At 40.7% G+C, this 144,179-nt stretch overlaps 5 protein-coding genes across 8 annotated transcripts in view; 1 reads left to right on the top strand and 4 right to left on the bottom strand.

The window, feature by feature from the left end:
• Nucleotides 1–814, bottom strand: part of PTGR2 (prostaglandin reductase 2) — a 24,366-nt gene extending 23,552 nt beyond the window's left edge. The window contains exon 1 of the mRNA XM_032228865.1: nt 463–814. The gene's annotated coding sequence lies outside the window, so the exon portion shown is untranslated. The remainder of the gene's footprint in view (nt 1–462) is intronic.
• Nucleotides 815–26,473: 25,659 nt separating this feature from the next.
• On the top strand, nt 26,474–87,040 carry MIDEAS (mitotic deacetylase associated SANT domain protein). 3 transcript variants are annotated; one of them, XM_032228803.1, is made up of 13 exons: nt 26,474–26,542; nt 53,694–55,400; nt 60,839–61,150; nt 62,346–62,688; nt 63,111–63,177; nt 67,403–67,545; nt 69,300–69,403; nt 72,769–72,844; nt 75,366–75,454; nt 76,985–77,134; nt 78,393–78,590; nt 80,129–80,346; nt 84,703–87,040. In XM_032228803.1, the coding sequence occupies exons 2-13, from the start codon at nt 53,883–53,885 to the stop codon at nt 84,935–84,937; spliced, it is 3,453 nt and encodes a 1,150-aa protein (XP_032084694.1). In that variant the 5' UTR covers nt 26,474–26,542; nt 53,694–53,882; the 3' UTR covers nt 84,938–87,040. The 3 variants fall into 3 exon arrangements, with proteins under 3 accessions (XP_032084694.1, XP_032084687.1, XP_032084702.1); XM_032228796.1 differs by lacking the exon at nt 26,474–26,542 and adding an exon at nt 26,597–27,265; XM_032228811.1 differs by lacking the exon at nt 26,474–26,542 and adding an exon at nt 28,537–28,558.
• Nucleotides 87,041–102,179: 15,139 nt separating this feature from the next.
• Nucleotides 102,180–119,039, bottom strand: DNAL1 (dynein axonemal light chain 1). Its single transcript, XM_032228786.1, has 9 exons — nt 118,941–119,039; nt 117,385–117,480; nt 115,206–115,244; nt 113,220–113,329; nt 112,134–112,189; nt 110,583–110,638; nt 108,878–109,004; nt 105,389–105,535; nt 102,180–104,674 (listed from the first exon to the last, which is right to left on the bottom strand). The coding sequence occupies exons 2-9, from the start codon at nt 117,385–117,387 to the stop codon at nt 104,628–104,630; spliced, it is 585 nt and encodes a 194-aa protein (XP_032084677.1). The 5' UTR covers nt 117,388–117,480; nt 118,941–119,039; the 3' UTR covers nt 102,180–104,627.
• Nucleotides 119,040–121,015: 1,976 nt separating this feature from the next.
• Nucleotides 121,016–128,932, bottom strand: LOC116519901 (acyl-coenzyme A thioesterase 1-like). The gene is made up of 3 exons (XM_032234006.1): nt 126,720–128,932; nt 126,119–126,321; nt 121,016–122,385 (listed from the first exon to the last, which is right to left on the bottom strand). The coding sequence occupies exons 1-3, from the start codon at nt 127,294–127,296 to the stop codon at nt 121,810–121,812; spliced, it is 1,356 nt and encodes a 451-aa protein (XP_032089897.1). The 5' UTR covers nt 127,297–128,932; the 3' UTR covers nt 121,016–121,809.
• Nucleotides 128,933–129,318: 386 nt separating this feature from the next.
• Nucleotides 129,319–135,032, bottom strand: LOC116519037 (acyl-coenzyme A thioesterase 1-like). Of its 2 annotated transcripts, XR_004256609.1 has the most exons (4): nt 132,916–135,032; nt 131,811–132,013; nt 131,020–131,113; nt 130,340–130,425 (listed from the first exon to the last, which is right to left on the bottom strand). XR_004256609.1 is itself a non-coding variant. In XM_032232675.1 (3 exons), the coding sequence occupies exons 1-3, from the start codon at nt 133,478–133,480 to the stop codon at nt 129,832–129,834; spliced, it is 1,362 nt and encodes a 453-aa protein (XP_032088566.1). In that variant the 5' UTR covers nt 133,481–135,032; the 3' UTR covers nt 129,319–129,831. The 2 variants fall into 2 exon arrangements, 1 of the variants encoding a protein (XP_032088566.1); XM_032232675.1 differs by lacking the exon at nt 131,020–131,113 and having other exon boundaries at nt 129,319–130,425.
• Between the last annotated feature and the right edge of the window lie 9,147 nt (nt 135,033–144,179).

The raw sequence follows: 144,179 nt of genomic DNA, 5'->3' as shown, positions 1-144,179 counted from the left end.
CTGGAAAGCTGTCAGGTTGAGGAAGAACGCATTAGGCAGCAGGCAGTGAATGACTCAGCCGGATTTGAATTGCAAAAAGGCAGCAATCTTTTTAAATTAATTATCTTGATCAAAACTGTAAGGAAGGAGGGCAGCGCTTGTAGGACTGTCTGTCTCAGGAGCCAAGGAACTCGGCTCGTCTGGGGCGTTTGCCAGCATCAAGTTATAACAGGACTGGCGCAAAGCTGGACTCGTTGTTCAAGACTAAAAAGCGCTTCAGGTATGCCGAACTCGGCTCAAGAGCTATCAATACGAAGACGTCCTTCCTTTTCCCCGATAATCACCGCCCACCATCTTAATAAGTCCTGCACCTTCTCACGCGACCGGTCGAGACGGAGGAACCGGGCACCGCGAGGAGGTGGCACCGAAAGCTGCTTTCGGAATCTACCACTTCTAGGAAGTGACGCCTTCCCAGAATCCTACCGCAAGAGGCGAAGTTGGCGCTGGCTCCGTTTGCCTGGTTGACGACAACGGCGGCGTCTTTGCCACCCGTCTGGGCTGCTGCGGTGAGCTCGTCCTTCCGCGCTTGGATTTGGGGTGTGCGGGGCCGCTCTTCGGTGCCTTGGACTCCTGCAGCAGGTAGCTTACTCCGGACTTCTCCTTTTGCTCCTTTCTGCTTGCTCCTGCTCCCTTCCAAGCAGAGCAAGTTGCAGGAGAAAGTTTACGAGGAGAGAGAGGGTTGGTTTGCGTTGACTATGCAAATATAGAGCAGGCGCCGAGTGAGTGACAGCAGAGCGGCTCGGAGTTGTTTTGCAAAAGCGGACCGGCCGCTGCGGCCGAATGAACCTTCGGCTTAGGGAGGGGTGTGTATGTGTGTGTGCAAAGTTAAGAAAGCTCTTGTCACGAGTTGGCGGTGTTGGTTGTCCTTTTTAAAAAGTAGCTCAGGTTTCGGGCCGCTCCTCTTTGGAGCTCCACAAGCGCTGCTTCGCCCTAGAAAAGAGGCCGCGCGATTAATATTGCCCCGGATTCCACGCGCCGCGAATCAAAGAAACACTGGAGCCACACGGGTGGCGATGAGTTGTTGTCATCTTGGGCATGGAAGGGGATCTTCGGGCCTTTATTCGCTGAACAAAGCTTTCCTGCGAGTGACCTCCGTGTTGCTGCCGTTAATAGAGGTGGGGGTGGGAGATCGGGAAGCTTAGGTAGCGAAGCGGCCCTTCCAGATATGGGGCGCAGCTGCAAGCGCCAACCAGAAACAACCCTTCCTGCTTTGCAGCGTAGTACGAAAATGTCCTCCCCCCCCCCCCCCCGAGGGGGGCGAGGATCAGGCGTCATCCTTGGAATACGGGCAGGTTTTCCCCTGGTCTCGCCGCGGACGGAGAGCGAGAATCCCTCTGGGGGCTCAGGCTTGCAACATACCAGTCGCCTTGGATAAATGTTTGAGACTGTCCTGTTCTGTGTTTATTCGTACTAGAGAGGAGGGGATTCTTTGGCAGGGAGCTCTCCCAACACCCACTGACATGTGGCAGTGCCTTACATAATACCGGCAAGTCTTCTGGTAAGCCTGATGAAGGCTTATTTTGGAGAGATTGCTACCTTTGCAGGGTGTACGGAGCAGAGCGCTTGTGCTGAAATGCTGCAGTGAGTCCTTGCCCTTCTTCCTTCTTTGTAAAATCTGTAACTGGCTTAAAGAAAACCTGCCGTTTGGAATGCAAAATAAAACAAAATGTAGTAAAGATGGGCATTTCCCCACATGCACCTTATGTAGCATGAATAATGTTCTGGAAGCCTCTTTTCTTTGGGCAACTCGGCATGCCGTTCTCTTAATCGCAACCCCAAACTTTACTTAAAGGAGTTTAAAGTCACGCTTAGCTTTTAAAGTGGTGCTTTCACTTTTAAAGAGGCAACAAGTAGCGTGGGTTGCATAATGAGTATAATCACATATGCTTCACTAGCCATTTTGTCAGGGTCATAGGTGACATCTAAGGTGGTCATTTATATAAGTATGGATATTTGACATTTGCTAAGAGGGGAAGGCAACAAAGCCGGGCAGCCTTCCCATCTGTGTCCTTAATGTATCTGTGCACCGTCAGTATGGACAGCGCCATTTGCTGGCATATCTGTGACAGGACAAGGACAGATTTATTATGCGAAACAGTATTACAAGCAAAACCCACACTGTACATACTTGAAGCTTTAATTAGTTCCATGTGGCAGCGGCCTCACTGTGCCAAGCTTTTAATATAAGGAACTGCTCAGTATGCAGAGAAGCCTGCTTTTATCATGCTACTACTAAACCACAAGACAGAGTATTTGTAATTGTAGATAATATCCTTGGCTTCCGTTTAGTCCAGCATATTTCACTAGGCAAGGAAAGGGTTGTATTTGCACAAACTCTAGTCCATATTTAACTGGAAAATCGTTTTTCTTCCTAACATTATTCCAGTGCCATGGTAGGGTCAGCTTGTCAGCAAAACCGTCTCCACTTGGCTCAACCCAGGGTGTCTAATTAACTGAACAATATGTTAACCGTATTGACTGGGTTTATATGACATACTGAGCTACCGATTAGCCAGCTGCATTTTTAACATAGTACTTCTGTTAGCCAATTAACATTGGCCTGTGCAATGGATCTATTAAATTATTGAAATCTTCCAACCCAACAACTTTGCAACCCCCTGAAATCATAAATGAATTTTCTGCAACCCAAATGAATAAAAAAAAAATTCCATTGGGCTTAAGTTCAGACAAGAAAGAAGTATAACCCTTCTAAGAATTAAATATTAATCTATATCACAAGATTTCTCAGGCTTTGCAGTGTCATTAGTGGCCACTGGGGCTTATGCAGGCAAAGTAAGGAGCAAAGAGGAACCAGTTTGAAATAATGTCCCATTCTGCCTGGGGAAAGCTGACTTTTTTTTTTAAAGGAAGAGACACACACTCACAATGCAGTTGCTAATAACCACACTGGGAAGTCTCAACCCACAGTTTGAGGGCTTCTGTCCTAGCCCAATTTTCTGCTTCTTTAATAAAATGAAATAAGCAAAGGTTTTAAGGAGGGGGGGGTTAAAAGCAGTCTCCCATCATTCTCATCCTGGCATATGCATAATTCATTTTACTGGTTCTTTCTAGCCACCTCATACAAGATTGTGAGGTTGCCTAAACATAAGCCTTTTTAAAAATAAAATACAGGCAGTACTCTACTTACAACAGTTCCTTTAGTGACATATGGAAGTCACAATTGCATTGAAAAAAGTGACATGACAGTATTTCACACAACCGTTGCAGCATCCCCATCCGGGGTCATGTGATTTCCCTTTATGCGACTTCCTCCCAAGCAGAGTCAATGGGAAATACAGATTCACTTAACAACCGTGCTACGTACCTAACAACTGCACTGATTCACTTAACTTCTGTGACAAAAAAGGTCATAAAATGGGGCACTTAACAAATGTTTCTCTTAGCAACAGAAATTTTAGGCTCAATTGTGGTCGTAAGTTGAGGACTATTTGTAAATTTGTTACAGACACACTTCTGTGCTCAGCCTTTGCATTGAACTCTAAAATATGAGATTTGTCTTTGCTGGTTAAAGTATCAATTACTGTATAACAGAGAGTTCCTATATGTCTTAAGAAGCAAATAACAGCTACAGTTCTAGTATGGTTTGTATATTTGTGAATTTATATGCATTCTGCATATTTCCAGTATTTTATCTGATTTGCATGAAGACTTTTTAAAAAAGAATAGGAGTTTTTGACTCATTAGTAAACTGAACCAACAAATGTTTGGCTATTTATGTGTTTACTTTAGATTTCCAGTTGAAAACATAAATAAAACTTAACTGTCGTCGAATTAAAGGAAAATTGGAAGTAGTAAGCTTTATATACACATATGTGATATCAACCTTATGAACAACTTCATGTGCCTTTTAGTGCAACAATTATATACACAAGGTCAGATTTTAATAGATACGAACCTAAGGAATCTAGGGTAAAATGTCGTTTTGACTTTAACTCTAGCAATAATTTACTTAATACAATATTGCATTCTTACAAAGTATAAGAGTGCAAAAATCAGATTTTTGGTAGTAACTTTTGGTAGTATTTTGCCCTTAGATCCTGTCTTATAAAAGAACAAATGCATCACAGCCAAAAGAAACAATATATTCTGAAATGCATTTTAGAGTTTAGTAATCTGTAACAGAAAACTTCAGCCACACCTTTTTGCAGAATGTGTGTTTTGAGTCATTGGCAGGACTTTCTTTTTTGCAAGGCATTGATCAAGAAATATTCTGGCATGTTGCTCTGAGGCAGAGCACAGGCAATGGGTGTGGTTTTTCCTCACCATTTGCTCCTATCAGCTTGTTCTAAGCTACAGACAGATGGGCTGCCTTGCCTTTGGGAAAGAAAATATTTTAATGCATCATAGAAAATCAGATGGCTTGCATGAAAAAAGGGGTACTTGAGTTCAAAGGATGCTTTGACCCTCAGGATAAGGTTTAGTGGCCATGTTTCCCTTGTAAGGTTATCCAAAGTTTTTAAATATATATATTGAATTTTATATCAATATAACTGATAACAAAGATGACACAACTCATAAGAGTTGCAAACAAAAGAGCTAAACTGCACTTTATTTAAACTATAGCAAAATGTAAATAAACTGAAAGCATAAAAAGGAGAGAAAATTACATTTCTATGATTTCCCAAAAAGTAATACAATACAGTGTTCCATTTTTGAATAATACTGTAAATTAAACCTAAACCCAAATTTTGATTTCTTTCCCAGTAAGATCTATTATGTTGGACAGTCTCAAGTGCTGGAAAGGTTTGGTGTAGTAGTTAAGGCAGCATGCTAGACTGTGCTAGTAGGAGACTGTGAGTTCGAGTCCTGCTTTAACTATAAAAGCCAGCAGCAGGGTGGCTGGACCAGCCATTCTTCAGCCCAACCCGCCTTACAGGGTTTTTGTTATAGGGAAAATATGAAGGTGTGGTGGATATGTTCGTTGCCATGAGTCGTTTGTAAAAACAATAAAAGTGGGATGATAGATAGATAGATAGATTCTTATTATAGTTAGAATCAAGTCCTTATCGGAATTTTAAAGGTATTACGTAATAACTCTCAAATTGAACTCACAAAGAAATATATTCAGTATTATCTTCAGGTTACTTTCTTCCATTCCGTGCACAGCCAGTGATATCCCAATTAGTCATCCAATGGCATGTTTACAGACTTCCCAGCTATTTCAAAACGGGCTGGGAGGCCTGCACTTCTCTTCCTACTCTAGAGAGGATTTACCTACCTATCTACCTACCTTTGAGAAAAAGGAAAAAAAATAGCGCACAAACTGGCTGGCACTTCCAGAATTGGAAGGCATTGCCATTCCTTAGCCACTTTTGCCCCTTTTCACTCCTTTTGTGGCTCCAAAGTGGGCACAGAGATAGAATGACTAGAAGCTTTCCATTTTTCTTTCTAGATTTTTGTCAATATAGCAGAGGAGTCAAATAAGCTCCTACCCGATTCAGCTGTTTGGAGAATGATTGACTTCTGCTAAAGGAGGATCAAAGTAACCTTACGGTTTCTTGACAGATTTTGCCTATTCACAAAATGGCTGCCATAAGAGCATTGGAGAGTTGCCATTTTTTTAGATGGCACACTGGCATGGCTGCTATCCCCAACCTCTCAGAAAATTGTTCCATACAGCTTTGGCTTCCTTTCCTAGTTACGTGGGCATCCTTGTAAATGAGCCATTCAGTTACAATTTCTCAACATATTTATTTTCTAAGGATACCTAAAGTATTCTAAGCGGCTAAAAGCATTATGGTAAATAAAGATAATACTCAAAGTTAACACAAGTTATGAATTCTTTTAAGTATTTAGAAAACAGCATTTGGCAAAAGGAACTCGGTAGGGTGCATAGTTGAAAATGGCCTATTTTGCTTAGAGATGTCAGTAGGATATCAAAATATTTTATTTTTCTACTTGTTTATTTTTGCCCATAGACCAAAGAAAAATACCTTTCCTTGGACATAATATTTGTAGGCTAGCTAGGTGATTGTATCATGCGAGACAGGTTTGGTCCCATGAGCTGCTGAACTGAAAGTGCTTTATGGGTATAAAAATATTACTTTACATGTATGTCCCAAGATAAGAAAGAACCTCATCAGAAATGGTTTCTGTTGGAAAAGAATAGTTAATCAAGGAAAGTTTTGGGTCAGAGCATTATTTCTATTCAGTCTGTAAATTATGAAATGATACGTTTTGTTGTTCAGAGGAAGTTTTGGGATTGCTGTGCTGTACATTGATGCCTCTGTGTGAACAACTTCACCAAGCAGGTGTGGTTGTAACTGAGGGCAAAGATCCAACTGTCTACTAACATGGGTACATAGTGACCTAATTACACTTGCCGATAAAGGGCAACTGTGTTGTGATGTCATTTAAAATATCAATTCTAAGGTAAGAAGAGGCTGTACTTCCTGAGAATGCTAAGGAAGATCTCAGCATCTACTTCTGTCCTACTATCGCAGCACCATTGAGAATGTCATAACATACGGCATTCTTGCATGGTATGGGAGCAGCTCTGCAGCAGACAAAAAAAGCTCTACAGAGAATTATTAAAACTGGCCAGAATATCGTTGGGCTCCAGTTACAAGCCCTGGACGACATCTTCACATCTCGCTGTTTGAGGAAGTTGCGTAACATCCCCAGAGACTTTTCCCATCCTGGTCACAATCTTTTTAGACTGTTGCTTTCTGGCAGAAGATACAGAACGATTCAAACTAGGACCACACGTCTTCTGAATAGTTTTTATCCCACAGCTATAATTGCACTTAACAATGAACTAAAAGATCACCATCAGTGCGCTATTCGACAGCACTACTTGGTCTGTTAAATGGATGTTTGGGTGGTTCAGGGGTGGACGTTTTTTTTGGGTGGGTGGGGGTGTGTTTTGGGAATTGTTATGGGTGTTACGACTGGTCTCTGGGTGTTACATGAATTTCGTTGTATGTGTAAATGTACAATGACAAAGTGTGTGTGTGTGTGTGTGTGTATGTGTGTGTATGTATGTATGTATGTATGTATGTATGTATGTATGTATGTGTATATATATATATATATTTAATTTAGCCTTATGCTGAAATGCAGAGTTGGAGTTCTAAAAAATGACAAATTTGCATAAATTGAGATGAATGGAAAAAAGGGGGTTACTGGGTATGGAATCAAATTTTATAACCCAAATTCATATGACAAATGTTCTTATACATTTTCAGAGTTTTATTTTTAAGCAATCCATTATTCAAACAGATTTTCTCTCTTGTCTAATGTTCAGTGTATTGTGAAAGTCTTTCTTGTATTTTGTCTGCAGCTGGATTTCTAATGTATGTCATTACCATGGCAGATAAAGAGGTAGAAGGCATCACATGTATTTTGTGTTACATTTAGCATAGTAAATTCACCCAGTTTTAAAGCTTGTTCTAGGGCTGAGGAACCTTCACCAGCTTCAGCAGACCATATTATGTCCAACTTTGTTTGTAGTGTTAGAGAATCCTTTTCATTTGAGGTAAGGAGATTGCATAAGTTAAGGATGGCCATTTTGATGCCATAGTAACAGTAACAGCTATTGTAGGTACGGAAGTATGTGGGAGACAGGATGCATAACTAGAACAACTGTACAGTATGATGCTAACTGTGTGAGTGAAGCAGAAAGGGATTTTGTTGGAAAATATTTAATCAGTTTTGGCGGGAAGAAGTCTTGGTATGTCTTGGTATGTTTCCAGACCTTTGGTGTAAATTGAATATGCTGTCTTGGCACAACAGTGATTTCTTTGTCCTGTATGAAGCAAATGCTTGGATCTGAATATGGAATCTAAAATATAGGGATCGGCACTAAAATAATCCTTCTGTCTGCTGTACTAAGGAAATCAGAAGGCTACTATAGCTTCAGAATTTTGGAGATTATCATCATCAATCCAAATGTCAGAAGAAATAGACTATGAATTCTGTTAGTTTGCATCTTAATTTCTTGGATTTTTTTTTTCATAATAGAGATAATAGAACTGTTAGAATGAATGGAGGCGTTTTGTAATCAGCTTTGTCCACAATCACACATATAGAAAAACATTTTTTGCATTTAAGGATGTAACATTACCAGGTGCAACTATTTAAATTTAGATCTTAGATTTCATTACAGTTTCTTACACTTCACCCACTGCTGTTATATGGCCATATGTCTTGTTTGGGGATCAGTACTACTCTGTTGCATTACAGAATAATACTTTTTTAAAATTAAAGTAACAAAATAAGCATCAGTAATTATGCGTATGGCAAGCTTATTGTTGATTACAGAATTTGGCTTTAAATAAATTGAAGACAAACAACATGGATACCTATAGACCACAATTGGCCCTGTCAACATACTTTGCCTTTCTTGAAACGTTCGTTTAAAGATCCCATGGCTTAGTTTATAAGAATATGTTTGGAAAATATGAGGCACGATTATTTTCTTTCCAATTAACATGCTGCTAGAAAGAAGAAAGGTGCCCTAGAATTTAGATATGATAAAACCGGCATATTGTTTAACTTATTTTGGTGGCAGGACAAGGTGCCAGACACAGAAGTCCTCTCCAGAGCAGGCCTGCCATCAGTTCACACCCTGTTGATGGAAGCCCAGACTGGAATGCCATGTTGCAGGATGCCAAACCATTGCATCCCCAAACAGCTCCTCTATGGTGAGTTATCTCAAGGAAAGCGATCACACAATGGACAAAGGAAGCAATACAAAGACACGTTCTCCTTCAAGTCCTTGGAAATTGACACCACCTCCTGGGGAACCCTGGCACAAGGTCGATCAACATGGTGCACGCTGATCCACCAAGGCTGCCAGACATCTGAGGACAGAAGAACAACCATAGCACAAGAGAAGCAAGCAAGCCAGAGCTGCAAATGCTGCAACAATGGTGCCCACACATGTCTCCCCGACATGTGGCAGGACATTTAATGCCCGTATAGGCCTTACCAGCCAGCTGCGTACACATTGTGGACAGCCCACAACCTGTTTAGATGTCAAGGTCCTCTTCAAACACAATGGACGAACATCATCATCATCATACATATTTATCTACTTGCAATTTGTATGTTTTTGAACTGGTTGGTTGGCAGGAGCTGGGGCAAGGATGGGAGCTCACCCCATAATGTGGAGCTTAGGTCTCAAACCTGGGCTGCCAGCTTTCCAGCTGACAAGCCCAGAATCTTAATCGCTCAGCCACCAGTGGTCATGTATGCATATGTAATTTAAACATCTTTCACCTTTCCATGTCATGGAATCAATAATCTGGCATTATACCCAGTAATGAACTCAGACTTTATAGCACCACAACATGGACTGATGGATAAGATGCTAAAAATGTGAAAAGAGCCATGGTGGTGCAGTGGTTAGAATGGTGTATTGGAGGCTAATTCTGCTGACTGCTGATTGACAACAGTTCGGTAGTTTGCTTCTCACAGGCTCAAGATTGTCTCAGCCTTCCAGCCTTCCAAGATTGGTAAAATGAGGATCCAAATTTGGAGGGGGGGGGGGAATATGCTGACTCTGTAAACTATTTAGATGGCTGTAAAGCACTGTGAAGCAGTATATAAGTCTTAAGTGCTATTGGTATTGTTAAAATGTGCATATATTGAGAAGAAAGCAGATAATACAGTTATGTAAACCATCACTGAAGGATGCAGTATATATATTTAAAGGTTGCTTTTTTCAAATGTGATGTTCCTCATCAGTATTTTTCTGGATCATTTCTGCATTGTTTGTCCTGGATTCCCATGTAATTTTTAAAACCAACAATTTACCCACTGACTAAAGCTATGTAACAGATTCTTTAGCATTTACAGTGCAACAATGTGTAAGTGAAGTTCAGGGATTAAGCAGTAGAAGAACAGCTAGCTTGATCAATTGTTTTGGTTCCTGAATTTTAAATTAAAAAATTAAATGCCTTTTGCTACATCAATTTCTCAAGCACAATATCTCTATCCATCGGTTTACTTACAAAGCTTTGGGGAAAAAAGAGGAAATGCTTTATTTGCAGTGGCTAGGGTCATAGCAAACCAGTTTACTCTAGGAAAGGGAGAACAAGAAATACCTGTTAGACTATATTCCAGTGTAAAGACTCACCTCACCCCAATGGGGGGGGAAAAAGGCCAGAAAGGAGAGAGGACAATGATATAAGAATATACATGGGCCGGCAGATGATATCTGTTTTCATTCTACTGGCATTTGTAACTTCATTTTTAAAAATAGGGTTAATTAGATTGTATGAACATCAATTTACTATTTACTTGGTCAATGAACAAATGATCACCTTGGCTAGGAGAGGTGCTTTAAAATTTTGTTGTATATGAAGCAAAAGGAGAGGTGCTCAATTTATCAACTAAAATGCCTTACTTGTGAGCTGTTCTCACTAAAATGTCACAGAAAAAGAATATTATGTACCATATTTTTCAGAGTATAAGACGCACCTTTTTTCCTCAAAAAAGAGGCTGAAAATCTGGGAAAATCTTATACATCGAATACAACATTTTTTATCCCCCGAAGCCCTGCCCCTTCACCAAAATGACCGTGCATACCCTTATGAAGGCTTTCAGAGAACTCCTGGGGGCTGGGGAGGGCAGAAATAAGCAAAAAAATGGGCCTTTTTTTTGCCCCCAACAGCACTCTATAAACCTCCATAAGGCTATACATGCGATTTTTTTTGACAAAAAACAGGCCCGTTTTTGCAAAAAACGGGCTGTTTTTTGTTTTGGCTCCCTCCCCACTCCCTCAGGAGCACTCTGCAAGCCTCCCCCCCAAGGCTCTTCATGCCTTTTATTTGAAAAAAACAGGCCATTTTTGGGAGGTTTGCAGAGTGTAAAAATTCTTTTTTCTCCTTTTGGAAAGCTCTTTAACTGATGAGAATTACATTGATCAAGTGCTGTGCCAGCAGAAAGAGTCTCAAGGTTTGTCAGCGATTTCCTTCTCCAGCACATGGATAAATACACCTGGAAATATCTACCTGCCTACCTACCTACTCTCTCTCTCCCTACCTACCGTATTTCTCTCTCTCTTTCTATTTCTCTCTCTCTATCCCTCTACCTACCTACCTACTCTCTCCCTACCTATCTACTGTATTTCTCTTTCTATTTCTCGCTATCCCTCTATCTATCTACCTACCTACCTATTCTCCCTACCTACCTACCTACTGTATTTCTCTCTATCACTTTATCTACCTACCTACTGTATTTCTCTTTCTTTCTCTCTCTCCCTCTCTCTCCCTCTACCTACCTACTTTTTTTATTTGCCTCTTCGAAACCTTGGTGTGTCTTTTATTCCAGTGCATCTTATACTCCGAAAAATACGGTAAGTAAAAATAGAGCATTAGAGGTTTAGAGGTTTATTGGGATTTATATGCCGCCCTTTTCCCTGAGGGGACTCAGGGCGGCTTACAACCACAGGGAAGGGGAAGTGCAAGGTCAAAACAAACAATTAGTGAACAAAAGAAAAATGATAAAACACAACTTTCATTCAGCAATCAAACACTCGGGCGGGTGATTGGAAACCTATTCCCAGGCCTGCTGGGAGAGCCAGATCTTGAGGGCTGCGCGGAAGGTCTGGATCGTGGTGAGGGTGCGGATCTCCATGGGGAGCTCGTTCCATAGGGTCGGGGCAGCAGCAGAGAAGGCTCTCCTCCGTGTGGTCGCCAGTCGGCATTGACCGGCTGATGGAATTCGGAGGAGGCCTAGTCTGTGCGATCTAATTGGTCGGTTTAGGGAGGTAATCGGCAGAAGGCGGTCTCTCAAGTACCCAGATCCACTACCATGGAGTGCTTTAAAGGTGGTCATTAGTATCCTGAAGCGCACCCGGAGACCAACAGGTAGCCAGTGCAGCTCGCGGAGGACAGGTGTAACGTGGGCGAACCGAGGTGCGCCCACTATCACTCGCGCGGCTGCATTTTGGACTAGCTGTAGTCGCCGGATGCACTTCAGGGGCAGCCCCATGTAGAGCCCATTGCAGTATTCCAGTCTAGAGATCACAAGGGCTCGAGTGACTGTTGTGAGGGCCCCCCGATCTAGGTAGGGCCGCAACTGGCGGACCAGGCGAACCTGGGCAAATGCCCCCCTGGTCACAGCTGACAGCTGGTGGTCAAAAGTCAGCTGTGGATCCAGGAGGACTCCTAAGTTGCGGACCCTATCTGAGGGGTATAAAATTTGACCCCCCAGCCTAAGCGTTGGTGTATTAGCCAAATTGTTGGGGGGGAAACACAACAGCCACTCGGTTTTATCCGGGTTGAGCACCAGTTTGTTAGCACTCATCCAGTCCTTAACGGCCTCCAGACCCTGGTTCATCACGTCCACCGCTTCATTGAGTTGGCACGGGGCGGACAGATACAATTGCGTATCGTCCGCATATTGATGGTATTTTATCCCGTGCCTCCGAATGATCTCGCCCAGCGGTTTCATGTATATGTTAAATAGTAGGGGGGATAAGACCGAACCCTGGGGTACCCCACATGTTAGGGGCCTCAGGGACGATCTCTGCCCCCCGACTAACACCGACTGCGACCTGTCCGAGAGGTAGGAGGAGAACCACCGCAGAACAGTGCCTCCCACTCCCACCTCCCGCAGTCGTCGCAGAAGGATACCATGGTCGATGGTATCGAAAGCCGCTGAGAGGTCAAGGAGAACCAGGATGGACGCATAGCCTCCATCTCTGGCCCTCCAGAGATCATCGGTCAATGCGACCAAAGCGGTTTCTGTGCTGTAACCAGGTCTGAAGCCGGACTGGAAGGGGTCAAGATAGCTAGCTTCCTCCAAGGCCCGTCGAAGCTGAAAGGCCACCACCTTCTCAACCACCTTCCCGATAAAGGGAAGGTTGGAGACAGGACGAAAGTTGTTTAAGATGGCTGGATCTAACGATGGTTTCTTTAGGAGGGGTCTCACCACCGCCGTTTTGAGTACGGCGGGGAAGTGCCCCTCCCGAAGGGAGGCGGTGACAACCGCCTGGATCCAGCCATGTGTCACCTCCCTGCTGTTAGCCACCAGCCAGGAGGGACACGGGTCCAGAATACAAGTGGAGGCACTTACAGCTCGGATGGCCTTGTCCACATCCCCAGAGGCAACTTCCTGGAACTCAACCCAGAGTTGATGTGGCAGATGATCCTCCTGTGTCTCAGCTGGGTCTACTGCGGTGGAGTCCAAGTCCGATCGAAACCGAGCTACTTTGTCCGCCAAGAATTGAGCATAATCCTCAGCCCTACCCTGCAAGGGGTCTCCCGCATCCCTCCTATTAAGCCCTACCCTGCAAGGGATCTCCCGCATCCCTCCTATTCATTGCTTATGAAAAGTTCTCTCTGGAAAAATAAGACTTTTTGAATTAACCTAGGCAGAAGGTAAAGCAAGAACTTCAAAGAATTAACCAAATGACACTGAAGAATAGACATAGAGAGCCAGATATAGTTTGTTATTTAAGGGACTTAACCAAAGGACTAAAGTGCCAGGCCTGTGAGAATCAGTGCAGGTTTGCATGTTGTATAAGGGGCAAAGGCATTAGGCCAATAAATGTGAAGACGAGATAAGAACTAGATTATAGCAACATATGTGTGCCAGAATTCATTATAATCTCATATTCAGAGCTTATTACACAAGGAGAACATTTTTCTACCTGCTCAAAGGAAAGAGCCATATTGGAAAATGTTAAAGACTATGTGGCTCCAATAATAAGTTTGGGAGAAAAGCTCAAGTATATATAGATAAAAGGGTGAATATGTAACAAGAAACATGCAAATGTATGTAAAAGAGCAAGGAATTGTGCATGAAACGATAGAGGCTATTCTCCAGAACAGGATGGTATAGAAGATAGGGAAAAAATTAACATTGACTGAGATAATCGGGTATATCCTGCAAGATCTAGAACTTTCAGATAATTCTAGGATTAAATAATTTTAACCCAGCCATTTTTAGGTAGTCCTTTCTTAGCGACCCCCAGTTGGGGCTGGCAACTCAGCTGCTAAGCAATGCTGACACTAAAGGGAAAATCATGTGACTTTAACTAGGCTTACAACCTTACTTCCCCTTTGGTCAGTAATCACTAAGCAAAAAATCAAATGGACAAGATATATAATTTTACTTCCACCTCCTGTCATTGTTGCAAGCGAAAATGTGTGCTGGTTGCAAAGAACAGAAATTGCGAGCATGTGACTGAGGGATGTTGTAATGGTCATAACTGCATGCTGGTTGCAAAGTCTGCATATGGTGATCACGTGACTGGGACATTGTGGCAGTTGTAAAAGTGAGGGTTGGTCACAAAGTTACTTTTATAACACTATAGTAACTTAAAAGCAGTTGGTAGGCAAGGGCTATCTGTACTTAACCAAAGAAGCTCCCAATGAAAGCCATAAATGGAATGTATACAAGCCATGGCCCAGAAGAAAGCCGAGCCCAGCCGAGCACATGAAATTGTTTTATTGTAATGTATATATGTATATGAGCCAAAAGAACAGAGAACCTAGTTGAACTGCAGATGTGATGGTTGGATAATTAAAGTATGCATTATTGCCTGTCTTGATGAATAGGAAAAAGAAAGTAATCATGAGAAGTCAAGATTTGTTCACCACATCCAGGCTAAACAGAGACCACAAACTTTGAAGGGCAACCTCATCACGTGTCCAGAAGTTAACGGTATGGCAAAGCCAAAAGGGGATATTGAAAGACCACATCTAGAAGCTCTGAGAGGCCCAACATAAGAGTTCTACTACAAAGGCTATCCTGCAGTGCCAAGAGGAAGCAAGCGGAGGGGGGGGGGGACCCACATAAAAGGGGATAAAAAGGATGTTAGTCAGTCAAGAGAAAAAATGGAGAAAGACTGTAGAAGAGAAGGTTAAAGCACTGCATAAGAATGACAAAGTGAGATGCAGATGAGTTTTCAGGACCATGTAGGATGTAGACCTAATAAAATAAGCCTGATAGACCAAGAAATGTGATGAAGATTGCACTAGTTTTAGCATGAGAAATATTGTGAGAGTACAGTGCAACATAACAGCAAGACATATGTACAAGTAGATTACTTTGATACGAAGACTGATTTTGCATGAATAAATAAAAAGGACACCTATAGGCCACTTGGATTTTTAGGAAACAGGAAAGAAATCTAGTGTGCAAGTTTCAAGAGAACATATGACCGAAACAAGTAGCTAGAGAATGATAGCCAAGAAAATAGAAGAGAAAGAATAAGGAAGCAAGCAAAGCTTATAGACACCAAATACCTCTGTGGGCAGAGCACAATGTTCAAGAAGAGACTTACTAAACTGAAATATTGCCCATCACAAGAGATGCTGACAGACGCAATCACTAAGTCTAAGCGCTTCCCAGAGGTCAACACACAAACTTCAAGAGTTGTGGATTGCTGCAAGACCCATAAGAAAGGATGTTGTCGGTGTGGATCAAATGGCACTGATTCTCAAGAACCTTACAATCTACTGAATATAATGGAGCAATAGATACTATAGAGAGTTAAGCATTTACTCTATGCCCCCTGTTTGTTTATGACTCTGCCTGCTTTCTGTTTAAGAGATTGCTAATCTAAGGTCACCTCCTTTTGCCTTTCTTCCCAGACACACATAAATAAAGCACATGCTCTTTGACTCTTTCATTCATTCATTCATTCATTCATTCATTCATTCATTCATTCATTCATTCATTCATTTCAGAAAATGTATATGACCACCCAGCTCATTCATGGTGACTCTGAGAAGCATACACAAGTAAAACCCCTAATACAAAACCAATACTCCTGAAGACCACAGTCAAACAAATCATTTGATAAGCTCTGTATCATTCTGGGATCTGTAAAACTGCTCACAAAGCCATGTATCTGGGGCCTTTCAAAAGAGTATCAAGATAGGGGGTCAATCTCCTTGGAGATGATGTTGTACAGCATAGGTGTCAAAGTTGTTGTGTCATGTTGCTGTCACATGATGTTTCACAATGTTTTCCCCCTTTGCGGAGCTGGTGTGGGTGATGCATCCCGCCCACGGGCTGCCAGTTTGGCACCCCTGCTCTACAGGGAAGGAGCCACTATAAACAAGGCCCTTCTACTACCTTAATAGAGGGGACATCTACCCCTCTTGGTAGATTGTATTAAGTATGTGTTAGGCTTTGCCTCTCTTTGTATGGTATTACATGTAAAAAATATCATTTCTGTTATTATTTAACCCTCTTCACTAATCTTAATCTGATTCTTGGTTTTAGGAATACTTTCATATGCATGTGAAACATGTAATCGTTTAACCTCCAACCATTTCTGCTTGGCTTCTTACATTTGCAGAATGAAATCATGTAGATAGCCTAAAGCTTTTTTTGTCAAAGAATTCTACTTGTGCAACAAGTTGGACTTCTGATACTGTGGCCTCAGATTGTATGAATGTTAGTAACCTAAATCAGGGAGGAAATGAGCTGAACAATTGCTTATAAAGAGGGTAAAGATCTTATACATAATGAATTGTTACCTTTGTTTTGATTATCTTTGCTTTGATAAAATAACACATTTAAATATTAAAGTTCAAAGATAACTACAGAATGATGATAGAATTGATTTTTCTTTCCTAATATTTGTCAGCCTCTTTTTTATCCTGTATTTTATTTTGTTTACATGCAGTACATTCTGCTTCCCTGGCTCTCAAAATAGTTTATATAAATTACTTTAAATATAACTATATAGAGGCTGTTGTTCATCTAGGAAGAAAACTTGCAGACTGGTTTGGAATTCTGGGAGATGAAGAGTTAATGGCAAAGTTGCAATGTGGTGAGGGTTTTATTCATAACCAGGTAATTACTGGGAGCTTTAAAACTCAGTATTTTCCTTAAAAGATGCCCCTATGTTACCTAAGGGAAAAAGTGGAAAAAATGGTATAATTGCATTTATGATTAATACCAGCAAAAACTGAATTTTCATATTTAGGAACAAGTGGTTTCAGAAAGATTGCATATAGCAGAGTCTCCATATTGTAATTAAATAAATCATGGTATATAAAATTAAAACTTTGCATGATAATTGTGTATTTCCTAAATGTTTTGCAAGCATATTACCTGTATAATATATTAAGATTCAAACTACACACATATCCTCTGTTATTTTATACAAGTGTCTTGGTGGCAGCAGTCCCAAATTGGATTCTAAACTCACAAGCAAGCAATTACAAATTACTCCCAAGATATGCAAAAATTACCCCTTGGAGGTAATTACCCCCAGTTTAAGAACTATTGCCTTTTATTATCTCTTTCTCTGCTGCCTAATCTTAATTAACAATATTGTTGGAAAAAATATCTGATAGGAAGGTTGAAAAGGTTTTTTTATACAGATTTTTATTAGCAGCAGCCTTTTCAGATATTCCCCCTGCAAAAAAAATGGCAAAGGGACCTAAGTTATATTATAGAGAAATATATGTAAGAAAATCCGAGTGTTATTAGATGAAAAAGAAAAAAACTAAGGCCGTGATGGTGAACCTATGACATGCATGCCACAAGTGGCATATGAGCCGTCACCCCAGTTCAGCTCTACTGCGCATGAGTGCGCGCCTCCTGCCAGTCAACTGATTTTCAGGTCTCTGCTGCGTATGCGTGGGGGGCGGGGCACATGCAAGAGACACACATGTATACACGGGGTGGAGTGCAGAGGGGGTACGGTGCGCCCATCCACATTCCATTTTTGGTCCCAGGAAGCTTCAGGGAGGCCTGCTAGGCCCAAAATGGTGTGTGTGGGGGTTACACGTGCATGTGCGGGGGTGGGGGTCGCATATGCATGCACAGGGGGACAGGGCACACATGCATTGCATTATGAGTGTGGGCATGCAACGACAAAAATGTTAGCTGTTACTGAGCTAAGGGATTTCAGACTGAAGAAACAGTTTGAGTTTGAGTTTGAGTTTTATTAGAATTTGTAGGCCGCCCTTTTCCCTGAGGGGACTCAGGGCGGCTCACATAAAACTGGGAAGGGGGGAACACAAACATCAAGATAGAAGACATGTAATAAAATGGTAGGCAACATACATTCATCATTCGGGAGGGGTAACTATCCTTATCCCCAGGCCTGACGGGCGAGCCAGTTCTTCAAGGCTATGCGGAAGGCTTGGACGGTGGAGAGGGTACGAATCTCCACGGGGAGCTCGTTCCAAAGGGCCGGGGCTACTGCTGAGAAGGCCCTCCTCCTTGTGGTTGCCAGCCGACACTGGCTGGCCGATGGAATACGGAGGAGGCCTAGTCTATGGGATCTTATTGGTCGCAGGGAGGTAATTGGCAGAAGGCGGTCTCTCAAGTATCCAGATCCACTGCCATGTAGGGCTTTATGGGTGATTAATAGCACCTTGAAGCGCATCCGGAGATCGACAGGCAGCCAGCGCAGCTCGCGGAGGATGGGTGTTATGCGGGTGAATCGAGGTGCACCCGCAATCACTCGCGCGGCTGCGTTCTGAACTAGCTGAAGCCGCCGGATGCTCTTCAAGGGCAGCCCCATGTAGAGCACATTGCAGTATTCCAGCCTAGAGATCACAAGGGCCCGAGTGACTGTTGTGAGAGCCTCCCGATTCAGGTAGGGTCGCAACTGGCGCACCAGGCGAACCTGGGCGAATGCCCCCCTGGTCACAGCCGTTAGGTGGTGGTCAAATGACAGCTGTGGATCCAGGAGGACTCCCAAGTTGCGAACCCTCTCTGAGGGGTGCAAAATTTGACCCCCCAGCCTGAGTGTTGGAATATTAGTCAAATCTTTGGGAGGAAAACACAACAGCCACTCGGTCTTTTCTGGGTTGAGCACAAGCTTGTTAACCCTCATCCAGTCCATAACGGCCTCAAGACCCCGGCTCATCACATCTGCCGCTTCATTGAGTTGGCACGGGGCGGACAGATACAATTGAGTATCGTCCGCATATTGATGGTATCTAATCCCGTGCCTGCGGATGATCTCTCCCAGCGGTTTCATGTAGATGTTGAATAGCAGGGGGGATAAGACCGAACCCTGAGGCACCCCATAATTTAGGGGCCTAGGGGACGATCTCTGCCCCCCCACTAACACCGACTGCGACCTGTCCGAGAGGTAGGAGGAGAACCACCGTAGCACGGTGCCTCCCACTCCCACCCCCCGCAGTCGTCGCAGAAGGATACCATGGTCGATGGTATCGAAAGCCGCTGAGAGGTCAAGGAGGACCAGGATGGAGGAATGTCCTTCATCTCTGGCTCTCCAGAGATCATCAATCAATGCGACCAAAGCGGTTTCTGTGCTGTAACCGGGTCTGAAGCCTGACTGGAAGGGGTCTAGGTAGTTTGCTTCCTCCAAGGACCGTTGGAGCTGAAAGTTGCACGAGAAAACGTTGCTTTCACAGCAAGACAGAGCTAGAATCCATAACATGGAATTGAAAACTTTGCATGTTAAAATAGTGTATCCACAGCCTCAGAGATTTTAGTGGAAGCCTTTGGATGTAGGATAATGTAAGTTTCTTAGTAATGCAACATCTCTTGGGAGTAGAACACTTTGCAGGTAGTCCTCAACTTACAACTGAGCATTTAGAGACCATTTAAAATTACAATTGCACTGAAAAAAGTAATTTATGACCATTTTTCAGACTTTTTTCTAGTGGTCAGGTGGTCGAAATTCAGATACTTGGTAACTGTCTTATTTATGATGGTTGAGAAGACTTGGGGGTTATGTGATCATTTTTTGTAACTTTCTGACAAGCAAAGTCAATGAGGAAGCCAGCTTCACTTAACAAGCATATTGCTTAACAACTGCAATGATTCACTTAACAACTATGGCAAGAAAGGTTGTAAAATGGGGCAGAACTCACTCAACAAATGTCCCATTTAGCACAATCTTTTTTGTGGCTGTTATTAAGGAAATGTGATGTTTGTAAGGTGAACACTGAGGTCATTAAGTGAACCCTTTTTTTTTTTTTTTTTTTTTTTTGCTATGGGGTCTTTTTTGCCAGAAAACATATCTTAGGTAAATGGTGGTTTCTGGAGGAAAAAACATCGTAAATTGTAGTCATATGACTGCACGAAGCTTCAAATGGTGTAAATGCAGATCAGTTGCAGAGTGTCCAAAAAGCAGTCACGTGACTATGGTGGGGTCCTAGACGTCAGAACTTCAAATCCAGGTCATAACTCCCTTTTTTGGTGTGTGTTGTAACTTTGAACAACAATCGCTAAATGACTAGTCATGAGGACTACTTGTACCAATGTAGTAGTTGCAACACATTCCAAAAAGTATGCTAAACAATATAAAATTCTTGCTTCAGAAGGCTGGATAAAATGTATGTCATTAAACTTTGAAAACATCTTTAGAAAGTGTATTTTTTGAAAACCTTGTTATCACATTATACCGTGTTTCCCCGAAAATACAACATGTCCTGAAACTAAAGCCTTGCCACATTTTTTGGGGCAAAAATACAAGCCCCCGCCCTGAAAATAAGCCCCCTGGACAACCCCCCCTCTGGCGAGGCAGAGCACCGCTCACCAACCTAGCGGTATCCCGAAGGCGCCAAGCTGTGGGAGCTGGGGTAGTGGTGGAAGAATGGCACTCACGTTGCTTGGCACGTTCGGGATACAACTAGGTTGGGGAGGGGCGTTCTGTTTGGCTGGAGGGGGAAGTTGCCGGGCGGCTGCTCCCTTGTGAGCGGGCTCCCGAAGAGCTGGGCACAGCCTCAGGGGCGAAGCAGCCATGAGCCATATTCACGAGCAGCCACCCGGCAAACCCCCTCTCCAGCTGGGCAGAGCACCATTCACTGACCTAGGGAGTATCCCTAAGGCGCCAAGCCATGTGGTGCTCTGCCTGCCCCCAAACTCCCACGGCTTGGCACATTCGGGATACTCTCTAGGTCAGTGCATGGAGCTCTGCCCGGCTGGAGAGGGGGGTTGCGCAAGCACCTGCTCCATCCCCAGTTCTCATGCCTCCCAGCCTCACCATGCCCTGGGCCAGCTGTCATTGCAGCCGCTGCTGAGCTCCAAGCAAAACTTCTTGTCTGGCTTCCAAACTCTGGAACTTGGCTTCTGATTCTTCCAGCAGCGGCCACTCTAGGAGTGTTTTCTATGGTTATGGGCAGGCTGCCGGACAAAGTCTTCTGGCAGCCTGCCCATAACCATACAGCACATTCCTAGAGCGGCCACTGCTGGAAGAATGGCGTCTTAGGGATACTCCCTAGGTCAATTAATAGTGCTCTGCCCGGCAGGAGAGGGGGTTTGCCGGGTGGCTGCTCGTGAGTAGGGTCACCTCATGGCTGCTTCGCCCCTGAGGCTGTGGCCAGCTCTTTGGGAGCCCGCTCGCAAGAGAGCAGCTGCCCGGCAACCCCAAAACAATAATCCCCCCCTCTAATAAGGCCAAGGCCATATTTCGTGGGTCAAAAAAATATAAGACCGTGTTGTATTTTCGGGGAAACACGGTGTGTATGTATATATATATATGTGTGTGTGTGTGTGTGTGTGTGTGTGTGTGTGTATGTATGTATGTTTCGACGAGGTCACACTCATCATCTTCAGCCTGGTGCCTTTGACTTTGTGCTTATGCGAGCGAAGCGTGATCGGAGCTGATGAGTATGACCGCGTCGAAACGTCGACAAGATACTGTCAATCTTACACGGGAAAAGACCCGAATACGCCAAGACCTGCATGCATATATATATATGTATGTATGTATGTATGTATGTATGTATGTATGTATGTATATGTATATGTATATGTATATGATGTATATGTATATGATGTATATGTATATGATGTATAAATAAATTTTAAAAAATATTTACATTTTCTTTTAAGAGCTACAATCAAGTAGTGAATAAGGCTTGAGCCAAAGAGAATAGGCCTGGATTTCTCTGTCTTGTTTACTGTTTCATCTCCTTCTTCATTTCTTTACACCTCAAGGAATCCAGCCTTTTAGTTTTCACAGGAATCTTAACTGATCCATTTGCAGATAACACTTAAATTTAGGCTGAAGGACACACAAAATGAAGCCAATGACAAAAGGTTGCCTGCTTCTGTTTTAGCAGAGGACTTGTACTCTTCTGCAGATTTGAAAATAACAGTTGCAAAACCTTGCAAAAATGCTTCCTGTCTTTGCTCTTCCCCTTCTAATGACCTCTACAGTAGTAGGATTGCTTTTTGTTATTTTAATGGAAAGTGTTGAAAAAAAGGGGGTGGAACAGAATAAAAATGAGTTACATTTCTAATCTGTCATTTCTTTAAAAGATTAAGTTAACTATCTTTTGTCTAAAATGAGTTACTCTTACTGCGAGTAGTCCTTGACTTAAAATCACAATTGAGTCCAAAATTTCCATTGTTAAGTGAATTTTGCCCCATTTTACAATGTTTCTTGTCACAGTTGTTAAGTGAATCACCACAGATGTTTAGTTAGTAACGTGGCTGTTAAGTGAATCTGGCTTTATCGTTGATTTTGCTTGTCAGGTTGCAAAAGGTGATCACATAACTTTGGGACTCAGAGCATTCCAGGGAATGCTTACCTGGATTTTCTAACTAATCTTTTAAAAATTCCAAAGAGGATTCATGAGGGAGAGTGGTAAGGCATTACTGTAGTAAATTAATTTTTATTTGTTTAAAACCTCCTTATGGCTTCAGTTAATCCTTCTAACTTTCTTGAGGATTTTGAGTGCATGGGCTACCTTCTCACCACTCACTGGAGCAATGAAGAATGAATTTCTTTAGGGAAAACAGTAAATGCCAAGGATTGGTGATATCATTCAAAAGGTAGGTCATACATCTTACCATATAACCACTCATTACACTACAAGTAGTAAAGGAGGAAGATGAGCCCAAAGCTTTGAGGATAACAACAATATTTGAGTTAAGTTCATCAAATAAGCCGAGTTTGCCCTTTACTGTATAGAATGTGGAATATTAAGGTGCATTTATATGAAACAAATAATATAACAAAATATCCCATACATTTAGAGAAAAAAGTGTCAACTCATGCTTTATAAAAAGCTGTTGTTCCTTTTTTATTTTTGCATTGAAAAAACTAGCCAAGAGTCCTACTTCTTTAAAAAAAAAATCTGCAGTTCTTGTTTCCGTAAAGTTCCAAGTGATTGCTTTGTAAGAATGAAAGGAAGGAAATTTTTTTTTCTGATGCCGACAGCTGAGATTGTAAATTATAGATCTAGAAATATACAGATGCTTGTGGTTGCCTGTAAATAAATAATTCTTAAATAATTGCTATTTTCACTAAAAGTAAACCAGTTTTCAAACTACTTTTCACATTGTTCTAACGTCAGTGGACGAAGTATTATTTCAGTGGGCTTGGGTTGCCTCATTCATTTCACTTACTAGGATGGTGTTAGCAGTGGCTTTGATCCAACAAAAGCTTGCTTTCAAATACTAATTCTAGTGTCTAAAAGATTTTCCATGTTTATTTCACTCACACTGTGAACATGTAAGTTTTTGTATACTTTAATAGTATGGAAATCTTTTATACAGTTGTTCATATTTCTTGAATTGCAGATTTTTTGTGTGCCTAAAAACAGCAATACTTGGTTAGGCAGGCTTCAGGAGGATTTCTTACTATCAGTTGCTTTTTTTAGTGTACAGTCTTCTGAAGTTGGAATAACTCAGAACGTCTACATAACACTCGTATGTCATAATTAATTTGGGTTATCCGATCCTGATTCTACTCTATCGCTTAATAATTTCTGAAAGGATCGTCATACAAGAACATTTATAAAGATGAACTTTTTTGCTTATTAAGCTTTTAGGTATTTTCTGTACTCTCAATTGATTTCCAAGTGGGCCATTCCATATCAGCTACTTCTAATTCCCTCAAACTGACCTCAGCTGTTTGCATGGCAAGGTACCCCCTCTTTTGGCATAGAGGTAGTCCTCGATTTATGATTATTTTGGTCATTAAGTCTTGCAATCATAACTCAAGGCACAGGATCGGACTATGTCTGTTTTTATGACTATTGTAAAGTGAGTCACTGAGGTCATTAAGTGAACCATGTAGCTGTTTAACAAATACATTCTTCCAAATGAGCATTTTTTAAAACAAATTTGCAATCATGACCACAGAACACTGCAACTGGTTGTAAATGCAAGCCAGTTGCCAAACACCCAAAATGCAATCAAGTGACTGCAGTGAAAGACAGTTGTAACTTTTGAGGATGGATTGTAAGTAGTTTTGAAGTCTGTTGTAATTTTGAATGGTTGTTAAATGAACAGTCATAAATTGAGGACTACCTGTGATCCCACAGATCCCTAACCTTAGCTTTGCAGAATGCTTTGAGAACCTGGCTTTTCTAACAAGTGTTGGGAGAGTAAGGTTGGAACCCATTAATGTTTGTGGATATGTGAGATATGTATTGGTTTGGGAGATGTCAGGAATTTTTGTGAAGGTTTTAATTTTTGGTAGTTTTTAATGTTGTTTGCAAGCCACTCAAAATTATGTTCCGTTATTTGCAATAAGAGCAAAACTATACAAGTATTTTGTTATTGAGAGAATCTGTAGTCACTAGGAATCAAAAACAGTTGATGGCACATATTGAATTAGTCCAGGTATTAGCCAATGTACCGGAAACTGATCAATGATTCACCGGTAATAAAAATTATCTAGTGCCCTTCACATTTGTGGAACTACACTCCTTGTTTTCCAGCAGATATGTCATATTAGATAGTGGCTGCCAGGTTATTTAGTGTTCCCCAATCTGGTGCCTTTCAGATGGGTTGGAATTGCAATTTGGCTTAATGCTTAAGGCACCAGGCTAGAAACTGGGAGTTCTAGTTCTGCCTTGGGCATGAAAACTAGCTAGGTAATTTTGAGCCAGTTATTCTCTCAGCCCAACTAACCTCACAAGGTTGCTGTGGGGGAAAATAAAAGGACCAAGAAGCAGTATGCATGTTCACTGCTTCAAGTTACTTCTAAAATAATAAAGGTGGGATAAAAATCAAGTTCAACCCACCTCAGAGTTGTTGTTGTGGGGAAAAGAGGTGGAAGGTATTTGGATATGTTAACTATCTTGAGTTATTTGTAAAAAAATAATAAAGGTGGGATGTAAATAAATGAAAATATCCAGATTTTTCCATTCAAAATACTATAAATTGTGGTCTCAAGGTATGGGAGGGTATCTGGTTCAGAGATGATTGTCTCAAAATGGTAAATTAAAATTCAGAGTGGCTCTGATTTCTTCTAACTCGCCATTTATTGGAGTTGCATAATTTGAAATCTCCAATGCTTAATTTATTTGAGAGAGATTTCTTCGGTGCAGGAAGCCATGTGCTTGGCACACATATTTGGTTGTTTTTCCAAGCAGAGGAATGTGGGAAACGCAAATGCAAGATGGTACACAATAGTTCTTTTCCCCCAGCTTTTCTGGGCTGGGTTTTCTAGCCAAAACCAGCACTATTTTGTTGTGAAAGTTCCATTTGCTGCAGCGCCGATCTTCTGCTTTTTCCCTTGCACAGTTTGTTCTTTCCTTGCACTGGGCTGCTGCAGCAGCAATCTCGCCGCGACCTGTGTACGATGCAAACAGAAGTTTCAGGATGGGGGAAGAGAGAAAATGCAAGCTTGGAGGTACAGGGCCAACCGTATTAACCACTTAGACATGGCAGATATGAATAGCTTTCTTTTATACCTCTCCTAAAAGCACTGAAGCTGTTGCACAAGAACAGTCCATGACTCACAGCCTTATGCTCGAATTTAACACTCCAATTTTTCACGCCAAAATTACGGCCCGTTCCACTCCTTGCATATTTTTGTCTCCACTCCTCCCTCCGTTTGCATTTTCCTAGGTCGGTACGTCTTTAAAAAAATGTTTTCCCAGAGAAGCCAGTTGATAGAAAAGGTAGCATTTCCGAGAAGGAGCTGGTTCCCTATAAGCTGGGTGCGAAATCTCTATCGTTTCCTTTGAGATCGATCAACCGAGCTCTCCCGTTGCATCTGCCTTTGCAACGAAGACACGCTGCGCGACAAGACGGCCCTGCGCCTCCGCCTCCCCCGCTTTTGGGCGGGTGGGGGGAAACTGGAGCTCCGTCGCACGTGTTTCCTGGCCGGGGGGGGGGGAGAGGGAATGAAACTGCGCCTTGTCAGAATGCAATCCACACGTTTTCACGCGGCTAACCCGACAGGAGTTTGCTGGCTTCCTGTTCTGTCTTTCTGCACTCTCGCTCTCTGAAACCCCCCTTCCACCACTCCCGCCCGAGTTTTCAACTTTTGATAGTTGCTCTGATTTGTTTCCTTGCCTACGGCATCCTTCCAAGTGCGCACGAGTTCCCGGCAAAGCGTTTATGGGTGGTCCGAGAAGAAATCGGGAGTAAAAGTATCTTCCAGCAGAGAAAGTCAGCGCTCTTCCTGGCAAGGCAGCGTTTCCAGTAACGTGATCAAGCTCTTCCCGCTGACCTTGTTACTCGGTTGGAGATGCGAATGCGCGCCACAGCCACTGGATCCTCCTGCCAGCCAAAGGAACGGGGCAAGCGCGCTCTCGCAGCTGCACGCGAACTCTAGAGTTACTGGATGCCTATTAAAACGGGGGGGAAAAAACAACTTTCTTCGCCTTATATGGTAAGAGGAAATGGGCGTGACTTTGGCCTGCTGTAGGGTGGGGAAGCCTGAACAGCAGGCAGTTGTGCTGATGAAGTAGAAGAGCTGGTTTTACTTCTGTTGCAGACACGAAGTGCGTTTCTCTCTCTCTCTCTCTCCCCCCTCCTTCGGCAGGCGGCTGCTCCAGTTTCCTGACTTAAGAATTGTGCAATCTCTTGCTATCAGAAGGGAAGGGGAGGGAGGGGAGAGGGAAAAGAAAGAAAAAAAAGACCCAGCTTCCTCTGCTGTTGCTGCAGTTGTTTGCCGCCTTCGTCGCTACAGTTCTCCACCTCGCTCAATTCCCCCCCCCTTCTGCTCCCCAAGCTGTGATCTCAAATCTGTGACTCAGAGACTTGCAATCCTGACACCGCAAAGTGCGGTTGGCGGAGAAGGCGACTAGCACCGGGGTTCTTTCCACCGCTTGGAGCAGGTACACTGCAGGACTCTGCGCAGGAAGCAAATTGAGCGCGCGGGAGAGAGAGGCGAGCCACTGCAAGCGATACTCGCCGACGCCAGTCCCCCCCCCTTCCCCAAAACTTTCTGGTTTCTTTTCAAGTAGCCTCGAGAGCTCTCTTGGCGTTTGGTTGATTGCCTGGAATTTTTTTCTTCTTCTTTTTGGCCGGGGGGATTAGGACGTACGAGAGGATTAAAGGAAAGAAGACATGGGGGAACTAACCTTTTAATCTGCTTCAGGAAAACACAGAGGTAAGTGGAGCTTTTTGCCTCTCTCTTCCTTACTCCCCCCCCCCCCAAGAAATCGCATCTCGCGTGGGGTCGGTGCCTTTGCAGCCCTGACCGATTTTGCAAAGGAGCAGTTGTGGTGGTGGCAGTGGGAATGCGTCGAGAGCTTGGGCGAACTTTTTGTTGGCTTTCCGGCGTCTCTTCAATCGCCTGCACGAATGCGTGGCGTGGCTGTTGTTTGTGCAGCGAAGCGTTTCGGACGGGCGATCAGGCAATCGCGGAACGGAGGGTTCTTCCCTTCCGAACCGGGAAATGAGATACGTGCCTGCGGGGTTCTACTTAAAAGGGCGCCTGGCAAGGAGTTGCGGGGGAGAAAAGACCCTTCGCATAGCCTCGGCTTCCGATCGCCGCATACTTCCTGTTGAAGGGCGTTCGCAATTCCAGTCGCTGCTACTTTGCGTGCGCCCCTCACGTTTCATTTTAATTCTGTGGGTTTTTAAAAATCTGATTAAGGCGGATAACAGGAGAAGAAATAGTTAAGATACGTTTCGTGTCTGTAGTAAACCGGGTATAACATTTCCACCTTCAATTCCTCCCCCCTCTTGGGTTTTGTCGGGTATTCCCCCCCCCTTACCGATTGACACTTTTGCAGAGAATGAGATCCAGTACGCTTCTCCTCAGCCCATCCCCGTGGGACTCTTACTTGTCGATCTGATTTGTGATGCGATAAATTAGAAGACTCCTTATGCTTCCTTGTGGGTCTGCCTCGGGATGATAGTTGCTTTCCACACGCGAGAAAGGGCTTGTGGAAGGAGGCGCCCCCCCCCCTTTAAGTCTTGAGTGCATAAACTACAGTACATGAATGCTTAGGCCAGAGATAGATGTGAGTGCAGATCACATTGTTATCTATCCACCCCCACCCCTTTCTTTTTGCATAAATTTGTGCCCAGAAATGTGAAGGGATGAAAAAGGAATGTGTGTGCAAAGCCCAGGAGGGATGTGTGTAAGAAGCTCAAGTGATTTCTGGAACCCTGATCTCATCTTGCTTTAGAGGCTGAGGGGTTGCAGCAGTGGCAGTAATGTGGAAAGGTATGTGTAATCAAAGTCACAGTGACTTCCCAGGGCGTGTGGTGGAGTTGTAACTGATGACATCATCCAAGCTGTTCTAGTTCCTGTGGAAATCAATGAGAGCTTTGCTATTAAATAGAGGAGAGTAATTGGCCCCTGCACTTGGAGCATGACATCCTAGAAGTACACCTGCCTTTTAGCTTGGAGCTGGGCATCATCAATCTCTTTCCTGGTGACCTGAGAGTCAAGGTGAATTCATAGGCTATTATTGTACAGACATTAACTTCGCCTAAAGAGGGATGTGTTGTGTCACAGGATGTTCCAAGTTTGTTCATGTGGGGCTGTCACTCTCACAGCACCTGAACCGACTGCAGTTCTCTGTATGCATAGCTTATGAGGGTTTATGTTTCTGCTTGTTACTAGTTTCACTTTAATCACTTTGATAATAAGCCATGAGAGGCAGAGAGATACAAAAGTTTCTTGTAAGGTTTCCCCCCCCCCTTCCATTACTTTGTGGAATTGATAAATGTGGATGTAATTACTTTAATTCAGTTCAGTTTGGTTGTTGGAATTTTTAAACATGATGTCACACTTACATGGCTTTTTAAGGTTTCGTGAAGCTATGCATTCCTGAATGTGATGGCAGAGAGGCTAGCTAGCTGGCTCACTACCTCCTGTCTTAGAAGTTAGGTTTTTAAGAAATGTTTATTTTGCTAAGTTGAATCAGTTGTCAACTGTCTGAGGGCCTGCTTATATTACCTTAGCACTTACCAAAGTGTGTGGCTCTATTTGATTTTATTTGTTTGTTTATCACATGTACAGAGAGTGCTTCTGTATCAGAAACAAATTCCTCCTGTGTTTAAACATTATTTGGCCAAATAAAGATTTATATTCAATTTATAATTTATAAAAAGTAAATGTTAGTTGGAGCTGGAAATAATCAAGAACAAAATGAGGGCCTCTTGCTAGTGCATTTAAACTACAGAATAGTGTTTCCTGTAGTCTAATAATATGTCATATCTCAGCACCATACAGTATTGTAGTATATCTGCAAGTTGCAGTAGAAATAGAGCTCCATTTCATCCCTTTAACATTTGAGTGCCATATATATTGCTTTAGTGCCATGAAATAAAACATTCTCCATTTGTCTGTTTCCAATTCATTCTTTTCAGATCTGTTAGACTTCAACTCTGAGCAAGATCTATTTAAAGGATTCTAAACATTGAGAGACTGCTGTAACAATTTTTATGAAGTTTTCAAATTGGTTACAAAATGAATCCTAATGACATTTTGCACAGTTCTTCTAAACAGGTATAAATATGAAGAAAAACTAGTATTATTTTAAGAAATTTTGATGAGTCTAGCACTTTACAGAAATGAGGGTAGAATTGAGTCTTGAAGCCACTAACTGTAACACCATAGTTATTTTAAGCACAACAGTGCTGAAGTACCATGGCTAATTCATTTGGCATATGGCATTGTGAAAAAAAGATAGTAGGAAAGTTTCATTTTAATTTTGCAAAGTATATTGGTTTTAATAGGGGAAAACATTTTAAAACACTGAAAATTTAAAAACAGAAAGGCAGCTACTGTTTTCCTCTGAAATAATCAGAAATGCAAGGTTCAATAACCTATGCATGCAAATCTCTTCCTGGATAAAGTATTATTTTAGCATGCCAAATAGCAGTATAACAGTTGAAGTGTGTGCAGGCACAGACTTGGGAGTAGCTTGCATCATTAATGAGACTTACCTGGAGAACTATGTCTGATTTGTACTAAATAGCTTTGTGAGTCTTGACTTACAAAGTTATAAGAATACTGTTGGGCTAAGACATGGAGAGAGCAATTAATGCTATTAGGTAAAAATAACAGATTTGAATTTTAATGAATCAGCTTCCAACAAAAGAATTCATATCATGGTGTACTCATATCTTAAATACAGAAATCTAATATTTTGATGTTTATGGTGTTGGAAGACTGGATTTCAGGGAAAAATTGTTTCTTGATTGATGGCTTGTTGAATCAATCTGATAGAATGTGCAGTTCTTGCCAGATTATGGTACTTTGTTGTTGGCACCACACTAATTGGAATGCAGAAGGACAGATTTATACTACTGTGTAGGATAAAATGTTAATTTTGGTTTAATTTCACAGCTTGTTAGCAGTTTACAAAATCTTAATGTGAAAAGGATGAAAGATATAACTAACTAGACAGAATTCGATGCATAACTTGTTTTTAGCCTTATTGTTCATGTGACTAATGTACATCCAGAACTATGTAACCTATTTCTAATGTTGCTACTACATTGGGTAATTTTGGGTTCATCCCCCCCACTTTTATTTAATAAAAAAGTAATTTGCATTGTTTGAAACATATAGAGCCTGAGATAGTTCTTGACTTGCAACCAGAATTGAGCCCAAATTTTCTGTTGTTAAGTGAGACATTTGTTAAGTGAGTTTTGCCCCATTTTAAAACATTTGCCAAAGTTAAGTGAATCACTGCAGTTGATAAGTTAGTAACCTGGTTGTTAAGTGAATCAGGTTTCCTCATCGACTTGACTTGTCAAAAGGTTGCAAAAGGGGATCATATGACCCTGGGACACTGCAACGGTCATAAATATGAACCAGTTGGTTAACATATGAATTTTGATCACATGATCATGGGGATGCTGAAAAGGAGGTAGCTGTGAAAAATGGTCATGTCACTTTTTTCAGAGCCATTGTAACTTTGGTCACTAAATGAATTGTTGTAAGTCAAGGACTACCTGTAATGATCTTTTGCTTGTATGATGCAAACTTTGGCTATTCATGTACATGTAATTCTCACTTTAATTCCATTAACTCTATCGCTAAAGAACACATTTGTTAAGTGAAAAATCAAGTGACTACACTCTAGTTATAAAGGGAGTTTGTAAATTTTGACTGCAGTGTAGTCATTAAGTGAATCACCTGTAATTGTTACACACAATGTCACATGACTGTGACTTGCAACTTCCTACCAATTTCCCCATTACCTTTACTTGTAAGAAACCAGCTATGACTGTAACCATCGCAAGTGCACATTGGTTGCCAAGTGCTCAAATTGCAATCACATGACTGCAGGGATGTTGTGATGGCAGCAACTTCGAGAATCATCTTAATCCAGCGCCATTGTAATGGCAAATGGTTGCTGAATGAATGTCTGGTAAGGGAGACTGCCTGTAATAATTGTCCTAATAATAGCTCTGTTACTCTTTGCAGTAAATTTATATGTTGGCTTTAAAAGCAACAACTTTAAAAGGCATAATTTTAAAGAACAGTGGCTTAATTTGATTTGATTTACAACAATTTGTCCTATGCTATCAATAATGTCTTCTAATGGATGTAAGGAAACATTAATAGGATGTTAATGTGTGTTAACACGTGTGTGAAATGGAAACAAAACTTCAAAAATGCGGAATGAGGAAATTCTGGAAACTTGTATGTTGAAAAAGTGTATCACAGAGTGTAAGCAAAATTGGTCCATAAATTAAGATGCCTATTTTGTTTAGCATATCAGAACAAAATAAAAGAAGAGTGTTGTGGTATCTTAAAGAGTATTTACTTACTACAGTCCAATTGGTAATGGAAGAATTTCTTTATTAAGATATCAAAATACCTTTCTGATTCTGCAGTAGCAAAGTAAAACAACATATTGACTCTTGATGGTATATATGCCAATAATAATTGGGGTGGAAACCTATTGTACTATATTGTCTTTGCCTCAGCTGACTAATTTTTTAAAACGCCATAAATGTAGAGTTTTATATTCCCCTAAATCAATTGCTAATAACTGCTTGCATACAAATGAACTAATTAGCCTTAACTAAAAGACAGGAGCATTTCACTATCCTGGCTGGCAATTCTGGGTGTTGTAACTTAGTATATCTGAAAGACACCAGATTAGGAAAGAGTAGACTATAGAAGTATATAAAAAGTTTTCTACGAAGACTGAACATGTGTCTGGAGGTTTGATGATTAATAATGAAGTGTGTCATATCTACTCTTTAAATCTAATGATATTACATTTAATTTTCAGTCTTTCAGAATTCAAAATAGGTCAGAAAGTTTCAACTCAATTTCTGAAACTCCAATATCATTGCGCCGTACCAAAATTTAAAAGCAAAATGCCAATTTTCATCAGTTCAATGTTTGCTTAACTCCCATCATGTTGAAACCACTGCAGGCCTCTCCACTTCATGGTGTGACAGTTGGGCTCAAAATTTCAGCTCTGTGCATTCCAGTGACATTTGTAGTCCAATCAGGCTGGTCAAAAGTGCAAAAACAAATTTATGGATATGTTTTCAAAAAACCCTTTTCACATTTTGATGCTAGGAGACGGATATGCTGGTGCTGAATCAGCTTTGCCTTCAAATTCAGATCTAATTTACAGTGCACAAGCTTGAACTTGCCTTGTTTGTTTCTCACCTTTGGCCGAGATAAAGATTTGCATGGCAGTGGAAAGTCCAAGAGGAGCAGAGTACCTTTTAAGTGCAAATATTTCACTGCATTTTGTACAGACTGATTTCATCATGCAAAACCCCAACACACTTTCAGGCCTCTCCGGCTTTCAGAGTTTGGCTTGTTATGCCAGTTATTTCATTTTTGCAAACAGCAGCAGCAGCAAAAGGGCTGTGGGAATATGAATCTGAGGAGAACTTTTGGCGAGCTTCATGTTATTCCAACTGCAGTTCCTGCATGGCTGGCGTATAAACACAGCTTTCTGTTGCTAGCAACTCCCTTCTTGTCAGCTGCAAAAGAGGAGCTGAAAATCACCTAGATAACAACTCTTAATTGTTAGCAACTAACTTGCTTTCAAAAGAAAATAATGTGTACATTTGTGTCAGAATGTGTGTAGGTTACTTCTGGGCCTACTTGCCATATACTGGCAGCTCAAATTACAGACTTTCTCTTAATGCTCAATCAAACATTAGTATATCTCATTTGTTAGAGTGAGTTCTAAAGCAGTAGGCAGCTAGAACAAATACATGCTATAAACCTATTTTTGCCAAAATTCGCTGCAGTGCTTCCCTTTATTTACAATGCTCCTGACTAAGTGTCTGCAATATATTACTCATATGTAACAGAAAGCCAGATTTATTACCACCAAGCAAGTGTCCTGTTAGGCGCTACTCTGTTACTCCAATTTAGCTCTGCTCTTCACAACAACTGCAAAAATCTAGAACTCTGCAATGGTTTGTTTCCTTTTTGCATGTTAACCAGGACCCTGCTTACTTTCCTGAGAAGACAACATTAAAAGTCAGGATTTGTTCTTAGCCTCTGACTGGCTGTTTATCTCCTAGTTGTTAGACTTCCTGATTTTAGTTTGATGTTCCTGAAGATAAGTTAAGCAACTGAGCTGCATGTCTTCGAATGTCTGCTTCATAGCCTTAAGCTATGTTAGTATTTTAAACCAAATACTTTATATAGAAATCTGTTTGCAGCACAGTTCTCATTTTCCTTATTTACATGCCTCATTAAAATTTTAAGTTATTGGGGAATATTGGTACAGTATAGTGCAGGGCTGTCAAACTCAATTTCATTGAGGGCCGCATCAGAGTTGTGTTTAATCAGGAGGGGGGGTGGCCAGCTTGATGTCATTAGTGTCGGGGGGGCGCTTGTCGTGGCCCGAGTGTTCTGCCAGTGAAAACCAGCTCCAAGTTCTGTTTTCGGTTGTGATAGCCTCCTGCAACCCTCTGCCAGTGAAAATGGAGCTCGGTGGCCCTCCCGAACTTCATTTTCACTAGCAGAGGCACCACGGGTGGGCCAGTCCCTCGCTGTTTCCAGGGCGGCCCCACAGGCTGGATATAAACACCCCAAGGGCCGGATCCGGCCTGCCGGCCTTGAGTTTGACACCCCTGGTATAATGTATTCAGTCTTTTTTATTCATGATTATGTGTCTTAACTTCCCCCAAATGTCATTTATTAGTTGTTTGTGTTAAGCACTTTGAGAGTTCTGCTCACTTTTAAGACTGCTGTGGATTATTCTTCTCAGCTATTGCTCTTAAGATTATCTTCAGCTTCCCTCACTCTTTTTGAATACTTAAAGCAGAACAGTGTCCACCTCGTGGATGAATACTTCTTTCAACAGACAGTAGCAGGGAGCTAAAAGCCATTTAAAAATCCTAAGTGACAATTACTCTATGTTATGAATAAACAGTGATTATAAGAAGAGACTAGAGGAAAAGGAACAATAGGTTTCACTGACCTATCATTTTACAAATACAGAGTCCTTTTGGGTGTGTAGCTTTCCCCAACTTCCTGTCTTCCAACTCCCATAAATCTCCACCAGTATGGGAATTTGAGTCCCACATTTTGAAAGAAATGAGGCTGAGAAAGGCTGGGATTTCTTACAATGCTGAATTACATTTACTGTTATTTTGACCTCTAGCTCTGCCCTTATAGTGGCACAATGGTTAGGGTGCAGTACTGCAGGCTGCCTGCCTGCAATTTGGCATTTCAAATCTCACCATGCTCAAGTTTGACTCAGTCTTCCATCCTTCCGAGGTGGGTAAAATGAGGACCCAAATTGTTGGGGGCAATAGGCTGATGCTGTAAACTGCTTAGAGAGGGCTGTGAAGCACTGTAGAGTGGTATATAAATCTAAATGCTATTGCTATTATATCTTCCCGGTATTGTATGCCAGTTGCTAGAACATTTTGAAGGGTGGAAAAGGAAGACAGCATTGGTCAGAGTAACTGCAGGGGCTCGCTCTCTTCTTTCAAAAATAGCTGTGGGTTTGAAACAGGTGGGTTCCTGCCAGTTCTAACCTCTTCTGTAGAAGAGGTTCCACAAATCTACAGTGCGGTTTAGAACTGGTTTCAACTCCCTCCCCCCGCCCGTCCGCACATCATCAAGATGAAGAGCGAGAGGAGGAATTCTGGAAGTTGAAGTCCACAAGTCTTAAAGCTGTCAAGTTTGAACACCCCATGGTTTTTTTTTCTCTAAAGGGTTAGGGATGCAAGGGTCTTGTAACTTGACAGCTTTAAGACTTGTGTGCTTCAATGCCAGAGTTCCTGAGCCAACATTTTAGTTTCTAAGCAAGAGCGTTGTTAAGTGGGTTTCACCACATTTTACAAGTTGGCCACGCCCACCCAGTCACATGGCTGGCAAACCACACCAGCCCGGTCACATGGCCGGCAAGACACTCCCACAAAGCAGGCCACACCTACAGAAGAGGTTCTAAAAAATTTTGAAACCCACCACTGGTTTGAACTGTCTTTTATAATAGTAAAATACTATTCTCCCATTTGTCCAGAAATGGATATTGTAATGATAGGTCACCTTCCTCCAAGATGTTTATTTATTTCTTTTGTAGACTAAATTACACTCTTGTCATTTTGTGGTGTTCTTCTAACCAAGTACTAATGAGAATCCAACTCTGCTTTGTTTTCTATGATTGGCCAAGATCTATTGGGTGTGTCCTATGCTGTGTTAAGTCTGCATTGATTCTTCATCAAGATGCTTAATAAATCTTTAAAGTAAGGAGTAACTTGCATTGTGTTAGTCACTAAGTATTTAACTTGAGTTTCAAGTTATCTGTGTTTATATTACCGTTAAGGTTTGGCATCCCTTAAAAGAGCAGTAAATCAGCTGGTTTATCCATAATGAAGTCTGTTTCTTTCTCCTGTCATGGAGAGCGGAAAAACCAAACTCAACAAAGGCTGCCAGGCATTGTAGATATGCATTGACCATGCCAGTCTTCCCAACAAGTGCCTTATAGATAGATGTTTTGGATTTAAATTCTCCTAATTGCCACTATTATAAGGAATTAATGAAACTTATACAACACATCTGAAGGAGGTAACTCCAAGAAGGGTTGTCTTCATTATATTAGTGCAAACTTTTTAAAAAATCTAAATTTAAACTAATGGCATTTCTGTTGTTTGCAATATTTCTCAGTTGTCCTTGAAACAAATGGATTCTAGTTCAGTGCACAACAGATATTTTAAAAAACCTATTCACACTATACATCCATTCTTTTTCAAAACTATAAGCCGAGAGCTCTCAAAGAGTAATACACATTATGGAAACTACTCTCTAAAATACCAATGCCAGTAAAAGAAAACGTGTTAACCTCTTCTATTAAAATGCTTAATGCTGGTTTTGTTCGCTCCACTTTTGAGAGAACATTTCTAAACCGGGGTACCCCTCAAAAAAAGACCCAGTCTTTCACGCAATATGCTCAAGGCTCAACTTTACTCTGCCGTTAATAGCAAAATTCAGTTTCTATTAAGCCACCTTGAGCAATAAAGATGGATCAAGGAATAATCACAATAATCATCTGTTCTTTTAAAAGAGGCTGCATAAATTAGATAATACCCTTCTGAGCCCCCAAATCACAAGGTCTTTTTCCAATCAGGATTTAGTTTTTTGGCCATCATTTATTCTTCTACTGAATCTGAAACCTGGCATTGCTTTAGCAAACCCTATCATGAGAGGACACTGCTCAAGATCAACTTAATTGTGATTGAATTGACAAGACTCACACATTTTTTTTCCTCTTCTTTTTCATGGGCTGGGCATTATGTCGTCTCCCCCCCCCATTTGTTTCTTTTGTAATAAAATGAAGCAACAAAGGCTGAAAGGTGGAGATAGCTCTATGTGCAGAGAGGTTTCATTTCCTTAGTCAAACCTCCAGGGTATAGGAATGCTGCTGTCACTCCACTTCAGGCAGGAGTAGGTGGTGAGTGGGAGGAGAAAGGCTGGTTGCCATCTGCAAGAATTTTAATCGTGCTTAGTATTCACATAGCTTGAATTGGTTGAATTTCATTAATTGGATTGATAGGAATTTGCACGTGGAAGCATACTTTCAAACCACAGGAGATGTTGGGACTTCTGGAAAATTTTGACCCATTCAAGCACACACTTGCCTGTCACTTATTCCCTTCATTTGGAACAGTATCTGTGTCAGTTTTCATAGCTCCATATGACAAGAAAAACACATTTTGCTAAGGCTACTTTGTCAATGTCATGGATCAAATCTTGACGTCCTATAGAATATTCTCTGCTAGAAATGTAATAATGTTTGGGGCACTAATGAAATTGATTTTTATGTTATTTAATTGATTTGTATCCCAGCTTATTTCCTTGAAAGAGAATATAAAGCAGAAAACAAATAAGTATGAAAAAAGAGCAATAAAAGCTCTTTTTAGCTCTTTAAGCACCCAATATTTAACCATAAAAGCTACATTGCAGTCAAAGTGTGCTTTTAACCTAATCTCTGGTTTATAACCCTTGAATATAGTAGCTTGAATATATTAATAAATTCATATAACAATGCTGCAGCATGCTTCCTTTCTTCAACATGCATAAACATTAATTGCTGAAGTTTACAGGATATGGCTAAAACAAAGCAAAAATGCAGCCTTTGTCTTACTTGTTTTTAAAGTTGGTATATTTTTACTGATAACGAAAATGAAAATGGATTTAGGGACTAGTTTCCCTGTTGTATAATGGAGAACAGTTCATTTAAAAAAAACCATAGTAATATGAAAAATTGCTTACTCTCAGTTACAGTGGAACATAATGAGGGAATGCTATTGTATTTATGTCTTGTTTATGGATATTCTTTCTAAAAGAACCTGGGTTATGGTGGCAGCAAAATCCTAATTAAATGGGTCCTAATTAAAGTGGTATAATCCAACAGAGTCTTCAATTACAGATTCTCTGTGGCAGCAATTCTCAAATTTTCTGCACTTCTGATCATTAAATATTTGGAAAATGCAATGGAAAATGCCCAATAAAGAAATATCTCCTTTATTTTCAGCCATGAAAACACATGTTTTTAAATTAATAATATAATTGTTGTGGGAAAAGTAATGAAGAATAGGTAGGTAGATAGGCTAGGTAGGTAGGTAGAATTCTTTATTGGCCAAATGTGATTGGAAATAACAAGGAATTTGTCTTTGGTGCATTGCATATTTGATGCAAATAGCTATGTGCATATGCATATTTGGTGCAAATAGCTGTATTTTCCCAGTCTGTCCAGTTTTAAAAGCTTTTTATTTCTGTGTTGTATCTCCAAATTTAATGCAGAATTAAATATTACACTAGGATTAATTTATGGACCCCATATCATAATTGTCATCTAGTAGTAACATCTGTTAGCATAAACTTGCTGGACAGGAATGTTCTTTAGTAGAACTTTCCTAAGTAATAAGTCTTTTCTATCAGGGAAAGAGATCTTCACGGAGAAAGAACACTTGATTATATGATGACATCATGGAAGAGCTGTGTAACATCAGAGGAGTGACAGGTAGTGAAATTGGGGAGGTAGGAACTTCAGTGGTGAGCTAGTTGATTGGAGGAGACCATCTGGAAGATCTCTTGGATCATTAATATCCAAGGCCCAGTTATTTAAGAATTTCTGCTGATTTGGGACAAATTTATATAGTAGAGTTTATCAATATATGATAGGAAAGGAGAAAGCATATAAGCCTGTGTTATGTTTTTTTTACTGTATTAAAAGGGATAATGCTTCAAGCAAAAGTTTTAATTCATGGAATTATTTGATCTAGCAAATAGCAGAGTTTGAATCTTTGATCTTTTACATGTGGACCATGTGTTTTAGTTCTGACCTCTTCCATATTAGTCTATTATGTGATCTTTTTATACCACTTGACCATAATAGTCCATACATATGTTTATATTCTAACCCATGCTAACCTTGAAGTTAAAAAGGAATATACACTAGACTAAGCAACTTCAACTCGAATAAGTTGTAGTTCCATCAAATTATTTGGAATTTAATATTGTAGTAGAACCAAGTGAAATATTATAGTGTTGCCAGTAAGTCGTAAAAGTGCTTAGCTTAGGGACATTGTTTTATCAATCTGCTTTAACCGCACAATCTTTATATAAGCTTTTTGGAGCTTATTGTTTACTTGTGAATGTTTCAGTGCCTGGGGTGTGACTCTTACTTGGACACAAGTGATCACTTAAGTAGTAATTAACATGGTTCATCTAACATATTAGTTTCTTTGCTAAGGTGGAGGAGGAAGTCAAATGGTACAAAAAAACTATGTGTTTATTTGTCCCAATCCTTGAAGACTAGATTGATATATTCTGCCTTGCCCTAAATTGGTTTGATTTTTCTTATTTAGCCAAAGCTAAATTATTATGACATAGAAAACCATAGATTAGTACGATGTGTGAACTAGGACAATATTTTATTTATGTTAGACATGTTAAAACATCATAAGGTAGTTTTATTACTTACATTTTTGTACAGTTAGTCCTTGACTTCTGACCACAACTGAGCCCAAAATTTCTGTTCCTAAGCAAGACAATTGTTAAAGTGAGTTTTGCCCCATCTTACAAACTTTCTTGCCACAATTGTTAAGTTAATCACTGCAGTTGTTAAGTTAGTAACACAGTTGTTAAGTGAATCTGGCTTCCCCATTGACTTTGCTTGTCAGAAGGTCACAAAAGATGATCACATGACCCTGGAACACTGCAACCGTCATAAATAGGAACCCAGTTGCCAAGCATCCGAATTTTATTCACGTGATCATGGGTATTCTTCGAGAGTCGTAAGTGTGAAAAATGATCATAACTCACTTTTCCCAGTGGTGCGGTAACTTCATACGCTCACTAAATAAATTGTTATAAGTCAAGGGTTACCTGTATATATACAATACAGCTTTTGAAAGAAGAAATCCTGGTTTTTAAAGGGCTTGTACAAAAAGGGACGTGGTGGCTTAGTGGCTAAGACGCTGAGCTTGTTGATCAGAAAGGTCGGAAATTTGGCGGTTCAAATCCCTAGTGCCTCGTAACGGAGTGAGCTCCCATTACTTGTCCCAACTTCTGTCAACCTAGCAGTTCGAAAGTATGTTAAAATTCAGGTAGAAATATAGGAACCACCTTTGGTGGGAAGATAACAGTGTTCCGTGCATCTTCAGTGTTTAGTCATGTGAGCCACAGGACCACGGAGAGATCTTCGGACAGCGCTGGCTTTTCGTCTTTGAAACTGAGATGAGCACCGTCCCCTAGAGTTGGAAACAACTAACACATATGTGTGAGGGGGAACCTTTACCACTACAGAAATCAACTTGAGATTCAGCCCTCTGCATATTTATTTGGGATTTCACTTCAAGGCATGGGGCGACTGTTTTTTCTTGATTCCTTTTCTTTTTCTGCTTCCCCCCATCAGCTCTGGCAGAGAAGATACGCTGCGGGTCCCATCTGCCAGGGCATTGCATCTAACAGGTCCCAGGAGGGAAGGTGGTCTCTGCCACAATGAAGGCCGTGTAGAATCTCTCCCCCCTCCCCCAGTACAATTAACTCTGTCCCTCTCCATATTCCGTAGTCCCTCAAGACATGGCTCTGGTATCAGGCCTGAGGAGTCCCAGGAATGAGGAGATTTTACAGTGACTCTTACTGTGGTTAATACCATCATTTCCTGTTTTATGTGCCTTTTTAATAGTTCTTTTTAAAGTGCAGTTATTTTTATGCATTTATTATTTTTTTAATTAAGTGGTGTGTGCATAGCTGAAGTTACTCCTGAGTAAACATATATAGGATTGCATTGTAAGGGTATATATAAGGCTGCTTAAGACTTATCAACATAACTTGCAATAACTGGGATAGCAGTTGAAACTGAGAAGGAAGATTGTGGGAGGCACTTTGACAGATGGGCAGCAAATGAAGCATAATGTTGTTAGAGGTCGGGTCATGGACCTCACAATTGAAATAGAAGATCTGTAGAGATTAAACAGAATATAATATTTAAGAGCAGGATTCATTTTTCAGAATTGTTTTTCAAAGCTGAGGGAATAACTTGTAGAACTCTAAGAGACTTAATGTGAAAGGATGCTGTTTAAATTGTGCAATTTTGGCAAATATTTAAACTCCCAACATGACCTACTTCTTGTTTATATGCCAGGTTTTTATACCATGGTAGTTTACACATCAAGCTAAAGCATCTGCAATCAAAACAATGCTGAATAAAATCAATATATTGCAACACAGCAGGAAAAATAAAAAGGATATCTGGAGGTCTTTGCTAAATAAGAACAAACAAAAAAATGAAAGTTTTTGAGGCCCTATTTGGGGATACATCACTGCAACAGTTCATTTTATATGATAGGAACATTCTGGAACAATTCTCTCTTCAGAGATCATGATAATCCTGACCCTTTTATAATAAGGTCATGAAGACCTGGTTGGTTATGGGCCTGGTGCCCTGACTATGTTAATGCCCACATTTGTTGACTATATTAACATCTATGGCAATGGTTTGCTTGGTGACCATATATATTTGTTCTGTACTGTTTTATATTTTTATGATGTACGCAACCTAGAGTCATTTGTTGAGGTCTGCAGAGATCAGATAAATAAAAACAAATTTAAATATTCACAATGAATTCTGCAGATCCATGGAAAAGAAAAGTCTATATTTAGGCAACACTTTTTATTAGAACTAATCAAACTATAACACAAATACATTTTGAAGCATTCATGCTTAAAGATTTTTCATAGCCAAGTGGTAGAAAATGCAGGGAACAGTGGAGAAACAATTTAAAAAAGACCAGATGTTGTTGCAATGTTATCTGCAACTTAGACTTGATTTCAAGATGAAAAATGATGAATAAACATATTAGGTACTTGTATTTGTTGAGCATATCAAGTTGCACCTTATGTTCTGAAAGAACAAAATAACGACCAAGTTCAATTTTAAAGCATAAATATCCATTGTACATTGAAACTTTTCTTGAGCAAAATAGTTGATTTGCAAATTAAGCAGAGAATAAAAGCAAGGATGGTAAGTTTAATTGGTGCACTAAGCAAAAATGAAGACACAGAGAATCTGAATTTTGATATGTTGCCCAATGGAACCCTTAAAATGTAAGTTTCTCTTCAGATAGTAAAAAATTTTATTGTAATAGACTGTAATTTCCTAAATGTGAAATTTAAAAGTTGATCCTTCGGATATGCTGGAAGACTATAGGTACCCAAAGCAATTGTGCTAAAATAAAAGTGCCACATTTTCTCAGTTTTAGCCATAAACATAGTTAACTCAATATGATATACAAACTTTCTCATGATTCCCATTGAACTGAATGGAAATGGCTTTGGAATATGAAACATCTGTGCTATCTTAGAAAAATCTAGTAAGACATATCAATATTTTCCTCATAAGGGAGATTCAGACTCCCTTGGCTTGGCAAATTACATGGCTGACAAAAGACCAAGTGAGAATGTAAAACTTATTCTTCTGTATAAGGTTTAATTATGCCTTTTCCTCCCAAAGAATTGATAATGGCAGACTGGTTTTCCCTTGTGGTATACAAAACATTTCAATCCCTCCTGAAACTTTCATCAAGACAAGAGTTTATGACATTTGGCTGAGAAAATGCTGGTCCAGATGACCTAATAGGTGATAGTTCATTCCTATCAAATCTGCTATTTCCATGTGTTAGATTTCCATTGAGTTCACTGTTCACCAAGACAACTGTGCTTTGTTAAAATCATGGTTTACAGGTAGTCCTTGACTTACAACCAGTCAATGACTGTTGGAAGTTACGGTGGACCTCCCCTGGGCCATTTGTGACCTGTTTTGGATAGTATGATAGCTACACACACCAACCACAATCATATGTTCACATTTTGGGAGCTTAGCAACTAACTTCCCTATGGAGTTGCTTTCAGAGTTCCATGGTCATGCAATTTGGCCAATTTCCAGTTTCTCACAAAAACAACAACAACCCAATAACACCCATTGGGGAAAATTGTTTTCTTTTAACAACTGTAGTGTCTGCTTAACAATAGTCATGACCCCTGAACAGCCATTGTAAAAACTGAGTTTTTTTTATTCAAAAATATAATTTTGAATCTGGTTACAGGATGCCTTATCTTATGACCATAATGACTTACAATGGTAATTCCGCAGTCAGTTATGGTCATAAGTTGAAGCTACTTGTGCTACCTTGCCCTTGCATCTCCATGGATTGGTTAGGTTCTCAACTTTTTCTTCACCATGTTTTAAGTACCTTTTGGTGGTGGCTATGAACCACCAAGACTTAAGATTTAAATCATATCATTTCTTCAACTTTCGTGGACCCCTTATAAATGATGAGCATTAATGAGGGTGTCCCTCTTCAAGGAACCAGAGCGCCTGGTCATAACAACAGATGCTAGATTATACAGCTGGGGTGCCCACCTACAGACTCGTGGCGCAGGGCAGATGGTCGCAGGTAGAGCTCGCCCACAACATAAACTGGCTGGAGCTCAGAGCCGCCAGACTAGCCCTACACCACTTCTGTCAATTCATCGAAGGCTGTCATGTCCTCATTTTGATGGACAACATCGCCACCAAGGCTTATGTCAATCATCAGGGCGGAACTCGATCAATGGCCCTGATGTCGGAGGCGGAGGCCATGGGACGATGGGTGGAGTGCCACATTAAGTCCTTGAGGGCAGACCACATCTTCTACTGTGCGGATCTATGATGCGACATGGACCAGATTCTCCTGGTGTCACTCCCATCACATCATTGCCACAGCTGCGACAATTCCATGAATCCTGGACTTCCTCCAGGAGGGCTTGGATAAGGGCCTTGCCCCCAACACACTTCGGAGGCAGACAGCGGCCCTGGTCACCATCTTGTCCAGAGACGATTCGCAACTGCTCAGCAGACATCCAAGGGTTTGCAGTTTCCTGAAGGGGGCTACCAACTTACGCCCTCCGACGGTACACCGTTACCCAACTTGGGACTTGTCGATTGTCTTGCAGACTCTAACATCGCCACCATTTGAACCAATTCGCTTGGTTAGTCTACGGCATTTGGCATTCAAAACTGCCTTCCTCGTAGCCATTACCTCAGCATGCAGAATTTCGGAGCTGGCTGCGCTTTTGTTCAGACAGAGTCATTCTGCGATTGGATCCAGCATTTTTACCAAAAATTAACAGCTTATTCCACAGAACGCAGGAGGTGATCCTCCCTGACTTCTGTCCACACCCCAGTCATCCCAGGGAGCATGTCTGGCACAAACTGGATGTGTGGCGCGTTGTGCGGGTTTACAAAAACAGGCTCTTTTTGCAAGTCGGAATTGTTCTTCATTTCATTCCAGCCCACTTCAATGGACAGGAAAGTGTCATCTTCCACCATAGGTTGTTGGTTATGCACATGCATCAAACTGGCTTACGGGCAACAATCCAGGCCTGTTCCTCCTCGTATAACAGCACACTCCAGGAGGAGCGCTGTAACGACGGCCACCTGGGCCACTCAAGCACCCATTGAGGAGATCTGTCAGGCGGCTACTTGGTCCTCGCTGTCACCATTCATTCAAAATTACAGACTGGACTCCTTTGCCTCTGCTGAGGCTTCATTTGGAAGGAGGGTCTTACAGTGGGTCCTGGCGGCTCCTGCTAACCTGGACATTCCTTCTTCCCACCCTGGGACTACACAGCTTGGGTATGTCCCATGCTTGGACACTCCAAGCAGCGCCTAGGAGAATGACCGTTGGCTTACCTGAATGGTCATTCTCTAGGCACTGCAGGAGTGTCCAAACCCACCCTGGGGTTTTGTAAGGGTGTGTGACTTAGCATCTCTATGGCACAGACTTTTTCCATATAGTAACCTTTTGAGTCAGATACTTTCATTTTTAAAACTGAGCCTCTGAGGGGAGCAGGAGACGTGGCTACACAAAATTTGAACTCAGTCCTTGGGCAGCAAGCTAAAGTTAACCCATGCTTGGACACTCCTGCAACGCCTAGAGAATGACCATTCAGATAAGCCAGCGGTCATTCCCATTCAAATTGAGCCTTGTAGCTCTAAAGCAAGGCAGGGTTTATGCATTGATCCTGTTTATTCAGTTGGGCTCGTCTGAAATAAAGCATGTTATAGCTCAGTGATGTTTCTTCATCTTTATAATAAGTAACCGTTTCTTTTTTATTGTATTCTCTAAAAGTTTTTTGCAGCAAGATTTTGTTGTTATGACTTGCCTGCTAGGTTCTTTTCTTTCTTGGCACAGCATTGCAGATACAACCTAATCCCAGCCCCCAAGGAAAAAGAAATATTTTTCCTTCCAAAATACTACATTTCTCTTTCATATGCAATGATTTTATTAGCCTAAAGTAGAGCCAAATCTAGGTTGTTTTTTGTGTGTCATAGTTACTTACCGTAGTTTGTGTTGAAATAAAATATTCATCTATGTATTTTTATTTTAAACATTAGGTTTTCATTCAGTATAATATAATCATGCCTGAACTGCTGAATTGTGTAAGGTTTAGAAAAGAGCATCAATATATTAGCTTATAAATTAAAGAAAGCCATACGCAATATTTTGAGAAGAAATCATTTATTTCTGAGCCTAAATTACTATAAAAATCACTTTGTTTTTTTTCCCCTTCCTTGGAATTGAATTTATAAATTGGAAAGCACTAGCTTTAGAACAAAAATTGGAGGGGAGCAGAATCCAGTAATGAAGGGATATTTATAACTATCTGTAATTTATTTAAACATTCATATTTCTCCATAAATACATAAATAAGTTAGTATAAAAGTATGTTAGTACAGGGACGCAATGGCTCTGTGGCTAAGACACTGAGCTTGTTGATCAGAAAGGTGGCAGTTCAGGAGTTCGAATCCGTAGCGCCACGTAATGGAGTGAGCTCCTGTTACTTGTTCCAGCTTCTGCCAATCTAGCAATTTGAAAGCATGTAAAAATGCAAGTAGAAAAATGACCATTGGCTTAACTGAAGGTCCTTTTCTGTGTGCTGCGGGAGAGTCCAAGCATGGGTTAAATTCTGTCCTTCTGCACAATGGACTGGATTTCTGGCCACGTCTCCTGGTCTCCTCTAATATTCAGTTTTCAATGAAGGCCTGGTCCTGTGTAAGACACACCTATCAAGGTCAAAGTAGGAGAAATCCAACCCGATGGAAAAGGTATCCCAGGGTGGGGTTGGACTCTCCCGCAGCACACAGAAAATGACCCTTCAGGTAAGCCAATGGTCATTTTCCTGTGTGCTGCTTGGAGAGTCCAAGCATGGGACATACCCAAGCAAAATATGTCCAAGGGCGGGAAATATAAACAACCCAACCCTACTGAGGTGTAGAAACAATGGTTGGCAACACTCTTCTGCTGAAGGCAGCGGGTGTAAATGCTACTCTGAATGCTCCAGGGTAGTCTGCTCAGCCAACCCACATGGACATTGTTCACCCTGGAGATGTACTCCACTCGTATGGACAACAGGTGTCGTTCCGCCCATCATCCGATTGCCTCCGCCTCCGTCGTGAGGAATCATGATCTGGTGCCTCATCAGTTTATGTGTGCCTTTGTCGCTGTGTTGTTGGTAAGTATGAGCACATGACGACCCTGGAAGTGCTGTTGGAACTTCCGAAGCGCAAGCCTGACTGCCCTCAGCTCCAACCAATTGGTGTTGTGCGAGAGATTGCGAGATGATCTCTGTCTCTGAGCCACCTGGTTGTGAAGGTGGGCACCCCAGCCAAAGAGACTGGCGTCCGTTGTGATGGTCATCCTGGAGGGTTCCTTGAAGCAGGTCCTCTGTGTCAGAGATGGGGACTGCCACCACTGGATGGATCGAAGGACCTTGGGAGGAAGTCATACCTTGACTGATGAATTGCTGGTTTTGGCAAGGTCTCTCATGTGAAGTCATGCCCAAGGAACTATGGAGAGACATGAGATCATCTTACCCAGCAACTGTGACAAGGTGACGATGCGAGTGTTGTGGGAGAGATGAACCCGCTGGACCAACTCTCGGAGGCTTGTGATGCGGTCTGGCAACAGAAAGACTTTGCAAGATGAAGTGTCTGTCACGGTCCCCAAGTATCAGGTGGCTCTTCTCGAGGTTGATGATAAATCCGTAACTTTGCAGTCTCTGCATGGTAATGCAAAGGTCGCTCAACGACTGAGCTGCTGACGACGACTGGATCAATGTGTCATTGAGGTAGCATTGTAGGCGGATTGGGCATGATTTTAGATGCAACTGCTGATAGAAGCTTTGTAAATGTCCTTGGGGCCAATGACAGGCCGAACGGGAGGGCCCTGTACTGAAAATGGGACCTGGCGAAGGGGAACCTCAGGTAGCATCTATGTGCACGTCTGATGGGGACATGAAGATACGCCTCCTTCAGGTCAATCTATGTTAGGAAGTCCCCTTCTCAAATGCAGCCCAGGATGGATTGGAGGGACTGCATTTTGAACTTCTTGTAGGCCAGATGTTTGTTTAACCTCTTTAACTCTAGTATCACTCTCCACCACCACCCCCGAGCTTTTGGGAACCAGAAATAGAATGGAATAGAACCCCCTGGGCTCTTGCCTGGGGGGAACTGGTTTGATGGCCCTGATCTCCCTGAGATGCTGAATCTCGGCTTCCATGATGCCCCTCTTGATGGGACACTTGGGGTTGAGCAACGAATAAAGTGGTGCGGAGAGTGGGAGAGAAATTCTAAGGTGAGGCCCAAACGAACCGTTTGGATCACCCACGCTCTACTGGCCGCTGGGGGCCCACAACAGTGCCTAAGGGAGGATTTGAACCTGGATCTCCCTTTCCTAGGCTAAAATCTTCACCAGTTCACCAACTAAAACCAGTAATGAAGGACAGCGTGGGTGGGGTGATGATTTCAAAAGAAGTTCCAACTTTGGGGAAAATGTCCCACAAAACTCAGGAGCAGAAACTAGGAAACATTGATTCCCAGGAGTATTTGATTAACTGTTAATAGAGATGTTCTGACAATGAAGGCCTTCCTTGGCTCCCAAGTGCTGCATTAATCCTTCAGGAACTGCGGGACAGTTGTTTGTTTTAATTGCAAACGTGCTGGTTTGGGCAAAGCTGTCAGCCCTTAGAAACCACATTTTGTCGTTGTAAAACGAAAAGAAAATGAAAGTGTTCCATGTGGGTTAGAAAGGGTTAGCAGCATTGAAGACATTTGTGCTGCTTGGTAGAGAAATCAAACCAAAGCAGAGGGAGGAGGTATTTCGGTATTCATCTCCCAAGTGACAGGGTGACCCAAGGGCAGAATTGGCATGCTTTACTGGGGTGGGGGATGGGGAGGAGAAATGGTTTAAGGGAAAGACTTGGTTTATGCCTTTTACGGTTACTGTTTGGATGCATTGTTTTTCCATCATCTGACACAACTTTCTGAGAAAAAAAGTTGTAGCCTCACATCCAGTCAAGACTTATGTGGGGCTTGGTAAAAATTGTGAATAGGCAATACACAAAGATAACTTTTTTACTTTTGCCTAATTGAGGTCCTTTTATAGTATAGAGTGCCTGCTGTGACATTTTCTTGAGCTAGTAGACCAGTGTTTCTCAACCTTGTCAACTTGGAAGATGTCTGGACTTCAACTCCCAGAATTCCCCAGCCAGCGAATGCTGGCTGGGGAATTCTGGGAGTTGAAGTCCAGACATCTTCAAGTTGACAAGGTTGAGAAACACTGTAGTAGACCAAATGCAAGTACACTTATCAGTTTCATTTGAAGCAGATTTTTTCCACCTCAAGAGGGTGTGTGTGTGTGTGTGCACATACATGTGTGTCAGAGATATTTTTGAACTCCCAAGCAGAGAGCTTTTCAGCCTTGCTGAAGGAACGCCCTGGCTTGCTAATGCTGGGTTGCAGGGCTGCACTGCTTGCAACTACTGTGGAGGAGGGAAGGTTCACCAAGGGTAAGCGGAGGAGGAAGTGAGTTAATGACACGGTGTGCCTATGGTCCACGTGCAAGGAAGTAGAGATGGCCTGGTAGACCTTGCAGATGGTTTCTTGCACTGGTTTCATTCTCCTTTGGCTGCCAAACTTTTGAGAAGAACTGCTAAGAGCAGTTGAAGGAGATAATTTTTTATTCTTAGGAGTTGATGTGAAAGTGAAATGACATGTATGTATGTATGTATATCAGGGGTTCCCAACCCCCGGTCTGCAGCCCACTTCTGGTCTGTGGCCAGTTCGAAACCCGGCTGTGGGACAAATGGACAAGCCATGCGCATGTGAAGCTCCACTCATGTGAGTGGAGGGTGCTTGCACTGACATACGAAACTCCATTGCACTAGCGGAGTGTGCTTGTGCTCATGTGCGAAGCTCCACTTGTCTGAGTAAAGCTTTACACCTGAGAGGCTTTGCACACAAGTGCAAGCATTTACCACTCGTACAAATTGAGGTGTGAGTGCTTGCATGCGTCTGCCACTCACATGCCTCACCCGTGTGCTGCGCCTCGTCACCAAGCTGGAAAGGTTGGGGACTCTGATATAGGTAAATCCATCAGATGCCTATTTGAATGCGGAATCTATTATGCAAGCCCAATATTCTGTATAGACAACAGCATACACTTTAATATGCATTGTACAAGTATTCCTCAAATTCCTCCACAATTGAGCCCAAAATTTACATTGCAAAATGAGACGTTGGTAAGTAAATTTTGCTCCATTTTACGATATCTCTTGCTACAGTTGTTAAGTGAATCACTGCAGTTGTTAAGCTAGTAACACAAGTGTTAAGTGAATCTGGCTTCTTCATAATATATTTTGCTTGTCAGTAGGTCACAAAAGGGGAATCACATGAACAGCAACTTTCATAACTTATGAGTCAATTGCTAAACATTTGAATTTTGATCACATGACTATGGGGATGCTGCAACAGTTGTAAGTGTGAAAAATGGTCATGTCATTTGGTCATTTTCAGTGCCGCTGTAAATTTGAACGGTCACTAAATGAATTATTGTATGTCGAGGACTATCTGTAGTTGCATTTTTTCAGTTGTGTTGTCTAATTTTTCTTCATCTCTAATTCTTCCAGATGTATTAGACTATTTATTTTAGTAGCATTGATTTACGTGTTTATCAATGCTGGAGGTAAGCCGAGTCAGCATTGCTGTCCAAGATGACCCCAAAGATTATGTTAAAGTAGGCTTTTCAAATTCCTTCTGTTTCTCTTCACACAATTCATCCATTCTTTCTTTTGTTGTGGTTATTTGCCTTTGTAAAGGGAAAGCTTGTAGACAGCCTTAGTTTGTATAGAAGCTAAGAGACAGTTGCATTACAATCAGTTTCCTTGTGTGGTCTTGTGCACCTTGAAAAGAGGCCAGATCCAAGTTGTCTTATCAAGTCATTCTTATTACGATTGGTATTACGTTTAATTAACCTTAATATATGTGTGCAGCATTTAGTTAAGTGTTGGTGATTATCTGGGAGTGGCAACAATTTAGAAGGAGGAAAGAACCCATTGGCACTCTTTACATTATGAAGTTGGGAAAAATTAAGTGGACTTCCCCTTATGCCTTTAGCTCAATAGTTGAGTTGAAGATCAACTTATTCAGTGTTGATCTTTCCTGCTTTTTACACATGGGGCCCCTCTATGAAGGTGTCTAGACCGGGGCTTCATTGATAGTTGTATTATTCTTGCTTGGTATTGATAAACTCTAAACTTGAAAAGTATTATACTTCTGAGAAAATGTAAACTGCTTACACTGGAAAGACACTAGAGCAGTGGTTCTCAACTTTCCCAATGCCGCGACCCTTCAATACAATTCCTCATGTTGTGGTGACCCCCAACCATAAAATTGGCGTCTTGGTTCCTAAGACCATCAAAAATATGTGTTTTCCGATGGTCTTAGGTGACCCCTGTGAAAGGGTCGTTCGACCCCCAAAGAAGTCCCGACCCACAGGTTGAGAACCACTACACTAGAGAATATATAGAGCTGGAAACATCTATTGAAGGGGTGTCGAACCCGGTCACATCGCTGGCCCTATGGATATATTTTTTGTCCTTGCAGAGACGGGGTGGAGCACGTGCATTATGGGTGTGGGCACGTGGGTGTGTGCTGTCAGGTGTGCACATTTTTGGCCTACAAAGACAAAAAGGTTAGCCACCACTGATCTAAGTTGTCTTTTAGCATTGTGGATCATGCAACAGATTAAAAAGTTTTGAAGAATCTTAATATTTGGGTTTGTAGAACTAATACTGTAATCAGCTAGGCCAGGGCTTTGTAAGAGGAAACTTGGAATAGTCTATTAGTATACTACATTACTGTATATGTCTATTCCCCATTGAATCTACCCAACTGATTTAGTTTAATGGTTGGTACATTCCAGGTTCCTTTGATTAAACAATTTTATCTATTTGGACCCTAGAAGCATGCTTTTTTCTGTTCCTCCCAGTACCTGCTCTCTAGAATGAGGTTCTCTCTGACAGCTGGATAGCTACCACATGGTGGGATTTCAAAGGGCCTTGAAGGCTTGACTAGTGTGGTGAAACCTATTCTGTGTAGTATGCATAGATTTTAATTGTTGCCCAGTTTTTTCACCTTTTCGCCCCTTTTTAAATTATATTTTTTATTATGCATTGTTAATTTTCTGTATTTTCCCTTGTGAACTGCTTCAAGGGCACTGGGAATCAGATGATATAGAAAAACAGTCTGTTCATAAACAGACAAACCAACAAAGTGATTAAGTGATTAAATTTGACTATAGGTTGTTTGCTTCCGTATGCTAAGTCTGTCTGTGGATTTAAGATGCCTAATTTTGTTGCTTTTCTGATAAAAAGAGATCTGGTGAAAAATACTATCTGTTATCTGTGATTTGTCACTGAACTGTGCAATCTTAAGGATTCTAAAGTTGTAGAAATGAATCTGGGAATTGCATGAAGCTTGTGATTTGCCTGCCTTGGGTTAGTGCTTTAGGTTCAGATACATACATACATACACACACGAACATGTTTGGCAATATAGTGTATGTGTTGTGGCCCAGCAGGAGCCGTTGAAGCTGCCACCAGACTCTGACAGCGAGGGGCCTTATGAGTCAGCTCTGGAGGATGTGGAGGACCCTGGACAGGGTTCCGACTCCGAGCAGGGCGCAGAGAGGCGGGTTGGCCACCAGGAGGCGCCTGAGCCTTGGACCAGTGGGGAGGAGACAAGGGAGAGTGAGCTGCCAGCAGTGAGTTGTTCCTGGATGCCCGGCATCGAAGAGCTAATGGGTGTAAGGAACAGTTGCGCAGTTACAGGAGGTAATTGCACTCAGCTGGTGTTCATTAGGCTCCTCTCCAGACTATAAAAAGACTGCTTGTGCACACGCCCCTCTTGCAGAAGTCAACACAGGAATGAATGTTAGAGAACATTTTTGTGAGCTTGGCAGGCTGGATTGCTGCCAAGCCTTATCTGTGCTGGATTGCTGCCCAAGCTTGTCTGTGCCGGTTTGCTGCCAGGGACCTGTCTGTCTGTTAATTAAATGCTGTAACTTATCTTTGGCTCGGAGTGTGTGTTGGTGTGAGACGAGGGGGATCAGAACATGTATGTATATGTATATGTATTCATAGATTCTCATGGGTACAGGTATGCAGTCTTGGCGTGTTTGGGTCTTTTCCCATGTAAGATTGAGAGTATCTTGGTGATGTTTCGACGACGTCCCACTCGCCATCTTCAGGCTGGTGCCTTTGGCTTCGTGCTTGTGCGAGCAAAGCGGGAGCTCCGATCACGCTTTGCTCGCACAAGCATGAAGCCGAAGTCACCAGCCTGAAGTTGGCAAATGGGACATAAGGCCACAGTTGAATTCTGTTCAAGTGCTCTAAACTTTAAGAAGCCATGATTTAAAACATCTCATGCCTTAGTGTAGTAAACAAATCCAGTTTTACCCTCTTTGAAGGCAGTACAGGTGGTCCTCATTTAGCAACTGCCTTGTTACAGTAACTGTTTGCAGTTGCAGTGATGAAAAAGTAATGCTTCAACTAGTCCTGGCATATATGGCATCTGCAGGTTTGTAAAACAAAAGAAATCTGAACTAAAACCTTAAAGATAGTCACAATTTTACTTAGGGACATCTACAGTTAATAACCACGTTGAGTTGCTAAACCAGGACTACCTGTATTTTGGTCTGCTTTAAATAGAAGGATCCAGAAAAAAATGTAAGGATTTTGGATATATAGGTAGTCCTTGACTTATGACCACAATTGCACCTAAAATTTATGTTGATAAATGAGACATTTGGTATATGAGTTTTGTCCCATTTTATGATTTTTCGTGCCACAGTTGTTAAGTGAATCATTGCAGTTGTTAAGTTAGTAACATGGTTGCTAAGTGAATCTGGCTCCCCCACTGATTTTGCTTTGTCATAAAATTGCGAAAGGGGATCACATGATCCCGGGGCGTTGCAACCGTCATAAACATGAGTCAGTTGCCACCCAGCATCTGAATTTTGATTGCGTGGGGATCATGGGGATGCTGCAATAGTCATGAGTGTGAGAAAGCTCATAAGTCCCTTTTTCCAGTGCCATTGTCATTTTGAACAGTCACTAAACGAACTGTTGTAAGTCAAGGACTGTGTGTATCTTACTCTTAAAGCAGTTGCCTAAGTTAAGAAAGCTGAATACATCGGATCTCTCTTGCTATTTTGGCTATTAACAGTGCTTATTTCTGTTTCAGGGAGTGAAACTGTTGGACCTTGACATCCTTTTAAACTTATAAATTGGGACCCACCATCCCTTCCAACTCCGCATGGATTAGCTGATGCAAGAGGAGAGCCTTCTGCTGGCTTCCTACGTTCTACCTCCCGTTCTGCTCTTGTGTTTGCGATGGGTTGGTTGCTGATCTGACTTTAAGAGGCACCGAATCATGAGTCTTCAGGCTCAGCCAAAGTCTTCAAACAAGAGAGCTGGAAAGCGGGTTGCATTTTTTAATGAGCAAGATGCCCTCCTGAAGGAAGCTCACCAGCAGCAACAGCAGCAGCAGCAGCAGCTAAAAGAAGGACAGTATTATGGCCACGGAGGGAATGTGCCTCCCACCCAGGCCATGGAGCTGACCAAGGCTGGGGTTTTCAGCAGCATTCCCAGCAATGCTGCATTGCTGAATTCAATGTATCAGGACAGAGGGGAGGGGAGGTTGACACCCCACCAAGTGGCTGCTGCCAAGTGGCAGAATTCCCTAATGGGAAACCGGCTGCCTGAGCGAAGTGAGGCAAATTGGCAGCCTCAGCCCGGTGGGTGGAACCATGGCATAGTTTATGGTGGCAACCAGAAAGGAGGACATCCTAATGCCAGCATTACAGATTACTATGGCCACCCAGATGCCCTGAAAAGAAACAGGGAGAAAGGGGGAGTGGTATCACAGCTGAACTTGTATGGAGATGCTGTCCAGCAGATGCTATCTCAAAAGGCCCAGTTGGAACAGCAAGCGTTGGCCAGGCAGCAAGCCCAGATTACCTCTTTCCAGCAAATGCAGCAGCAGCAACAGCAGCAGCAGCAGCAGCAACAAAATCAAAGCCTCTCTCTGCAACCTTTTCAGCTGGCTTTTGGACAGCAGGGCCAGAAGCAGGGTCTTCCTGAGTTATTGCATGTTCTTCAACAGGCTCCCACATCTTCCAGCCAGGCTTTCACTGCCCAGCAGAAACAGCAAGCTCTTCCACAATTGCAGCTGTTTGAAAACTATTATTCCCAACAGCAGCAGCACCATCACCACCACCAACAGCAGGCAGGAGTGCAAACTTTTGGCCTTCAGCCATCGGCTTCTGTGCCACAGACACATCTGGGAGCACCTCCTCAGCCTGTTCAACATCATATGGTTTCCCATCAGTTCCACCCAGTTTCTGAGAGGAATCAGGAGTTGCTGAAGGCTCTGACAGAACAGAACCCCCAGGCGGTTCTACCGCAGGCACAAATCAATCTCCCAAGGAGATCACGCAGGCTTTCCAAGGAAGGTGTCCCACCAGTACCTTCTGGAGAAGAAACGCTGGTCTCCAAGGCAGTTGAGGACTACCCTGGGAACATTGTGCCAACCCACCCCTGGCCATCACAGCAACACCCGGAAGTCCAGTTCCAACCTCAGTCTGAAATGTTCAGTCACAAAGAAAGTTATTCGCAACTAACTAGGGCAGAACTAGAGCGTGGAGATATGCCATCGGGGAGTCAACCGAGCCAGCCTGACATGGAGATGATGGGCATGTATGAGAATGCCCAAGAAGCAGGAAAGCAGGTGGCTGCCACTGATGGCATTGGTCCGAGAACAAACGACTTTGGTGCAGTTAGAGGAGGAGTCATCCAGAGTACCCGGAGGAGACGGCGTATTTCTCAAGAGGCCAACCTCTTAACCTTGGCTCAGAAAGCCGTCGAGTTGGCTTCTCTTCAGAATATCAGGGTAAGTGATATTTCTTGACTTGTTCTGTGACTGTTACTCTTCTTCATTTCCTGAAGGGCTGGAAGTAGCTGGCAGCCACTTTATTTGTTTTCTTCAGAGATGTGTCTTCACAAACTTTTATCTCATTTTCAGAGGTTTGTTTTTTGTTTTCCTCACATACCATATTTCTAGCAATCGAAGGAGAAGAGAAACACATGCATGTAATACTCAAATTGACAAGGATAGTTGGTGTATTTCAGTGGTTTTCATGCACTTGGCATCGTTAAGATGTGTAGACTTTTCAACTCTCGGAATTCTGAGAGATTGAAGGCCACGCATCTTCAAAGTACCAAGTTTGAAAAACACTGGTCTATCCCTTCCTGCGAATTTGTATTCTGCGGAATACAAATGGACAGTCAACTTAAGAATTGCTGCCTGAGAGGAGCATCTTTCTGTTCTCTTTCTCAAATCAGTTACACCATTTATATGTATAAATAGAAAGAAAACACATTTGGAGAGTAGAAATGAAAATCTACAATCCATCTAATGGATTTAGACTGAGCACTTATCAGTCTAATTGACTTCAGTGGTCCATAATTTCTGCCATGCTAAGAATCTTTGCATATTAGTCCACAGACGAATAAGGGACTTGGAGGCCCAGAATCATTAAGTAAGAAAGGGCCACTTAAGCCAAGAAGTCCAGTTGCCTGCTTGTTCCCAACAATAAGTTGGCCAACAATAGAAAGAGAACGTTGGTCCTTACTTGAACGTTCGTTTTAAGTAGAATTGAGGGAGGGGGTCACTGCTGATCACCAAAGCCTGATTGGTCCAGAGATTGAGGGAAATTTCTTTTATGTTTCGTCATTCCCTGTTGGTTCCTGATTTCCTCGAAGTCACAGTACGAATCTGCAAATAAACAAACAGACCACAGACCACCCTCCACCTGACTAGTTGACTAAGTCTTATTCGGAAGGTATGTGACTCCTTCCGAGATAAGGACCAATATTCTTTTACCAGTAGAATTGAGGGAGTGGTCACTGCTGGGACATACCCAAGCTCAGTCCCAGGGAGGGACTAAGACCCAGGGGGAGGGGCAGTTGCTACCTGCTGAAGAACTCTGCACCCAAAAGACGCGTCAGCAGATGCGAAGGAATCTATTCGGTAATGTCGTATAAAGGGAGTTGGTGACGATCAGGTGGCTGCCCGACAAATGTCCTTGAACGGGGCCCTAATAGCCCACGCTGCAGTAGTAGTGGCACTCTGGGTGGAGTGGGCCGTGATTCCCACAGGAGGAGACTGGTCTGAGCACTCATAGGCAGTGGAGATTGATTGGCGTAACCACCTGTCAATAGTGGCAGATGAAACCCTAGCTACCAGAGAACCTGGCTGAAAAGAAATGAAGAGGACCTCAGTCTTGCGAAAGGTTGCCGTACTCCGGAGATAAATGTGCAGAGCACGGCGGACATCTAAACGATGCCAAAGGCGTTCCCTCTCGTGGGAAGGAGCAGGATAGAAGTTGGGAAGGATGACTTCTTGGGCCCGATGGAAAAGGGAATTGACCTTTGGGACGAAAGTAGGGTCCAGGCGCAGGACCACTCTATCATAGTGAAACTGACATAGATTGTCCTTGGACGAGAGGGCCCCCAACTCAGAAATGCGACGAGCAAAAGTCACCGCAGCTAGGAAAGCTACCTTGAGAGATAAGAAATGGAGGTGGATCATCCGTAACAGTTCAAAGGGATCCCCAGTTAGAGCCCGCAAAACCAGGGGCAGGTCCCACGTGGGGAACCTATGGATTGGAGGGGGCCTAAGGTTGGCTGCATCCTTTAAGAACCTCTTTATCAAAGGAAAATGGGAAAGGGGGGGAAGTTCATCTCCAGCGAGGACCGATGACAGAGCAGCCACCTGACGTCTCAGGGTATTATGGGAGAGACCTCCATCTAGACCTTTCTGCAAGAAGTCTAGGGCCTGTGCAACCGATACCTCGGTCAGGCAGGTACCCAGAAGGGAACACCATTTGGTGAATGTTGACCACGTCGAATTGTAGATTCGTGTGATAGACGGTCGCCTGGAGGCCTCGATGGTTGCTATTACTCGGGAGGAAAGGTTAGCGTTTCTCAAGAGGTGCCACTCAAGTGCCAGGTGGTCAAGTGGAGCCACTGTAAATTGCCATTATACAATCGACAATCTCCCAAACTTGTGGGTCTTAACGTTTTATGATAATAAAAACACATGACACCTATTTATATTCTCCCCTATGAGAGCCAGTTTGGCACAGTGGTTATGTACCAGGCTAGAAATGCGACAGTAAATTCTATTCTACCTTAGGCACAAAGCCAAATGAATGAGCTTGGGCCACTTACTGTTTCTCCATCCCAGGAACTGGGCCGTGGCAAACTATTTCTGAAAAATCTTGCCGAGAAAACTGCAGGGACCAGTCCAGCTTCCTCAAAGCCCCCACCCCCAAACAATCTCATACTTTGAAATTTTGGGCTCTATGTTTAGTTGCAGCCAGAGAACTAATTACATTCTCTATTCCATTTCTTTTTGTGTATTTTAAACAAATTGTTTGATGAAACATTGAAACGTTACACAATCTTTCGCCATATTGAGGTAGCCACAAAACTTCTTTTTTTAAAAAATTATTTTCTTTCTGACTTTTTTGGTTTTTTTTAGTGTCTACCTTGCTCCCATTTTTTAAAATTAAAATTGGGGAACAAGTCCCAAACAGTTTGGAGAAAATTTTTAGTTGGATTTCTCAGGAATACGAGCTAACATATTTTTCATTTTAATTGAAATTAGAAAGGCTTCTAAATCTCCCTTTTTTGTGCACTCATTTTTTAAAGTTTAAATAGTTTTGCTAAGGATAACGAACTGCCAAAACAGAGTACCACATGCCAATATTCCATTGATTTCAGAAGTACGCTGTTTCCCTGAAAATAAGACCTCCCCTAATAATAAACCCAAGCAGGCTTTTGAGCACATGCACTAAAATAAGCCCTCCCCTGAAAATAAGCCCTTTGCAGCACAGCAGCAACTATGAGGTGACCACGCTCATCACCACCTGCACCTCAAAAATAATAAGATCTCCCCGAAAATAAGGCCAAGTGCTTGTGTCAGGGGTCAAAAGAAAATAAGATCCTGTCTTATTTTCAGGGAAACATGGGTAAGACCCCTTTTCTTTAACAATACACTAGTAACTCAAATGGTTTCAATACTTTGATTTAAAGAGCAGGTCTTTGGAACCATGATAATTGAATTTCTCTTCCCTACTGCTCGAAGATTTGTTATGCATTTTCTTTAATAGAACGCAAACTTTCAGATAGCTGCCATATTTATGGTTATGTTTCATCTTGTCTCTAGCATGATCTCCAAGCACATAGGATAATATATTCCTAATAAAAAAAGAAAAATGCACACAACTCAGGCTGTGTATAATATATAACTTATCTGTGATGCTGTTTTGGGGGCTGATTGCTTATACTGTATTAGTCAGTCTCCAAAAATCTTGGCTGTGCTAGTAGGAAATTATGAGAGTCTTATTTCAGAATTGCTGCAATACAACAAATTGGGAAAGATGGCATAGACATAGATTTCATGGGGTGTTTGGATGCGATAAGAGGAAGGCCTGGATATTCCATTGTGTGTAACACTGTGCATTGCATAATAGTATATCTTACTCTTTGGTCTGTATTGCATTGCTTATAAATAATTCCAATATAGCGTTCCAAACATTTCTACATGTTCACCCACTTATGTATAAAACGATATAATTTTTGTTTCCATGGTGAAATTATTTCTTTTCTAGAAGAGTAATTTCAGAGTAACAGCTCTCCTGCACACCAGCATTGGCTAGATTCACTTAACAAATGTTGTTGGAAGTTTCTGGCCATCACCTTTTGTTGGGCAAATAAAAGGATAAAGTGCTGCATACGTTTGAGGCTTGCAGTTGCTTGGGTGCATACTTGTAAAATGGATTACTTTGCTTGACAAATTAAGCCCAGCTTTAAGATAATTTCAAACTAGATGCTGAAGGAGAAAGCATTTTTATTTTAGGCATGTTGTGTGGAAGGGTGCAAAATTTTGGAAGCTGCATTGAAAGTTATTTATAATGTAGTTCGAGCCAGATCAAAGCTTGGGTCATCCTGATGTTGGATGTTTTTCATTATACACAAAGGGGCGCTTATGCATTAATTTTCATTTGAAAAGCACCAGATATGTACTATTGACATTTGCCTGTGCCACTCTCCACTAAAATGATACAATCTAAAAGAATATTCCCAGAATACTCAATGAATCTGATAAAGACATCTGGAGAACATCTAGGGAAGGAGAGTCTAAATGCACACCCAAGCTTTTTTATACCTTCCAGAGTGCCATCTACTGCCAGCAGCCCTAGGAGAAATATTTCACAAGGGGAAAATAGGAATGTAGATCATTTTGGGAAGTCCATCCAGGTTTCCCCTCTTCATGGAAAAGCTGTCTCTCACCAATGAATTTTATTTTTTTATTTACAGGATTCAAATAGCCTCCTTACTCTTAAGGTAAAGGTAAAGGTTCCCCTTGCACATATGTGCTAGTCGTTCCCGACTCTAGGGGTCGGTGCTCATCTCTGTTTCAAAGCCAAAGAGCCAGCGCTGTCTGAAGACGTCTCTGTGGTCATGTGGCCGGCATGACTAAACTACTTGCATTTTTACATGCTTTCGAACTGCTAGATTGGCAGAAGCTGGGACAAGTTACGGGGCGCTAGGGATTCGAACTGCCGAACTGCTGACCTTTCTGATCAACAAGCATAGCGTCTTAGTCCCTGAACCACCGCATCCCTATACTTCTTTCTACTATAGAAAGAAGCAAAACAAAACAAAATATGAATTAATTGGAAATTGATTTGGTTCTTCTGCAGTTAGATATGCTAGTATTGATTGTTTACGATTTTGGTTGGTAATTTTTGTAAGCTGTTTAAGAAAAGTTATCAAGCCATGGTATATAAACAAGAAATAGTATAAGTGGTAAGACCTCTTGGGCTGAAAGAAAAGGATTGAGGATTGAGTGTGTGATTTTTATATTATGAATGGTTGTATTCAACTTTTTATCTTTGCAATGTTTAACTCTGTATGTTTCTGAACAGTCATTTCTTTTTCACTTAGTTCTGTTGTTTGAAGGCCAATGTCCCCATTGCTTACTCCTGTCTGCATTGACACAATGTAATTCGTTTTTTGGTTTAGCTTGATATGTTTATAGGACACAGTTTATTACTTAACTGTAAGTGAAGAACAATTGTTCTTTCAGCAAATCATGCTTAAAATAAACGATGGCTTGGTACAGTGTGAGATGTTATCTGTTGAAAGGAAGGCCGATTTACTTCCCTCACTCACTGGAAGGAGACAATATCAGTTTTCAGTGTGTCACTTTCAAAGACCAAATACCTTAATGTGCACATGTTTTTTTTTTAATTTCAGGAACCTGAAATGTCAGAAGAAAAAAACAAAAGTGAGGCAACGGCTGCTGCCCCAAGGAGTGTTGTAGAATTTGCCAGCTCTTCCCCAGCCCCAAAGAGAGTCCGGGAGGATAACAGCCATGCGCCTCTCATTATTCCTGTGTCTGTGCCAGTGAAGAAGCTGGATGCTCAAGATATCACCAGGGAAAGGAGCGAGGATGGGAAGCAGCAGCGGTTCCTGGTTAATGATCATGGGATTGCAGACAGCAAGCCTTCTGTGATTGTCACTCGGAGGAGGTCCAATCGTAATTTGAATATGGACTCATCAGCTCAGGTAGATTTGGGACCTAGAGATGTTAATCTTCCTGTATACATTTCCCTTTATGTCAACAGTCAGCCTTCCCAAGGCAATTATCTCTTAGTCTTAGAAAACAGGATGAGTGCTTTAACAGTGGAGCCATTGACTAAAGAGGTTGGTGGGCTGCTCCTCACTGAATGTGTACAGGTGGCAACTGAACATCTGGCTGCCATAGACAGTTTGCTTTGGTTTCATATGGGACTTGAAGAGGTTGGGCTCACTAGCCTAAATTCTTCTTTTTAGCTCTATAGTTCCATGAACATGAAACCTACTAGCAGCTTACTCAGAGAGTCTCAGGCTGTAGACAATTATTTTGACCTGGTTCAGAAATTGCAATAGATTTTTATTGCTGTGCAATATTTAATATTCAAAGATGGGTTGACTCAGTGACCGATTTGTTCCTCCAGTTCTTTCCTTGAGGGGGAAAAAGGGAAACAAGGAAGGACTAAAGGGTGTTCTCTTTGAGGACCAAAGCTGTATGTATTGGACAGCTGGACAGCATTGAAATAATATGTGGATTAGGTAAAAGGTTTCTCCTGTCCAGTCATGCCTGACTCTAGAGGGCAGTGTTCCTCTCTGATTCTTAGCCGAGACAGCCAGTGTTGTCCAAATACACTTACGTGGTAAGCACACAGAATGCTGTTACTTTCCTACCAAAGTGGTACCTATTTATCTACTTGCATTTGCATGTTTTTGGACTGCTTAAATGGGCAGGAGCTGGGGCAAGAATGGAAGGTTACTATTTCACAGAGCTCGGGTTTCAAACCCAGGCTGTCAGCTTTCCCGTCAACAAGCCCAGCATCTTTAACCGCTGAGCCATCATCCCCCCAGTTCTGATAGGAACAACAAACAAAATGCCAGCATATTTTGGCTGCTTGGTTTTACATCTCCCTGTGCCTGAAATACAGTCTTTCATACACAGTCCTCATAGTCCATGTCCATAATGGCTTATTTTTATTATTTTATTTTCATTTATTTTATTTTTATCCCACCTTAACTAAGCAGGGCAGAGGAAAGAGAAAATCCTCTCCCTTTGCGGTCCCTAATCAATTGCACAGAGGAACATGAGGACAGTTCATTGTTTCAGAGATGCAGGGAAGGTTTTGAGACATAAAATATTTTCCTTTATGAGAGACGAAGTGTATTTCTTTTTTTATATACCTTTACATAGCACGAAGGCACCGCTCCAAAAGAAGTGGATGGTTTTGCACGGAAGCCAAAGCAACGACCAAGACCAGAGCCTCTTTTCATACCCCCCAAAGCCGGCACCTTCATTGCTCCACCAGTCTATTCCAATATCACACCGTACCAGAGCCACTTGCGTTCACCTGTCCGTCTAGCTGATCATCCTTCTGATAGGAACTTTGAGCTACCTCCTTATACGCCCCCTCCCATTCTCAGCCCAGTGCGAGAGGGCTCAGGACTATATTTCCATGCTTTCCTTTCTGCTACTGGCAGTGCAGTTCCACCTCCAATAACTCCAAAAGCTGCACACAGGACCCTACTGAGATCTAGTAAGTTTCTGGACAATGTTCTTGGTGGGTTGGGATGGGAGGATTTCCAGGAATTGATAACAGCTGACAGTTATAGATAATACTCATAAATTGGGAAGTTTGTTCAGGCTGAAGTATCTTGGATTCTGCTGAGCTAGGGTCTCATAATAACATTCTCCAGTTACATAACAATTCTCAGAACAATTGCCTGGGAATTGTGGGCATTGCCAATGAATCTGGAGGGTGCCAGGTTGGAGAAAATTTGTTTATACCATGATAATTATGTACAGTCTATAATCAAAGTTTGACCTCAATAAATAATGTCTTTAAGTTGCTATCTTGTCTTATGTATTGAGATGACAGTTTTATATATAACAGTGCATCATCATCAGTCTTTTAGATAGATTGGAATATATATTTAATTAAATAATTTTTTTTTGTAGACAGTACAGAAGCCACCCCTCCTGTCCTCTCAGTAATGGGAGAGTGCACTCCTGTCAGCATTGAACCGTAAGTATTCGATTGGAAAAATATAGAGCACCATTATTCAGTGACAGAGTTGTCTTCTTGGTCATATGATAAGTCTTTTCCCTAACTTAATCCCTGAACACTTTAGCTTCTGTTAGCCCAGGAAGGAAGGAAGATGTTCTATTCGGGTAGTCTTACCAGCTCAGGTGAAGAGGGAAGGAAGGATGAACGCTGCTTAATTGCAACTTTCAATAGTTTCAGGCAATGTGGCCCATGTTGAGGATGCTGAAAGTTCCAGTATATCAGCTGGAAAATCATTTACTCCTACTCATAATGTAAATTTATGTATACGTGTGCGCATGAAGGGGCCAGGATTGTATGGCAAGAATGACTCTTCCTGGTGTACTGCTTCCCAGACTGTACCTTCCTACCCAAGGCAATCTGATCCTTAGGCCAAAAATGGTTTTTCCTTCACTATTGTATCGAACCGAGCAATGGTAACCACCTGCACCAGGGAATACACCAGGGCACTCAGGGCAGCAAAAAGATCCCACATAGCCACCCTGGTTGCATCCGCTGAGTCCCGTCCAGCCGCCCTGTTTAGGATAACCCGCTCCCTACTGAACAAAAGGGAGGCGGGGGAACCCTTGCAGGGCAGAGCTGAAGAGTATGCCCAATTCTTAGCGGACAAAATTGCTCGGTTTCGGTCGGACTTGGACTCCACCCCCGCAGTTCCAGCCGAGGCACAGGGGGACCAAGTAGAACAGCTCTGGGTTGAGTTTCAGGACGTTACCCCCGGGGATGTGGACAAGGCCATGAGAGCTGTAAGTTCCTCCACCTGTGTTCTGGATCCGTGTCCCTCATGGCTGGTCACGAACTGCAGTGAGGTGACACGAGGCTGGATCCAGGCGGTTGTAACCGCCTCCCTTCGGGAGGGGAACTTCCCCGCCGCACTGAAAGCGGCGGTGGTGAGACCCCTCCTGAAGAAATCATCCTTGGATCCAGCTGTTCTTAATAGCTATCGCCCAGTCTCCAACCTTCCCTTCTTGGGGAAGGTTGTTGAGAAGGTGGTGGCCTTCCAGCTCCAACGGTCCTTGGAGGAAGCAAACTACCTAGACCCCTTCCAGTCAGGCTTCAGACCCGGTTACAGCACAGAAACCGCTTTGGTCGCATTGATTGATGATCTCTGGAGAGCCAGAGATGAAGGACATCCCTCCATCCTGGTCCTCCTTGACCTCTCAGCGGCTTTCGATACCATCGACCATGGTATCCTTCTGCGACGACTGCGGGAGGTGGGAGTGGGAGGCACCGTGTTACGGTGGTTCTCCTCCTACCTCTCGGACAGGTCGCAGTCGGTGTTAGTGGGGGGGCAGAGATCGTCCCCTAGGCCCCTAAATTATGGGGTGCCTCAGGGTTCGGTCTTATCCCCCCTACTATTCAACATCTACATGAAACAGCTGGGAGAGATCATCCGCAGGCACGGGATTAGATACCATCAATATGCGGACGATACTCAATTGTATCTGTCCGCCCCGTGCCAACTCAATGAAGCGGTAGATGTGATGGGCCGGGGCCTTGAGGCCGTTATGGACTGGATGAGGGTTAACAAGCTTGTGCTCAACCCAGAAAAGACCGAGTGGCTGTTGTGTTTTCCTCCCAAAGATTTGACTAATATTCCACCACTCAGGCTGGGGGGTCAAATTTTACACCCCTCAGAGAGGGTTCGCAACTTGGGAGTCCTCCTGGATCCACAGCTGTCATTTGACCACCACCTAACGGCTGTGACCAGGGGGGCATTCGCCCAGGTTCGCCTGGTGCGCCAGTTGCGACCCTACCTGAATCGGGAGGCTCTCACAACAGTCACTCGGGCCCTTGTGATCTCTAGGCTGGAATACTGCAATGTGCTCTACATGGGGCTGCCCTTGAAGAGCATCCGGCGACTTCAGCTAGTGCAGAACGCAGCCGCGCGAGTGATTGCAGGTGCACCTCGATTCACCCGCATAACACCTATCCTCCGCGAGCTGCGCTGGCTGCCTGTCGATCTCCGGATGCGCTTCAAGGTGCTATTAATCACCCATAAAGCCCTACATGGCAGTGGATCTGGATACTTGAGAGACCGCCTTCTGCCAATTACATCCCTGCGACCAATAAGATCCCATAGACTAGGCCTCCTCCGTATCCCATCGGCCAGCCAGTGTCGGCTGGCAACCACAAGGAGGAGGGCCTTCTCAGCAGTAGCCCCGACCCTTTGGAACGAGCTCCCCGTAGAGATTCGTACCCTCTCCACCGTCCAGGCCTTCCGCATAGCCTTGAAGAACTGGCTCGCCCGTCAGGCCTGGGGATAAGGATAGTTGCCCCTCCCGAATGATGAATGTATGTTGCCTACCATTTTATTATATGTTTCTATCTTGATGTCTGTATTCCCCTTTCCCGGTTTTATGTGAGCCGCCCTGAGTCCCCTCAGGGAAAAGGGCGGCCTACAAATTCTAATAAAACTCTAAAAAAAAAACCTCTAAAAATGGTTTTTCCTTCACTATTGTATCTTGAGACAGGTTTTACTAAAGACCTTCATTTGTGGAACTATTAATATTCATCAGAAAGGAGAAGCAGGCAAAATAAAAATCACTGTTTCCTGCTAGTTCATAACATCAGTTCAGTGTAGAGACACTTCCAAATATATGTGCATAAGTCCCAAAGGTGCTTTTTCGAAAAGCAACTGGACTTCATTTTGCTTCTCATCCAAGAATCTTCTTCAGTTCTGAAGCCAAAACTGAAGAAGCTTCTTAAATGAGAAGCAAAACATCTTCAAGGGAAAAACAAACTCCACTTGCTTTTTGAAAAGTACCTTTGGGACAACCATGACTTGGGTGGCTGAGAATCTCCATAGACATATGTGGATAAGAATTCCTACCTTGAAGATTTTCTTTTAAAAAAGACATTATATTTGGTGTTCTTAATTAAGCATATAATTATATACCTGTTAAAATGTCTTACCTTTGACCTGATGCAAAGGGCTTTGAGTAGAGGGAATGACTGACCCCAGTATTTTTTCTCTTTTGATTTCCTACAGAAATGGGTAAGTGATTGAGCAACAATGTAGAATGAATGAAGGCTTTATTAGGAACATAGGCATCTATGACAGGGTGAGAATAGGGAGTGACACAAGATGTCATGTTACAAACCCCACAATGTGCATTATTTCTATCTGAAGTTGCGATGTGTGTTCATGTTGTCATCTTGACATAATTGCGGTTTGTTGCAGGAGCCTATGATTAGGAGCCTTACTTCTGGTCCAACAACAGTATCTGTAGATAGAAACTGTACTTATAAACACCACAGCTGATCTTCCTTAGAGTCTTGGAAAAGAAATCCAAACCCTTTCAAGACTTAAAAGAATCACTTTCATAAGCGAAACACACCCTGAATAATTCCAGGGTAATGTTAATATTTGTAACTAAGCCAGTTTCCAGACTAATAAGATTTATCCACTACTTCTTCAAAATAACCTAGGGATTCAACATGCATTATGCCCAGTTGTGATATCATTTAGCCACAGTGGTTTGTAGATGGCAGATTGCAATCCTGCTACAAATGTATTTTGAATATACATCTATATAGCATAAGCAAACACACTCATACATTCATTTTTTTATATCTGTTGATGAAATTGTTTAAATGTGCATGTGTTGCTTATTCCTCTTGTTCTAGCAAGGGGGTTGCTCTCTGACTTTTACTCTGAATTAGGTTATGGTGATATCAGGTCCATGAAATAAATGGAACAGTTTAGCAATGATTTAAACTTCAGGCACTAGAGTTGAAGTTAAGTCTGATATGAAGATTTAACAAGCAGCCCAATCTTGGACTGTTCCCTTCATTTTTCCATAATTATCACGTAGCATTTTAATAACATATTTAGCAATTATCACATAGCAGTTGTATAGAATGATAAAAGCATATGTGAAGAAATTAGCCATATTTGGGTGTTCTTATATGTAAGTAAACAGATTACAGCTGTTTTCTTTATTGAAAGCTTCTGAATTTTTTTCCCTATTTTTAAACTCTTTCTCCTAATTAGCATATGTTGGCTTGCTAAGAGCATAAAAGAAGAATCTTTTATTTTGAGGCAGTAGAAACGGTTGAAGTAGATCTGGGAACAGATTATTATTATCTATTTCACATCATGGTCACCCGTGAAAGTGTCCTTTGTTTCAGATAAGCAGGCTGTGTTTTGGTGTATCACTTTGTTGATGTTCTTTTATTGTTCAAGGCGGATCAATGTGGGGTCTCGGTTTCAAGCAGAAATCCCACTGCTTCGAGATCGGTCTCTGGCAGCCGCCGATGTGGCCAAGGAGCAGTTGGTGTGGCAGCCATGGGAGGAGCTGGAAAATAATCCAGGAATCCAGGAGAATGGTAAAAAAAAAAAAAAGTATATCTGAATGGCCATGAAAACAAGGGAGGGAGGTGATAGAATTTCTAAAAGTCACTGGACAGTCAACCAGGTTGATGGCCTTTGATTCACTGCAGAGGTAGTCCTCAGCTTAAGACCACAATTGAGCCCAAAATTTGTGTTGTTAAGACATTTGTTAAGTGAGTTTTGCCCCATTTTATGACTTTTCTTGCCACGTTTGTTAAGTGAATCACGGCAGTTGTTAAGTTAACAACATGGTTGTTAAGTGAATCTGTTTTCCCCATTGATTTCGCTTGTCAGAAGGTCACAAAAGGCAATTTAATGACTCCTGGACACTGCAACCGTCATAAATATGAGTCAGTTGTCAAGCATCTGAATGACCATGGGGATCCTATAATAGTTGTAAGTGTGAAAAATGGTCATAAATCACTTTTTTTCAGTGATGATGTAATTTTGAATAGTCACTAAATAAACTGTTGCAAGTTGAGGACTACCTGTATTCAGTAAAGCTTGCACGGAGCAAGGAACTCTAAATGGAAAATCGTTAAAAGTCAGAGATTTGAGAGTAATTGTAATTGTAATAATTGAAAATTATTCTTTGTCATTTTGAAAAACATTTAAATTTATCAGAAGCACACAAAGTCATCAATTTGACCAGATTATTTTTTAAAAAATTGAGGTCTTCCACTGATAGCTTCTCTTCCTATAGTTCACCTCCCTCCTCAAAATCTGCTCCAATGTTGAAAGATTCTAATCTAGATGTCTCTTGTATAAAAATTGTGAACTTGTGATTATGGTTTTGATGATTAGATGGTATGGATTTTAGAAATAAAGAATATTATAATGTAACTTTAAACAGAGGTTAAAATATACCTGCTGTGAAGAATATTAGAAGCCACTTTTCTATTTTTCTTTAGCTTTTTTCTTTTCTTGCACTTTTGAACTTGCACTTGCTTTCTTTTTCTCTTTTTTTCCTTACGTTACATTTGTGTTTGTTTTTATCCTCTCTTTAAAAATCTTTGGTTAAAAATTAGACAGACACGGGCAGAATGTTAAATGAGAAAAAAATCATGCGGTGTCAGATGCTGTCCCAAAATACTAGTAGACAAGTAAAATATTAGCTAAGTTAAACCACAGAAAAGCCATAGGGTCATAAAGATAACATTAGTACTAAATTCAACATAATGTGATTGGTTTGCTTAATGAGGGACTGCCTCAAAAAAGGCCATGCTTTTTATTTTCGCACCCTCTTCTCTTTGGTTGTTCCATTTTATTTAATATTTAAGATATTTTCTTCTTTATTTCCACTGCTTATCCAGTAAGGGATGAAAATGAGCTGCGGGCATCTTTCTCTCATAAAGTGGAAGTATTCTTCCCCCGAATGGGATGGGATGGGATGGATATGACAATATCATAGTAAAAACCAGGACATCAAGATTAATCCCTGTTACTGGGAAACATGAAGGTGGATATTAACTATTTTGGTCCTCTATGGAACATTGGTATCCATCAACATAAGCCAGCATGGCTAGTGGTCAGAAGTGATGTAGAAACTAGGATGTAGAAACTAGGATGTGAAGACAGTAGGTTCCCAGTTAATGGTTGGTGAGAACCATTAATCACAAAATGATGGGAAGCTTGTTTATGTACATGAGCCAAATTGTACATATATTTGCTGGTTTTCTTTTTAAATGGATGTTGTTAATTTCATCTATCTATTTCATAACACTGTGGAACTTTCTTTTAAATATGACAGTGGACAACCTGGTAACAGCTGCATGTTCAAGCATATTTCCTGGAGGTGGTACCAATCAAGAGCTGGCATTTCACTGCTTACATGAAGCAAAAGGAGACGTTGTGGTAAGAATCCAGCAACTTCTGATTGGACTGCAAAGTTTGCTGATAAATATAAAATTCTGATGTCTAGCTAGGACTTAACATTATTATATAGCCCAGCTATATAATACACTTTCATAAGCAGTTTTACTACTCTGTAGTTAATATATTCATGATAACGCTTTCTATCTTTTATCTGTATCTGGGTCAAATCAAGAGCTATTGGTGGCTCTTCTTGGTAGTCTCTTTCATTTTCCTTCTGTTGTTCATGATGCACTTGCCTAGAGCCAATCATAGACTTGCTATTGGTAATCTCAAAGGTGCTTTTTCAAAAGGCAACTGGACTTTGTTTTTCCTTGAAGATATTTCGCTTCTCATCCAAGAAGCTTCTTCAGTTTGAAGACTTTCAGCTCTATAAACATTTGCTCTTCGTAGGTCAGCCTTCCCAACTTGGCACTCTCTAGTATTCCTAGCCAGCACATGTAACAGGTTGGGGAAAGTTGTTTTAAGCTAACATTGCAGGGGATATTACCAAAGCTACACTTTGCTTGACACTTTTTTAAAAAAAGAAATGATAATTGGTTTATTTAACATGCAAAGCCAAAAAGAGCTGTGGTGATGCAGTAGTTAGAGTGCAGTACTGCAGGCTACTTCTGCTGATTGCTGGCTGCCTGCAATTTGGCAGTTCGAATCTCACTAGGCTCAAGGTTGACCCATCCTTCCGAGGTCGGTAAAATAAGGACCTAGATTGTTGGGGGCAATATGCTGACTTGTAAACTGCTTAGAGAGGGCTGTAAAACACGATGAAGTGGTATATAAGTCTAAGTGTTATTGCTATTTGCTATGTTTATTAACTGCAGTGACTGGATTCATAGTATAAGCAGAACTGCATAAATGACATTATGGCTTAGTTGTCTTACCCATCCCCTGCTAGAGCAGATACTTACGTTTAGAATGTCTCCCGTCCACTACTACTACTACCTCCATTATAGGATTGGAAAGCCTTCCATCTGAAACCCTGAGGAGCTGCCGTCAGTCAGCATAGACAAAATTCAGGTTATATTTTAGCTTCTAAGGTCTGACTGTCTAATGCTGGCATGGAATCAGTGTCACCTTGGAGAAACTGAACTATAAAATCCATCTGTGTAATACAACTGTTTAACTTGAAATAATTAAGGTAGCATAGACAGCTTTTGATAATATTCTCAGAGAGAAAAACAGATGTTGGAAATCTGTGGCTACATTGTGCTTGACTCTGTTGATTTCCTGGAATGCCTAGAATAATTTTGGCATTTATTTATGTTCTTGCTGTGAAATACTATTTACTTGGGCATGATTAAACATGGGCGTTAACTGAGTCTGCAAAGAATGATGATTTAAGGACTCTTCAGAGTTCTTGGTTTGTTTTTTTATTGTTATTGTTAGGCACAAGTTAGCAGGCATCATTATCAAATGAGGTACGTAGTTTAGGAATAGACATTTAATTCTTTTTTACATAGAAGTTTAAACTAAACCTCAAGAGGAATAAAAGGGAGTAAATGAAATCCTGTACATAAGACTTATTATAGGAATGCATTTGGATGACACTAAGGCATAGTTTTCTTAGAACATCATTATATTTAGCAATCATTACTTCACCCCAAAAGTTACCAAGGAGATTACAGGTGGTAATGACCAATTATTCAGCAGCCGTTCAGTCTTGTAATGGTGCTGAATGAGGGGCACAAATCCTCGTAATTGTGGTTATCGCAACACCCCTGTGATCGTTTCATTGCAACCGAGCTGTTTGATGTCTGGTTCACAATTATAACGTGATTATGACATCACGCGATCCCAATTTCTGACAGCTTCTCACATGCAGAATCAAGGAAATTGGAAGTGGCAATCACATGGAATCCTCACATAATGAATGTATGATCCTCATGGAACATGAGCAACCAGGACCACCAGAACTGCTGTCACTAAGTGATGAATTGTTGTGATGTTGCACTTTTTGACTCCGTCACTTAGCAATGGCAATTATGATTTCATTTGCCATTATAACCAAAAACTATCAGTAAAATCATTCAATTCTTGAGTTTAACCACAACTGAGCCAATTATTCCAACCGGCTAGAGCAGGGGTCGGCAACCTTAAATACTCAAAGAGCCACCAAAGTCATAACCGGAAGCCCCCTGTTCAATTCTGGAGCCGACCAGAAGTCCGGTCCCCCCCCCCCCCCATAGAATCTCCTAGTGCAGCGTCCTTTTTCCTCTACCTGTTCTAACCAAAAGCCCTATCAATTGAGCTGACCAATGACAGGGAGCCGCAGCAGAGGGATGAAAGAGCCACATGCGGCTCCAAAACTGCAGATTGCAGACCCCTGGGCTAGAGCATTTTATTGTGGGCATTTTTTTGTGTGTTTTTGGTAGATTAATAGATTAGGTTTTTTTAAAAAAAATGATTTAAATCTGTTTCAAAAAAGGCATAATGTTAAATTTAATATGGGTGGTCCTTGACTTTTGACCACAACTGAGGCCAGAATTTCTATTGCTAACAAGATGATTGTTAACTGAGTCGTACCCAATTTTGCTACCTTTTTTGCCACAATCATTAAGCAAATACCTTCAGTTACAAGTGACTCACGTATGTAGCTGTTGATTGAATCTGGATTCCTCCGCTGATTTTGCTTGTTGGAATATGACTGGGAAGGTCGCAAATTATAATCACATGACTGTAGGATGCTACAACCATTATAAATATAAGCTGCTTGCCAAGCACCCACATTTTGATTGCGTGATCATCGGGTTGCTGCGATGGTCCTAAGTGTCAGAAGACATTTTTTTCAGTGCTGTCGTAACTTTGAATGGTGGCTGAATAAGTGATTTGTAACTTGAGGGCTATCTGTAAATCAACAGTGGATTGCAATAGCAGTAGAAGAGAGGAAGGGAAACAGATAAGCCCTGGAGGCTTAATCTGTTCCTCTCCCAATAAACCATGATATATTGACCAAATGTCTTGATGGTTTATATCTGGGAGGATTATGAATAAAAATTTGAATGGGAACCATTCATGGCCCAAAGGCTTTTCAGTGGCTTATGCAAGTTTGTAAAGCAGCAGCTTCGTGAACTTTGGCCCAATAAAGCCATGATGGGTTTGTTAGCTTTAATGTGCTGTGATTCCTTGTTCTTGTTAGACAGGCTGTGGCTATGTGTCACTTAACTTATTTCGAAGGCTAGTTGCAAGGATAAATTAGCCAACGGTATTCACTCTGAATCTTACTAATCAGGTGGGCCCTAAACCCTAAATACACACAGCAATTAAGCAGCAATTATCAAAGATGTTTAGGAAATAGTGACCTTGTTCAGGTTTTATTATTTGAGCTGAAACTGGTTTTGTTTTCCCTTCAGGCTGCTTTGACCAAAATGCTGCTGAAGAAATCGGTGCATTCTCCGAGCCACCCGCTGGTAGATTACCACTACACTGGTATGTTGCAATAAGTAATAGCGGTAGTTCCTTTTATCCTTCCCAATTTTAAGCACAAGGAACTTTTAGAATCACCACCCTGATAAATTGGAGGAACATTTTTACATGCAGGAGATAATTTCTTCATCTTAGAATACTGTTATTCTCCAATTTAAGCTCTGGCTGGCTTTAACACACTTTACTTTTAGAAATAAAAGTAAAGTTGGAAAAACATTGTGTGGTCTAGTATGCATGTGTGCAGGCATAGGGAATGTGGAAAAGATGAATCAGGCTATTAATAAATGACAATTTTATGTTTAAAGAATCTTAAGTATAATGGAAATAAATTTGTGCATAAAAGTGCCCAGTCTGTTGCCTCGTAAGTAGCTTGGACTGCAACTTCCAGAATTAGTAGTCACATGATTAGGAATTACGGAACTTTTAGGCCAACATTTCTAGAGGATAGCAAGATTTAGAACATTAAACATTAGTGGCATTGGCTATTTCCCCTAATCTCAGCCTGTTTTACCATATAGGGGGGGGGGGACCCATTCCTACTGATGGTTTTATTCCTGCTAAAGAAAAAATGGACACAAATTTTGTGGTTTTGAACAGTTCTCTGTTCAAATAAGCAAATAAATTTTGAGATCACCCTGTGATATGTATACTTCTCACTTTATCTGACATAACATAAAGGATTACCAGGTTTATCTGTAGCCAGGATCTTTCTGGAAAGAGACTAGCAGTACCGGAAATTAGTTCAACAATCTAAAAAATTGGCAACCTGTGGGTATCTTTGAGAACTTTTGAGGATAAGCAAATCCTTTGTCAGCAATCCTTCTGATCTCTGTAAACTCTTAATTCATTTAAACAAGAGCAAAGGCTGTGTTTACTTTTTCGGTGACAGGTGAAGAGCAAGGGAAGAAAATGTATTCTGGACAGTTGCTGCAGATTGCTCCTAGAACAACTAACCTGAATGTACATCATGTACCTTATGTGTCTATCAGTTCACAGGATGTAATATTTGACAGAAACAAATTTAAACTTCTCTTTACTTTATAGAAATAATATTTCAAACACTTCTGGTTTTGCTTACTGCGCAATATTTTATTATTTATTTATATGAATTACATACTGGACAGAACCCATGAGATGTGACTTTCTATCTACAGTTAATTTAAATGCCAAGGAATTAGAGATGATGATTGGCACGGACTTGGATTGTGACAAATATAGTAGCATGCCATTATACAGTGTTGGAATTTACTCCAAATACTAACCTCCTTGTCTCATACCTCATGATAGCACTGGCTAATCTGCTCCGATGTTACATAAGAAGATAGTTGGGAGATGTGCACAATCTTTGTGAACTCTTTAGTTAGCACTGATCTGAGGTCACTAAATTTTTGGCAGGGCAGGAAAATGCTCAATGGCATGTGTGACCCTATAGAACAGTGATGGCTAACCTTTTTCTAAAGGTGTGCCAAAATTGTGTTTGTGTGTTTGCGTTATCGCGTGCCCATCCACCTGTGCATGCACACACGACACCCACCCTGTGCATGCACGCATCCCTGCACCATGTGTGGAGGGGGGGGAGTTTTCACCCTTCCCCAGGCTCTGGAGGCTTTCGTGGGGTGGGCGAAAAACAGGCCCAACAGGCCAACCGGAAGTTTGTTCCCAAACTTCTGGTTGGGCCATTAGGCTGTTTTTCACCCATCCCAGGCTCCAGAGGCTTTCCTGAAGCCTGGGGAGGGCGAAAACGGCCTCCACCTCACCTCTGAAAGGTAAAAAAACCCAGCTGATCGACGTTCTGGATATGAGGGCTGCCGTGCCGGCAAATATGGCTGTGCGTGCCACAGGGTCGCCATCATGGCTATAGAATGTAGAACGATGCTGCCCAACCACATGACTTCAGAGCCTTTTGTTTGTGTAAGGGTAAAACTAGCTCACCTTAGAACCCATTGCCCTAAACAGATACTTGTCTTGATTCAAAGTAGGTTATGATTGTAAAAAGAAGTACTTATATCCCTCCATTTCATTCCAAACATGTTTTTCATGGCTTCTTTCTTCACATTGAAAAGCAAAACTAAACTTTCCCTTGAATTGAGCTCGTCATTTGGACAAATCTATGAAACATGGCAGTGTTGCTAGCAGAATGCCAAAGTAGTTTGCTATGACTTCTTTCTGGGTTATTTTTTCTTTCTTTCTTATTTATAAAACACTACCCATCAAAGTGTTTTGGACTAGGTGTATAAGATAACCTTGTTTCTATATGTTGTCAGTTTGTAAGACTTCAGTATTTTGGGTATTCAGGGATATTTAAATTTCATTTAAAATCAATTATCAGATTCCAGTGAAAAGGCTTAATTTAAAAAACCATCTGGCAAGGCTTCTGATTTAATCCAAGAATAATATATTTAAGTTAATTGAAGCAGGATAGATGAAATGTTCATATAAGATCTGTCTTGACAAGAAAAAACTTGTGTTGGAAAATAAGTAATGGAATGGAATTTATATGTCACTTTTTCTTTTCTTTTTCCAGGGTCAGACAGCTGGAGCGTGGCTGAGAAGAAACACTTCAATAAGGGAATTGCTATCTATAAGAAAGACTTCTTCCTTGTCCAGAAACTTGTGAGTCTTTTCTCAGATTCCTAACTCATGACAAAAAAAAAAAAGGCAGGCACCTCTAGGATACATAGATATGTCTCTTGCTGATTAATTTTGCAATGTTTTGACCAAGCACTAGGAAAAAAAGACACCGCTTAAAGCTTGCTTGCAAGACCTTCCAGTGCAATTTTGGGAAGTGAATGGGACCAAACTCTGGAGCCTCCTGCTGTGTGTATGGAAATCCAATGGTGTGGCAATAAGATAGGATAGGATAGGATAGAATAGAATAATCTTTAATATTACCTTTATTCTGGAGCCCAGTGTTGAATTGCTGGACTCCAGAATAAAGGTAATATTAAAGATTAGGTATTAAAATACTTCTTGGGGCAGTGATGCTGAAGTGCTGATAATTTCAATGATTGGAGCCCCGACATAATCTCTTTGTCTTTTCACAAGAGGAGTGAACAAACCAGCAGACTTATTCTAGAACAGTTAAGCATTGTTTCTTCCTCAGAATGAAGCTGCAAGATAGAGTCAGTTGAAGAATATGCTACTTCATGTGTAAGAAAGAGTGAAGGAACTCTTTCAGCATAGCCAAAAAAATCAGTTCCTTTTTTGCTTTTTGATCCAAACTATGAAAAGCCATATGTAAAACCTATGTGCAACCACGAGCATTTCACGGATGCCCTCAGATTATCTGCCTAATATATTGCAAAACAGAGATGAACAACTACCATTGCTTCAGTGGTTGCATCAGATTTCTTTATTTAGCATTTAGTTTTTCATAATCCAAGCCCTTTTGATCCAGCAAAGCATTCAGCTGCCATCACAGTCTGAAACCCCCACTGCAGTTTGTGCAAAATTAAATCTCTTATTTCATATGTAGCAACGGCATGATTCCTAAGTTTTCATCCGACAAGTGGCCTTTGAAACCCAGAGATCAATTTCCACAGTATTTAGTCTCAGAAATTTGTTGCACATATGCCAACATTCAGGACAATGGGTCTGGATAGCAGCCAGGGGTTTTGAAGCTCATGGATTTGCCCAGTGAATTTGTAGGCAATATAATTGCTTTTTGTGTTGAAATTTGACCCATTTGATTTGTAAACAACTCAGTAATACCCTAATAGAGTAGATTATTATTCCAATTCCTGTAATTATGTTGGCTGGTTTTCTCCTATAGGATTCCAGCCTACTCAAGGACTTGTGAGTCATAAGATTAGCATCTAATTTATACACGAGATACCCAATTACAACAGAGAAATTCAGAAAGGAATATATATGAAGTAATATTGAATAATAGGTTTATTATTAAGAAAATGGATTATTTGAAATTTAAGGTATAAAAGAAAGATTTCTAGTTTTCTAGTCTCGTTTCAAGCTGTTGTTTTTTTATAGTCAAGTTTAGATTCTATTTCTGCCAGTGCCCCTTTTTTTTCTGAGATACTTTCAGTAAAAAAGAATAATTATTAGCATCAAGCCTTGTGATCATTTGGAATTCTCTGATTCCTGTCCTTGTATCTTCCTTTGTTTCTCCATCCCACAATACTGCAGATAAAAACCAAGACTGTGGCTCAGTGTGTGGAATTCTACTATACTTACAAAAAACAGGTTAAAATAGGCCGGAATGGGACTCTCATCTTTGGGGATGTTGACGCTACCATTGAAAGAGCCGTTAAAGATGAAGCTGAAGTAGATATAAAGGTAACAGATCCCAAGCAGGAGCTTCGATGCTAAAAATTATCCTAGATCTCATAGATTGTGGGCAAAGGCATGGAACTTGAAACGGGCGTTTTCCGTCGCTGTGAATTACTTGCAGATGTATAGAAAAAAATTCCCAGAGAAAATGAGAAAATTGCAGAGTTCTACTTTAATTTCATTGGCAGGAGTTATTACAGTGGTTCCCAACATGGAGCCCAGGGCCCACAAGGGGGGCGGGGCAATTTGATTTTTAATGGGGGCAATTTGAACCTTGTTTAAACCAAGTTAATGGCCTTTTAGGCTTCCTCCACGTGAGTAGAGTTCACTTTTTGAGTAAAGTAAGAATATGTCACGGAGGCATCAGGGTTTTAGAGATGCTTACATGGGGCATGGCCAAAAAATGGTTGGGAAACACTGAGCTATTAGAATGGTAGTGAATGTGTGTCAGTCTTACTGGGTAGACCACACAGGAAACGTGATCAAGTAAGCTTATTTTATTGTCAAACTACATTAACAGAATTTTAAAGTCTGAAACTACACTTCTTCAACTTTTACAGCTGAAGAACATGAAGAGGGACCCTTCTGGTTCTCTTGCTTCACTTGTTATGCAGTTGCAGGCTTTGCTCTCAGCTCTCTTTTTAATTGACCAGGCCAGGGGTCCCCAACTCTCGGTCCGTGGACTAGAACCAGGCCGTGGCATCATTGGTGGGATTCAAAAAATTTTACTACCGGTTCTGTAGGCATGGCTTGGTGGTCGTGGCAGTGAAAGGATACTGTAAAATCCATTCCCTCCCCACTCCAGGGGAAGGTTACTGCAAAATCCCCATTTCCTGCCAATCAGCTGGGACTCGGGAGGCAGAGAATAGATGGGGACCAGTCAGAGGTGGTATTTACTGGTTCTCCAAACTACTCAAAATTTCCGCTACCAGTTCTCCATAACTGGTCAGAACCTGCTGAATACCACCTCTGTGTGGCATGCCAGAAACTGGTCTGTGCAAACAAGCAAAGGCTCATTCGTGAGATACAGGCAGCACACAATATCACGTCCCCTCTGGTCCATGGAAAAACCTCTCTCCATGGAGCCGGTCGCTGGTGCCCAAAAGATTGGGGGCTACTGCCTTAGGCATGATCTCTTTGCCCTGCCTTCCAAGCTCATTCCTACATACCATTGCAGAATGAGCCCTATTGGATTCATGTATATTCCTAATCTGTGCTGAAGTGATTGTTTTTAACCTGTATTTCTTTTTGTACTCTTCTGAAGAGTTCCCACAGGCTTACCCGTACTCTTCCTCCCAGAACATACAATGAAGACTATGAAAACACAGAAGATGAAGATCTTGAAGAAGTTGAGGAAGTCATGCCAATTAAAGAGGAAGCTATGGAAGGGGATGAGTTGTATGGCAAAAGCAACAACTTTGCACCTTCCAGATCGACTCCTCTTCGAGATGTTGAGGAACAAGTAAGTGTTGAATGAACCACAGTCAACAATTTCTGCCTGGGGCATTTCTTATAAAACATCTGACCGGTTGTAGTGGAATCAATGTAATTTCTGTCCTTAGTTAACATCACTAGTGACATAAATTATTCATGGCATGAATAATTGTCTGGCAGCTGCCTGAAGCTTTCAGTCAAGAAAGATGACATTAGAAGTGTAGATACAGGTAGTAGTCCTCTGATTACAACCCTTTGTTCAAAGTCAGTTCAAAGTTACAATGGTGCTGAACAAGGGAAATTTAGGACAGGTCCCCTTAGTCATGGGACCATGGGATTTGGATGCTCTGCTTCTGGCTTGTGATTACAATGTTGTAGCAAGCTGTGGTCACTTAATCACAGTTTTCAATGTTCCTTAGCTGGCTTCCCACAAGCAAAGTCAATAGGGAAGCTGGCAGGAAGTTGGAAATTGTGATCACATGCACAATTGCATGGTCCTTGCTAACAATGGCTACCTGAAAACTACTGAAAGTGCTGCTGCTACATAATACATTCACATGACATTGTAAGTTTATGATGGTGTCACTTAATGATAAAAGAGTTTCCAGCCTCACTTGCCATTGGAAGGAGAAGACTACCTGTGCAATATTTTTAATCAGCAAAGTAGTTGCAACACCCCACCCCCACCCCAACGCAATAATCTTAAAGCACAGTTTGGATCTTTTTATGGATTTTTCAAAGTATCCTGAACTTGAATTTGCAGTCGTGTACTTGAAAACTTTCAAAACATTTATTTTGCCTTCTGGTGGTCTTAATAATACTTAGTGTAATATACATTTTACTTTTGCATACCTTTCCTCAAGGGAGCTTGTAAGCAGAAAACTTTTGGCTGTGAAATGTTTCTTTTAATATAATGTGATGTGTATACAAGAGCCGGTAGGCTCCTTGTTTACTTCATAGGTCAACAGTGCTTTCATAATTTGTACTTAAAATAGACTGGGGAATCAGTATGCTGCTATAGTATGTTTCCTCACACGATTGGCAAAAACAAAACAACCCAAAACTATTGTTTAATGTTTTAACAGCCCTCAAGAAAAACTCTTAAGAGGAACTCAAAATATTCATAGCTTATTTAAGACATGATTAAAAAGCACCGGCTTTGTAATGTGTTGAATGCATGAAGTCTGAGTTTAAGCCTCATAAAAATAAATATCATTATATCAATACTTTAATCACACCAAACTCTTTTCTGACCATTGTTAAGTTTGTTAAACTTTGTTAAACCAGTTGGGTGAATTTGGGCTAGTTACTCTCTCAACCCAATTCACCTCACAGAGTTGTTGTGGGGAAAATAGGAGGAAAGACAAGCTCATGAGAATAGAATAGAGCTGGAAGGGACCTTGGAGGTCTTTTAGTCCAGCCCCTGCTCAAGAGTTATTAGGTATGTTTGGCACCTTGATTTATTTTCAAAAAAATAATAAAGGTGGGATATAAATGAAATGAATAAATCAATTCCATAGGAATACTTATAGGTACATCTTGTAATAATGGTGTCTTATTCTGAAGGCTGGTAATCTCCATATGGAAAAACATCTGGAATCTGGTACCCCAGGAAGAACAGAGGTTAGAGGCAGAACTTCAAGAAGGACGAAGGAGACACCCATTAAATATCGGAAGACTTCGCCACCAGTGCAAAAGAGAAAGAGAAAACCGAAACCCAAACAAGAAACGGTCAACAAACCCCAGAATCAAGAGGAGGAATTTCCATGTAAAAAATGTGGCAGGTAAACTTGGGAAAGATTTGGAGATGAAGAGCATTTCTGACATACTTTCTTCTGTCCAACAGGAAAAGTGAATATGGAATTGAAGAACTTTTGCTAATCTAAATCTAAGATAGTATTCCTCAATATTTGCAACTTTAAGATCTGTGGACTTCAGCTCCAACATGGTGGCTGGGGATTTCTGTAATTGAAATCCACACATTTTTTTAAAAAAATATATTTACAAACATGTAAAATACACATAAACAAAACTTAGACATACAGCACATTTACACAATACAATACGAACAGGAGCTTCCTGTTCTTTCTAATAGCAATTGCCAGTCAATATCGCTCACCTTACATTGTTTCCGCTTCTATTATATTTCATTTGTATTTCACGATTCTTAACCCTCTTATCTTACTCCTCTGTCTGCTATATTGGCTGATTACTCTAGTAAGTTTGAACCACTTGGATACATATATATGTGTTAATTCTCCTTAACTACTATTTTTGGGCTTTGTTGTCTTCCTTCATTGATCCTTGTTTCTTTCCTCCATCCCCCTATACCATTTATCCCATATCTGGTAGTATTCTGTTTCTCCTTTTCCCTGGATTTCTTTTGTTCATTTGTCCATTTCAGCACAGTCCATAACCTTTCTTATGATTTCAACTTCGTTTGGAATTAATTTGTTTTTCCATTTCTGGGCAAAGGCAATCCCTGCCACCGTAATTATATGTAATATTAAATACTGAATTTCTTTTTTATATTTCACAGTCATTATTCCTAATAAAAAAAAACTTCAGGTTTCCATTCTATTTTAACACCTGTTATTACCTCTAGCCACTTTTTGATCCTTTTCCAAATTTTTTTAGCCTCCTCACAGGTCCACGATAAGTGGTAGTATGTTCCATGTATTGATTCACATTTCCAGCATTTTGGGGAGGTATTTGTTGAGATTTTAGCTAACCATGTTGGTGCCAGGTGCCATCTGTAAAACATTTTGTGCTGCTTTTCCTTGCATGCAACTCATAGTGTCATTTTTAAGTTTGTTCCCCAAAATTTTTCCCATTTATCCAATTCAATATTATAGCCAAAGTTCTGTGCCCATTTTATCATTTGTTCTTTCATGATTTCCTCTTCCATTTTATGCTTCAGGAGAAATTTATATATTCTCCCTATCTTCTTTCTATCCGAGCTATGAATTACTTTATCCAATTCGTGTGGTTCTGTTTCGATGTCATATATTTTAGTATCATTATTGTGTTTAGTTTTGATTTGCAAGTAGGTTAGCCCGTCAACTTTCATGTTTTGTTCTGTCAATTCTTCAATTGTTTTTAAATTTCCCTGTCCGTTAATTATGTCTCTGTATCTTAGCATTTTATTCATATCTATAAAATTTGGATGGATCGTCCTCTCTGTCGGTGATAGCCAATTCGGGATTTTCACATAGTGAAATCCACACATTTTAAAGTTGCTAAAGTTGAGAACCATTGGTCTTAAGGTAACTGCTGTGCTGCAGGCATTTTGGAATAAAAATTCTACGTTTTCTTGCTGACTGGGACTGATGAGAATTAAAGTCCACAGTATTTAGAAGCCATCAAGTTGTCTAACCTGGATGTGTGTGAGGTAAAAGGGTTTTGTTGTTTTTGAATTGCTTACACAATTATATTTTTCTGTTATAAATTGTTAGGATATTTAATTTCTGTGCAATCCTCCTGCAAAAATGCTGTCTTCTACTTCAGATGGCTTTCATATATGAACAGAATGATGTAGAGATGAGAAAATGCTCTAGGGATGTCTTGAGGGAATATTTCAACAGCCTCCTAGATAATTATTATCCTTTTTTACTGTACAATGGCAGGCACCAGTTCAAGACTGAGCAAGATTAAACATCAGCTGGCCTTGAGCTTGCACAAATCTGTTTCAATTTGTATGTCTCTCTGTTAACTGGAGCTAAACTAAAGAAGAACATGTTTGATGACTGGAAGCATCATTAGACTGGAAAGTTAACTTCTTGTCTAGACTGCATAGACCCAGTGACTTATGAACTGTATCAAGCATTTAATGATGAAATGAATGAAACATATCCAATTTCTAATTTGTGCTAGGGAAAAATATTTGATCCTCATGGACTATAAATTGCAAGCAAAAAATATGGGCTTTGTAGGATTTTTCCTCTCAGTTGAAATGTAGGTAGAAAGATCAACCACTTGTTCCAATTTGCATGTAGGTAGATCTGGTAATCTAATACGTGGATATTCAAAAGTCTTGAACAAAATACCTCACAAAAAGTTTCTATGGAAATCATAATAATCATGTGAAATGTAAAACACCCAAAGCGAATGAAAGGGAGCACATGTGAAATGCTTGGGTACCAAATACCCAGATGCAGATGATGTCAATTTATGTTGAATTGGATCTATAAAGAACTTCAAAGATCTCCAAAGTTGTGATTGCAAAATTTTTCACAAAGAAAAATGATCGTTGCAATTTGTCTCTTCACGTGTATTGGACTTGCGTGCACTTCACGTGTGTCAATTTGTTAGTAGACATTTTTTTATCAGTTGCTGCTCTCGGCATGAAAAATACTATGTGATGCCTCAGAATTAATACAAAACCTGAATTTAAGGCTTTTGCCTGTCCAAATCAGATGTTGGGTTCATGTTCTATACCATGTTGCAGAAAAAATGACAATAGAGGATTTTGGTTAGTCTCCTCCATAGAATCTAATGGCCAGCCAATGCTGCTTAATAGAAAACTTAAATCATATTTTATTATTTCAGAGTGCATTCTAGTCAGTGTTAGCCATTTTTCACATTTTCCTTTATTTGGATCTCTTTGTGTTTTTTATTATTTTTATTTCCATTTTTAAATACAGGAAATGATCTTTCAAAGTTCTTCATATCATATAGAGTCATTTTGAATTGATGTGGGAAATAAATAAATAAAAAGTAGGTATAGGTAGCATCCCAACATGAATTGCACTTGGGTGGATTCCACTCTGCACTGCTTAAAAGAATCAACCTTAGAAATTCCAGGTCTTGACTTTGGTCCAGAAATAATCCCTGCAAACTTTCTTAATTTGGCACTTTCCAGATCTATGGCAACTAAATGACCCAAATTCCCAGGTGTTCTGGTCAAATTAGCTGGGAATTTTGAGAGTTGTAATGCCAATATATCTTAAAGAGTGCTAGGATGAAAAAACAACAACAGCCAGTCCCTATGCATCCATTTTAGGTAGAATTTGCTTCCAAATGTAAAACATTCTTTCTTCTAATATAATCATTCCTCCATACTTTAAAAGTTAAACGTTGGCTAGTCATGGATGATATCAGACACCGGAACCAGGTGTCCAAAATTATCAATCACAGTTGAGAAAACAGGAAGGTAAATACATGTTGGTTGAGATCAGGAATGACTTAAGGTGTGTTCATGTATCTTGGCCAAGCCTAGTATGATAATTTATACCCAGACAATCTGTGACCTGTTGGGAAATTTCAGAGATATTTCCTTACAAGATTCCTTAATGCCTTCAACAGTGGCAGAGCTGCTAATGTACTGCCTTCACTGGGAAAGTTGAAATATGTTCAGAGATGTCTCTGCTTTGAAAGTAGCCCATGTAGAGAACTGTATAGTACAGTCAAACAACAGCCCACAAAATGTTTTAGGACATTTTGTATCATGTCATAGACTGCTTTGTGATAGTCCTTGTGTCATAACTTCTTTTTTTTTAAATTTCAAATCCATTGGAAGTGATGGGCCCTGGATTTTAGGTGTACTCTATAAGTTAGCCCATTTGAGGTATCTTCCTTGAAAAATGATTGCCCTATGATAAACTGTTTCACTCAATGAAAGTTTGGAAACTTTAAAACTTGGAATGAAAGTTTTCGTAGTAGGTACAGTAGATAATGGCTGTCCAGGACTATGATATAAAGTTGGGTCGACCATCATATTAAAACTAGAGTGCTGCTTCTTTGCTTTTGTGCTAGTGTGTGTGTGTGTGCCAGCGCAATGTGATTTCCTGGTTGATTTTTGTGCACTAACCAAGTTTTGAATCTTGATCAAAGCAACCTGTAGCATTACAAGCATTTCTCAGCTGTAGCTTCCAGCCTCCACTAACATGACCAAGCTTCCTAAAGATGCTGGGAATTGCAGTTCAGCAACATCGAGAAGGCTTACTAGTCGCCTCCTCTTGTTCTAGCTGCTTTAAAAGCATGCAAGGCAAAAGCAGATAACAGGAATTTCCCGTTTAGCTTAATAATCTTCAAGATTGACTTTGCGTGCTTAGTAAGTCGGTGTTTAAACAAAGGAGGGTGGAAGGTGATATAAAAACCTGGATTTTAACTACTGTCCTGTGGATTTGTGTGCCCTGCAGAATCTTCTACAAGGTGAAAAGTCGGAGTGCTCACATGAAAAGCCATGCCGAGCAGGAGAAAAAGGCTGCTGCTCTGAAATTGCGGGAGGCGGAGGCAGAGGCGGCGGCAGCAGCAGCGGCGGCGGCAGCGGCAGCAGCACAAGCACACAGTAGGACTCAGCACGAAGAAAGTAGCAACAGTGGGAGCAGTCCTGGGAGCAACAGCAGCAGTTCAGATGAAGACGGCGATGTTTAGCCCAGGACCTCCAGAGGTTGAGAGCCCAGTTCTGACTGCTCCAGCCTTGCTTCTCCTTCCTTTCCTTCTTGCTTGAACAGTACCAGTAGATTTTTTAAAAGGAAAAAAATATATATAGTGACCACAAAAATCTATTTTTTAAAAAAAACATTTTATGGATTATTTTATTTATAAATAACTTTCTGTATCAACTTAATGAATGGAAGTCTGTTTTCCTTCAGCTCCTGAACTTGCCAGGAATCGTGGGATAAGCCTTAAATATACCCTGTCAAATGCTCTGGATAATAACTGAATTACTTTGGGTGTAAATTCAAGGAGCCACATAGTGTTCTTCATATACCTCTTTCTTTCATCTCCCAAGTTTGCTTTCTGGCTTGGAGCTATTCACATTTTCTTTTGTCTCCTTCATACAAGAGTCTTTTGCTTCTCCAGCTGGTAGATAAACCAGAATCTGTGAGTAACCTCTCTAGGGTGAGTGAAGACACTATTGGTTTTAAGATATAGCTCTTTAAGAGTGGAAATACTATACTTCGTATTTGTTTGGAACTACCCCTATTACGTTGAGTCATAAAAAGTTGATCACATACGTTTCCAGAGTTAGCCAAAAGAATTAGTGATGAGTTCTGGGATATTGCGCCTCTGTAGTTCTGTGGTGGAACAAACAACTTTGCGTGCACAAGAACCCATGTATGATTTTGGGTTAATGAGATTGAAGTAGATTTCTGCCCAAATTATTAAAGAGCCACATTTATGAGAAGATGACCTTTTATCCATGGCATTATTCTCCTGGGAGATAGCATTCATTCATCAGAGTCCATTTGCAATAACCATTCTTATTCCAAATCTGAGCATGTAGATCGGGGTGTCAAACTCGCATCATAACATGACATATCATGACTTTCTCCCCCTTCCCTAAACCGGGTGTGGGCGTGGCTAGTGGGTGATGCCTCTGGCCTGTGGCCGTGAATTTGACAGCCCTAATGTAGATTAAAGAATCCTTTGGCGCAGATTTGAGGGGAGGGCAGAAAACCTACTGGAAATCCAGTATGAGCGAAAACGGCTGTCATGATACTGTAGCTTGATGGATTAGATAACTAATGATCCACCATGAAAGTGCATTGTTTCTACCTGAATAGACTTGAGTGTAGTTTTGCTTAATTGTCCATTTGAATACTTCAACTAGCTTAACAAAAAATAGCTGCTATTTTTTTTAAACAGTTACAATATTTATTCCCCCACCCCCTTTTTTTTAAGCATGGTTTGCAAAGGCAAACTGAGTATACTCAAGATAATAGAAATAAGGATCATGTTGCATTGATTCATATATATTTGTACCCTCAGGACAACCCTTCTGTTGAGATATTTGCCATCTAAATGACAGTGTCATTTTGATCAGTGATGGCGAAACTTTTCGGCACCAAGTGCTGAAAAGGGAGCCCGTGCGCGCTCGTCTGGGCCATGGCCTGGAAGAGGACATGTGTGAGCGACAAATAGCTGGCTAGCATGCATGCTCGTGCCAGAAAACACAAGGCCAGCTCTTCATTTCCGGCACTGTCATATGCACGAAAGCCAGAAATCCAGAAGAGGAACAGGCGGCGCTGTGCTTGCCAGGTGACATGTGCCACTTCGGGCACGCGTGCCATAGATTCACCGTCACAGATTTAGATGTTTTGCACTGTACCTAGATCCAAATATCTGGGGTCAAGAATACCAAATGTGTGGAAAAAAAGAAAAGTATTTAGAAATGGTGCATTGAGCCAAATTTATCTAAGAGCTTTATCCTTCTGCACCAAGCAGCAAGTATTTGGAATTATCTTAACACATATGGACAGTTATCTTCACATTGCTACAGTAAAGAGCAACTTTCTGTCTGTCTGGCAGTACAGAGAAAAAGAAAGTGCAGCAGAGGACAGAAAAAGAATGCTTAGCAGATAAAGATGGGGTACCTAAACTGCTTGCTTGTAACTTTCACATTCTCATGTCCGCAGAAAATACAGTGTTTATTCAGCTGTAAATGGAAAAGTCCTGAAAAATAAGTCTTCTACAGCCACAGGGGCCTTGAAAGCAAAGAATTGCATTAATAATTTGCAGAAGACCCTTTGATGAATAAACCATGCTGGGATTGCTCTCCAGCAGGGTTTTTCCCCCCCCTAGAACCAGTTCAAGAGTCACATTTCTAGACATTTACTTAGAAATGTATTGAAAATCTAGAACTTTTAAATTTGATTCCCAGCCACAGAAGAAAATTGAAAGTCTCTTGGACAAAGGGCAACTCAGAGTGATTGCAGTAAGCCATAGTTGGATTGCTCCAACAACTAGATAGCAATTAATCCTACCAGCTACTTGATATATTCTGACTGCTGAGTTACACAATCAGCAGAATATTTTATGGAGCAACTTTTATTATATAAGATTACTAGTACAGCTACAAGATATATATTTCAAATTCTTTTATTTCACAGCACAAAACAAAACCACTATCAGAACATGCAAAGAATTTGAATGTTGAAAATAAGTTTCAGCTTTCTTTCTTAACATGTAAAAGCTAGTTGTGTTTCATGTGGAGGAATGCTGAAATTGACTATCCTTTACTTGCAGTCTGAGGCAGAAACAATCCCAGGAACTGATCAGGTGAACCTGTTCTTTGAAGAACAGAGCAGGTACTTTGCATGCAGGAAGTCTCTGTTTGAGTTCAAGATTAGCTAGTAATAGAGCTAGGAAGGCATTCTGCTGAGAGTTAGAGGGGATGCTCCCAAGCCATTGTTAAACTGAGCTAAGTAGACAGTGTAATGCAGGGATGTCAAACTCGATCTCATTGAGGGCCACATCAGGGTTGTATTTGATCTCGGGTGGGCGTGGCCAGGGTAGGTGTGGCCAGCTTGATGTCACTTGTGTCAGGGGCGACTGTGGTGGCCCGATTGCTCTGCCAGCGAAAACAGGCTCCTGAGCTCTGCTTTCAGTTGTGATGGCCCTCTGCCAGTAAAAACGGAGCTCGGGGGCCGAGCTCCATTTTGCTGGCAGAGATATATGGGGCCGGTCCTTTGCTGTTTTTAGGATGGCATGGCAGGCCCCTGGGCCTTGAGTTTGGCACCCCTGGTGTAATGGATTGTACGGGAATTTTTTTTGAAAGGTTCAAAGTCTCATAATGCAGAATATTTGCCTTTAAATCTTTTTCTCCCTGCAACATAGGGACAGTGCCAATCTATCTCTCAAGTGAGTTCTTCCAGTGTGTTTTAAAAACAGCCTTCAATTAAAGGGAATTGCTTTCTTTTTAACCTACTTCAGAGCTACAATTAGAGCTTCAAGAATGTCTCTATTTACACTAGTTTTGCATTGGTCGATGTTCTCCTTCCAGACCACAATTTTGCACAAATTTTAGCTTTTTATACACAATATAATGAAGTGAAAGCAATGCAACCAGGATTTTGACCGCATTTTCAAAAATGGCTGGTCTCAATCATGTTTTCCTTTGCACTTAGACTGTGTGAATTCCAGCCCAAACAGGAAAACTATCTTGTTCAAATAATTCACTCGAGGTGGTGAAAAAGGCAACATTTGCTTTCTCAACTGTTGAGGAAAGAGAAGAGCATTGCTGCCTTGAAAGTCAGCATTCAATTTAATCAGTGGCATATGTTAGGAGAGAATATGTATTTTTGGGGGGTAATGAACAAAGTATCCAAATGGTATTCTTTGGAAAGAAAAAAGGGATGTATATGGAACAAATTACAAAAGTATTTTGTTCCTGGGTGGAACATGTTCTTCCCAAAAAAGAATTGCTACAATCCAGCACAGATGCACTTTGCAATTCATTGCGTGGCATTTTGCAGCTATTAAAGACTTATAAATAGGATTCCTTAAAATTGTATTTATATCTTATCAGTAGTAATGCATCAGTAAACCTATCCATCAACTATTTTTTTTCAATGGATTTATTCATGGCAAATACATAAGGGAATAACTTTGGATGCACTTTGAAAGGCACAATCCAGTAGTTTGTCACAACTATCCAGTTCACATAAATTGGAATGAATTCATTCTTACTAGCTCATAAGATGAAAAAACTGATTAATTTGTTTCTTTAGGCCACAGTGAACCTAACCTGCCTATACTGCTGTTTCCCCCCTTCCCCCCCCCCCCATATAGAGCATGTACTTGGACAGGGAAAGAATGCAGTCTTTGCATCTATGCAAATATAAGCACACAGTCTGGTGGAGAGTTAATCGATAAAAGCCAGGAAATGCTGCAGCCTTCCTCTTTTCTGAAGCTGGGCAGCAGCAGCAATGATAGTCTAGATATAATAGGTTCTAGAGTCAGTCTATAGCTGATGGGCAGGAAGGTCATGTCTGACCTGAGATTTATTTCAGTGGTCATGTCCCTATGCTGAAGATTTGTATATATGTATGTTAAACACATCTGTGATTTTGTGGTGCGTGCTTACACTAAAGGTGTGTCTGAATTGAAGTCTCGTTATAGAATCAGCTTGTTTCAACAGTGGGCAGAGAGTCACCAGTGGCACGTTAATTGCTGGGTGCAATAGACTAGCTCTAAAATTCTAATTGATCTCCTAATAATCAGTCCAGATATTGGAGCTTCTTCCTGATTACTTTTGTAGCCAAAATGTATTTTCCAATTTCTTTCTACTAAAGTACATTCTTACTAATCTGGAATATCCCAATTTCTGATTATTAGCCAGTACATAGTTTTCTTATACCAAGGTAACTTTAGGTGGGAGAGCCTTTATAAATCCACAGATTTTTATTTTGCACAACGTTACCTGTCCATTCTTCCTCAGTTATTTTCATAATAATAAACTTCCCTCTTATGCAGAGATCTTTTTATCACTAAAGATGGTAGGTAGATTCACACACTGCATTAAATTCACAGTTGCTTTGGTTAGGGAGTTGAGTGGCATATATAATTAATCAATAAAATGAATGTTTATTTTGTTTAAAAACAAGTTAAAATTAATCTTGTAAATGAGCAAAGTTATAGCTTAATCATCTAATTCTTGATTTATTTCTTCTTCATTTTATTGTTTTCTTGCCCTATAACTTCATAAAATGCTTAAAAGAATACACAAATATACCAAGGGCGTGTCAGGAAATCACACATAAGCCATGCATGATTATTTATGCATCACAGTTCCTAGGTTGCTACTTGTAAGTAAACAATTATATCATAACTTTAGTGCGACATGTGAGGTCAGCAGCTATATGCAAACCTATGTTAGATTCTTACGAAAAATGTACATGAATAAACATGGCTTGAATTTTTTCCCCTTCCTGTTCTTAATGTAAAATGTATGGCACTTAAGATACTGAATACTCTACTACTCAGCTGCAGCTGATAGACCCATTATAAAATAACTTTATATTGCAGGTGTAATCAACATTAATGGAAGAATATTTCATTTTGAAACACTTTGATACAGTAGATTGACCGTTGTCTTACCTGAACGGTCCTTCTATGGGTGCTGCGAAGGGAATCCAATCATGGGTTAACTTAGCCTTCTAGCCTTGAGACTGAGTATGCAAATATCAAAGTTACGCCTCCTCTGACTGGACTTCCGTTTCCTTTTCAGTTCTTTACGAAGTCCACCGAAGGAGCATTATGTCAATCCTCAAACAAGCCGCAAGTCATCCGGCACTACAGAGTCAAGTCCAGTCAGTAACAAGTCAGAGAGTCAATATCGAAACGGAGCCCTGACCAGCTGAAGCTGCGGGCGGGTTTGGATTCCCTTCGCAGCACCCATAGAAGGACCGTTCAGGTAAGACAACGGTCATTCTCCTGTGTGCTGCTCCGGGAATCCAATCATGGGATATATCAAAGCAATGAACTCCCAGGGCGGGAGCTAGGCTGGTCAGGCTCCTCCGCAGGCGGAAGGACCCTTTGCAACACTCTCCGCCCAAAGGACGCCTCAGCCGAGGCGAAGACATCAATCTTGTAGTGGCGAATAAAAGGCGAGGGGGATGCCCAAGTGGCCGCCCTGCAAATCTCTTCCACAGATGCTTGCGTCGCCCAGGCCGCTGTGGTGGCCGCACTCCTGGTGGAGTGAGGAGTGATTCGCCTTGGAACCGGTCTGGAGTGGGTGTCATACGCCAACGCAATGCAAGCTTTCAACCATCGGCCGATGGTGTGGGAGGACACCTTCTGTCCCATTGAAGATGGCTGGAAGGAGACGAACAGAGCCTCCGATCTTCGGAACGACGCCGTGCACTTCACATAGCGGCGAAGAGCTCTGCGAACGTCCAGATGGTGCCACTGACGTTCCCGCGGATGAGACGGGTGAGGACAAAAGTCCGGCAGGACAAGTTCTTGAGTTCTGTGAAACAATGAGTTTATCTTTGGAAGAAAGGTCGGATCCAAACGAAGCACTACCTTGTTCGGGTGGAAGATGCAAAGATCCGCACGAACAGAAAGGGCTGCTAGCTCCGACACCCTCCTGGCCGATGTTATGGCCACCAGGAAGGTCGTCTTGAGTGTCAACAAGCGGAGGCTGATGGAATGCAGAGGCTCAAAGGGGGCAGCTGTTAGGGCCCTGAGAACCAAGGTCAAATCCCACGTGGGATAACGATGTACCGTCGGCGGTCGTAAGTTGGAAGCACCCTTAAGGAAGGTTCGAACTCGCGAGTGCTGGGATAAGGAGCGGCCTTGGCCACCCCCGACCACCGTCGACAAGGCTGTGACCTGACGGCGAAGCGTGTTTGGTGCCAACCCCTTGTTGAGGCCGGACTGCAAGAAATCCAGAACTTGGGGCACCGAGGCCTTGATGGGATCGACCCCGGTGCGCCGGCACCAGCGGCAGAAGGCCTGCCAGGTAGCCTCGTAAATACGGGTAGTCGACGGGCGACGGGCCGCTTGAATTGTAGAAATGACTTCGTCGGAATAGTGGAGGGCCGCTAGCATCTCCCGCTCACGTGCCACACGGCTAACTGCAACAGCTGAGGGCCCGGGTGCCGGAGAGCCCCTTGGTGGAGCTGAATCTTGTCGTCCGGAATCCTCCAAGGACGCGAAACGGACAGATGGACGAGGTCTGCGTACCAGGGACGTCTGGGCCACATTGGAGCGACCAGCAGCACTTCCGCCTGTTCTGTCAAGATCTTCTGAATGACCGACGGAAGGATCGGGAGAGGAGGAAAGGCATAAAGAAGGCCGGCCGGCCAACGGCTGCGTAGAGCGTCTACTCCCTCCGCCCCCGGAGTCTGGTATCGGGAGTAAAACCGGGGAAGTTGTGCGTTGTGCGGGTGAGCGAACAGATCCACCTCGGGCAGGCCGAAGCGGCGAGAGAGTTCCTGGAAGAGAATGGGGTGGAGCTGCCACTCCCCCTGATCCACAGTCGCTCTGCTCAGCCAGTCCGCCTGAGTGTTGGCTTCGCCCGAGATGTGCTCCGCCCGAATCAATGAGAGTCTGGGCTCCGCCCAATGGAACAACCTTTCCGCCTCCAGCATCAGAGCTCTGGACTGCGTTCCCCCTTGGCGGTTGATGTGAGCCTTGGAGGCCACATTGTCGGTCAAGATTAGCACATGGTGATGAGATACAATGTCCTGAAACTCCAGGAGAGCCAGACGGATGGCCCGCAACTCCAGCCAGTTTATGCTGTTCGCCAGCTCCTGATCCGACCATCGACCTTGGGCCACCTTGTCCAGGGCATGGGCCCCCCATCCGAATAAGCTGGCGTCCGTTGTAACTTGAACGCGGTCCGGCTCCTTGAATGGACATCCCCGGAGGAGCCTGGACGACATCCACCAATGCAGGGACCGCCTGGCCTTGCCCGGGAGCTGCACCTTGATGTGGGAGTGACTGGTATGCGCTCTTTGGAAGGGCAGCAGGAACCACTGGAGAGGACGCGCATGGAACCTGGCCCAGGGCACCACGCTGATGCAGGAGATCATCTTCCCTAGCAGTTTGGACAGCGACAGCAGCGGTACTCGCCGATGGGATAGCGCATGATGCGCCAGGTGGTATATGCTCTGCCTCCTTTCCGGGGACAGGAAAACCTCGCACGACATCGAGTTGATGGTGGTTCCCAGATGAAGGAGGGACGTGGTTGGGCGCAGGTGGCTCTTGGGCAGATTGAGGACAAATCCATGGTTTCGCAATGCGTCCATCGTGACCTGTAGGTCTCGGAGGGCCTGATCTCGAGAGGACGACAGCACCAACACGTCGTCCAAATAGCAATTGATGCGTATTGGAATTGAACGAAGGGAGGCTGCCAATACTGCCACAAGTTTGGTGAACGTGCGCGGGGCCGAGGAGAGGCCGAATGGCAAAGCCCGGTATTGATAATGACGGCCGTTGAAGTGAAACCGCAGGAACTTCCGATGTGCCGGATGAATGGGCACATGGAGGTACGCTTCTTTGATGTCTATGGAAGTCATCATGTCGCCTTGGCGGATGGAAGCCAATATGCTCTTTAGAGAGTGCATTTTGAATTTTTGGTATTTGATATACTGATTGAGCTGTTTCAAATCTAGGATTGCCCTCCATCCCCCGGAGTTCTTTGGTACTAGGAACAAGATGGAATAAAACCCTAGGCCTCCCTGCCCTTTGGGAACTTGCTCTATGGCCCTGATGGTGAGAAGATGAGATATCTCGGTGTCCATAAGGCGCCGCTTTGATGGGCACCTGGGCACAGGGCACCTGATGAACCTTCTCGGGGGGATGGATAGAAATTCTAGCGTGAGACCCAAACTCACTACTTGAAGGGCCCAGGCGTCTGACGTGAGCTCCGCCCATCGGTGGGCGAAGGCCAAGAGACGTCCTCCTATGGGCCCTACCTCCTGCGAGTCAGCGGTATCTGCGAAAGGAACAGTTGCCCGCTCCTCGGAATGACCGTCTACTCTGCGCCTGACTCTGCTGGCGCCCCCTGTCTCTGGCCCCAGCTCGGTCCTGGCCACGGTCCTGTGCCTGGGAGAACCCCCTGGTATAGTTGGGGACATAGGGAGCGGAGGTAAACCCCGAGTCCCCAGACCGAAAGGGCTGCCGTCTACCATAAGGCTGTGGTCTTCTGGTCACACGGGCACTTGTGGAGGGAAGCACCTTACGTTTGTCCCGAGTCTCAATGAGAATGGGATCCAGCACTGAACCAAATAAGGCCCCGCCCTTAAAGGGCGTGGATGCTAGACGCCACTTAGATTTGATATCAGCTTGCCAGTGGCGAAGCCAGAGCAAACGGCGAGAAGCCACATTGGAAACTACGGCTCGGGATGCAAATTTTGCCGCACTAAGGGTGGCATCAGCAGAAAACTCTAGGGCTGCTATCAGCTTGGTGACATCCTGATGGAGGCGCAGTTCCTCCGGATCCAGCCTTTCCTGTAGTTGTCTCAGCCAAACTAAAGAAGTCCTATTAAAGAAGGAAGCTGCAGTAGCTGAGCGCAAGGCCCACGCCGCTGCCTGATGAGTTTTGCGAATGACCGATTCGGCCTTGCGGTCCTCGGCCTTCAATCCTTCCGAAATTTCAGAAGGAATTAACGCCGGTGAAGCAAGAGCAGCGATGGGAGCATCCACTGTGGGAAACTGCAGGAGGGCCTCCAACTCTGGAGAAGATGTGAAAAGCTTCCTATCACCAGACCCAGGGGGCTTAACCGCGGTCGGCTCATCCCACTGCTTTTGGATTAAATCAAGAAAAAGCTTGGGAGATGGAATAAAATCTTGCAGAGCCACCTGCTCAGCAAAGAGCCGCTCGGTGGCATCCAGGCCCACAGCAGCACTTTCTGCAGAAATTGCCTCCCCCATGTGGGCGGTAGTCTTGGCCTTATACAGCAGGGATTTGAAAAGAGTGTGCCTGAAAAGCCCAGGGGCCGGAGGCTGGTCCACAGGAAAGCCCTCGTCACCAGAGAGTTCCCTATCCTGGATTTCACCTTCCTCCACTAAGGGAGATTGTGCGCTAAACACAGAGTGTAAAGGGGAAGGAGGATCAGTTTGCAGAATGGAAGAATCCCCTTGTACTGCTTGGGGAGCCAGGCCTGAGTAGGCCAGAGTAGGCCTGGAGACCTGGGATCTACGCGCTAATTCCGCATCCACCCCTCTGGAAATAGCCTCTGAGATCATGCTGTAAAAATCAGCAGAAAGGCCCAAATCCTGGCCCTCCAGAGGCCTGAGGCCTGCAGCTGTGGGGGTGAACGTGGCAGAGGGCCCAGCGCGTGGAGGTGAACGAAGAGAAGCCCCACTAGCCTCCGAAATAATTGGGGGGGAACTAGGTCCGAAAGCCCCCACCTCAGGAATAGGGCCCTGGGGAAGCTGAATATCAGGGGACCAACCCTGCTCAACGACCCTCACCGGAGATACAGGTTGCTGAATCAGAACCGGAGGGGAAGAAATGGGAGCCCCAGATGTCTTGGGGGGAACCTTGGCCTTGTCTTTGCGCTTGTGCGACTTATCCCGAACAGTAGATGAGGCTCGAGGCCTGCTAGTAGAGGCCCTGGTCGCGGCCCTACTAGGCCCAGGGCTGGCCCCTCCCTCGCCAGGGGAGCGGGGCTCAGAAACTGGCCGGACAGTACCTTGCAATACCGATTGATCAGCCATGATTTGAATCTGAAAGAGCTCAATCAGCGAAACAAAGGAATGCAATTGAAAGCACACGCCAAGAACGCCACGTGGAAGCAGAGACCAAGAGAAGCGACCTCCTCCCTGAGTCAGCAAAACTCGAGTGAGGGAAAAGGGAGGGGCGGAGGCAGTGCGCAAACTCAAGCGCGCGGGCAAAATCTGCCTTCTCATCCCAGGCATTACTGCGCATGTGTGAAAAGCGCTTCCAAATAAGGCCACCGGCATCAAAGGCGCGAAATTCAAAGAAACCGCAGGGGAAAATTCCCAATAGCCGATTCATGTAATCCTCCGGCAGCCGCTCCAGCGAGGGCACAAGGGAGGGAGGCGGGGAGGAGGGGGAGACCCGCTCCGACAAGCCACAGCCTCGGATCTGACCGCGCTCGCGGGCGGGTGCTATCCGGCGTGGCGGCAGCGCTGGGAGACTCAGCTTCCTTGCGCGCTGAAGTTAAGGGAGGTCAGGCGGAGAACGCCCCACTCCAGCTGTAGCGATCCGATATCCCTTAAAGGGAAATAGCGAGGGAGGAATCGGCTGGCAGCAATCTGCCGCTTTACCTCCAATCCAGCAAGAAATCCACAGTGAAAACCAAGTAAATTCATCCTTAACCTTGAAAAATTAGCAAATAATCAAGAGAGCGTTGAAAATAAGTCTCGTAGGCTTGACTGAGTAATAGAACTGGAAAGGAAACGGAAGTCCAGTCAGAGGAGGCGTAACTTTGATATTTGCATACTCAGTCTCAAGGCTAGAAGGCTAAGTTAACCCATGATTGGATTCCCGGAGCAGCACACAGGAGAAGCTGTAGTTTCTCAATACATTGCAATTATTTTACATCAGGTACAACTATATTAAAGGTTCTGATAGTTTGATTGGTAATGCTGCAAAAATTGTGTTGGAAACTCTTAATATGTACATTTATTTTCTATGATTGCTACATTTGCAAATGAGCATTTGTTAGTAATACACAGCTGGATAATCTCATTTAGAAGCTGTGGACTTAAATTCAGTGGACTTCTAGTGATCTAATCCATGCCTTTTTCTTGGCAGAAATACCAAAGTGATTTTCCATTCCCATCTTCTGGAATGCTAGTTCAACATTCCAATCTAGTCTACAACTCCAGTATTAACTACGATCGACCTTACTTAGATTTGGAGATAACAAAGGTTAGCTGGGGTGAGGTTCTTCTATTGTAATTGAGACTTCTGAGTGGACATGCATTGCCCATCCATTGAGCATAAGATAATTGAAGATGCCAATTAAAATTCCTTTCATCATCAGTCATCTTTAAAACTAGTTTTAATTAGGCTGTACCTTCCCGTTGCATAATCACTATATCTCTGATATAGTTGGAGAACTGCAATTCAACATTTTGCTTGCTTTACTCATATTCTGACCCGCTTTCCCACTTTTTAGTTGCTTTATGCTCACAAGAGAGTGGAATACTGTACCACTCTAGTATGTCTGCAAAATGTTGCTGTTTCCTCCCTCTGCCCAATTTATAAATGTTTTCATCCCAATACTTCCCAGTGTGCCTCTACTCTCTTCTCAGATATATGGCCTCCTGCTGTGACTCACTAGCTCAATTTGTTTCAGAAGAAATGGAAGCTGCACAGATGCTTCTCACCCCTTCCCTTCTCCCCAATCAATTATTATTTTAATGCCACATGTGTTACTGTGCTGAATTCTTCCAGAGCCAAGTCTGGTGTTCATTTCAGGGAACTATTCAGAATTTCCTGCCCAAATTGTATAGAAATGAGTGAAGTTTGAGACAGGTTGTGGCCCTAATCTCCAGCTGCTTACACTTCTTTTTTGTCTCTCTCCTTTTTGGAGCGTGAGATTTTATATCAACAGCTGAAGCTATAAAAATCCCCCACCTGCTTGTATTCAGATAAGTTTTTGCAAGACTGTATATATGTATGTATGTAAAATAACAATATGCTTTTAATATGCTTTGTTGAAAGAAAATCCAGTTGCATATTTACATTTCATGTTACTCTCCTGCTGTTCAAATTTAGTATGTTTTTAGTCTGTGTTTAATGCTGAAGTTTTCTTGATGTACAGTACAGAAACTGTCCTGTAATTATTGTATAAATGCTTTTGATATAGAGCTTTTATTTTAACAAATGAGCAGAAATTGCCTTTTGTGTATTTGCTGCACCTTTTAAAAAGACTGTTACATATTAAAATATTGTACATATGAAAGTATTATATACCTCTTGTGTATAAATGTGATAGATCAGACAATTTATTTTTGTGTTTTTTTTTACAAACTATTAATACACTAAAAGTCTTGCTGATGTGATTTAATGTACTTGTAACTTATTTACTTCTGGAGGTTCCATTATATCTTTTTAAACCTTTTTTAATTAAATAAGGTTTAAAAGCAGCTTTTGTAATAAGTTCTTTTTTTAATTTAATTTTTTGAAATAAGAGGGTGGTTTTTTTTTCTTTCTTGACTACCATGGTGCGTTTCTGCCTGGTGTAATTAAACAAGATGTGTGTGCTGCAAAAGTTGTGTGCTGTTTTTCTGCTAGCTGATCTTTGTATATGAGCCTGTGGATCCATTCTTCAGTGAACTAGCAAAGAATGGAAACGTTCCTGCATTGGATTGCCCACTGAATTAAAAAGTTGGACGCAGTGAAAAGTAAAACGTTTGGGTTTAGGGCCGTTAGGCCAATGCAGGATTTATTTTTTGCAGAGGCAGCTGTAAATACCCTTTGTGACATCACGTGCTTCATGATATCAGGCAAATTTTGCATTAATAATTGTCACTTGTGACTGGTGCAATTTATATAATTTGTGTTATTTGAATGGATGACACATCTGACATCATTCGGAAACCACCCCCACCCCCATTCCTGCCTGCAGTTATTTGAATACGTGTGTGATTCCTGGGGCCTTGAACAGGAGTTTGAAGCACTGTTACTGAGAGGCGCACTCAGTGTAGATCAGGAAAAATAAGGCAGTGGATTTAAATTGCAAAAAAGCAAATTTCAAGTAGACATCAGGATAATTCCCAACAGTTGAAACATGCTCATATTGTAATAGACAGCCTAGACCTTGTTGGCAGCTTTAAGATATGTGAATTTCTCTGGAATTCTCGCTGGCTAGGGAATTCTGGGAATTGAAGTTCACACATCTTAAAGTTGCTGAGGTTGAGAAACAGTGATCTAGACAGTTGGTAGATTTTTCTTACTAGATGTATTTAAAGAGGCTGTCTAGCCACCAGCTGTGGATGCTGTAGTAGAATCCTGCACAGAATTTTGCTTTACCATTCTTTAGATCTAACTCAGAAGCATAGTTTCATTGTGTCACATTAAGTGGCTTTCCTAGTTGAACCTCACTAAAACCATTACGTTTAAGCAAAGCAAAGGTTTGTTTATAGATTAGCTTAGTATATACAGTAAATCCTTTCCCTTCTTAAGTCATGTATGGCTCTAATAATGCTTTAAGGGTCCCCCTATAGCAGGGGTGTCAAAGTCACATCACATGATGTATCGGGACTCCCCCCTTCGCTAAACTGGGTGTTGCCAGCGTGTGACGCATCCTGCCTGCGGGCCGGGACTTTGACAGCCCTACCTAAGCAAAAACTTACATTGCCATCTTGACTTGTAATTGGGCTGTAACTGAATAATTCACATACGACAGTAATGTCCTTTGTATAAAACATTTATTACTACTATGAGCAAGTTTCACAAAATGACTTAAAACAGATCTAAATAACTTTATAATAATGTCAGACAATATGATGGTGCTACAAAATTATATTCTACTTTTAAAAAGGAGTTATCATGCTACAGTAATTGCTTGAAAATTGCTCTCCAACTTGGAGTTTGTTTAAGAAGCCTAAATTTCTACCAAAACTAGAGATTCACAAATGAGAGCTGCCTGCTTTAAATGTCCTTCGACATCTTTGCATAAATAATGTTGTGTCTGTTTGCAGCCAGAGAGACTGAAATACAAGTTGACACCTCAATTTATTAGTATGCATTAAATTTATTAAAATGCCATTAAATAAGGTTAACATAAGCCACCCAATTTCCAGTGTGGACAGCAGGATTCAACACTGCTGTCATGTTTTTACATGGATATTTATTTCACCCATAATCCATATATTAGACTAAATAATTTCCAGGGAGGTGGCAAACCATAACAGCTCCTCAGAGCAATTACAAGAAAGTCCTTTTTATTTGTTGCTCTGCCAAGAAGCTTTCTCTGCATAACCCACATATCACAACACAGCCATTTGCATTACTTTCCATCAGCATCCAGTGCATAATTTTAAAGTGCATTTTTTAAAAAAAGAAACACTCCTTATTTTAGCAATTGGATTTCTGTTTTGCACTACAAACTAATCCATTTCAACAATGTCAGGAGTACATTATTTGGAACAATCTTACTGTAATGCCATATCAACCCAATGCTCACCTCATGCCCATTCCATCTTCTAACATTACTTGGTAGATAAAAATTTCATTATACCAATTGCTTTTTGCAACAAAAAATGTTGCTTTGTTATTAAAAAAGTCTTATATATGCAATTTGGAAAGGACACTCCAGGTCATGCTGAGCCATCTATCCATCATTTAGCGAAATAAAGATAACGTGCTATAGAAGCATCTTTCACGGCAAGATTTGGTGTAGCCTTCAAGAACAGCCTTCAAGAAGACTAAAATTGAAAGATGTGTGGCAAAGACTCTGCAGTCACTAACCCTATTTTTTACCTAGGCTCCTAGGAGCTCCTTTGGGTAACCTGCACCTTCTAGGTTGTGGAAGAAATGGTACTGAAATGGTTTGGTGGTAGATTTCATTGTAATTCATATCTTTAAAGATAAATCATTCCATTTCAAATTCCAACTCTTAAGCCTCACTTTCCTTCTGATAATATAGCTTCTGAAGGAAGCCATATTATCATTGATTAAAACTTTTATTATACTTGTACACATTATCATGGTGAAAGCCTTCTAATTATGCAGTTCCTTGGAAATTTAGGTACGGTTAAAAGGTTTTCCCACAAGCATCACTGCTTTTTTATTTATGAATCACATCTTATACTGCAGTTCAGTGCAGCACTGTACAATCTGTTGTACACTGAATATATATAAATGGAATATACATCTATTTCATCAAGCTCTTGCCAGCTGTACAATTTTGAAAATCCAAAAATATTCCCTTTGCTCCTCCTTTTCCCTACCGCAGCAAACCCATGAGTTTGTTTATGGGTCTGAAGACACCAGTGCAATTCAATGTTCTTAAAAAATATAAAATTGAGCTAACTTCTATACAAGCAAGCATTACAATTAGTACTGGATGAATGAAACAGGAAATTGAGCTAATCACTAAAGCAACACTTGTCACAGGATCACATTTTTCTATCAGCATACCAAAAATAAACTTATAAATATATCTGAATTCTTTATTTAATATGAAAAGGCCTGTTAATTCTTTTAAAAAATTATGCCTGTTGATCATCCATGATCATTCTGCAAGAGTCAGAACAGTTCAATTGTCAAACACCTCATTTTCCTCCATTTAAATTTTTATTTTGAGTTTTCTCTAAATGTTATGGTAAATATTAGGATTATGTCAGCAATCCAACTGACACAAAGGGCACAAGAAGTATAGTTGGAAGCCAAGCAACAACAACAACAATAATAATAATGCTGGATAAAGTAAAGGATTTCCATCTAACTCCTAAAAGAGACACCAGTGCCGATAATAGCTTAGCAATAGGTTTCTTTAAGAAAGGCACTAATTCTTTACTAAGATACTATTTGCTAAAGAAAGATGTGCTGTCATATTACTATTACCCACTTCTAAAATTAGATATCCCATCACACTTCAAAAAAGTATTATAAAGTGGTTGTAAAAAAAAACCTATAACAATTTTGTTTCTCATGACATGAACAGAGAAAATTATAGATTAATTCCTAGTTACTGGCCTTGTTCATTTTAGATATTTCCTTGCCAGGAAATGTGTTTTATCTTACTTCCTGGATACAAATACACACAACTGACAGTATACGTGAGGGATCCCAAATGGCAAGAAGTAGGTGAAATGACAGAACTCTCTCTGAAGAACATTTTTCAAGAGGGAAAAAAATAACTTAAAAGTATCGAGATTTCTATTATTAAGATTATGACATTACTTGCATGAGCAATATACTAACTATACCATCAGCATCAAAGAGAACGCTAAGCTGAATTCAAACCAAATTCCACAAAAATTGCTAGTGAAAACATTTTGCTGACTTTCCCCTTCAAACGCATTGACCATTTGAGGGACGCCAAGAACCACTTCAGCATCTAGAACTGCCTGCCTACCAGATCCCCTGTAGGTGACTGGACATTTGACTCATTAGCAAGAACCCTGACTTTATCTTAATTCCAAGCACTAAATGCTTCAAAAGCAAGTCCTTGCAGAGAACCAGCCTCTTAAACCCATATCATAATAACCAATCCATAGGCAACCCATGGCCTGTGGTTGTCATCCTTTCAGAGAAATTTCCTTACCAGATTTCTCAATGTCTTCAACAATGACAGAGCTTCTAATGCACTGCCTTCACTGGAAAAGCTGGGATACATTCAGAGATGTTTCTGCCTTAAAAACAGCCCATGTTGAACCTGTATAGCACAGTCAAACATCAAGACCAGAAATGTTTTACGACATTTTGTATTACGCCATAAGTTGCTTTAGGATAATGTTTGGGTCATAAAACGTTTTATAAAATGTATCAAATATCCATTCCACAAGAGTTATGGGTCCCAGATTTTGGATGAATTTCTTAAGTTAGCCCACTTGAAGTACTTTTGAGTTTTGCTTTATGGTACTGTTTTTTCCCAGTTAAAGGTTACTCAGGCTGCAAAACTCTGGATGTCCAGTAGATGGCAGGAAAGAAATACCCAATACTGTGACTGCTTATTGTCATCCAGCAACTGTCCCAATGTTTGCAGCTCCAATTTTTGTACATAAGTCTTCATTAATTTACCAGTTTCTCCTGCCTCACAGGTACCAAGAGAAAAATCAATTGCTAAGATGCAAAGATGATGATGAACATAAATGACAATCATGACTGGTCTAGAAACACAATGCCTTATATAGACAGTGCCTTAATTTAAACTGTTAAAAGAAAAAGTTATACATCAAGAACCATCATCATGTATCTGTTCATAAGCTTCCTCAGCTGCGAGCAGTGTAATCCTATGCATGTTTACTCAGAAGTAACCTCTACTGCATCCAAACAGACATTGCCTTATTGCAATCTCTAAGGTCATCGTGAAATCTGGCCCTTTTTTTATAGCTCTAAAGTTTCTTAAAGCTTGTCATGATTGCTGAAAATTGATAGCATCATTTCCCATTTGTTGAAATAAGAAAAGATGACACCTGTACAGTAGCATAAGCCCTAAATAAACCATCTGTTTATTCAGTTCATAGCTGCCTTTCAAATCTAGTACTCTACTCTGTAACCCTAAACATAATTCTGCTCACATGTGAAATATTCCATTCATTTTGCAGCCTCTTCCCCAGTATTCAGCTGGGCTCCTGGCCAACAAAAGATTACCTACACCTGGCCTAATGTGAAGACAACAAGAAAGATACTAATCAGAACATATGAGGAAAAACAATGCCAAGCACTAAACCTAACACATAAACATCTTTCTTAAAAATGATGCATCTACATGGATTGATTCACAGAAACAACTAAGATTAAATATAAATAGAATGAAAGTAAACATCAAATTATCTGAAAGTTTTTTTTTTTTAAATCCAATCTGTGGATGTGCAAGAACAATTCCACTGAACCTCAGATGAAAGTTTGTGAAATATTTTAGAGGATTGCTCTTTGAAGTAACCAAGCCTAAAATAGTAAGGAACTCTCCTCTTGAAAAAAAAGAGCCACAAAATTCTTTCAGAGTAATAACTGTCTTAATACCTCATAAACACATAGATTTGAGACAAAGTAGAACCACAGGGGTAATCAAATTAACCAACTGCTACATTTAAATGATTAGGATAAATCCAAAGGCTAAAGAATAAATATTCCTGGGCAAAGGCTCAGCGTTTGTGTAAAATAGTGTTTATTCCCATATAACTATGCAGAGTGTTTCAGTGCCATCCCTTTTTTGAATGCCTGTCATTTGTTAACAGACAAATGGATTGTCAGAGCCAATACTTTTAAGTAGAAAAAAAAAATAGCAGAGAAAAACTCCCGCAAGCCTTATAAAATTAAATTTTACCTTCAGCAAAATAGTAACACCTTACTTTATTTCTCTCCTTTCCATCTTTAGGAATGACTAAAATATCCAGTCATGTCAGTGAAAAATTTTAGGGATGGAGAAGGCTTTCACAAAGTGAGAAGACTTATAAACTTCGTTACAAAAAAAATAAAAATAAACTGCATTGGAACACATGTCCTATATATCCTACAGCATTATTGCTTTTCTCTTCTTTCTTTCTTGTCATTTCTTCAGCTGTCATTTATCAGTTATTAAAATGTCTTTGTTTTGAATGACTTGTTATGTTTCAGCTTCTTTCGACAGATGCTTTCTCTTCTCAGATTACTCAGATTCCAAAATAATAAAGGACTTTAGCCATTCTGCAACATATAATCACTACAAAACCTTTGCTTAAGAGTTTCATGTTCCTTAAAACAAAGTAGGAAAATTCAGTCAGCATATTAAACCAAAGGAGGAGAGAAATATTTCACTTAGAACAAAGAAACTGCCTTCACTCTTTCATCTAATACTGGATATTAACTCAGGAGAAAAAACAAGAGACACTTGATAAATGTTAAAGCATACCATTATTTGAAGCCTTTCTTTAAAAGAAAGATATTTTTTAAAAAGCCATACCATATAGAACCCATCTGCTATTTCTCAAATGATTAGAGAAAACTATTTAACACGTGCTTTATAGAAATCTGCTCTTTTAAAAAAACCCATACACTTGCAAAAAAAAACCCTCCAGGTATTAAATAAAAAGTAAACATTCATAATAAAAAAGTAAGAATTCTTTGGGTGAGAAGAACATGGAGATGAATCAGTTAAAATGTTGCCTAAATTTTTCTTTAAAGACATATTTATACAAAAGCATCACATCCTATATAGTGCTGGAGATACATCAATAATTTAATGTGAAAGAAAAGGTGCTAGTTTTCTCCTTCTTCCGCTTCTTCCTGTTTTATAACTGGGATACCTAAAATAAATAAATACATACATAAATCACAACAATCATTATTGCATTTTCTTCAATTTTTTCCCTATCACTTCCAGTTCCTTGGCCCTATGCTGTCTGTGAAGTCTCATAACAATATATCATTTTGGTAAAGATTGTTAACAAGAATTTAAAGGAATTCTTAGCTAGATTCTGATTTTCTCAAAATTATTACTGAAAAACTAAATTAAAAATTAGCATTAAAATAGTAAAACAAATGACTGCCCAACCCACTTCTTCAATGAATTTATTAATACATCCACCAATTCTCCCATGAAGTTATTTATATCAGCACACATGTTCAGATCAAGACTTAAAGGATACAAGGGGGGAATTATTCCAAAGCCTAAGAGAAAACCAGTTTTTTAACGTCAGTGTCTATTGGGAGGTAGTCTAAATTTCCAACATGCTTAATTTAGCTTCTCTCTCTTCTAACACTGATGATATGTTTTTTATTTTGAAAACAAATATTTGGCAGAAATAAAAATCTACAGATTTTCATTTATCTCTACTATAGGTCTTCGCTGAATAATTTGGTTGAAACCAAAAGGGGCAGTAAAAATGTTTATCATAATTTGACTTTTCAAAATACTCAAAATGAACCCTCACAAATGAACTGATCTTTCCGGAGCTTAACTTTTCGTATGAACTTTTGGCTCCGTTATTAATGCTATGTTATTCTTCCTCAGTTCTCACCATCGAGTTTCTTCAGTTTGGGCACTCGCTTGGTTGCCTCCTCAACCCAGGCACTCTGTGAATCAGCAGAGTATTTCTCTTCCAGTGGATTGCCTACAAACACCAGGTCCTCCAGTAGTGGCAACTCTGCCAACCTCACAAACTCTGCTGCATCCATAGAGAGACATAATCAGGAAAAAAAATATTAGGAAAGGGAAAAAAATTCCTACTTCAAAACCAAAAGGCATGGGAGCCTGCAGGGAGAGGGAATCATCACATCATCATTGGAATTACAGAGCTTATTTTATCTGCATGATAATATCTTGATGTGTGGCTTAACATGGCTTATACCAAATGCCCATGTCAGAAGGGCAGGGAGATGTTAAAAAGAATAATTTACTTATTGTGCAATATTTCACTACCTCGGATATGAACTTTCCAGGTTTCTAGTTGTGGTTCCCAAACAACTGTGCCATTCAATCGAATACAGAAATTATTTTTTTTATAAAATTAAGATGCGTGTTCATCAATGAGGTAGATAAGGTGCTAATAAGCAATGTTGTACTTCAGTAAAGATCTCTCGTGGCTCCTCACATATCACCTGTTAACAACTTCTTAAAGCAGCTGTGACTTTCCTCAAGATTACCTGGCTACTCTCTACAACTGGAAAAGACATGTTTGGCGTTTGCTGCTGTTGACAGATACCACTTGCACATCTATGGTCGCTCTAACACACACACACGCACGTTTCAAAGCAAGTATGGAAATGCAAACAGTACTCTTAAAATTCAAAGCAGTGTACCATCCTAAAAGTTACTATCTGCCCATGAAAGTGTTTGTTCATCTCATCAAAATTGCAATTCCCAGGTAAATGATCAGAGGTTGCTAGATCAGCTGCGTTTATATAACACAAATATGTCTCATTATCTAGAATATGGTGTTCCAGATTCAGTCCTGCTAACGTAAATAATGTGGTGTAGGTATTTCTTTTCCAATAATTATCAGGTGAAATGGCATATGTGGAGCTGGCTTTGAAGATTATAGAACACACAACTTTCACTTAACAACAAATGGATTTCCACAGCTGCACTTAAATGTTAATAGATATGTGTATGGCACACATTGTGCTGCTGATACAATTTAATCTTTTTACTCTAAAGTTTATTTATTAAGTAATTTATTAAACAAATTTATATAAGCAGTCCTTCTCATGAGAAATGACTCTGGGTAGTGTACAATAATCAGTAGTCAAGTTTACGTTATAAGATAACTGCAACACACAATGAGCCAGTTTAGTGTAGTAGCCAAAAACACCAAGGGAGAAACTGGGAGACTGAGTTCCTACCTTAGGCACAAAACCAGCTGGGTGACCCTCGGGCCTGTTGCTCTGGTTCAGACCTAAGAAGAAGGGAAGGGCAAAGCACTTCTAAAAATGCTACCAAGAAAATTGCAGGGCCTAGTCCAGGCAGTTGCCAGCAGTCAAGACTGATTCAAAGGCACAAGCAAAACAGACTATAAAAATAGTGGGTGAATCCATTTTCTGGATAGACAGGTTTCTCTAAATATTAGTTGGGACGAATGAATAAGTTTTTAAAACTTCTGTAAAACTTGAAGCCATTTTATTGACCTCAGAGAATTTCAAATTGTACTTGGACTGCCAGGGATTGATACTGTTGTGTGTGTATATATATATATATATAATGTTACTCTTAAACACAACCACAATCACTCCATGCACAACACAGAAACGTATGACTAGTTTTTTTCTTTTTCTTCCTTTTTCTTTTTTCTTTTCCCCTAATTACTTGCATTGGAATTATTCCTTATACTATTTATGTTGTTTGTATTTGTTGTCATGGATTGCACCAGTGAGGCTAAAACTAATTTCGTTGTATTTATTTTGTACAATGACAATAAAGGCTATACTATATGTTTCTGCACCTGAAGTTTTGAATTTTTTACAGATTTTGGAAGAATCCATTGAGGCGTCTAACAACATACTTTTGTAAAAAGTTGAAGAAATTTGATGAAAATTATATTGAAACAATATGAAATAATGAATTGCCTGTTTTTGAAAATCAAAAAAATAGTCTCTATTTAAGGATAAACAAAAAAAAAAAATCAGCCTATACTGAGTACATCAGAGACTGCCTGAAGCAGGTTGGCTGCAATGGCTTCCTTGTTAGAGATGCAATTCAGAAACTAGAATATTCGAAGGCATTGTTCAACTAGGTTTGTTCTATTATTTCCACACTTCTGGATAACATCCAAGCCAGTTAGCAATTTTAGCCCAACCTTTCTGTGACAAATTCTTCTTGGCTATATTCCCAGTATGTTAAATTAATTAAGATATTAAAAATTATGGAACTTTCACAAGTGGGACAAGGACAAAAATTATTATAGACTACTGAAAAAATAAATATGAACTTAGTACACATTGTTGATCAACCCCCCCCCCCCTTTCCTCTGGTGTACCTTTGAGTCAGTGTTAATTCCTGGCAACTGTCTGGACTAATCCCTAGTGTTTTCTTGTCAAGGTTTTTGAACTGGTTTGCTCTTGCCTTCTTCCTAGAGCTGAGATTGTGTGACCAGCCCAAAGTCACCTGGCTGGATTCATGCCTAAGGTAGAAGTAGAACTCACAGTCTCCTGGTTTAAAGTCTAGTGCCTTAACCATTATGCCAAACTTGCTCTCAAACTTCAAATTAGTCTCATTTGAATAAAGGAACAAGGTAAAGGATTGCCAAGCAATTTGATCATTTTTTTAAAGGTTTCAGTTTATAAATCTCATTATTTTCCTTCACATTAATATTATATTATATAGTTAGCTGAGTTGTATGTATACAATTTTCTGTTAATTTATTTTATATAGTGACATTAAAAAAATAAAATCAGAACACAGCTATGTTATTAATTGGAACTAGAAAATGCCAGGTTATAAATAGGTCGTCGTCGTCGTCGTCATCATCATCATCATCATCATCATCATCATCATCATCATCATCATTTAAGCCATTGTCTGTTCACTGCAGGATGAAGGCCTCTTCCACATGTTTCCAACCTATATGGCCCTGAGCTTTCTTTTGCCAATTGACCCCCAAATACTTGCTGATGTCATAAATCAATCTTGTTTTAGGTATATTTATATATTTAGCTATATTTATAAATAGGTATACTATATTTTCTAAGCATGGAATACATAAGCACAAGCAAATAGCTATCTAGGTAAGCATAAAAATTCATTAATAACAAAGCATATATGAAATATAAATATCCATGAATACTGAGCAAATGACAGCAAATAATTTCTATATATCCTCCTTTGGTTTGGCCCATTATTGCACTTAATTTTATTGCATATTATCTGTGGATTATGACCTTTCAAAATGAAAATATGGTTGTTGTGCAGAAGTGGAATTGTAAAAATCCTTGCATCAGAACATAGATTATTAAATATAACCCTAGTAAAATGATCAATATGTTTCAAAGTAGAAATGATGACATTGCTTTACCCCAATCTTTCACCAGATTATTGGACATGTAGAGAATTCTCAGCTTCTTCATCACATGGAGACCTTTCAACTTCTCAATCAAGTTGTATGAGATCCACAACTCCTCTAATGTATCCCCAACTGCTTCCTGAAAAACAATAATGTTTTGAGGAAAATGTTCTATTACCGTCAGAAGCTTTTAAGTTTAAAAAAGCAAAAAAAAAAAAAAAGGTACAATCTTTTGCTTCCATAGTACCAGACCATAAATTAAGATAAATCTAAAATACAAAATGATGGAGTAGAGTTGAAAGAAAAATCAAATCCTCATTCTATATATTCTTAATATGGGATGGAGATTGTAAGAGGGATCCATAGATTTCAAAGCCTTTTGGATTACACTAGTCAGGCAAGAGTCATATCAGGCAGCTTCATTGGGATTTTAGCCTATTCTAGACTGGCATATTTGAGAGTTTTGAGTAAGATATTCATTTGTTGCAAGAAATAACATAATTTTTATGAGACAGAAGATATTCTAAACTAGAATTCATCAGAGTGATAGACTGGCAAGAACAATAAACAATCCAGATACATAATTGTTCTGACACACACACACCCCGGCTTGTGAGTAATGCAGACACAGGCTATTTGCCACTCTTTAATCACAGGAATTACAACTCCATTGGCTGAAAGCCCAAACAACACTCTCATGCAAGAAGGGTTGGCAGCAACCCAAACCAAACAGAACGGAAATACGAAACAGGCCAGACAAGAGTTCTTCAAGACTGTTACGAACGGTTGTGTCCTGTAAAAGGACCCCTCCCAAGTTCTCACTTATATACGCTCTTGGGAGGGGCCAAGTCACAACCACCTGGGCTTGATTATCTCTTATGAGTCTGCCTCCGCAGCTGCTGCTTCCGTTTCTCCGCCCTTCTCTGTCTGGCGTCAGGGACAAACTGCCTTTGATCTTCCCCACTGCTCCATGTCTCAATTGCCTCCTGGTGGCCAACCAGCCTCTGGTCCCTGCTCTGAGTCTGAACCCTGCCCAGGGTCCTCCACATCTTCCATAGCAGACTCATAGGGTTCCTTGCTATCCATCAGCAGCTCAAATGGATCCTGCTGGGCCACAACACATAATGGTGCTTCAGAGAAGTTGTACTTTCCTAAAAATCAGTTCCTAGTGTAAGTGCCCTTGATTTCATTATTTTGGTTCAGGCATACATATTTTTCATGCACCATTTAACAATTTAGCAGATATACTAACTGTAACCTTGCCTTGACAGATTGCTGCTGCTGCTGCTTCTGGCAACATGTAGTTGAATTATTGCAATGCAAGGAATAAAGTATGAAATTTCCCATATGGCAGCAGTTAAATGGAACTAGCTGATCAAATGAGTATGTAAACTGTTTCTTATCTTCATTAACTGCCAGTTGTAACTGGATCTTAAAGTATAGTTTGAAACCCTTCTCATGCACTTCCATTAAGTGAATATGGCTACTTAGTGAGGTGTTATCACAGTGACCAGCTGTGAAAAACCTCATATATCCTTTTTACATGAGGTAGAGATCTTATAATTCTTTAAGAATCTATGGTTCTTCAAGATTTTTTTAAACTTACACAGTATTGTTGGTTTTATTCAATATTTGTCCCAATCAACTGATATTCATTACATGCACTGATGTTCTTATTGTTATTATGAGAAACAACTATCTCATCAAGGTTACTTACCAGCCCATTCAGATTTTTTATGTTGTTCCTTCCCAGTGACAATATCCTCAAGTTTTCTGTAACAGAAACACACTTATTTTTCTACATTATTAGTTAAGAAACACTATAACCAGTCAGAAGTTTTGAGAATTGGGCAATATATACTTTTTAAAAATAAATAAAAGCCCAGCACATACCACCTAAGAATAATGCATATCAGTCCAGCGGGGCAAAGAATGTGTGTATTGATTCCTGTTGACTACTATCCCCGCAGTTTTCTTGGCAAGATTTTCAGAAGGCGTTTGCCATTGCCTCCATCCTACGGCTGAGAAAAAAATAACTGGTCCAAAGTCACCCAGATGTCTTTATGTGTAAGGTGGGACTAGAACTTGCAATCTCTCAGTTTCTAGACTGCTGTCTTACCCACTACACCTAACTTTAAAAGGAAAAATGATTTGAATAAAAAAACAGAATAGAAATAGATATTCAGTACTGAACATTTAGAAATGTCTTGTGGTTGCTTTAACCACATTATTAGGTAACTGATTCAATGAAAACCAAGATTTTCAGGCTACTTTAACAATATTTACTAAAAGAATTAAGGGGAGAGGTTACAGAAATTTATAGTACTTAAACTTCAGAGCCCAATTATCTTATATTTCATTAAGAGAGTGTCTTTTTCACTTTCGTGTTAATAGCATCACTGTGAACTAGGAAAAGGCTGTTCCTTTTTGTAAATAATAGAGGAATTAGCAGGTAGTTGAGTTTTCTGAAACACCTCTTGAATCTTTCTCATGATCTGAACAGATTATTATTCAGAGAGCCATAAACTCAACTCATGTAATGAGCCAAAATAATCCACTTCCTCATTAGCACATTGAATTGTGCATTTGTGGATTCATGACATGGCTAGAGGTTACAGATGACAAGCTTCCCAAGAGGTTAAAACAATTGAAGGGAATATTTCTAAAAAACAATCCATTCATTTTAAGTGGAAAAAAATTATATTAAATATCTTGAAAAATACTCAAACTTTTTTTCAACAATGCTTCAAGCCTACCATTTCAAATGATGCAAAATATTATCAATGCAAAAGGCTATACTCTAATCAGTACTCAAATAACCCAATCAACATAATATTCTACTGCTTATATTGTTTTCAAATAAAGCTAGATTTTATAATTAATTTTGTATTTTGCTGCACAGAACGACAGATTAATAATAGTTATAACAATCAGCCTGAATCAATCCACGGGAGAAAAATCTGTTCATTGAGGATTATGGGAACAGTATTTTTTTAAATTTATTTATCCAATTTATATCCCAACTTTCTATTCAACTGAGTATTTAAGTGAGCTATAAACATTAAGGTCTCTGCTTACATAGTATATTAGAAAGGAGACATTCCTATTTTTGCAGTATGAAATACATACAATCGTTATTTTCTATAAATAGAATAAGGAACTAAACTGATAAAGTGGCAGAAGCAAGCATGATATATATAAGCTCCATTTCTAGAATAGTGGTTTACAGAAGTTTGAGAAAGGATGCAATATGTTCATTATTACTTACTTAGCCCATTTAAGTTGGCAATTTTTTCAATGCAGTTTGTAGATAAAGAGAGTTTTCTTGAAACAAAGAAAAAAGAGGATTTTATATTAATTGTAATTCTGCAAAGATTGAAGATTTGTAAACACTTTGTGCTAATTATTATTTGGAGGGGATAGGAACTGAAGAGGCACTGTGGCACTGATTCTGAAAGCTAATTGCTCAAGATAGACTAAAGGACAAATAGCTCAAAATTTCTATATTTCAAAACTGAAAACTGCTCAGTTTTTAATATGATTAGTTCAAATCATGATGTCGCATTATATCAATTAAGGCTTGTGAACATTATAAAGTTGTTCAAGACCAAGAGCGTATAATGTTCAAAAAAGTGTTGAATGTTGAAATTGAAAAATTGGAGGGGGTGACAGGGGATGTTAGTCATCATGTGGCAAAATATAACTGTGGAAACCTCTCCACTGTAAGGGAGGGAAGGGAATCAACTATTTCTCATAGCAATCTCTCCTGTATCAGACTAGTTCCTCCCCTGTTGAAGAATGAAGAAATTGGAGAGAAAAGAATTCCAGAGAGTAAGAAGGGTCACAGTGAGGAATTCTCTAGGTGTTCTGTATACTGCAGTTGCCGACATCAGTGCATTACATTTATTTGCCGCCTGTAGTAACCTCATGATGAGGTAGGTGGTAAATAAATTTAACAAATAAAATAATAACTGCTTTCAATGTATACTTTCCATTGTGTGCTTGCTTATTCTCTTGTAATCCCTTCTTCTCCAATTAATGCAAATACAAACATTAATTCCCTTTTGTTAATTATTGCAGTTGGCGCTAACATTCCAAAGGGCAAAGGAATAGTTAAGCGGCAAGCAAAACTGAAGGTGTAACACTTTTAGTCTTGCAGTTTCAAGCTGAACACGGAACATTGCACAGTGAGCTGGAAAAGCAAAGCACAGTCCCAGTCATGTGATTTCCCACATAGTGACTGATAGAGTTGCTTAATAATGGAGTTGCAGGTTTCAATTGTCAATAAGGGCAACCTGTACTGCTGAAAGCAGGAACAATCCAGGATACATTTATTTTAGTATTCAGGACCTACTCGCAGCTAACAAGAGTGGAAAGAGAAGCATCCATCTTTTCTATAGGGGGAACCTGAGCATAGAGTTTCACTTCCTTGGCCTCCGATGGCTTCTGAGTAGTTTTTTCTTCCTGGAGTAAAAAAGAATGACAAACAACAGCTTCCTCAAAATTTAAAGAATATTCATTCTAATCTACTCAGAGAAAAAGAAATGAACTTCTTTTAAACAGATATGCTACCACACTTCTCAATCAAAGCACTGAGTATGATTCTTAGGTTCCCCACCCCCCCTAGGCTGGACTGAACTTTGGTATGGAATGGTAACTGTGGAGTAGCTCAGGCCAGCATTAAATTGCTGTTAGTAAAAGATTTAAGGGAGAAGGACTAGAACTTGCAACTAGACTGATTTCAATACTAGCACTGCTACTACTGAAGCTAGTGAGCACATGTCTACTTCTGAGGCAGCCTCTACACAACCCCATCCTCTTTTAGATCAAGTGTGTTCCTTTTGAGTTTTGGCATCTGTTTCAAAGCAACATAAGGAGAAAAAGGATTCTCCTTACCCCCCTTTCACATTTTTTCCCCATCACACATAAAAAATCTCTATATGTGTTTATGGAATTAATTCTTCCAATCAGAAATTACCTGCACAGAGATAGTGATGCCCCAGCTATGCTGCTTCTTAGAAGCAATCTCAAACTTTATAAAGACTTTTTTTTCTTTTTTAAACCTTGAAAACCTCCCCTCTACTTGCCTCAATTTTCATCCATTTAATCTCCTCTATAAAAATGACTCTCCTAAACAACTACGGGAAAAGAGCAAGAGCTTTTAGAAGGAGGATAACAGTCAGAGAGAGGGGCAAATAAGGCTTCACTACTCAAGGTATAGGGAGGGTCATTAGGGAAATTGGTTACTAATGGTATGACAGCTCTTCCAATGGAATTGTGTGCTATTACGTATTAAAAGGCTGAAGCTGAATTTACAGCTCAAAATAGGAATAAAACTCTTTCCTCACACAAGCTGAATAGTGGACTGAATCTGTACCCACTTAATCCACTTCCACCTAGGGATTGAGAATAAAAAGGAAAAAGGTGGTTGTGATGGTGATAGAAAGGAACAAGTGGAGTAATGGATCCAGTGAGCATACGGGATCCCAGGGCAGGCTAGCATGACAGTCTTCAAACCTGAACTTGAAGAGTCAGGCTATTATTGTCCACACCATTATAAACCACAGATAAATATGGAAAAAGTCACCAATTGTTTTTTAAGCTTTGGAATGCTGTAGCACCTGATCTGACCAGAACATTGGAGTTTTGTCCTGAACAGAATATACAACATCAAATTGTTTTAAGTTTTCATCTGCTCATATGCCACCAATATGGAATATTTCAATAGATTTGTTGCGGGGGTTGGGGGGGGAAGCTGTTTTATTCTTAGCTGAATACAAAATACAAATTCTCATTTTATATACTCCCATTTTTGAACATTCTGTCTGAGCAATTAACTAAATCACATTTACTTAGGTTGCTCTATACAACTTCACAAAGGTTCTCTGTGCCTTATTCTGAGATATGCAGCCCAATAATCAAACCACTTTATATTTACTGCTTCTCTTCCCAGTTTCTTAAAAAAGCCTTCCCAAACATGTCTACCATTAGCTGTTTATCCACTATATTTGTTCCCTTTGCTATGTATTAACAAGTATTGTTTTCTATGACTTCTTGACATGGCTTTTAATATATATTCCTCATACAATGATTATGGAATGTCTACAAGAGGCATTTTTCAGCTCATAGTCAGTATTATAAAAATATTAATTAATTTTCACAGAAGTACATTTGCAGTTCAAATACTAAACAAGCTAAAAAGTTTGACTTCATAGCTTTTCTGGGTTCCTTGCAAACAACTGTTTTGCATCTACTAAAAATAAAAATGCACAATGAAAACCACTTTTCTTGATAAAGAAAATCCATATAATTAAGAACGCACAATTTATTTCCTACTTACCCATTTGGCTAGAGCTTCCTTGATAGTTGTTGCTTTTGCCTAACAAAAAAAATCCAACAACATATAAATAAAATATAATGGATTTATAGAACCCTCTTAGATAATTTCATAGCTTTATCATTGTTTCTTTGCCTGTTAAGATTTATATCCTGCTTTTCCTTCAGGAGCTCACGAAGTCATACAAAACATTCCCTACTCCATTTCCCCCCTCCCTCCACAAAACAACGCTATGAATGAACTAAGTTGGGCTGAAAGTGACTAGTTCAAAGTCAGCCAATGAGCTCTGTGACAGAGGGTGGACCTGAACATTGGTCTCTTCAGTCTCAGTCCAATGCCTTCACTAGTATATCACACTGACGTTAATTAATTAAATTGCCTTAATCAAGGAGGGAATCAGTTTAATGAATATTTATAATTTTAGTCTAGTCCCAGGTTAAAAGCCCTATGAGCTTCATCCATACAAGTCTGAAATCAATGGAAAATTTTTAAAAGAAGAAAAACCTGTTCATTTTAGCTTATGTGAGCTATGGAGATCAGAACTGGTAGATGATTTTCTACTTTACTCTCCAACCTCACACCATCTAACGAATATGGGGCCTTTTTGAGCTATTGTTGCTCTTTTCAAACAATTCAAGAGAGGCATGTATAGAAAAGAGCAGGAAAAGTGGGTAGAGACTGGGAAGAACTGAACTAGTAATTGCTGTTGGTATTATAGTGATATACTTCTTGATTCTACTCTGATTAACAATTTCACTCAGCCTCACATCACTTATTTTTATTGTTTGTATGAATGCACCTATTAAAATAAAATCTGTCAAAGGCTAATGTTATTCACTTAACAAACTCAGCTGTTGCTTCTTAATCCCCCCCCCTCCCCCAGCTTCTTGGCAGGAAAAACTGCCTGTGAACTTTTGCTATAATAGACAGCATCATGGGCTATAATCAAAAAGGCCACTGCTGGAGGTCCATGTGATACAAGAAAAAGCAGCTGCAGTAAACTATAAGCTAATGGGTGTTGGCAGAACATCCATGACACACACAAAAAATCATAACATACAAAGAAGCCGTTAAGTATGATACCTCACCTTGGGAATCTAAATGAATATACATCTACAACAGAAGGCTCTCTAATTTTTTTTTGAACATAATCAAGAAGAGGAAGCTGATTACTGCTTTGGTAATTGAGTACCTTGGTAATTGAGATATTTGAAATTTTATTATAGCCCCTTTCACTCTTCTTTTTTCAAGGTTAAAGGAACCCAGCTCCTTTAATCTCTCTTTGTGGGATTTAGTTTCTCATTCTGCGATAATCTCTGTTGCCCTTCTGTTAATATTCCAGGTCTCTGCAACCTTTTAACTATGGTGCTCAGTATAGGTACTTTCCATAATGTTGCTGCATCTATTAAGCCATGTCTGTATTAAGAGCTCAAACTCCCTGAGTTTCTCACTCCCTGAGCAGTTCTGTAGAAATAATGGAAAATATGAATTATATGATTCAATGTGTTTTCTGATTTTTCATTAGGTGGTATCAGAAGACCTATTAGAGCAACAGTTTAGCAATTTGGTTTCTTTCTACACTTCTACTTCTGTGAAAGGGGAAAAATGGCATAATTCTGCATAAAAGCTGTGGTAGAACAATATATATATACTTCATTTGTGAAGAGTTTATAAGTAGCTATGCAAAAAGTAAAAGGAATAGAAGTCAGAAGATATAAATGATTTGCAATACAAAACATTTTAGCAACTTTATATCCTGTTAAAGATACTTTTCTCTACTCAGGCTAGACTGCCAATTCTTAAGAGCTAATGAAACAACTTCATTTTATGTAGTGTCACTCATTTATAACAGATAATCTGTGCTTTAAAAATGCTTACTGGGGTTTTTTTTAAAAGCTTAAGATGGAAGGGCTTCTCTAGCTCAGTCTAGTTTTACATGTAGCTTTAAGTATTATACTCTTGCAATCAAAACCTATGTTAATCACTCTTAAGAAGAAATAGTAATGTATATATGAAAAGAATATCTGGTCAATCTATGTATGAAATATTGAATACACCCTAATCATAAACCAGAAAAACACTCTAAATTTATCATGTAGATACATATTAAGTATGGTTTGGAAAATTTCAGGCAAACTCTTTAATGCAAATTCTCTGTCATGATTTTCAAGTATTTATTTACCATTCTATTGAAGGTGACTTCCGATATTCATACAATTCTTAGATTATGATTAATTTGCATTAATTATGCAGATCACTCTTCAAATGAGCACCCCGCCTGTGGGAATAAATTAAGATTATATCAGGCTTCGACCATCACCTCCACAGTAAAGACAAAAGTAAAAAAAAAAACTGTTGTTTTGTAAGATTCTTGAAACTCTTTTCTATCTTTTCAATCTAACTCAAAAATTAATTATCCACTACTTTGTGCAAAAGATGAACATTTCCAAGTAAAGAATTCTGAGCCCAGAATTTTTTTCAAACAGAAATGAAATGCAAAGCCCTTTCACATAACAATTTATTCCTAATGCTCAAAATCCCTTCTTTATAGCTATATTATGAGGAGGAATTTTTGCTTAACAAGCAATAGGTCAAAATCCTTGCTGCAGATGTCTGTGGGTAAATCAAAGGTGCCTTCTGCCTATCACTGTCCTATTACACTTATTGTAACATATTAGTTGGGATTCCATAAAAGCAGCCTTATTTGGATTTTTGTTCTAGAATTCCTAGAGTCAGCAGACCACTTGAATAGTGGAGAAAGTGGTGCAGAAAACTGAAATGGGAGATTTAAATCAGCAAATCTCCCACTTTCCATCAGCAGTGGGTTCTAAGGGGAATTTGTTGTTGCTGATGGAACAATTGCACAACTCTTGAGGTACCTGGCCTTTTTTTTTTTTTATTAATTTCCCTTTTAAAAAGGTACAGTTCCCTTCTGTTTGTTTGCAGTTTTCAGTTCTCACAAGGTTGTGGTGTTGTTGTTTTTTGCTCTTTGAGGACTATCTGAGGAAGTTGGGTATCTGATCTAATCAAGCATTAGGCCCCAATGTATATTTAGGAGTCTCTAACACACCGCCTGCCTCTCTTTATAATCCCCCACACAATTCTCCAAATGAAATAATTATACCTGTTAAGATGTAAAGGGGGAAGATTGTATGGACAAAGAGAGATGTTTGAGACTTCAACTCACATGACTGATGGCGGTCATTTGTTTTTCTACTGTACCCTTGTGTGGGACTGTATCCCTGCTGGGACTTCTTCCCTCTAAAACGTTGAAAAACACTCACACTCTCCAGTGGGTCCAGTACCTCCCACTCCACAAGCTGGTTTCTCATAGGGCTCTTTGGGCTCTCATTTCCCTCCTCTCCCCAGCAATGTCCGAAACCTGTTGCTCCAGCCACTGACACACATACACACCTTCCTTCCTTCCTTCTTTATCCCTTCCTTCTTTCTTCCTTCCTTTCTTCCTTCCTTTCTTTTTCCTTCTTTATTCCTTCCTTCCTTCCTCCAAAGCTCCCCTTCTCTTGCCAGAATATTCCCGTTGCTGTTGTTCCCTTCTCTCCATCAGCCGTCAACACTATCTAAAAAACTGTTGCCACTATTACCAGTACTTACCGCCAGCCAGCCAAGCAACGAGGGACCCCCAGCTCCCCTTCCCAAAGGAGAAATCCCTCCCTCCGCCTCATCTTCTCCCGGGCGTCTCTTCCCCCTCCCCTCCCGGTACCCCTCGAAGGAACTCACCATTGTTAGGATTCCAGTTGCTACCGTCTCCAGCCCTGGTTGCTATGGCAAGCGAAACCCGCGCGCATGCTCACCTGAAAGCTGGAGGAGGAGGAGGGGAGCAGACACGTGAGCAAAAAGCAAAGTCAACAATAGGATCATAGAGATCCCTCTGAAAACAGAGGGACTTTTTATTCAGGCTGTCTCCCCCTGGAGGCGGGGGGAGGAAAGGTCCTATAGCTAAAGGCGCGTTTTGTTTTTTTTCAGCGGGAGGAGGAGGGGACGCTGTACGTCCTACACAAGCGGAATTTCGAGGCATTGAACCGCCCTGGCTGTAGCAGTTCGGTTTAGCTTTTTATTTTTTATTTTAAATGAGACGTATTGCATGAGGGTATCTGTGCGCGTGCGTAGGTTGGTGGGTGGCAGCCCTAAATAAGCCATTGCAGAATGTGACTTAAGGGAAGAAAGGACAAAAAGGACACCAAAACATGTCATGATTGGGATTTAAACATCCGGAGGAGTTTTCTGATGCCACGATCGTCCAGATTTGTATAGTGCAGATATGATCCCCTGAATTCATTGAATATTTATTTGTTTTCAGATTGGGTTTCCATTTCCATCAGAGTGGTCAGGGTGACATCTGTTTATGGAGGAGTGAAATTCAGTGCCTTTTAGCGATCCGATGCTGCCACATACCGGTATTTCCCCAAAAGTAAAAGCAAAGACCTTTTTTTTTTCAACGATCAAGCCTTTGAATAGAAATAGTTCTTCACTTGATTTGCAAAAATGCTGAAGAAATATTTGCTGACTAAAAATACATTCCAGAGAGGAAATTATATTGGACTGTTCCAGCTGCAACGAAAAACAGTACTCTACTGTATTGGCATATTAACACATTTATGACAAAACTTTTCCAAACCATTTTCCAATTACTAGATGTATTAATCAGAATCAGACACATCATATACATTAAATAACACTGAAGGCCCTTAAACAAGTCTTTCAGGAGGTCCTAGGCGACAGAGATTTATAATCCTGTTAACTGATATTGGGATTTTTTAGTTATTGCTTTTTCTTCATACAGTAAGAAATACTTTTTTCTACTTTTTTCATTATTTTAATATGCAGTGCAGCACATAGTTGACTGAGGTAGCTTTTAAGTGGAACAAATAAATACTACTGAATTACACCAGTTATGTTCAATTTCCAGAGCCCTAAACTGGAATAAAATATTGTGTCTGCTTGTTTGAACTCACCAATACCAATTTCTTTGCCATCATTAAGTACCATGTGAATGGTTTTATTTTCTGAGCTTGGGTATGAGTTGGGGATAAGACATATTGTTACATATAATTTGTTCCTGGTGACACTGTTATTGTACCCACTTCAATTTGGAAGAATTGCTGGTTTAATTTTAGATGATGTGTTTTTTCCCAGTAGAAAAACAAATATGTTTGTGCATCACGTTATTGAATTTAGGTGTAATTTTACAAAGTACTAGACAAGCTGTGAACCATCAGATCATTGTTTCAGTGGTATTTCCTTACCAGATACCTTCAACAATGGCAGAGTTTCTAATGTATTGCATTCACTGGGAAAATTCTTTAAAATTCAGGGAGATATTCAGAGATGCATCTTCCTTGAAAGTAGCTCATGTTGAACTAAATAACACAGTCAAACATCAGGATTTGACTACTTGAAATGTTTTGTAATATATTGCATTAAGACATAAAATATTTTATAGAATTTGTCAAATTTTGGATGCATTCTGTAAGTTAGCTAATTTGAGATTCAAAATGTTAGTTTAAAAATGGTTGCCCTACAATGCAGTTTCAGCCAGGTAATGGATACACACAAACAAGAGAGTTTTACTAATATATAGACAGGTACTTGAGAAATTGTAATAAAATATACTTTAAAGAATATAGATTCAGTAATGCTTCATGCTAAACATTAAATGTTTGACAATTTATTCTTAGAACCATTATAAATGTCAATTTAGGTACCAATATGCAGAACAGATAAAATATATAGTTTTTGTCACTATAGTGATTGGTGATAGAACTCTCCTACAATAAACAAGCCATAAAAACTGAGACGCTTTAAACATTTTAATGGGATAGTTCTTATATTGTAGAAGTACATTTTAGTTAAAACTAAAAATTCCAGTGTTAGTAAAATTTGAAACTGTACTATGCTTTGTATTATTTTGTTGTTTTTTAAAAAATCTAATTCCAACTAAAGATTTTGGCACTTTTGGCAAGATTGATTTTTGCTGGATTTACACATAAGCTATAATGTCTCTTGCGTGTCTGACAAAGAGGTATCTGTGTTGTAAAAGCCAGTATAATGTGATTAGCAGCTGAAGAAAACCAGTCCTCTTTCATATTAAATTGGCTAATGACTTTGCTGGCAACTTCATTTATCATTGTAAATTATAATATCAACCTCTCATGTGTGTTCTCTATTCAAGTAACAATACGGTACTTGCTATGTGTGCTGAAGGTATAGTCCAAAACCAAAAAATTGCCAGAAGGCAGGAAATAGTTATATTTTGGATATATGATTTCAAAATGGCAGAAGCTACACTTGGTGCTGCTGGCTGTCTATGATTTGTTGCAGTGTTTTAGGAGTTAACTGATATTTGTAACACTATAAACAAAATCATTCTTCACTGTAGTACTCTAAATTACATTTTTAAAGAATATACTTTTGGCCACTCCATCTGAACTAACCTTATTTTATTACCTGTTCATAATATAATCCAAAGCATATATTTTTATGTTATTTCTGCCCATCCTTCTTGCTCAGTTCCTGACTATTTCTTCATCTTCTTTGGAATTTTTTTCTCTCAATTTATTTCCATTGTTCAATTATCAGCCTGCTTGTCTCATTTCAAGTGCAAATTCAGGAACTCAAGAATCTTTCCCCAGGAATGTTCCTGCGCATGGGCGTGAGCTTTGTACTCTCCACCACTCAGAATAGGCACCCCTAGAACACGGTCTAAAGCTACCAGGCAAACAGGAGAAAAAGATGGATTAATTCGATGGCCTGCTCCAGGGTAACTCAAGAGATTAAAATTGGCCTTCTTATGCTGGTGTAGGCATGTAGTAGCTATTTCAGCATACAAAGAGCTCTTCCAATTGTGATCATCTTCTCCGACCACAAAAAGGAAATGACCTTCTGCCTTTTCAATGGGTATCCTGGAGTGTGAATTGGCTGGATCTCTTGGGTCATCCAAAGCTTCGTAAATATCAAATATTCCATTGTCCAAAATCTTAATCCTGCTCATATTAAAGCAAAGCCCAGGCAGGCTCTGTTTTCCATAATGAAGCGCAGTGGCGGTGATGGAGCTGCAGCCAGAAATGCAAACAGCAGCCACTACTTCTGGAAGGAAGGTGATCATTGACAAAGCCAGTTCTCCTCCTTTCCCAGTTCCAATAACACCAATTCCTGATTTTTTAACCTTCATGAATGAAATAGCACGGGTTAAATTATTGAACAGAAGTAAAAATAATATAAATGTTTTATTAACTCTTTGCAAAAACATTTATTCTATAACATGTTATTAATAAAGGCCACTAAGCATCTCAGGCTAATTTGTTAAAAGCACTGCCTAATAAGGAAACCTCAATGAGTAAAAGGTTAGTATGTTTATAATAGGACTGTATCTCTTTTTTAAAATAATAAAAAATATAATCTATACGCTCCCTCAAAAGTTGCTTTTCTATTTTGTACTGCTTTCAGAATGGTAGTGAGATTCCTATATATTAAATTATTGTTAAGGCTAACCTAAACAAATTATCTTCAAAATATTCTGAATGAAAACTATGAGGAAAAATATAAGGAAAGTAGGGTTGTTCTTCTCTGCCATATCCCTGTGTTAGGTGTGGGATAGGGGAGAACAACCCTACTTTGATCAGAAAATGGATATCTTTGTGTGTGATTAAATCTGTAATACGCTGTGATTATATACAAGTCTGCAAAAAAAAATTTTTCGAGAGCTGTTTTGGTTATTCCAGGTAATCTTTCTGTTTTTGGGTGCGCTGAATTTGAAAATGACCTCCATTTCGTCATAGGACATCCTGACAATTTAGGTAACTATGTTAAAAAAGGCAATACCTCAAAATAAATGGAAATAGACTTATAAAATTAAAGTTTTATTTCAATATTTTCATGAAAATCCTTTTTTGAACTAAAAGCTCACCTACACACACTAAACTCAATTCTTCTTCCTTGTGAGGCTCCTCTTGCTGCATTTATGCTTGTGAGTAGCATCTGGAATGTCTCTCTGAAGCATCCAACAGTAATCTGCTATCATTGTAATGCTCCATTTTCCCTGATATCTCCTTTCTATGTCTTTAATGTCTTTAATGTCACTGTGTTCCTCACTCACCGCTCCCAAATTTTCAAGAAAGTAGTCAAGATGGGACTGGAGGAAATGCAGTTTCAAACTCATCAGTCAACCTAAAGCTTGAAATGCTTTCAGCATTCTTCCAACGATCTTTTTGTAATGAGGATCTTTGTTATTGCCTAAAAATTTCTATACGACTTCTTTAAATGCAATCCACCCTTCTTTTTGAGCATCTGTCATGGTATTGACAAACTCTTGATCAACTATAAGCCTTCTAATGTCTGGTCCAACGAACACACCTTCCTTCAATTTTGCCTCCGACAGGCATGAAACTTGGTGACCAAGTATTTGAAGCATTCTCCATTTCTTGGAAGGTACCAAAGTTTCTCAGAGGACATTTTTTTCACCAACTGTTAGCACCCTCGGCTGCCAACTCTTCTTGGTCCAGTGATTTTGTCAATTTCGACTGTCCCGTAGAAACAGAAAACAAGGCATTTGGTATACCCAGCTTGTTGCCCGAGCAGCATGCACAAGTCCCCACACACTTGCCAACCATGGTCTTCATATTTAAGTTTACGAAGAACCAATTCCAAGTTCTTGTAGATTTCCTTCAAGTGTACGGAATGACCTACAGGTATGGAAGCGTAAAAACCGTTGTGGAGTAAAACTGCTTTGAGACTTCTTTTTGAAGAATCTAGAAAAAGACCACATTGCTCTGAATCATATTGGATTTTAAATTGACCCATCAGACCTTCAACATTGATGCAATAGACCCAACTTGTCTTCCTGGGCGAAGTAAGGAACGAACTTCTTTTCACGATGTCTGAACCAGACATGACACTCCTGGCAACAATAAATTCCTGCTTTTCAGCCTTGGTCTGAGTAACTCAGCGGCATCTTTGGGAAGATTCAAGTCTCTTACCAAATCATTCATCTCCTCCTGAGAAAACAATTTTGGTCTTGTATCATCTTCAAAGTCAGAACTTGATTCGTCATCTGGTTCAGGTATGACTTCACCTTCATCGGAGCTAGGTATCTCTTCCAAGGTAGCAGGGGGCTTGGGTACTGGTAAATCTGTGCCATGGGGGATGGGACGAATTGCTGAGTGAAGATTGGGGTATGAATGGAATGCTTCCATTTGGAATTAAATCCTTTCACATCACATGAACAAAAATAACAATCATCACTATGGTTCTTTTGCTCTTGCCATACCATAGGAATCCCATAACGGAAAGATTTTTTTCTTACCCTTGAACCTCAACACACTGTTTGCACACTTTATGAGGCGCCCAAACTTAATCTTGATCTCCAATTTTTAGTCCAAAGTATGCAAAGTATACTTTTTTCACAAAGTCTGTAATATTCTGATGTTGCTTCAACACAGTATATTCACCACAGATGAAACAGAAACTGTCTGGCGAATTAATACACTTTTGCGGAGCCATAACATAAATGGTTGAAGAATGACGAGCTAACATGAATTGCGATGAAAAAGCCTAGAACCTGATGATGATTCGTGCACAAGTGTGGCATGACTGGAAAGAGCAGCTCTGTGTCTGTACACGAGACGTCACAGTGCTGGCCATGCCCCCTGCACTGACCGGAGATGCTATCTGCCCTGTGTCTCCCTCCGACTGGATTCTTCAGGAAAGATTAATCCCTTCTACCATTAGAAGCACAGACTTAAAACTTGCTTAGCTTATGTATATATTGCTGACCATCAGATTTACAGTGCTATATTTTTATTACATAACTCGGACAAACCCTTTAAGGTTTTTTTGGCATTTTATATCTTAAATGCACTTATGTGAATTAATTAATAGTAATTTGGACTTTAAATTTGGTTAAAAACCCATAATATAAAAAAAATACCATTTTTTTTTTAAATTGATAAATTTGAAGACAATTTTGCATGTTGTGGCAAATCATGACATCTAGGAGTTTTTCCAATATTTTATTTATTTTCAGCACACCAAAATACATTGAAATTAAATGAAAATAATCAAACAGCTTTTTAGCTGCAGACCTGTGATTATGTCTCCATAGTTTTCTTGGAAACAATCCAGATTTTGACAAAGACTTCATAAAGAAAAATGTTTAAAATATTTTAAATGAATGTATGTCTTTTGTCATGGAAAACACTATCACTGAGAACCAAATCAGTATAAAGTCCTATTTTAAACTGATGTACCTATTTGTTTAGTACCATAATTATGCATACTTTGATACACAAAACCTTAACACAGTAGATTTTAGAAACAAGGTTTCTTATAAACCTAAATAAGTTTACATCCAAAGTTCCCTCTCAGTAATTTTATGCCCTCTGACTTTTTCCACCTCCTGTAAAGTTTTCTCACACATTCTTTTTATGCCAGAAAAATGCCTGGCTATACAAGCACTGTCCAGTCCACCTAGCAGTTCAAAAGCATGCAAATGCAAGTAGATAAATAGGTACCAGTTTGGCGGGAAGGTAACAGCATTCCATGTGCCTCAGCCTGTAATCATGCTGGCCATATAACCACAGAAATGGCTTCAGACAACACAGGACCCTTCATCTAAGAAATGGAGATGAGCACGGCTTCCTAGAATTGGACATGACTGGATAGGGGAAACCTTACCTTTTTATCTTTATACAAACACCAATCATTTTATTAGTATCAATATGTGGGAGCTTAATTTTAACACCTAAAAGCGTTGTATATTTTCTGGCAAAACAAGAGACTTCTGGCAAAAAACCTTACGTTTTCCTTACAGTTTCCTAATTTTTTATTCAGAATCCATTGGAGGGGAAAACTTGTCTTGGTGCAAATTGTATTATAGACAGAGTTTTGTTCACATCACTCACCTTCGGATGGCGCAACAAAAACTTGGCTGCCTCTTCAAAATATTCAAGACGGAAATCATCCATGACTTTTGGGAGATCCTCAAAATTAAAATATGGCAAGGAAAGAGCTGCAAAGCCATGGGTTGCCAGAAGGCTGGATCGGAACTCGGTTAACCCACCTTCATCACCAAACATGTCTATCACAGCTGGAAATGGGCCGTTCCCTAATAGGAGTAGATATTGATCAAATGTGTTGGGCCTGGACATTATTAACAAGATTTTTTAAATTGTTTTTTATATTGAAATGCCTTTAACAAGCTCATTTTAAAAGTATTTTTGGTATGACTGCCATGGATTAGAGTTCACCACATGCTTAATCCTCTATATTATGGAAAGGATATTATTTCTGCTTAGAATTTATCCAAGATACCTGACTTTGCCCATCAACCCTATCTTTATTTATTTATTTATTTTGGTATCCACAAATGTCCCACTGCTTATTCCCGTTTGGCTGCCTTGACTGAGACTGGAAAAGTCCAGAATCAGTTGTCAGGATGCCATGACAACTGATGGAGGAAATGGGAGCCTGAACCATCATCATCATCATTTCTCCTCTACTCACCTGGCGGAAGGAATAAGCTGCCTCTTACCGCACCTTCCTTCAACCTAATCCTTCTCACGTCAGGAAGAGTGAACCACCTTTCCACGTTCGTTTGAGCAAGCACCTGTCCGGGGATGGCCCCGGGCTGACTATATTCCTGATGCACCGTGATCTGCACTTTCACGGGACGCTCGATGTCCTCGGGCTCCAGCCTTTGGTAAGGCTTCTCTATGGTAGCGGGGGTCAGGCTCCAAAACAGCCCCATGGGCTCCACTCCCACATAATCCCCTCCCCTAGAAACATCTCTGGACAGGTCTATTCTCCCCTGCTGGTCCGCTTGGTAATGCGCGCAGGCGTCGAAGAGGCTACCCTGCCCGTTCGCTACTAGCGCCCGGAGCGTCACTCCCTGCAAAGGCGCCAGTCCTTCGACCGTCACTTTCGCGGGCTGATCTGCCAAGCCTACAGCGGGGGTGACCGACATGGTTATTAGTCCTCTTCGGTCGTAGCTTTTCGGAAAGGTCTTCCCCAAAGGGTGGCCCGGCCCGCGCAAGAACACCAGGCGGAAGTCCCACGCTCTGCCCATGACTTTTTGCCACATGATGGGATCCACGGACTCCTTGCACGAGCCGCTGAACGTCGGGACTAGAAGCAAAGCAGCGGTGCCCTTCTCTTCAGTCAGACCTCCAGCTTAAGACGCGAGAGACTGTAGCAATCGATCGCAGAGATCAGGCTTCCGAAACGGGGAGTTTCAAGGTCGGGTTTGGATGCATCAAACCAGGAGTCAAACTTTGTGACATGAAGACATACAGTACTTGAGACGTCTTACGAAGTGTTAGCCATTTATTTCACGTGAAACATTTCACCCAACAGTGCAAAAAACCAAAATGTTATCCGAGGACATAGCACGCATATTTGAATCTGCAAATACTGGTTTAGAATTTCTTGAACTTCTAAACTCATTTTAACTTAGGAGCGAGACATGTTCTCTTGCTAATTTTAACAAGGGCAATGAAAATTTGATAAGAATACAAATAACAATTTAAAAGCAAGGTAAGAAAAATTTAGAGCAAAGTTGAAAAATAGGAGTTTCTAAATTGGAGTGTTGCCAGAAATTAACAGCTTGGCCACTCACATAACAGTGCTAGGGAGTTTTTTCTGCATAAAAGAGTTGTATAATTTAGGATGAATTAATTTATACTGTCAGTCCTTTGTTTACTATCTAAAAGATGATGAAATGATTGGATCCAATAGACATGTTCTCTTGCTAATTTATCAACAAGTGCAATGAAAATCTGATAAGAATACAAATAAGAACAATTTAAAAGCAAGGTAAGAAAAATTTAGAGCAAAGTTTAAAAATAGGAATTTCTAAATTGGACTGCTGGCAGAAATTAACAGCTTGCCCCAGTCACATAATACAGTGCTAGGGAGTTTGATTTTTCTGCATAAAAGAGTTGTATAATTTAGGATGAATTAATTTATACTGCCAGTCCTTTGTTTAATATTTAAAAGATGATGAAATGATTGGATCTTTTCTCCAGTTGGCCCTTGACAGAAGCAGCAAATACATTAAGAACATTATCTTCTGAAGTGCAATTTCATTACTTTGCAGATAAATATTATACAGCAAACTCTTCAGTCATATAAGGTTATTCTCCTTTCTTGTGCTAAAAACTTGGAGAAAAGAAGGCACATTCCTATTTCACCATATTCACTTCATTTTTTAAAAGTTAATTTTCTTTGCCAGTAATAATAGGTTGTTTTATATAAATTCAAAGTAACTGCTGTCATTAAAACCTGCACATCCATTTGTTTAAAGAAATTGAACCTATAAATATTTTTTTTCTTCCTAATTTGGAAGAGTAAAATTAATATCTGTCAAAAACAAGTCAAGATGAAGTCCATTACCCTGTGACTGACCCTCCCCCAACGTATGTAAAAAGTAGGTGATTGGGAAAATGAGGAGGGGACGCTCAGGCTGGTGGAGAGGTTAGCATGTTATTGGGGAGAGGTTCAGGGGGTCGAGGGTGGGCAGGAAGATTACAGGCAGTCCTCCACTTATAACCATCTGTTTAGTGACTGAACGTGCAATGGCACTGCAAAATGTGACTTAGGATTTTCACACTTATTACACTCAAAGCAATCCTATGGTCATATAATCCACATTTGGATGCTTGGCAACTTGCATGTATTTATGACAATTGCCGTGTCTCAGGGTCATGTGATAGCAATAGTTAGACTTATATAGACTTATATACCGCTTCATAAGACTTTCAGCCCTCTCTAAGCGGTTTACAGAGTCAGCATATTGCCCCCAACAACAATCCAGATCCTCATTTTACCCACCTCGGAAGGATGGAAGGCTGAGTCAACCTTGAGCCTGGTGGGATTTGAACAGCCGAACTGCTGAACTGCAGTCAGCTGAAGTAGCCTGCAGTGCTGCATTTAACCACTGCGCCACCTTGGCTCTTGTGATCACCTTTTGCAACCTTTAAACAAGTAAAGCCAATGGAGAAGTCAGATTTACTTATCAAGCAGGTTATTCACTGCAGTAATTCACTTAATTGTGGCATGTAAAGTTATAAAATTGGGCTTACTCACTTAACAACGGTCTTGCAACAGGAATTTTGGTCTTAATTGTGGTTATAAATTGAGGACTACCTGTAACGCATTGACAAGTGCAGGCAGGCAGAGAGTCCAAGGGCAGGTCACTCTCAGAGAATGAGGGCTCAGTGCTTGATGCTGTTCCTCATTCAAGCCCAGTTGGACTCCAAAGGGAGTTTATTCCCGGTTATTCCTGAAGGTCTGGTGCAATTTGCTTAAGAACTTAGTTGTCATTTGGAATGAGAAGGTGGCTGGGACTTTGAACCTATAGATTTAAATAAACTAATAAATTAAGATCACACTGTAGGGCCACCATCTGGTGCTCTTGCCTGGATGCAGATCTTAATCTTCAGCATTTTAATATAGAATGCAAAAATATTTGAAAACTAGATAAAGAGTGTTCAAATGGGATTTATCACCTATGAGTTTTCTTCTCGCCATTTCATATCCATTCCCAGCATTATTCTCACATCCCCAGTATTTAGCTTAGCAAACATACATGCTGAAACCCAGGTCATAACTAATTCAGTCACAATTTGTTTTTGCTGCCATTGAGGATTTGATGAAAGAAGTTTTGAATCTGCTTCCAAGCATCCACCTGCGCTGCTGCATGTGCTCTGGGTTGCCCACCCCAGACCACTGTTTTGCCCACCAAAAAGTGGATTGAAGCAGGGCAGAGTGGTGTATAAGGAGGTTCAATGTAATGACCTGCTTCAGGATAGCAAATTATTCCAGGTTTGTCTTTTCCATGAGCTTGTAAATGTTTGGCAGCTTCATTGGCAAAAAATTCACTCTTCCAATTATGATCATCCATGCCCACAATAAAAAGAAAGCGTCCCTCAGCTTTCTCCAATGGAATTAAGCTTTGGCGGTCAGTGCCCTCAAGCGGGTTGTTCAGAACATCAATAATGTCATAGAATCCATTCTGATCAATTTTGACTCGATTTATATTAATGCCGAGAGGTGGAATGGTGATGTCCTTGTAGCGTACTGCTACAGCTACATTGGCTATAGAACCGTTAACGGTGACTATTGCTGTGATGCCTTTTAAAAATGAGGCCATGGAGATACAGATGTCACCCCCTTTGGAGTGTCCCAACACGCCAATTCCTGGACCTTTAACCTAAACAGACGGAAAGAAAGAAAAGGAAAATCAGATTGACACTGCTAACAATGTTTCTACTGCATGGGATCCTACGGCTATGTTCATACAGCAACCCTAAATGAATAACCAGATGAATTTTGTTAAGCACAGCATATTATGGTTTAATCGGTCAGCCACCCCTTAAGCAAACCAGAGGATGTGTTATGCAGACACAGCTTGTAAGAAAATTATCCATGCTATTTCACTTTCTGTTACAGTAATTGCCTAAAGCAGGGGTGTCAAACTCAAGACCTGCGGACCGAATCTGGCCGCAGGGTGCTTAGATCTGGCCCACGGGACTGCCCTGGAAACACTGAAGGACCAGCTTGCAGTGCCTCTGCCAGCTGGCAGAGGGTTGCAGAAAGCCGTCCCAGCTGAAAATGGAGGTCAGGAGTCCATTTTCACTGGCAGAGTAATTGGGCCACCACACATGCCCCCTGACACAAGTGATGTCAAGCTGGCCACACCCACCTCAGCCTCCTGAGGTAAAAGACAACTCTTATGCGAATCTCAATGAAATCGAGTTTGACAACCCTGGCCTAAAGCTTTTATGCTTCAGTTACTCTTGCATACCTTTGGCTGCCCCAAATGGAAAGAAATGAGTTGTTAAGATCCTTAAATTTTCCATGATCTATTTCAGGAATAAAAGGTTCTGAAACAAATGTTCCTGAAAAAACACAAAATGTTCAGCAAGCTCAAACAATACAGCAACATTTGAATTTAGTTAATTTCCCAGAATAACTATAGTTCTAGGTTTACAAAATATAGGAAGCCTTTAATTGATAACACTAGTTGAAGCAACTTACATGTTAAGCAACATGCTGAGCTAATATATGGATAGATTTTGCTGCTAATCATGATTTTTCTTTTCAACTGATTATGGATAGTTTTGATGTAAAATGATTGCTAAGTGAAACCACAGTTGTCTTATGATCTTACTTCAGTTTTCCTTTGCTTTATAGAACTGCAAAGGTCATAAATGCCAGGAATTAATTACTTTTCCATTTTAGTAATTGCAAATGGTCGCTAAAGGTATCAGTCTCTAAACAAGGCCTTCTTGTAAATGCCTTTATTTACTGGTTGAATAATCTAGGACAGACCTGGTCTTTTTACAGCCCAGGGGCCATCCTTTTACTGTCCTAATTGGTGATGGTGGGGGGAGGGGCAGGGTGGCAGGTGGGGTGAGGGTGGGGATATGTGCGTGGTGGTCCTCCACAACACTCCCAATTTCTCATTGTGGCCGCTTGAGAAAATTAATTGCCCACCCCTGATCTAGGATAACATAGTAGTATACATTTCTGGGGCTGAAAAACCCGAGATCTCAGCTAAACCTCTTTACAAAGGTCACGAATAGAGCAACCTACCACTGGATGTTTTAGCATATAATTGACAGCTTCTTCAAAGTACTCCAGATGCAATTCCGTCATGTCCTTAGGAAGATCTTCATATCCATAATAGGCCAAAGCTAACACGGCAAAGCCATGATTGGCCAACAGACATGCTGAACTTTCTGGAATCCCTCCTCCAGTTCCAGGTATCTGAATGATACCTGGAAAAGGGCCTTTACCTGCAAGAAATATAAAGTAGAGCAATTGTTTTTAGTTACCACACATTTCTTAAGAACTTAGCATACTTTAAACAAAGTCCTGCATCAAAGATAAAGGACAAAAGGGCACATGGCTTGATTCAAACAACTGGCCAAGCGATAGCATGGTTTCATTGTTTAGCTTGTTCTGTCACATAAAGGTAGCCACTGTGGTTTGAAAATCAGAATTTATGGTTTAGCGTGTTACAAAAACCACTACTCTATTAAACCACCCATTAATACAATGCACAATGCGTTGGCTATTCTAAATTGCAGATCCCAGAGCTAGTGTAATGGTGTATTGTATTCCATTGATTTTAATATCAGAAATTATAAAGCCAATTTGGTGTAGAGGCTGAAGGCACCAGAGTACTGAGGGACTCTTATTTTCTAAGCCTCTCTTGGGTACACAGCCAACTGGGTGGCTTCGGGCCAGTCACTCTCTCTTAACCCCAGGAAGCCAAATTTCCAGAAATGGTGTCCAAAAAGCTGAAGGGATTAGTCCAGGCAGTCACTTGGAGCCAAGACTGGTTTGAAAGCACACGCAAAAAATGGAATTACACCTTATTCAATCTTATTCCCTGAGTTCATATAACATACTAGGATAAAATATGGTCGCATTACAGGTTGATTCAACCTGAGGTGCTGGGTAAACGTTGGGTAAAAATATGTAAATGTCGACTCCAACCAAACTGAGTTCCAACAACGCACTGACTCGAAACAGCCTCAACCTGTCTGATTAGTTATAGTACCGTAGCTCAATTCAGTGTGACCATGAAAATCCAAAAAGTGGATTAATTAAATCGCTCTTAGCGGCTGATCCTCCGGGACATGAGTGTATTATTAATAGAGTAATTTCTGTAGGAAGATCCCCCGCTGTTTACCGGGAGGCTGGAAAAGAGTGGCCCGGATGCTCCCTTCCCGCACCGGGAGTCTCTTCACCCCGTCGGCCAGGAATCTCCGCTCGTGGGAGCCCTTGGCCAGGACGCGACCAGGCAAAGTCGCTCCCAGCCTTTCTAACACCTCCAGCTCCAGGAGAAAGGGGCGCTCGACGTCGCGCTTCACCAGGCGCCTGAGGGGTTTTAGCGGCTGCAGCGACCACAGCAGCCCCATCGGCTCCAAACCCGAGAAGGTCCCGCCTTCAAGCGCCGGCGAGCGCTGCAGATCCAGCCTCCCTTCGCCGTCTGCTCGGTAGAAGGCGTGCGACTCGAAGCGCTCCCCTTTCTCATCTTCCAGCGACGCACGGAGCCCGATCTCCTGCTCGGGCCCGAGCCCTTCCACCGAGATGGCCAGCGGCTGATCGAAGAGGCTGTGGTCGGCGGGAGAAAAGCTGAGGCGAGGCTCCATGACACGAGCAGAGGCGGAAAAGCGCGCCCGCCGGTTCCGCCAACCACCGAAGCTCACAATGGAAGTCCTTCGCCAGCAGTGACTCAAGCAGCCCCGTAACATTTTGCTCGTAAACGACGTCACGCCTGTTGGCACCGCGACTCCCACGCTAAATTAATTCGCGTCTTGGCACTTTTTGGAGCAAGGCAGGTCGCACTGGTGGAGCTGTCGATCGAGTGTTCGCCGCCCTCTTTTTGCGACGAGCCTGGTCTTCGTTCTTCCGCGTTGGAGTGACTCCTCCTATCGCGTTTCTCGGGTTGATAATTTAGTCAGAATGAACAAATGTGCGTCGCCTTATTTCTTTCGGCCTTAGATAAATTTAGTTGCAGCTAGATTTCACTGAACTTCCTGGTCTTCGCTATATAGACATGCAGTAGTATTGTTCTCAGATAAGTGCTTGTAGAATAGAACAGCCGTATTTTTAAAATGTTAAGAACTTGCAACACAACTCGGCAACTGATCTACGCCAGGGCTTCACAACCCTAGAAACTTTTAAAATTGAGGGGACTTCAATGTCCAGAATTCCTCAGCCAGTATCAATGAACCGTAAATACAAATGGACAAGGCTTAGGGGTTAATGGAAAGTTTTTTGCTTGCCTTAAGTATTTGCTTGTGGCCCAGATTGATATTAAATGAAGCAGATATATTGGCAAAGAATAAATTGCATTCTGGACAATGAGTTACTGTCTTAAGCATTCTCTAAGGCTCGAAAATAGGTGAATAAATTTTCACTAAGTTTTAAGCACTTGTTATGGATTTTTTTTCTTTAAAACATGTACTTATGTTTCTTGTTGCTTTTGGGATTTTTTTTCCTGTTATTTTAAAAACAAATATTTTTTTTAAAAAGCCTTCTCTAGGATGTTCCTCATTTGACTCTTAACCATGGTAGAAAGATTTCTTCATTATTGTTTTTTTAAAGCACATCCTCATGGCATATTTGTCTGCCACAAATCAAGACTTCATCAAAATGATGACACACACACAATCATGTGATTAAACTCCACTGGACATTTGATGCATTTTCCTTTCTTTTTACTACGTTTATTCTGTGGATTTGAGTACAAGAGGTACAACTTCCTCTGTCTGGTCAACATGCCTGGAACCCTAATTATACAGCTGCAATAGCTGTTCATGCACTGAATTATAGTTACTTATGCCTTGGGGAACTGTGTCATTTTAACCTTCATTCCAACAATTGTGCAGTACTGAACATCTGCTCTAACCCATTGCCACTTCCCATGACAACCCATAGCTGTTTCTGGGTCTGCCGGTCACCTGGACTTCTTGGTTGCTCGATGCCACTGCTGCCATCTCTACTTGATTTTAGTCACTCCCATTTGACCCTGTGCCACCCTCCATATTTTTTAACTTGTCAACTGGGCTATTATTGAGCGTCTGTTTGACCCTTTTTTGAAAGAGCACGTGACCGTTGTACAAAAATATCCTAGCTAGCAGGCTAAAAATACAAATGGCAAAGAAACTGAATGCCCTCATCAATTATGGTTTCTCAGTGCTGTTTTTCTTTGATGAATATCCAGAGGCAAAATACAATAGTTAAGCACCATCCATACAGTGGGGCAAAAAAGTATTTAGTCAGCCACCAATTGTGCAAGTTCTCCCACTTAAAAAGATGAGAATCTTTAATTGACATCATAGGTAGACCTCAACTATGAGAAACATAATGTCAGCCTCTGCTTTGCTGTTGCTTCGGCTGCCATGAAATGGGGAGGGAGGGCATGGTATTTGGGAGGGGTTACTCATTGTGCTGGAGGAAGGTTCTGGAGTTCACCGGCTGATCGGACTACGCATGCGTGGGCGTTCCCGCCAGGACTAATGGCACCGACATTCCATCTTCGTGATGCCTTTTGAAGTTATCTCACACCTGACACTTGGAAGAATTATGATTGGACTGGACCTGTGATGCCAAGGGGTGGGGAATGGGCTATTCTATATATCAACCGCTTTCGCGCCTAAATAATCAGACTTCGCTACGCTATGCCTTTAATCATTTTCAATTAGTAAAAGTACACTTGATTTCCACACATGGAGTCTCGTGGTCTTTCTTTCCTAATTAATTAATGGAGAGGTGCTGACACATAATGAGAAAACAAATCCAGACAATCACATTGTCTGATTTGGAAAGAATTTTTTTGCAAGTTATGGTGGAAAATAAGTATTCGGTCAATATTAAAAGTTCATCTCAATACTTTGTTATATATCCTTTGTTGGCAATGACAGAGATGAAACATTTTCTGAAAGTCTTCCCAAGGTTGGCACACACTGTTGCTGGTAAGTTGGCCCATTCCTCCATGCAGATCTCCTGTAGAGCAGTGATGTTTTGGGGCTGTCGCTGGGCAACACTGACTTTCAACTCCCTCCAAAGGTTTTCTATGGGATTGAGATCTGGAGACTGGCTAGGTCACTCCAGGACTTTGAAATGCTTCTTACAAAGCCACTCCTTCGTTGCCCGGGTGGTGTGTTTGGGATCATTGTCATGCTGAAAGACCCAGCCACATTTCATCTTCAATGCCCTTGCTGATGGAAGGAGGTTTGCACTCAAAATCTCACGATACATGGCCCATTCATTCTTTCCTGTACACGGATCAGTCGCCCTGTCCCTTTGCACAGAAACAGCCCCAAAGCATGATGTTGCCACCCCCGTGCTTCACAGTAGGTGTGGTGTTCTTTGGATGCAACTCAGCATTCTGTCTCCTCCAAACACAACGAGTTGTGTTTCTACCAAACAGTTCTACTTTGGTTTCATCTGACCTTATGACATTCTCCCATTCCTCTTCTGGATCATCCAAATGCTCTCTAGCAAATGTTAGACGGGCCCGGACATGTACTGGCTTAAGCAGGGGGACAGGTCTGGTACTGCAGGATCTGAGTCCCTGGCGGCGTAGTGTGTTACTGATGGTAGCCTTTGTTACATTGGTCCCAGCTCTCTGCATGTCATTCACTAGGTCCCCCCGTGTGGTTCTGGGATTTTTGCTCACCGTTCTTGTGATCATTTTGACCCCACGGGGTGAGATTTTGCATGGAGCCCCAGATCGAGGGAGATTATCAGTGGTCTTGTATGTCTTCCATTTTCTCATTATTGCTCCCACAGTTGATTTCTTCACATCAAGCTGCTTACCTATTGCAGATTCAGTCTTCCCAGCCGGGTGCAGGTCTACAATTTTGTTTCTGGTGTCCTTCGACAGCTCTTTGGTCTTCACCACAGTAGAGTTTGGAGTGTGACTGTTTGAGGTTGTGGACAGGTGTCTTTTATACTGCTAACAAGTTCAAACAGGTGTCATTAATACAGGTAATGAGTGGAGGACAGAGGAGCGTCTTAAAGAAAAAAATTCAGGTCTGTGAGAGCCAGAAATCTTGCTTGTTTGTAGGTGACCAAATACTTATTTTCCACCATAATTTGCAAAAAAATTCTTTTCAAATCAGACAATGTGATTGTCTGGATTTGTTTTCTCATTTTGTCTCTCATAGTTGAGGTCTACCTATGATGTCAATTACAGGCCTCTCTCATCTTTTTAAGTGGGAGAACTTGCACAATTGGTGGCTGACTAAATATTTTTTGCCCCACTGTATATCCTGACATTTTATTTGGCCATGTCCTATTCCATGTAGATTGGCTATAGATGAATAGATCACCATGTGGATTCCAACTCTCCATCCCACCTGAAACAAGTTTTTATTACCAGATAACACAAATATTCTGTGATGGCAACAGGAAGTTGGACTGACCTCAAATTTATCTGGGTTTTGCTTACCCTGTTTGTTATCTGAAATGTGTTATCGTTAACATTAAGGCATATTTATCTTCCTTTTGTGGCACAGGAAAACCTAAGAAGAGTGGAATGGGGCAATTTGATTTTTTTTTAAATGTTTGCTTTAAAAAAACTACCTCAACACTAGTCAAAAATCTTACCAGTCTTAATAAAATGGAGGAATCTAATCTTTTCAACAACGAAAATGTCTTTCCTTCTGAGGCCACTTTAAAAGTCAAAGTTGACAGTAAGAACTTGCCGTCATACCAAACTATATTGTCTGCGATGAAAGCCAAAATGCCTTTTATGTATCAGCAACATTTTAGCCATGATAAGGGGCATTATGCGCATTATCAGAAACAATGTCTTAAGAATGTATCCAAGAGCATTCATTTTTCCAAAGAAACCATTAAGCCATCAGCTTTAGCTTATAAAGATTATGACCCTAAAGGTCTATATGATTTTTCCACTATTATTGGTCAATGTAGAGATGAAAATATTATGCCTAAAAAGCTAAGGAAACCAAGAAAAATGAATTACTTGAGAAGATTACCTCATTTGAAGGAAGCAGAAATGGCTAATGTCAAAGAAACCACTGGTAATCTCCCTCTGTTCTTAGAAGACTTTATCTGGGAAGCCAAAGTAGAGAGTACTCAAGCGGAGTCCACTTTGCTGGTACCCATTCCTCCTCCTCCTCCATCTCCTCCTCCTTCTGACCTTCCAAATATCCAGTCATTCCTAACCAAACCCCTTGAGAAGGTAGAAGAGTCAAGTAAGAAAAGACAGCCCAAATTCGCAATCGGGGATGAACCCGAACAAGAAAATCTGGGGTGGGAAGAAAGGCTGTTAACCAAGATAAGCAAAACAACAGCTCAATGGATTGTGAACAATCAAACCTCTTGGGGAGGTTGGGTTCAGGGTAAGCTAAAGCATTTCAAGAAACAAAAGTACGACTGGAACAGCATCAGATATGTACTCCCTTGTGAAAATGATGTGGAATTACTGGATGGAATTCTAACTGAGGAAACAGGGGAAGGAGGTCCTATTCACAGAGATGGACAAAAGAAGCTAGAGACCCCTCTCTCTGCTTACTATAGGTAGGACACAATAGTTATTATTACAATAGAAGAAAATATGTAACTTGGGATTGAGTTTTGGAGTGCTTGGTGCTCTCTAAGTTTGGTTGTTTGCTTACAAATGCTTCATTAACCAACTATATACCATCATCAGTGTTAGTGAATGTGGAGTTTGCTCCCTGTTAATATGCAGTTGTTTGTCTTGCCTGTCTTGGTGGGGTGTGGTTTTCTCCTTGGCAGTTCCTTGATCAGTCATCAATAGACACATGGAGATAAACCACATTGACACACCATTCAAAAGAGACAATAAAAAGTTAAGTCCCAGATAATCAATACCCAGATAAGCATGCCACCAAACAAACAATAAAAAAGAAAAGAAAAACTTAACCAAGGAACTTCCAAGGAGATAAACCATACCTTCACCAACTCCGGCAGGTACCAACTCAGTTTGGCCAAGCTGTCGTATATAAACAGGGAGCAAATCCAACACTCATTAGCACTGATGATGTTACCCAGTTGGGTAATGAAACATCTGCCAACAAACAACCAAGTTCAGAGGGCACCAAAGACTGCATGGATATTATTACAATTCCTCCCGATATAAATCTTTCAATAAGGTGTGAATCTCAGCAAGTTCTATAGAATTTACTTCCAATTAAGGATGCATGGAATATACTATACTGGTAATCCTCGGGTGAGCCCAAAATTTATCTTGCCAAGTAAAAAATGTGTTAAGTGAGTTTTCCCCATTTTACAAATTTTCTTGCCACAGTTGTTAAGTGAGTCATTGCATTCATTATGTTAGTAACATGGTTGTTAAATGAATCTGGATTCTCCCTTGACTTTGCTAGTCAGAGGATCGCAAAGCTGATCACATAATCCCAGGACACTGCAACCATCATAAATATGAATCACTTACCAATAACCTTTTTTGATCATGTGAACATGGGGGCACTGCAACACAACAGTCATAAGTGTGAAAAATGGTAATGTCACTTTTTTCAGTGCTGTTATAACGTTGAATGGTCACTAAATGACCTGTTGTAAATCGAGGATTGCCTACACTGCTTTTATGATTAAATGGTTTGTTTCTCTGGCCCATTCTTTATATTTGAAAAATGAAGAGACAACATTAAGGCAGTTTTTTGAAAAATAATCGGGGTAGTAAAAAAAGGCAAAGGCAACACTAGTAAGTTGGTGAATCTGTAGCAAAACAAAAACCGGGCAAAAGATTTTGAAAAGAACAAGTCCGGGAACTTTTATTAAACTTTATCAAACAATCAAAATATCACCTCCTCACACACACAGCCCTCCCCATGACTGAACTGATCCTTTTATCTGCCCCACCACTCCTTCCACCCACATCAGACTGGAGAATTGACAGGAGGAGGCTCCTTCTCCTATCTCTGGGAAATGCCTAGAGAACGGACACAGTAAAAGCTCACTTCCCCCCATCCTCTTCTCCCACCCTGCGTCTTTTACCACTTATGCGTTGGCAAGAAAAGTGGGAAAGATTTTTGGCAATGGAAAGCTTGAGTCTTCCACTGCTAATAGACAAGTGGCCTTGAAAACCAGCAGCTGGGGATTTGTGGGGAGAATGTACAAACAATGGTTTTAGATAGCCAACAGAAGCAGAGCAGGACAGGCCCCTATCTTTATGCTTACCCCAGAAATAATTATTACTTGTGTGCCCCAGCTTGTGTTGCAGAGATAGGAAAAAGATCCTTTTGCAATGGAGCAAGGGACTATAGGTAAAAGTTGTCTTGGTGACAGTGGAGGAGAACATGGGAAGGAAAAACAAGGGGGAAATCTCTCAAAAATAAATATCTCCCATGTACAGAGCAAAAATAACTATCTTTATCTAGGTCTATATCTTCATGTTCTATGATACAATTAAATTTTAACCAATATATCAGATCAATTAACCCAATGAAACAAACAGGAAAACAGAGCTATTTAAAACATTTTTATTTAAATTTGGTTTTTTAGGATTGTTGTATCAGTCTAAGTTCTATTATTTCTCTTTCACACAATTTCCTAATCATATTCTAACATAACTTCTTGAAATAATAAGTAATCTTCGGTTAATGACCTGGATTCAAAGTTCTGATGTCTATGCCCCCGTGGTCACATAAACTATTTTGGGCAGTTGAACCATCAGGAGACAATGAACAATAAAAAAAAAAACCTTTAATGAAATTTTGCAAAAGGGCTTCCCTCCTGTGCTCATGTTGAGCCACAGAGGACAAAAAAGAATACATATGAATATCGAATTTAAATACAATTCCAAAGAAGACAATTCTCCTGCCATGCCCCTTATTTTCATTGGTCACTGGTAATTGGTCACATTATATAAGTTTTATACAATGGTTTATGTAGCAGTTGTTTTCCCGGACATTTGCAACATCTTTATCATAACAATACTCAATTTTAGCATGACAGCTGCTTCCCTGCCAATGGTAGCCTGACCTGACCTGGAATGTTAATCAATGTATAGCTTTGTTATTACCATAAACTCCCTTCTTACACAACTAATGTCTTACAGATGGTGTCTTAGGTTAAACAATCTAATATCTCATACAGAGTTCAAAAATATGGCTGTCCTCTTGCACTCAATCCAGACAAGACCAAGTGGCTATTGATGTTGCCTCCCAAGGATAGTCCAGACATTCCATCTCTTAGCCTGGGGGGTGAAATCTTACATCCCTCAGAGAGGGTCCGCAACCTGGGTGTCCTCCTGGATTCGTTGCTGACGTTAGAACACTACCTGTCGGCCCTGACCAGAGGGGCTTTTGCCCAGATTCACCTGGTGCACTAGCTGCGGCCCTACCTGGACCGAGAGGCACTTTGAATGGTCACTCATGCCCTCGTCACCTCAAGGCTTGATTACTGTAATGCGCTCTACATGGGGCTGCCCCTGAAGAGTGTTCGGAGACTACAGTTGGTCCAGAATGCAGCCGCACGAGCGATATCGGGTGTACCTAGATACACCCATATTACACCCATCTTCCGCGAGCTGCACTGGCTCCCTATTGGTCTCCGATCGCGCTTCAAGGTGCTAGTCATTACGTTTAAAGCCCTACATGGCTTAGGACCCGGCTATCTGAGAGATTGGTGGGCAAAGGATAATTGACGCGCAAAATATAGCCTCTCATTATCAAGACAACCCCTGCCTTCTCGAGGTGCCCACCGTTTTCCAACAGAAGGGGCTCTGTCGACTCTTGGGCCCGGCGAGCTCAAGTAGTACTCAGCCTAGAATCATGGATCCCGTTGATTCAGGATGCATGCGACTCTACAGCGAAGGGATTGGCGATGCCGTACCGACGCTAAAGACTTAAGTCAAGTCAAGTATCTGAGAGATTATTGCTCCCACAGTTGATTTCTTCACACCAAGCTGCTTGCCTATTGCAGATTCAGTCTTCCCAGCCTGGTGGAGGTCTACAATTTTGTCTCTGGTGTCCTTTGACAGCTCTTTGGTCTTCACCACCACAGTGGAGTTTGGAGTGTGACTGTTTGAGGTTGTGGACAGGTGTCTTTTACACTGCTAACAAGTTGAAACAGGTGCCATTAATACAGGTAATGAGTGGAGGACAGAGGGGCGTCTTAAAGAAGAAATTACAGGTCTGTGAGAGCCAGAAATCTTGCTTGTTTGTAGGTGACCAAATACTTATTTTTCACCATAATTTGCAAAAAAATTTTTTCCCATTTTACAAATTTTCTTGCCACAGTTGTTTAGTGAGTCATTGCATTCATTATGTTAGTAACATGGTTGTTAAATGAATCTGGATTCTCCCTTGACTTTGCTAGTCAGAGGATCGCAAAGCTGATCACATAATCCCAGGACACTGCAACCATTATAAATATGAACCACTTACCAAGCACCTTTTTGGATCATGTGAACATGGGGGCACTGCAACGCAACGGTCGTAAGTGTGAAAAATGGAGATCCGGACCCTTTCCACTCTCTTGGCCTTCTGAAAAGCCACTAAAACATGGCTGTTCCGGCAGGCCTGGGGCTGTTGAACAATGTCCAACCCCATCTAGACAGAATGGATGGTATGTTATTTTTAAAAACTGTATCTTTTTATTCTTGATTTTTAACTTTTTTATTTTGTCTCTGTAAGCTGCCCAGAGTCCTACGGGATTGGGCGGCATACAAATCTATTAAATTTCAATTTCAATTTCAATTTAGCTTTGCCTGCTTAGTTTTACAGGAATAATTCTCATTTCTCTCAAGGCACTTGGTAATTAGTCTGCATTTATGGTTGTTTACAGCACCCCATGGTCAAATAGCTACAAACTATGAGGTTTTTTCTCCCAGAAACCAGTGTTTACTTCCGATTTGGGCAAAAAAATGGTCCTGAATAATGGGTTCTTGTAATTGTATATGTGTCAGGGTTCCAAGTAACACCTCCCCCCCCAACGGACAAAGACTCTGTGGCTTGAGTTTCCTCAAAGTTCCATATATTTTTTTGCATTTTTTGGAAATGCAAAAAATATTGCCGATGCTATTTTTCTGATAGCTTATTGCAGATTCCATTTTACCTGAACAAAAGGAAAATACCTCTCATAAAAAAATAATTCACCCAAGGCTAATAAACTGAACTATTGTTGATAGATATTGGCAAGAGGCTTATCAAAAACATTTCCTTCTCTTATTTCCTACGCAAAGATAAAAAGCAGTCTCTTTGGACTTCTTACATTTTCCGTTTGAGGGAAGCACTCGGCCTTTATATATGGTTATCTCTGAAAGTGTTTCCCACAGAGCTACTAAAATCAGAAATGACACATTATTCTTTTTTTAAAAAGGTGGGTTTAAAAAAGTTTTATGTGTGTTATATGAAGTCACTTTATATAAAGTCTTCTAAATAGGACCTTAAGAACAAAATTGTCCAACTGATGTGGACAGATTGCAAAATTGAGGTCCACCAGGCATCTGGCAAGGTTTTGGGACATTTGAAACTTGGAAAACAAGTCCACGACCAGCTGAGGTGAGCATCAAACATCACCAGAGGTATCTGTACTTTTACCTAGCAAAATAGATGTGGTATGGTATCACATTGGATACAAACCGCTTCCATATTATGGTGTCCATAATATCCTAACATGAGAAATGATATCTTACTTTGATATACTGTATTTTTATACAAACTGCCATCGATATCATGATATGGCCAATGGTGGGATTCAGCCAGTTTGCACCACTTCGGGAGAACCGGTTGTTAACTTTCTGAGCAGTTGGTGAACTGGTTGTTGGACGAAATCATTAGGGAAGAGAGCTGGTTGTTAAATTATTTGAAGAAAAAGATATTCATGTTTTGTACAAAGGTTTTTCATGCACGAAGGCCTGAATTTCTGTTACCTGCAAGGAAAGATAGCTTTCTTGCATTCCTGTAGCCTTGTACCTCATGAAAATGTTTCTCCAAAATTGAGAAATACTCTAGAAGAGAACAATAGATGGTAGAAAGAAAATGTGACAAAAAATAATTGTCATATATGTCAGATATGGACGGCCGCTACCCTTTGCTTGCATATATGTCTTCCAAAGTTCTTTAAAAGGATTCCTAAAACATTTTAGGATCCCTAAAATTTAGCAACTAATAGATGAGGACAAATACATTTACTGATTCAACTTGCATTGAAGTTGTTGTGTATTATTACTAAGTAATAATATTAGCTTTCAAAGCTGAGTAATATATTTTCTTTTATTTTGTCCTGGATACATAAATTAAGTGAACTTATTATAATAGCATCCTTATTCTCTCAGAGAGAATCTGAAAAGGGGAGACTGCCGGAAGAAAGTGGAAGCTCTTTCGTTGATTGGCTGGCTGAAATTCATGACAGCCAGGGTTAGGGTTTGCTGAAGGCCTAAATGCATTAAAGATAGTACTGTAGGGGGACGTCGCAGCGTGAAGATGG

Source organism: Thamnophis elegans, chromosome 1, assembly GCF_009769535.1.
Source record: "Thamnophis elegans isolate rThaEle1 chromosome 1, rThaEle1.pri, whole genome shotgun sequence".
Classification (NCBI taxonomy): Eukaryota; Metazoa; Chordata; class Lepidosauria; order Squamata; family Colubridae; genus Thamnophis; species Thamnophis elegans.
This window is presented reverse-complemented; position numbering and strand designations above follow the sequence as displayed.

Coding starts and splice junctions, on each gene's coding strand:
- MIDEAS (XM_032228803.1), top strand. CDS start 53,883: ATGAGTCTTCAGGCTCAGCCAAAGTCTTCAAACAAGAGAGCTGGAAAG. Junction 61,151..62,345: donor ATATGGACTCATCAGCTCAG/GTAGATTTGGGA, acceptor ACCTTTACATAG/CACGAAGGCACCGCTCCAAA. Junction 67,546..69,299: donor TCCAGGAATCCAGGAGAATG/GTAAAAAAAAAA, acceptor TAAATATGACAG/TGGACAACCTGGTAACAGCT.
- DNAL1 (XM_032228786.1), bottom strand. Junction 110,639..112,133: donor TGCCAACTTAAATGGGCTAA/GTAAGTAATAAT, acceptor TTTCTGTTACAG/AAAACTTGAGGATATTGTCA. Junction 105,536..108,877: donor TAATCTGGTGAAAGATTGGG/GTAAAGCAATGT, acceptor CTATGGATGCAG/CAGAGTTTGTGAGGTTGGCA.
- LOC116519901 (XM_032234006.1), bottom strand. CDS start 127,296: ATGTGGCAAAAAGTCATGGGCAGAGCGTGGGACTTCCGCCTGGTGTTC. Junction 126,322..126,719: donor CAGCTTATTCCTTCCGCCAG/GTGAGTAGAGGA, acceptor TACTCCTATTAG/GGAACGGCCCATTTCCAGCT. Junction 122,386..126,118: donor TTTTGTTGCGCCATCCGAAG/GTGAGTGATGTG, acceptor TCATTCATGAAG/GTTAAAAAATCAGGAATTGG.
- LOC116519037 (XM_032232675.1), bottom strand. CDS start 133,480: ATGTTACGGGGCTGCTTGAGTCACTGCTGGCGAAGGACTTCCATTGTG. Junction 132,014..132,915: donor CACTCTTTTCCAGCCTCCCG/GTAAACAGCGGG, acceptor TATTTCTTGCAG/GTAAAGGCCCTTTTCCAGGT. Junction 130,426..131,810: donor ATATGCTAAAACATCCAGTG/GTAGGTTGCTCT, acceptor CCGTCTGTTTAG/GTTAAAGGTCCAGGAATTGG.